This window comes from Sciurus carolinensis, chromosome 18, assembly GCF_902686445.1.
Source record: "Sciurus carolinensis chromosome 18, mSciCar1.2, whole genome shotgun sequence".
In the NCBI taxonomy this organism is placed as follows: Eukaryota; Metazoa; Chordata; class Mammalia; order Rodentia; family Sciuridae; genus Sciurus; species Sciurus carolinensis.
The window spans coordinates 27902571-28045035 of NC_062230.1; the positions used below are offsets into that span (position 1 = coordinate 27902571).

General features: G+C 49.9%; 2 protein-coding genes and 1 non-coding gene across 4 annotated transcripts; 2 read left to right on the top strand and 1 right to left on the bottom strand.

The window, feature by feature from the left end:
• Nucleotides 1–1967: 1967 nt before the first annotated feature.
• Nucleotides 1968–2040, bottom strand: Trnat-ugu (transfer RNA threonine (anticodon UGU)). The gene has a single exon. It is a non-coding gene; the product is annotated as a tRNA-Thr (tRNA).
• A 9740-nt stretch (nucleotides 2041–11780) lies between these two features.
• Nucleotides 11781–89575, top strand: Syt17 (synaptotagmin 17). 2 transcript variants are annotated; one of them, XM_047533715.1, is made up of 8 exons: nucleotides 11781–12152; nucleotides 15635–15657; nucleotides 16279–16427; nucleotides 21953–22101; nucleotides 25226–25845; nucleotides 59193–59313; nucleotides 61284–61439; nucleotides 88298–89575. In XM_047533715.1, the coding sequence occupies exons 4-8, from the start codon at nucleotides 21954–21956 to the stop codon at nucleotides 88492–88494; spliced, it is 1242 nt and encodes a 413-aa protein (XP_047389671.1). In that variant the 5' UTR covers nucleotides 11781–12152; nucleotides 15635–15657; nucleotides 16279–16427; nucleotide 21953; the 3' UTR covers nucleotides 88495–89575. The 2 variants fall into 2 exon arrangements, with proteins under 2 accessions (XP_047389671.1, XP_047389670.1); XM_047533714.1 differs by having other exon boundaries at nucleotides 15640–15657.
• Nucleotides 89576–96736: 7161 nt separating this feature from the next.
• Nucleotides 96737–115846, top strand: Clec19a (C-type lectin domain containing 19A). Its single transcript, XM_047532902.1, has 5 exons — nucleotides 96737–96824; nucleotides 106796–106961; nucleotides 111921–112014; nucleotides 114287–114419; nucleotides 115767–115846. The coding sequence occupies exons 1-5, from the start codon at nucleotides 96737–96739 to the stop codon at nucleotides 115844–115846; spliced, it is 561 nt and encodes a 186-aa protein (XP_047388858.1).
• Nucleotides 115847–142465: the final 26619 nt, after the last annotated feature.

Sequence of the window (142465 nt, forward strand, 5' to 3'; positions counted from 1 at the left end):
CACAGCCTTTCTATTGCATTAGGTAGCATAAGTCACCTAGAGATGATTTAAAGTTTCCAGGAGGATGTGCATAAGTAATGTGTAAATAGTACGGCATTTTACATAAGGGACTTCATTATGCAGGAATTTTGGTATCTGCGGGCATTCTGGAACCAATCCTGCAGGAATACCGAGGGACAACTACATATAGGGTCAAGCGCTATATAAGTGCTACTGGAAAGTTCATGGTTGTCCTAAATCCCATGGGAAGGTTTTGAGGCATGCAGGTGATCTGTGTGAGCAAGAAAGGGTCTGAGCTTTCTAAGTCTTGAATCGGGGGCTTGGCAGGAGGCGCCGATCAGGTTGATGAGGTTCCCACTACATGGCAGGAAGTCAACTGTGGCCTTCTCGGAGAAACGGGCTGAACCTGCAGCAGGAGAGCTAGCCTGGACTCACGGAGTCCACATCCATTCAGTAATCACGTGGGCACTCACTGAAGCAGCGTCTCTGGAGAAGGCGGGGGCTGAGGGGAAGGCCCAATCTCTCCACGGGTCGTGCCACATCTATGGGAAAAACCTGGAGTTATTGGCCCAACTTTCCCCAATGTGAGGGGGTGAGGGGCAGATGCTTGACTTCTGGATGCCCTCCTGCCTGAGGTGGTGGGAGGGGGCCTGATCCCCTCTCCAGGGAAGACTGGTGGCCAGGGCATCAAAACATGGCCTCCAGCCACAAAGAGCACTCACTGCTAAGTCGGGGTGCGATCCTTAGGTTAGCCAGCTTTCCATCACCCTGTCCAAAGTACTTGACAAGAACAACTGAGAGGAGGAAGTGTTTATGTTGGCTCATGGTTTCAGAGGTTCAGTTGATGGTGGGCTGGTTCTATTGCTCTCAGCCACGGCGAAGGAAAGCCGCTCAGCTCATGGTGGCCGAGAAGCAGAGAGAGAGGGAGGGAGGCAGGGAGGCAGGGAGGCGCTTCAGGAAAATGCGCCCTTCCAGAGCCACCCAGGGACCACCTCCCCCAGTCACGCCCCACCTGCCCACAGTCCACCCAAGGAGTCTCTTCAAACTCGGATGGGACGGCTAGGTTCCAGCTCTCAGAATCCAATCGCTAAACTTCTAAATATTCCTGCATTAACCCAGGAACTTGGGGTAACGCCTCGTATCCAAACCATAACAACAGCTCTTCCCACCTCACTCCCAGCTCTCTTCCTAACGCCCTCCCTCCCCATGGTGATCCTCCCTTCTTCAGCGTTGGATGCATTCCCTGTACAAGAGAAGTGACACTGGAGCATCCAAAGTCCAGACCACTAGGTCAAGGGGTTTGTATTTGTCCTGTAGGTGTTGGGGGCCGTGGAAACATCCGAACGAAGCATCGCCACGGCCTGCCTTCCTGGTCCCCCAGACCCAAAACAGCACCAGGACATAGAAACTCAGGCTCGATAATCTTCGTGCAAATAAATGACCCAAGCAATGTTTTTGTAAAGAGCAGTGAACATTTACACTGTTCTAGAGCCTTCTCTTTTCCAGGGCTCTGAAATCATCTCCAGCCTGTCCTATCTCTGCAGAATGGTTGTCTTTTACGGTTAAAGGCTCAAGCTTCCTTAATCTTAACCCACAGACAGATATCTGGCACCGTGGCTAGTCAAGCAGGATTTGACATTGACCCCCACCAAAAGTATGTTGGTTGGCCTACGTATTTTTCTCGTATAATAATTAATCTTCAAGGTTGATTAATTTTAATAGAATTTGAACCATGCATTGCAAGATGCAGCTCAAGATAATAATGTCTTTATTTGCCCTGTGTCTGGTGTCCAGGACTCTATGGGGTTAGAAATGGAACGATCAAATGTTGTTTCCTGTAGCAGAAAGAGGGAGGGCTTTACTCTCTGTCAGATCTGGACTCAGATCCTAGCCTTGTCGCTGATTAGCTGTCTGATTTACTAAACATCCCAGTTTTTAAAATTTATTTATTATTTATTTTTTATTTTTGGCGGTGCTGGGGATTGAACCCAGGGCCTTATGCTTACAAGGCAAGCACTCTACCAACTGAGCTACATCCCCAGCCCAACAACCCAGTTTTTTCTTGACGAATGGGGCAATAATTCTTTCTGCCTCTGCGCCTCGCTTACAGATTCATTATGAGAATGGGAAGGTATCTATGCATATAAAACATCGAGGGTGGGCTGGGGAGATAGCTCAGTTGGTAGAGTGCCTGCCTTGCATGCACAAGGCCCTGGGTTCAATCCCCAGCACTGCGCATGCGCACACGCGTGTACGCGCGTGTGCACACACACACACACACACACACACACACACACAGTTGAGGGTGGTGCTTTGTTAAATGGTAAGGATCAATAAATGGAAAGAGTTATTATTAAACTCCCTCAAATGGGAACAATCCTGGTGATTGGGTCTCCATTGAGGAAGCTACTTTCTTCATGTTCTTTGACCCAAGTCCCAGGAAGAATCCTGGGATGTTTCTGGGAACGATAAGCTAAGTACCCATCATGTGTGTTAAGGATAAAACTCTAAAAATAAGGGTTTTGTGTTTGCAGCGCCCTCTCTCTGCAGAGATGTTTGGGTTTGAGTTTGTAGAGGGAGGGAAGTGGTTGGGTGGGTGGGTTGGTTTTGTGTTGTTAGATCCTGGATAAGAGGGGGGCTGAGGAAGTGCAGGAGTGGAGGAAAAAAAGGAGGAGGAACTGGGTCCCATGCTCAGAAGGCTTTGAACTTGGTTTAAGGTGTGGCTTTCATTGTCTTAAAATTCTTAATAATGTTGAATAAAGGACACCACATGTTTTCATTTTGCACTGAATCCTGGACATTTCTAGTAGCTAGTCTTGTGAAAGGTGCTCAGCACTGAGCTGCCTGTCCACGTAGACCACAAAGCGAGCACACTTCATCCCAGAATTCTTAGCACTTGCAAGTCCTCTGGGGTACAGAGAAGACTTAGCTGTGCCTGGGGCTGGCTTTAAGAAGGAACCTGAAGATAAATAGTAGGCAAGGTCCCATGAGTGCCTGTTTAACTGTCACTTATGACACGGGCTGCCCTTCATAGGACATCTGGACTCATAAAGATTTTTCAGCACATGGGAATAATAGAAGTCACCTGGTGTTTCTGTCTTCTCATCATTTATTTCCTTTGTGAGAACTGTCCTTCTCTTATCCCATATGTTTCTAGTGGGGCTGCCAATCATGGTGCGCTGCACCCCCAGCTATAGGCATGTGACCCAGGCTAGGCCAATCATTGTGCTCCATTCCCCTCTACCCTTGCACCTGCCATTGACCTTGGGTGGTGGATTATGCGACCTCTGGTCACCTTTGATTGCATTGAAATGGAAATTGCAGGTCACCAAAGAGACAGGCTAATCAGAGAATTTCACTCCCTCAATCTGCTGTTGTCACAATATAAGATTTTACTGACTGCTTCTGTTCCCTCTGTAGATGTGGCATTTGTCAGTTGCTCTGCTAGGCAGTGATCCCTGGAGCTGGTACAGTTCTTTCAGGGACAAGGTCAGACAACAAAGGCTCTGTGATCATGACCAAAAAACCATCTCGAAGGATCAGAACATCATGATCCCTTTGACTGACTTACGCAGGGCGAAAATCAGGCCAAGCTAATGTATTAATCTATTTGGTATAAACTTGATTTATATTATTTTGGAACACTGAGAGGTGCTTCTTGTTGATCTTTTATAGAAACTTATGTAAAAAGAGGAAGCATGATTCTCAAACAGAATTTGATGGGGGATCCTTTAGATGTGGAGCCAAAAAAATGTTTTTAGCAAGGGCTTTTAATTTTCTTTCTTTTTTAAAACAACTTTGTTGATGTATAATTTACCTATCATAATCAATTCCTAGTAGTTCACAGAATCATGAAACCATTGTCACAACACAGCTTTCGGACATTTCTGTCACTCTCCAAAAATCTACATTCATTCCCCATTCCCGCCCCCGGCCCAGGAACCCACTAATCTGTTCTCTGCCTCTATGGTTTTTCCTCTTCTGGATGCTTCACAAAAATGGAGTCATGTGAGTTCTTTCCCATCTCACTTCTTTCACTTAATGTTTTGGAGGCTATCCATGATGTAGCATGTATCAGTGTTCATTCCTTTTTGGAGCTGTGTTCTGTTGGTATGGCTCTACGACATTTTGTTTATCCATTTATCCACTGATGGATATTTGGATTTCATCCGCTTTTTGGTAATGATGAGTAATGCTGCCATGAACATTTGCAAATAATCTTCCTGTGGTTCTTTAGACAGTGCAGATTTCTTCCCCACAATAGAAAAGCCAGCTCTTTCTTAGACTAGAACACAGGTCTTGATGAACCTGCCGTGCACACAACAGCTACGTCCCCTGAGAAGGCAAAGCTGCAACAGGGGAGGTCGGGCAGTCTCAGGGTCTATTGCAGATTGCCCACATTTCCCTACACAAGGAGCCACAACACCCAAGGGGGGCTAATTGGTCCTTCCCTGGATTGATCTATATGGATGTCTGGCAAAATCCCTTTTCTCATTGGGATTATTGTGCTGAGGAAATGTACAGTTGACACACTACAGTGCCACTTGTCCACTTCTGTGGAGGGAGACCGTCAGCACAGTTCATTCATTCTACAATATGACCAAGGCCTTCTGTAATCTGGGCACTGTCCTAGGTATAAGGGACACAGCCTGGAAATAAACAGATGAAATACTCCTACACTCACAGAGCTAATGCTAATTGGGGAGACAGATCATGGACAATATGAAAAAAAAAAAATCTGTCTCATGGTGCTATGTATTCCAGAGACACATTAAGCCAGGAAGGGCAGGAGGGATATCCTGAGAAAGGACAGAATAGTTACTTTGAAGAGAAAAGTCAGGGGAGAACAGATTGGGAAGGTGACATTTGAGCAAACCTGAAATACAAGTAGTAGATCTCTTATCTGAAAAGCTTGCAACCAGAAATGTTCTGGAATCCAGATTGGTCTGGGTTTGGGAATATTGCTACGTACCTCGTGATATATCAGATGGGATCCAAGTCCCAATGTGAAATTCATTTGTTTCCTACATGCCTTACACAAATAGCCCGAAGTTGATTTTACATATTTTTAGTGCACTTGTGTTTGAGACTGTGACCTGTCACATGAGGTCAGGATTGGAATTTTTTGCTTGTGGCAACATGTTGGTGTGCAAAGAGTTTCAGATTTGGGAACATTTCAGATTTTGGATTTTTGGATCAGGGGTGTTCAGCCTGTATTACCCAATGCTGACTAATTATCATATACTTGGCTGCTTAAAAGAGCAACTGTTGTCTCATAAGTCGAGAGTCTGGGTGTGGCTTAGGCAGGTCCTCTGTCTGCCTTGGGACAGGGTCTACCTGCTTTCTGATCCTGTCTGTGCTTCCTATGGAACTGAGATGAGCCCTGAGGTATGTGCAGGAATAAATGTATGCATTTTAGATATTTTTACTTTTCAGTCTGTGGGAACCCATTTGTGGACCAGCAACATTGGTGTCTTAGTCAGCTTTCTGTCACTGTAACAAAGTACTTGAGGTAGTGAACTTAAAAAGAGGAAAGCTTTATTTTGGATTACAGTTTTGGGAGGTTTTCCATGATAGGCCTTGTGGCTCTGGGCCAATGGCAAGGCAGCACATTATGGCGGAAGTACATGTCATGGTCAAGGGAGCAAGAAAGGGGAAGAGAAGGGGGATGAGGTCCCACAATCTGCCCTGTAACCTAAGGACCTCCCCCTAGACCAAAACTCTCAAAGATTTCCAACACTTTTCCGTAGGAGCAAAGCCTTGAATACACAGGTCTTTGAGGACATTCAGCACCCAAAGTAGAGCAGCATCGTTTACAGATTGTTAGAAATACAGATTCTCAGGCCTTGCCCCCAGAGACCTACTCAATCAGAAACTTGCATTGAACAAGATACCCAGGTGAGGAATACACCGTGGTTCTCACACTTCAGTTAGCATCAGAATCTTCTGGAGGGATTGTTGAAACACAGCTTGCTGGTCCCCACCCCCAGGATTCTGATTCAGTGTGGGTGGGACCTGTGACTGCATTTTCTAGCAAGGTCCTAGGAGCTGCTGTGGCCGCTGGTCCAGGGACCATACTTTGAGACCCACTGGTCCACAGTGCACCAGGTACTGGGATCAGGGATGAGTAAGATGAAATCCCTGTCTCAAAGATGCTCCCAGCCTCAGGTCCTCCTCCCCGCCTCTGGGGGGAATGACACATCAGATCCAAAGCTTCTTTTCTTGTCATAAATCCTAGGGAAGCAGATTTTATATGCTACCCCTTGAAACTACATCAGTACTGTCATGTTTATGCCCCTGCTGGCACGGCGTATTTCTGCAGTTAAATCCCATCTCTGTTCCTCTTAGCCACAGCAGAGAGAGGGAACAGGTGGTCACCAGCTTTCTGCTAATAACCCTTCATATGTTTGCAGCCTGTTATTAAATCGCCCTCAGATTTTCCTTCTTGAAGACTAATAATTAGCTACCCTTTTCTGAATCATGGGGTGGAGAGGGTTTGGCTGGCTGTAGCTACCAGCCTCTGTCAAGGGCATTTGGAGTGGCAATTCCTGAAGCAGTGTGGGGGCTGGAGGGAGCATGGGGTGGGGGATTCAAAGCTGGACTGTCAGCCTTCTGCATCTAAGCAGGAGCCTCAGGAGTGAGGCCAGCAGACAGCATGCAAGATGAAGAGACGTCTGAGAGGAGGCACGGACCAGCTGGAGGTCCAGCCGCCTGGGTGAGTCCAACACCTTCAGGGCCTACGGGTAGCATCGGGCCCATCCCCCATCCCTGTGCAATCTCCCACCCTGACCCCCTGAAGCGGATGGCACCTCACCATGGGGCAGCCTGGCTGGCAGTGAGCACCCTCCTAGGTAAAGGGTGCAAACATCACAGAGATGATATCGCAGATGCAAAGGTCAAGGTTAAGCTTTGGGCCACCTGCACCGGCTTCTACTGGGGAGCTCGTTAGGAACAGCAGACCCTCAGGCTCCGCCCCTAAATCTGTTGCATCAGAATCTCTGGGTGAGGAATCTGAGAATAGGGAGTTGAAGGGGACAGTCGCCCCCAAGCCTTTCTATGCACAATTCAGTTTGAGAACAACTGTCTGTGTGTTTGACGTGGCTCTCTCTTCTCCATCTCGTCCATGCGCAAAGAAGGAAACCTGTCAGGGTAAATGAACTTAGCGCAGTTACTAGTAATTGTAGGGACTGGTCTGTGCCGTGCGTGCATGTTTTGAAATGAAAAAATATTAATGGCATGCATTTACCAAGTACCTCCTTGGTGGCAGTCCCACTGAGGCTAAGTATAGATTGGCTATACACATTTCTCCAGTTGACCCCCTGATTCCACAAGAGTGGCTGTTGTTAACCCATTTCCTGGGAAGCAAGTTGAGGCTCACAGAGGAGAAATCTGTCTGAAGTCCCACTGCTGGTAAGTGGTGGGCAGCATGACTTGGACCTGGGCTGGCTGACTCCAGAGTCCAGGATCTCAACCTCCATGTCACCCTTTCTTCCTCCATATTTCCCTTCCAACTATAAAATAAAGCAGATTAAATGTGTGCCTTCAGGGGAGGAAACACAGAACCACTTCTGATGAGTGACATGACAGAATTTCAAAGGCCATCTTCTCATTTGGTGTTCCTCACACACCAGCCCTAGTAGGAGAGCATTAGCTCCATTCTGCGGATGAGGAAAACTGAGGCTCACAGAGGCGATGTGGCTTATTGGAGGTCACAGGTAGGCGAGGACTAGATCTATTGCTGTCAAACCAGGCCACCCCTGGTGAGGATGGAGATGAAAGGCCCTGACACCCCCGCAGGGTAGCCTGGACTCCAGGGACCATATTTAACTGTTGGCCACCCTTCCTATTTCAGACTAGCCATTTAATTACCCTGGAGATCTCCTCCTTCCCTGACATCCACAAACACTGCATGGGGTTACCGGGACTGCTAAAATGGGACCTGGATGTCATGTTTGGGAATCTTAAAATGGACTTAGGAGACAAGTTGCCATCAGCCAGAAGGGCAGAAATAGAAAGTCACCTAACTGGAATCCGCATGACCCATGTGGATGCCAGCGATTGGTTTTACCAGTCTGGCACTTCTTAATTACAGTCGGCATTCTGAAGTCTGCACTTGACGTTCCCACCTCTAACTACTTCCTGAAGAGTCTTAAAGAGAAGACCGTTATTATGAGCAGCGAGCCTCAGCCCCATCCAGGGCCGGCTGCTCCAGAGGAGAGGCGAGGAGGCACGTTGGTTTTAGAGCTGAAGATGGATCTGGGTCCAGAAGTGCCCACGGGAGGCACTGAGCCTCCTTCCCCATCATCAGCTCTGAGCGATTTCCAGAACCACCTGTTTTACCCAATGAACATGACCTAGGTGTTCCACAGTCGCCTCCTCGTGGGCACGATGTCTTTGTCTCCCAGCGTCGTTTCTTAGAGAGCTGGCCCCTCCCAGTCTCCGCACAGTCCCTGCTGGACCCCATGCATCTCTGGTCACCTGTGCAGGGTCTTCTGGACACAGTAGGCCTGTGAGCTGAGCAGGGCCAGAAATTCTCCATAAGAGATGATGGAAAAATCTCTCTTCCTTTGGAGCACAGACTATAAAAATATAAACTTAAGACCATTTCGTTGTCTACCATGGGAAGCAAATCTACTCTAGGAATAACAAAAAAAGTTTTTTAATGTTTAGAGAGGAGCTGTGAAAAGATGAGACAGACATAGAAGGAGCCTTTACGACTTTGACTGCATCCCTCATTCCAGCCGTGCCTGTAGGATTTGCCCTTGGACTTCCCAGTTAATGAGTCCATAAATTATTCATTTGCTCAAGCTGGGTGGAATTGGGGCTTCCTTTAAGGAACTCTAGAAAATATCTGAGACTCAAAAGATCCAGATATGAATGCTCTCCTCCGGCCCCTCCTGCCTCCCCCCTCACCACACCCCCTCGTGACCACCCAGGTTCATGGCCACTGCCTTGGTGGAGCCCTGCATCACTTCTGCGAGATTTTGCAACAGGCTCCCACCAGCCTCCCTGGATCCGGGCTTTTCTACTCCATGCAGAAGGGCAGCCAGCTAGACACGCACACCCCAATCCTTCCAATCACGTTCCTCCCTGTGGGGTAACAGGTGGCCCCTCCTACCTGTTGAACTTCATCTGGCACCACCCGGGGGAGAACTCTGTGCAGTTCCCCATCTCCCCCCAAGTTTGATTTCAGGAGATCTTCTTTTTTTTTTTTTAACCCTTTCTGTGCCATGGGACCTTTGGCAGTCAGCAGAAGCCTGGAGATTGCATCTCTGAATAATTTTTATGCATAAAATACATAGGATGATAATGAAATTAGGTGCACATACAGTTATCAAAAGTATTTAAGCAAATTTAAATATGGGATTATGTGTGTGGTTTTTTTTTTTTTTTTTTTTTTTTTTTTTTTTTGTACCAGGGATTGAATCCAGAGGCACTTAACCACTGAGCCACATCCCCAGCCCTTTTTATTTTTTATTTTGAGACAGGGACTTGCTAAGTTGCTAAGGCCTCGCTAATTTGCTGAGGCTGGTTTTGATCCTCCTGCCTCAGCCTCCCAAGTCGCTGGGATTACAGGCATGCGCCACCACCCCCAGCTAGATGTGCCTTTTTGTTAACACATTAAATAGAAAGGCCTGGTGGTAGGACCTAACTACAGTCATTTTCAAGCCGTAAAGGGACTAAATGAAATTTCAGGTTATTTATAACAACTTGTAATGCTGATGTGAACATACATGATTTTTGTGGATGACCAAGTCCCAGCTAAGTGCTAATATTGTTTTAATTTGTTGCTGGCATGGGTGAGGGGAAGAAATATTAAGTTTCAGGTAGAGGTGAGGGACAATGGAGATGTGATTTGGTTTCTTTCTAAGTTCACAGACCCTGCAGAGATTTCTCCATGAGTCCCCCGAAATAAGTTCCACTAGGCTCTAGAATAATCTCATCTTCAGTTCTTTAGGACTCGTTCAATGTCTGTCCCTTCAGGGAGCCTACTGGCCCTCATCACACTAGGTTGGGTCCCTCCTCTGTAACCACAGTCCCCTGGACTCTTGGTCACAGCACAGGTCACGTGTAATCCCATGCATCTGTCAATCATCTGGGCTAGGGGGCTTCTCCACCAGGTCTGCAGGGCTCCTCCCTCAGGGCAGGGAGCTGAGTATTCCCATTTCCAGATCTTACCAGATTAAGGTCTTAAAGGAACTCTAGGGGTTCCCACCCTATCCCCAAGGCCAGGCAGGATGAGACAGCAGGATGCAGCAGCTGGGAGACAAACTCAAGCACAGACCATCTGGACTTGAACCCCAGGTCCCGGGAGCAGTGCGCACCCTGGGCAGGTCACTTCACCTCTTTACCTCTCCTGTTGATTTCTCACTTGAAGAGTGGGATGGTCAGGGGGCTCAAAGGTTAGCTGCTGTTATTTACTGAACACCTAGCAGACCCTCCACCTCCCTGGTGTTCCCCGAAAGGCACCACAGTTCCTGTAGGCTTCCTTCCTCGGCTCAGTCCACCCCACCAAGAGCTGCTTCCCATCAGTGCTGGAGAAACATGGCCAAGGGGTTAAGAACCGCTTGTGTGAAGGACCAGGGCCCACACCACCAGCTGTCAAGCCCTGCGCGAGTGGTTTTACCTCTCTGACCTTCAGTCTCCTCATCTTTATTGAGGCATCCATTCCAGAAGCAGTGTCAACAGCAACAGCAAAACCCCTTGCGCCTACCTACCACGCTCAGGCTTGTGCTAGGGGGACAGAGGTGAGCAAAGGTGCGCCAGGAAGACCTGGAAAAATGCCCAGGAAGCGCTGGGTTCATGTCCGCCCATTACAAGTGCTCAGCATGTTACACGTGCTGTGTTACAAACTAAACATATGCTCAAAAATCCACGTCGGCTGGCTTTTTACACAAAATAAATACACATGTATATTGCGGGCTTCATTCCTTCCGCATTCATTTCTCACTTATTCCTGCAAAACAGCCCCGGAGGGCAGGCAGGACAGATTTTACCCACTTTTCACTGATGAAAAAGACAGAGGCGCTGGAAGATTCCAATTCAGTCTGAAATGCTGGAGACCAGCAACAGGAGACAGCTGGTCCTTTAAAAAAGAGAACCAGCGGAGGGCAATGTTTCCATTCAAATTCCTCGATGCAGAGCCACGCAAGCTCTGTGGCCTTGGGCTGGGGGGACCTTGGGCCGGGAGATTCGGTGAGGCCTTCGGGTGCAGGGCGCCCCAGCTGTCGGGAGGTGGACACGCCCCAGGGCGCACGCTGGCGGGCTCGGCTGCCGGCCGGCTGAGGCTCGCAGGAGCCGAGCACGACGCTGGGTGGCGCTGCTGTGCCGCCCCGCGCTAGACCTGTTGCGCCCAGGGCGCGACTGGGGCAGGTTTAGGCACAGGGGCGCTCTGCTCTCTCCGCTCGCCCCCTGCGGCCCCGGTCGCGGCACCTCCCTCGGGGCCCCCGCGCCCACCTTACTCCGGGCTTCCACTCGTCCAGCCTCCGTCCGCTTCGCCGCCACCGTTCTAGGCGCGTCGGGTGGGGCGGGAATAAAGTTTTTCCAAGCAGGTTTGGGGAGAGGGCTGGATGGAGGATCCTCCCGGCGCGGGACCCCAGGGCGTGCTAGGCTGTGCACCGCGACCTTCGCGGCCGCCCCGGGGGCGCTGCTTTCGGGGGCCGCCCGCGCCGGTGCCCGCCGGATGGGCTGACCTGTGCGCCGCCCTCGCCACCCCGGTCCCCAGCCCCGTCCCCTCCCCCGCCTCCCGCGCGCTCCGGCCCCGCCCGCGCTGGGGTCGCTGCAGTCCCCGCGGCTGCCCCGGGCTCCCTCCCAGGCGGCCCGGCCTTACTCCAGCCTGGGAGCGCCTCGGGGGGAGCGCGGGACAGCCAGGGAGGCCGCGGCGGGGGCCCCGGGCGCCCGAGCTGGGCGAGCCGGGGAGGCGGCCGGACTCGGGGAGCCGGAACGCAGGGGAAGGCAAGGACGGGGCGGCCGGCGGAGGGGCGGGCGCCGCTCATCAGCCACGCCAGTCACGTCTGGGGCCACCGGCTGCCTTCTTCTTCCTTTCCCCCTTGCTGTCTCCCCCCGCCCCTGTCGGCGAGGGCAAAGTGGCGGTGGCGGCGCCATGCCCGGGCCGGAGTGAGTGCGCGCGGGCGAAGATGGCGTACATCCAGGTAGGGCTGAGGCGCGGGCCAGGGCGCCGGGGAGGGCACGCGGCCGGCGCCCGCGAACTTGCCTCGAGAAGAAGGGTGCCCGAGCGCGGGCTACCCGTGCAGCGGCGGCGGTGCGCCCCGGGAAAAGCGGCAGGGGACCCCGGGACCCCTGGGCGGAGGGCCCTCGTGGGCTCTGCGAGCGCGCCCGCGCCTCCCCGGAGGGAATGGGGGTGGGGCGGACCCCCCGCCCGCCTGTCCTCCCCCTGGCACCCCACCCCAGGGGAGGGGCCGCGGGGAGGGCGGCCCGGGGCGCGCCAGCCGCCCGGCCCGCCAGCTGCCGTTGCCGTGGTGACGGCTGGGGCTAATTGGCCGGCGGAGCGAGCTTGTGGCAGCTGTTCCGGCCAGGAGGAACAAGGACGTCGTCTCTCCCGGGCACTGAGTGCTGAGGGGTGGGGGGCACCGAGGCCAGAGCGCATTGGTGAAGGTGAAGGAGCTGAGCACTGTAGCCCGTTGCATTGGGGTCTGGGAATTGGGAACCCCCCCACCCATCACCTTGAAGAAGCTCCGCCAAGAACCCTTGGGCTGAAATAATCTCCAAGCACCTCTTTGGCAGGTGGGGTGGGGTTGCACTGGGCTGCTTATTTAAGAGACCTTTCTCCTCTGCAAAGAGAAAAGTGGCGACAGGTCAATGCCAAGGTCACACGGCCAGACTGGCTGTCAGACCCATTGAGCTGGCTCCTCAGCCAGAGCCTGGCAGCAAAGCCAACACGTACCCCTCCCGGGGGTTACATTTTGTTCCTCAGCCCAAGCTGGGGGCTGCTGGCTCACGCATTCCTTTTTGTCCTCAGACCCAGGGACTCTGTGATCTGGCGGAGACTACCCACTCCTCTTTTGGCTTAGAATCCCTGGATTGGCTTCCTTTTCGTGGAATCCCTAGGTCCTCATTTCAAGTTCAAGGAAGGTCACATTTACTATGTGCTGAATGTTGTCAGGAGACTGTTGGCTCATCGCTCAACAAATGTTCGGGTGACCATCACCTGTACTGGGGATAGAGCAGCCCAGTCCCTGCCCCTCCGGATGCATAATCTAGTGAAAATTCAACATTGAAACAGGCTTTGGGGCTTTCACTGACCACCTTCAGCACAGAAATTAAGTGAACTTGCCCAGGGCCACCCGGCTACCCACGGGTCAAGGTGGGATCTAAAATGTGAACAGGGGCATGTATGAGTGATAACCTCAAGCATCCCCATGGAGACTCAGCGATACCCACTCTCCTCGCAGAACAAGTGGTTGAACTTCTGTGAAGTGCCAGAAAGTGACTCTTTTTCTTCTTGGAGGCCCACGTGGTCCCTGTCACAGCTCTTCAACTCTGTGGCGGTAAAGCAGCCACCGCAGTCATTGAGTGGGTGTGGCTGTGTTCCAAGAAAACTAATTGTCGTGGACACTGAAATTTAAATTTTGTATATTTTACACGAGTCAATAAGTAGTAACCTCTTTGGGATTATTTTTTTCTCCCCAGCCATTTAAAATATACCAGTCAATTTTAGCTGGAGGGCTGTAGAGAAATAGGCTCTGGGGCCAGAGCTGACCTTAAGCCCTACCAGCCAGCCTGTTTGGACTGTCTGGATTCTCCTTCCTCTGGCCTTATGGCCGGACTCAGTTCTCCACTTCTGCCAAACCTATGAACCCGGGGCACCCAGCGGGAGGGAGACTCAGTGATCCAGGGGACCCGAGCCTCTTCCCTTTACCCTTTCATCTTCCTTGGGTTCTTTTTGCTCCACGACACTCATCTTGTATCTGGGCTTTGAGGAAGCTGTGCATCCTCAGCGGGGACATGCGGTGGCCTTGTGTCTGTGTGTCATGGTTTTATAGATGGTTCCCTTTTGACCAGCCTATGCTGGGGGCAGGAGGGCATGGACACGGGATTTTGTAAATAAGCATCACTTTATCCCTAGTTGAAACACTTCCTCCTGAAGACCTCGCCGGGTCCTAGCTTTCCGCTGCTCTGTGTACTGCTGTATCTGCCAGCACAGTACTTGGTGCCGGTAGGTTCCGTGGGTCTGGGCAATCAATCACCTTGCTCTCATAAGCCACAGAAAGGGTGCATTGTATTCTGCAGCTAGGCAGCACACAGGCTTTTCCATAGTCAGGGTGTCTCATCTCAACAGCACCCCTTTAGGTAGGGCGTGGCCTTTCTACTAAAGCAAAGAAGTAACTGAGGTTCAGAGAGGCTTCCTGACTTGTTCAGGTCACATGGTCGATCAGTGGCAAGGCCAGATTAGTACTCCTCCCTCCTGCTCCTATGGGTGCATCTGCAGCTCTTGTTCTGCGTGTGGTTTGAGTTTGGGGTTTGGGGGAGTCCCTTGGACTCTTTCCCAAGCTGCAGTTCATCTCTGGCTGCCTCAAGGATTCTGAATTTTTCATGAGCCACATATGACCTATACTGTTATTAATGTAATTTTTTTTCTATAATGGACTTTTTTAACTTAAAAAGAAATCATATGAAGAGAATGGTACCTTATGTCAGTACCATAATAGGAAACCAAGATCACGTGATGCAAGCAGAAGGCAACTGGAAAAATAAACACCAGGGCAGCAATTCCACATTATTACGTTCTAGCTGGGTAGGGCAGGGTCGGGACTCCGAGCTGGGCTCTGCCTTCTTTTTTTAAAAGGGAGGGTGGGAGTGATCCAGGGTCACCTATCAATGGGACCCAACTGAGACCTTCTCCTCCTGCAGGAGTCCTGAAAAAGAAAACAACTTCTCCCTCTTGGTTTCAAAGTTCTGAGACTGGTACCCCAGCTCATCTCTGGAGGCGTCCTAGGCTGGGGTGCAGGAGCCTCACCTTCCTGGTATACTTGGTTCATTTGGAAAATCATCAGCAAGCGGGTGGGAGGGTGTGTGCTGGGGAACCTGTGAGAAGCTGGGGTGGGGGTCCCCCCGCCTCCTGAGGACCAGATCGCAGCTTCCTGTCCAACTCCCCCTATTAGTGGGTGGTCATATCAAACTCTGCACATCACCATTGGATCAGAATCGGAAGGTAGGGCCTCCGGGAGGGCGGGGAGGGGGGAGCCAAGTGACATGCGTTCGGTGCCTGCTGCACGCTAGCTCAACATGTCCTTTTGGGGTGGCTTCGTGGCTATTTCTGTATAGGAAGGTTTGCGATTCCCCTGAAGGGTGGCTGTGTTGGATAGCATGACTGTCTATCCGCCCGCTCTGATTCATAACAGCATACGGTGCAAATCAGATCGAAATGCTAAAGTTGCCCATTCGTTCGGTGTTGGTTAACCAGGAGGCTACCAGTAGTCCTGAATATAGCAACACCTTGTTAGAAACCCACCTCCCTTCCCAGGATGGTAAGTGCAGAGGGCAGGGAGCTTTCCTTGCGGCTGTGGTTCTCTTTCTGGAATATGGCTAAACTGGTCTCTCTCTCTCTCTCTCTCTCTCTCTCTCAACCCTTCACCTCCTCCCGCCCCTTGGCTTCCTCGTGGATCTCTAAAAGGGCAGCTGGAACCATTGAACGAGGTGGGTTAATTTGATGATGTGTTTGGTCTGGTTTCTGCTGCAGAAGGGCTTGCCTTTGCTTTCGGAGGGTTACGTGGGGGCGGTGGGGACCTTAACTATGAAATAATACCTGCCCATGGACCAGGGCACGGTGTCCATTCCTTTCCACTGAAAGGCGATCCCGGGTAAGAGGAAGAACTAAGAGCAAGACAGATGTCCCTCCCCACCCCGGCTCATTCCGCTTGACTCTCTCCGTTCACTTTCATGTCACCGAGATTATTAAAAAAAAAAAAAAAAAAAAAATTCCTTCTTTGCAAGAAGAGAGTAACAGTCATTGGCGTTTGGGGAACATATTGTGGAGCCCTCGCTGTGTTGTAGAAAACACCCAGATGCCAAGAAAGACGCCCCTAGGAAAGAAAATACCTGCAGACGTTTTCCTTGCTATTAATGGCTTCAGCGCCTCGATGTTGGCCGTCTCTGTGGCCGCGGTTGGTAAATAGAGACGGGAAGCATTTTGTTCTCCAAGCTGGGCGGCGGAGACAGAGCCCCGTCTTTGTCTCTGGTCGGGGGATCGGCCGCTTGTAATTTTGAGTGTTGTTTCTCCTCTCCTCCCTCGCCCGCTGCCCACCTCCGGGGCCTCAGGGTTTTCTTTCTAGAATCTCTGATCTGCTGCTGTGTAGATGGACTTGCCGGCACTGCTGTCAGAAATGCTGCGAATCCAGCTGTTGCCAGTCGAGTGAGGATGAAGTGGAAATTCTGGGACCTTTCCCGGCCCAGACACCTCCCTGGCTGTGAGTACCACCGCTTGGGACTCCCTGGGAATCAACCTCGGAAGCTTTCTTTTTCTTTTTCCCAAGAGTGGGATCCGGGCCACTGATAGGAAAGACTGATTTTGGGGTGCGAGTCTCCGTGGGCATCGAGGCTGCCGATGGGGATGTGTTCCGAGCCCCCCACCCTGTTTCAGTAGGCAAGCTGGTCCTACCTGCTGGACCAGGAGGCTTTAGTCCATCTGGTTTCTCATGGAGCTTCTGAGAGGGGAGCTGGCTGCGTAATGCTAATCATATGGGCCCTTTCCGTCACTTGGAGTGACATTCCAAGAGGACAAGAGGTCTGTGCACATTGGCGTTCTTCAAGGGATGACCCCAGTCTAAGGGTCTGCATCCCAGACAAGTTGTCCTGACCCCTCTGCCGGGGCTAGCATCTAGTATATGCTCAATAAATATTTTTTGCACGGAGAGGTAGCTGGACGAACAAGCAATTGCCTTTTTGCTGGTCTGAACAAGAATTTCAGAAACAGGGAAGCAGGAAAGCCCGCCCCCCGGCTCCATCCAGCGCCCCAACACTGTTTATGTCCTCTCTGGCATCTTTCATTTTATTTCTAATTCGCTTTCCTCCCGCGCCTGCATACAACATCTCCATCTGCCAGTCGCTCGGATATTTTGGGAACGCAGTTTTGAAGCTTCTCAGCCATGTGTCTGGCCTATCTCCCTGGGGCTGGGAGAGGGATATGGTCAGAGAGTCTGGGTAAAGGTGGGGAGGAAGGACCTGCAGATCATCAAGTGCAGCTCCTCGGGACGGGGAGGAGCCCCAGAAAGGGAGAGAGATGGTACCGGTATCCACAGCCCTGGGGCAGGCATCCACTACTGCCTCAGCTGAGTCCTTGGGCTGAGATTCCAGAAACCTCTGACACCCGTCGTTCCCTGCGGGTTGGGGATCTTGCCTCAGTCCTCTCCTTTTCTCCTCTTAGAAGCAAGCGTCAGGCAGATGCAGTGGCGCACACCTGTAATCCCAGAGACTCAGGAGGCTGAGGCAGGAGGTTTTCAAGTGTGAGGCCAGCCTCAGCAACTTAGTGAGATCCTGTCTCAAAATAAAAAATAAAAAAGGCTGGGGATGTGGCTCAGTGGTTACTTGCCCCTGGGTTCAATCCTGGGTACCAAAAACAAAAACAAAAGCAAGTATCAGATATTTCCACAGCTGAGTGGTTCTGTGTCAGACTATGTGAGTTCAAATCTGATTTCTACTGTCATTTTCTAGTACTGTGAGTTGGGCAAGTTACTTAAAAAAAAAATCTCTCTGCCTCAGTTTCCCATCTGTAAAATGGGATGATAAAATAACATTCGTCTCCTGGTGCTGGGATTAAGTCAATTCAGCCAATTAAATCAATTAAGTACTTAATGCTTGACCACGCCTTGTCAATCACGAATGGGGTTCTTTTTACTTTAGTCTTGGTTTCCTCATCTGGAAGGTGGAAGAGTGAAAGAGCTTCCAGGAGGGCGACTCAGAGGAAATGAGGTGTACATAGGAGGTGCTCCGCACGCAGTGAGAGCTCTGTAAGAACCTGCTTCTGTCCTTAGCTGTTGAGAGAGTCTCCAAGCTGGCGTGGAGGCGTGGAGGCGCGGAGGGGCACTTCGTTAGTGTAGGTCGCAGCCTGAGTCCTCTACGCGTGTGCAAAACTGAGATGCTGGTGAGAGCAACTCCTTGATCGAGAAGCGATTCCCACCCTGCGGTGGCCCTTGTGGCAGACACAGCTCAGCCCATCAGGTCCCTTTAAAGCTCTGTTCCCAAGACTTCAGGAGGATAGGGATTTTCGCCTGTCTTATCTACTTAAAACAAACAAACAAAAAACAGTTTAATCTACAGGCAGAAACAGAATCCCGGAAGTGCCAGCCGTGCAGTTGAAAAGCGACTCTCATTTCCTTGGTGGGTACTTCCTGAGTACACACTGCGTGCCAGGCACCACGTACGCACAAACGTGAGTCCTGTCACCATGCTCAGGGGATTTGGAGTTTCGTATAGGACCTGAATCAGGTGGGGAAGTCCTGTTGTCCCCTCAAGTTGTGCATTCACACCCTGCACACCATATGTGACGGGCCAGCAGAGTCCGTGGAGGATGGCTTCAGGCGAGGCTGGATCCAGTGGCTCACAGGATGGCCTTTCTTGCTTGCTTTTTTGAATGGGCTTGCTTTCTCCACGTGGTAGCACTAGGCTTGCATTCGATGGTAACAAGAAAGAAAAAAATCAAAAAACCAGGAAAGACTCACTGACCTGGCTGGTGCCCTGGGTCAGTCACTTGACCCAGCCCTTCACTTGGAGGTAAGGATGCTAGAATCACTCTGGGTTCACCCAGAGCCACCACGAAACAGGAGCTAAGCTAGTGGACGGAGGATTGGCAACTGTTTTCCATAAAGGGCCCGAGGGTGAATATTTACCCTGAGGGCCAGATGGCCCCGTGGCAACCTCTTCCTTCCTGCAGCCAGCCGCCACCGCAGCCATGAATACTAGGGAACCAGGGGGCGTGGCCGAGACCCAGTGACACATGCTTCCAAGGTGGGGCGGGGATCTGGCGAATGGACCTCAGCTGGGCAAACACCACGAGTGGACCCTGCACGTAGGAAGAGTCAGGACATTGTGGAAAAGGAGGCTGCAGGCTCAGCCTCTGCCAACTCTTGAATGCCAGGCTAGGAAATTTGGATTTTCTTCTGCACTGGTGGGGACGCTGAAGATCATAGTCAGGTACCAGTTTGCCCCAGATGTTGAGTGTTGCAGATGCACAGCCTCCTCTAACGCCCTGGTGGAGGACAGCTGTTTTGCCTTGACTGCTTACCTTTTGTGCAAGCAGGGGATTCTTTTGGCAAGCAAGGGGTTAGGGTCCTCTGGTAGATACTCCTTTTGGTTTTGCTGCAAGCAGAGAAGTGGCAGAAGTGGACTGGAACTTCCCCACCCGGGTCAGCACACCACACGATTCCAGATGACACCCTTCACTGGGTGGTCCTGCTGAATGGCACCATGTAGAGTTGTGCAGTCTGCAGTGTGAACAGCCGTACATGAGCTTCACACTTCCCAGGATGAACCAGGTCTCCCCTCAACCCTGAGCAGCCCTAAACCCATTTTTGGCACTTAACAGAATGCAAAATGGTCTGTGTATGGGAAATCTGTGTAGGGGAGGCGGGGTAAGTCATTCAAAAAGTGAAATTGCAGCTTGTGTTCTCCCCAGATTTATTTACCAAGTGGGCAGTTGAATGTTATCAAACAGGCAGGGAGGAGAAATGTCGCGCCTGCGGCTTTGCCGGGCTGCTCCTGCAGGGACATCGGAGACAGGAACCATGGGGTGTGCCTCACTGTAGTGGCATGTGGCAGATGAGCCGGCCCTGGGCGTGTGTTTTGCATGTGATCTTGGGGGACACCTCATTAATGGTCACGCGGTTATGTGGCCAGCTTTCCTTGGGGGGGCAGGGCAGGGCTGGTAAGGGTCAGAAAACCGATGCTCTGATTGGCTGCTCTTGTTGAAGAACAGTGAACGGAAGCCAAGGTGATCGGTATTTGTCCCGGGAGCGTATGTTAAGTGCCTAGTGTGTGCACGGCTGGGGCAGGGCCCCCAGGGGTGCCCAGCTCTCTTGACGTCCGGCCTTCTGCATTGCTGGGCTCAGTTGGGGTCCCCCCAGGTGGAGCCAAGCCTAGTGCTGGAGGCAGAGGGTGAGCAGACCGGCCTCCAGGAGAGAGGAGGGCGCGGTGGCAGGGGTGACCAGCACAGGGTGGCTTCGGAGGGGGCCCCCCTGAAGCTGAAGCTGAAGGATGAGAAGGAGCTTGACCACCGGCAGAGGGGACAGGGAGGGCATTCTGGGCAGAGGTAGGGCCGGGCACCTGGTGGCTGCAGAGGCGGGAGGTGGCCCAGCGCGTGCGTGGGAGGCTTTGGGGAGGTGACATTTAAGCTGCCCCTGGAAGGCTGGTGGCTCCTCACAGGAGGGGGAGGAGGTGCCAGAGAGAGATGGACAGACAGGCGGACAGGCGCCCAGGGGCCAAAACGTTTTGGTCCTGCCTTCCTTGGAGGAGGAGGAGGAGAAGGAGGCTGCTTTCATTGAAAGGAGACAGACAGGCATGGTGGCTCGGGCCTGTCCCCGCGCCTCCGCCCCTCCCCCACGTCCTGGGCTCCCTGCCTTTTAGCGACCCGCAGCCGCGATCTTCCCTCCTCCCCTCTGAGCACCTGGTCTTGTGGGCCGCTCGCCCTTCTCTGCAGGTGGAGGCACGTGGGCGGTCTCCGTGGAGGCCTCGTGGAAATCAACGCTTGCATTTTTCAAGATCAGTTTGCCTGCAGGCTGAAATGTCAGGTTGAGGGGACGGGACTGGAGGGGACGTGTCGGGAGCAGCAGGCTCTCCGTCCCGTGGCCAGCTCTCCCCAGCATCCGTACCCAGCTAGCGGTGCTGGGGAGACCTTCGAGCCAGCCTGTTGTAATCATATCACTAAAATCTACTGAGCACCTGCCTGCCACAGACCAAGCGTTGTTCTAGCATCTTCTGTGTGTACCTGTTTTACAGAGGGGGAACTGGAGACACAGAGAGGGAAAGGGACTTGCCCAAATCACCCAGCCAGGCGCCAACCCAGAGACTGCGCTCTGAGTTACCACCTCGGATCACTCCTGCCCCGCTCACCCCCACCTCCTGTCCCCCAGGCCCTCCGTGTGTCCCGTCTCATCTGGGGGCACATGGGACATGGCGGCGTCTGCTGCTGTTGCTGCTGCAAACTCACGGCTGTCTCTTCACATCGAATTTCTGTTCTTAAATAATTGCTTCTCGAGGCTGATTTTTAGCTGTAGCCCTGCCACTCAAAGAACCCTTGAGTGACACGGTTATAGGATATTTTTGAAAGATGTTAAATTATAGACACAGTGACTATTGAAATCGTAGGACTTATCACCAGAAGCCACTTGCAGAAGTTTGGATGCCTGTGAACAACCGCGTGGTGCGGTTCCAGACCCGAGATCCACAGGTCTCCTTGACGGTCCCCGTCTTCACTTAGCCAAAGTGGCGCCCCCATGTGGTCACAGCCTGAGTCGACACACCCCTCCGCCCAACTCCAGCTTTGTAATCATGCAAATTCCTGACAGACTGTTCTAAAGTGGGGGATATTTCTTTGTGCCCCTTAACATTTTGTGCAAAAAAAACCAGATGCTCTGGAGAGTTTAAGGATACTGCTCTGTTTCAAGTTTATGTTATTCCCAAGTCGCCTCAAATGGATCTGAGAGCATTTCCCTGGGGGTCTCATGCCCCATGCTGGGGTCTGCCCTCAGCCACTTGGGGGACTCATGCCCTGTGCTGGGGTCCGCCCTCAGCCACTGGGGGGTCTCATGCCCCGTGCTGGGTCTGCCCTCAGCCACTGGGGGGTCTTATGCTCCATGCTGGGTCCGCCCTCAGCCACTGGAGAATCTGCTTGTTTCCTGCTCCTGGTGCATAAAAGGTGTCAGCAGCAAATGACGTTGGGTGTTGGGGGCACGTCCCTGGGGATTGCTGGACCCTCTCGTTGCCTCTTCCCCACCCACAGGATGGCCAGCCGGAGCAGTGACAGGGATGGTGACTCCGTCCACACAGCCAGCGAAGTCCCCCTCACCCCGCGGACCAACTCCCCCGACGGGAGGCGCTCATCCTCAGACACATCCAAGTCCACGTACAGCCTGACCCGGAGGATTTCCAGTGAGTGTCCCTGCTGGGACCTGCGCGGGGGGGCGCTGGCTGGCTTTCCCAGGCACTCAGCAGTGTCCCCCAGGGGAGAGGGGGAAGGGCGGCCTTGTTGGGGGGAGGAGTGGAGTGGGGTGGCAGTCTGAGAGACAGGGTGACAGAGAGATGACAACGTGAAAGAGGAGTGTGTCACACCGACCTGATTTCTGCTGAGTTCCGGCAAGAGTGATCCTTTTGCTGGACATTGGCTTTTATTGATCACCAGTTGGATGGACTCAGCTCAGTTGATTGGCATGATCACATGATCACAGAGCCTGAGACTGTTGCCCTGTAATGGCACAGGGCTTGCTAGTTCAGGTGACCCTGGGGGCCCGTGGGGTTGTGCCAGAGGGGTGGGTAGAGACAGAGTCCTTGTGCAGAGACCGATGGCAGCTGATGGCCTGGGTGTGGAGCTCTAGTGCAGGTGGGGACTGTGGCCACTGCGAAGCTCAGGTCCCTTTGAAAGGGGCCAGGTGGCTGCTGCTCAGGTCTCACCACTGGTGGCTGTGTGAGTCGGTGGCCCAGGGCTGCCTGATCTTTCTCAAGAGAAACTGGCCACCTGGGTGGTGTGCGGAACTCTCTCGCTTTTTGAAACTAAATAAAATGTATATTCGGGTCAGTGTGACCACCCTCTTGGTCCCCTCTGTCCTGTAGCTTATGGACTGACCAGATGGCATGATTCGGGTTGAAAAGAGGAGGAGGAAGAAAGCCCAGAGACTCCCAACCTCCTGTCACTTCCCCCCAAGCACCTTTATCTTATTTACTTGATGTCCAGGATTCTCTTAGTGGAGGGTGAAGCTTAGAATTCACGAGAGATGAATCCATTCAGGTGAAGTGAATTGGTGTCTATTCCCGGGAGCAGATGGGAAAGGAAGTAAGAAAAAAACAGTTCAGGGCTTGAAAGAGGGAGACCGAGGGGACCTTGAACTTCTTAAGGCCTCCTGAGCTCTAGGTCTGTGCTGCCTTGTCCCGCAGCCACCAGCCACCCATAGCTACTGGGCACAGAAGTGGCACTGGGCCAGTCGAGAGCTATAAGAATATAAAACACACTCTAGACTTCAAAGATGGTGTGAAAACGAGAATTTAAAAGCCGTTCAACCTTTTAAACCAAAATGTTTCTGTATTGATGACAGGTCAAAATTTTAGGCATTTTAATACTTAAAATGTTTTTCTATCAGTTTCGTGTCAGATTGATATTTTGGATGTGCCGATCGGGTGTCCCTCAGCTGAAATGCCTGGGATCGGTCGTGTTTCAGATTTCAGAGTTTGGAATATTTGCATAGACATCAGGAAATATCTTGAGGGTAGGACCCAAGTCCAAACATGAAATGCATTTAGGCTTCGTGGACATCTTCTGTGCAGAGTCTGAAGGTAATTAGATGCAGTATTTTTAGTGTTTTGACTGCCACCTGTCACTTGAGGTCAGGTGTGGTATTTCCACTTGTGGCATCAGGTTGGTACTCAAAAAGTTTTGGATTTTGACAGGGCATGGTGGTGCGTGCCTGTAATCCCAGCAGTTTTGAAGACTGAGGCAGGAAGATCTCAAGTTCAAAGCCAGCCTCAGCAACTTAGTGAGGCCCTAAGCAACTTAGCAAGATTCTGTCTCAAAACAAAAAGGGCTGAGATGTGGCTCAGTGGTTAAGCACCCCTGGGTTCAATCCCCGGTACCCCCCCCCAAAAAAAAAAAAGTTTTGGATTTTGGAGTATTTCAGATTTTGGATTTTGAAATAAGGGATGCTCAACTACTATGATAAATTATGAACAAATTTTTTCAGCTCTTTCTCTGCATTGTTTTAAAAGTTGTGGCTGCTAGACCATTTTAAGTTACCCTCACAGCTTGTTCTTCTGGCTATCATTGTATTTCTGGGGACAGAGCTGGTCTAGATGATTCCTAAATCTCACACCAGCTCTGAACACAGGGCTTTTATCTGTCAGAGTTATTGGTGTACCTCCTGTGCATCAGGCAAGAGTCTCGTGTTAGCTGGCAAAACAGACCTTTGGGCACTTAACAAGAGTGCTACGCCTGTAATCCCAGCAACCTGGGAGACTGAGGCAGGAGGATTGCAAATTTGAGGCCAGCCTCAGCAATTTAGCAAGGCCCTAAGCAACTCAGTGAGACCCTGTCTCAAAATAAAAATAAAAAGGACTGGGGATGATCAGGATGACAGACATGGCAGGCAGTAAACTCTGCCAGGGCAGAGGTACCCCCGAGCCATGAGGTGGGAGAGACAATAGTGCTTTCTGTACCAGGTCCTTTCTGTGCATTGGCGCAGGGGATCTCTTTGCCTCCATCTTTGAAGTAGGTGCCAATACTGACTCCAATTTACAGATGGGAAAACCGAGTCCCAGACAGTCTAGAAACAATGTATCCAGAGTCCCAGTGCTCACAGATAAGTAGACACCTTGGACTCTGAGCCAGTGGAGGCAGCACGGGTCATTGCCAGAGCCAGACAGGCCAGGTTCGCCTCCTGGTTCCTCCACTTAGAAGCGTGTGACCTTTGGGAAGTCACTTAAAGTTTCTGCTTCCTCATCTGTAAAGTGGATGCAAAAGTGAATCTCTAATAATCCAAGGGGTAGGGAAGATTAGATGGCTAGGAACAGGCGGTTTGTCTAGAACATGCCTGGCCCTGGCTGCTGTGACGACGGTGAAGGTGACGGTGTGATAGTGCAGAACCCGGTCTCTCGTGGTGTAGAGTCCGGTGGGCTCTGCGTCTGGGGTTTTGTGTCCCCAGATTCCACCAGCCACAGATCAGAAATAGGGAAAACTGCATCTGTCCCAAAGGAGTACAGACTGTACTCTTATCGCTTCCACGACAGGATAGCACTGGGCAGCTCGAGGGCAGGAGGGGTCAGGAATGATCTGGAGGTGATTTGAAGTGACAGGAGGTTGTCCTCTGTTCTCTGCAAATAATACCACCCTATTTTTGGCATCTGGGGGATCCCGGAACCAGTGCCCCCAGGGATGGAGGGACGACTGCATTTCCTAGTGTGCAGAGAAGAGCCTTTGAAGCAGAGTGGACACTGAGACTGTGTCAGCTGCTGCCACTGTCACCCGGAGGCCCAGGTGGCCGTACTCAATGTCGTTTCTGGGGCCGTTTAGGTCTTGAGTCGAGGCGCCCCAGCTCCCCGCTCATCGACATCAAGCCCATTGAGTTCGGCGTCCTCAGCGCCAAGAAGGAGCCCATCCAGCCGTCGGTGCTGCGCCGGACCTACGCCCCCGACGACTACTTCCGCAAGTTCGAGCCGCGCCTCTACTCCCCGGACCCCGGCAGCGACGACGTGGACTCTCTGACGGACGAGGAGATCCTGTCCAAGTACCAGCTGGGCATGCTGCACTTCAGCACGCAGTACGACCTGCTGCACAACCACCTCACCGTGCGCGTGATCGAGGCCCGGGACCTGCCGCCCCCCATCTCCCACGACGGCTCGCGCCAGGACCTGGCGCACTCCAACCCCTACGTCAAGATCTGCCTGCTGCCCGACCAGAAGAACTCCAAGCAGACCGGGGTCAAGCGCAAGACGCAGAAGCCTGTGTTCGAGGAGCGCTACACCTTCGAGATCCCCTTCCTCGAGGCCCAGAGGAGGACCCTGCTCCTCACCGTGCTGGACTTTGATAAGTTCTCGCGCCACTGTGTCATTGGGAAGGTGTCCGTGCCTTTGTGCGAGGTGGACCTGGTGAAGGGCGGGCACTGGTGGAAGGCGCTGATCCCCAGCGCTCAGGTAAGGGCTGGGCTTCCCAGGGCTCCCCACTGCGGCTTTGCAAAGAACCATCATTTTAATTTGATTTTATTATTTAAATTTTTGGGAGGTTTGTACCAGGGATCAAACTCTGGGACACTGGATCACTGAGCCACCTCCCCAGCCCTATTTTGTATTTTATTTAGAGACAGGGTCTCATGAGTTGCTTAGTGCCTCGCTTTGGCTGAGTCTGGCTTTGAACTTGGGATCCTCCTGCCTCAGCCTCCGCAGCGGCTGGGATGCCCTATGGCTCCCGGCTATTATTTTAAAAAGTTTGACATGATTTTTGACTCATAAAAGGTTGCAGAAAGCCAGTGTAATTCCTGTGTCCTCCTTATCCACTGTCCCCAGGGCAGCCTCTTAACCCCAGAGTGCATTAGCCACAGCGGAAAGCGCATATTGGTAACTAGCCTAGACCTGGGTCGGATTTCACTGTGTTTTGCACCGTGTGTGTGTGCGCGCACGCTCTGTGTGTGTAGTTCTGTGAAATCTTACCACATATATAGGTCCGTGTAACCACCTCCACTCCGGGAGCTTTTCTGTTATTGATGTTGAGTTATTTAATCAGGAGAATGATCGTCCGGGGTATAAAGCTATCAGTCTTTCTGACTTTCAGAAATTGATTTGGGAAAAAAAAACAAAAAACAAACGAACCTTGAGGCAGGAGAATTGGAGGATGCCTGGATATTTTTCAGGCAAATTGTTAGATTGGCTTCCTGCCCCCACGCAGCCAGGGACGTGTGATTGGCTGCTGCCGGGGAGGCCGCCCACGGGGCGGGAGGCTGTGGGGCATTCCTGTCTGGAATCTGGAGGGCCCCAGGCAAGGGCAAGACCCCACCAGTACAAGGCCCATCCAGCTGTCACGCAGACCCCTGGCGCAGGCTGCACGGTCCTCTGTGAACGCACCAGGTGCACTCCAGAGCTGCGCTCTCCTGGCCGAAGGTTTGATGACCCTGCCCCACATTTAGGGGTGCAGCTTTGAGGGGCAGAGTGGACCAAACCCAGGGCCTCATGCATGCTAAGCACATACTCTATCACGGAGCTACACCCCCAAACCCTGGGTGCAGGTTTTAAACACGAGGACCAGAGTGACTCTTCCACTATCAGTGTGTGTGTGTGTGTGTGTGTGTGTGTGTGTGTGTTCAAAGATATTTGTCCCTCCCTGAGTCTGGATTCCTGGAGAAGACCCCAAGGCAAAGGAAGTCATTTCCTGGGGAAGGACTGCAGGGGGGAACGGGACGCAGGATCTGGCTGGCTGTCCCGGTAGGCGACTGGTTCTTCAACCTCTGTGGGAACTGGGTGCTCGTGTCGAACACGCCGCAGCGGGCGAGGTGCCGGGTGTTTGTCCCCCAGCTGCTGCTGGTCATCGAGTGAGGACTGCTGGGAATCCGGAGGTCCATTCCCCGACACTCCAGGCCAGTGGCGCTGGCTGGCCAGGAGACCTCTGACCTCTGCACGTGTCGGCTAGCGGAGTTGGTGGCAGCTGGCCGGCAGGCCGGGGGTGCTGAGGTGCCGAGGGTGAGGAGAGGGCCCGCTCTGGTGGCCTTCCCCCCGGCACACCACAGGGGCCTTCCATGACCTTTGCCATCTTCACCACCCAGTAACTTAGGGTAGCTTGACTCGTGGGGGGCCTGACCCGGACACAGGGTGGGGGCTGGAGACAGGCCGGGGAGAGGAGCTGGGCCCCATCAGTCTGGTAAGGGTCGCCTCACCCTGGGCGGCCACTGTGGTGGCGCGTGAAGGAGGTGGCCGCCGCTCAGCCTCCCCGCACCCTTGGCTCTGCAGGGTCCCTCTGCCGCCTCACCGGCCAAGTGGAGGCAGTGATACCACCTTCCGGGCGGGAGGTCCGGAGTCCAGGTGTCACCTGGTGGGTGGTTAGCCCACCACGGGGGCAGCTCCGGTTACGAGGGGAGGACAGTCATGACGCCCGGTGGACGTCGGGGTGCAGGCGGGAGGCGGAGGGGCTGCCTGCCCTCCTGACCTGGCGCCTGCTGCAGCGGGGTAGCCGGCCTTTCAGGAGCCGAGTCACAAGGACTGTCATCTCCCTTCCTTCTGAAGAGGGACAGCAGGGCCTGGCTTCTGTCACCGTGGGAGCAGGTTTCTCCCCAGTGGCAGGCCGGCTCCTGGTCCTCTGTGTGAGCCGCAGGCAGGGCCTGAGTTTCACAGGGGACCTCGGGCGCCTCCGTGAACTCCTAGTGCGTATGGCATGGAAATCTCCCGGCGGGCGCTCAGCGGCTCCGATTGCTTGTCTGCTTTGCGCTCTGTGCTGCCCCTCGGGGCTTCAGACCTTGCTGAGGTGGTCGCTGTTCACCCGTGTCACTGTGATTTGGCCCTGGAGTCCTGGCCCGGACTCCTCTCCTGCCCGACGCGTGGTGAAGGTGACTGTTTTCTTACAACTGCTTGGGGCGGTTTTTGGAAGAAGCATCTCCACCCGTCGGATACCTTTTTCTTTCTCTTCCTCCCTTATTACCTGTCGTTCTTTCTTCTTTTTTTTGGTTGGCTCAGGTTTTTTTTTTTTCTTTCTATTTTTCTTAAAAGGTCCTATTAGGTGCTATAGTTGGTTCAATAAAATAAATATCAGACAATCAATCCCTGTGCAGGGAATTCTCAGACTCACGGAGGAGACAGATTTGCGAATGGCATGTTGTAGGGCCCTGTGCCATGTGCCGGGATCAAGCCACCCGCTTCATTAAGCATGGGCACCCCTGCCCTTGGGACACCCTTTAGAAGGCACCGTCCCGCCCTCATTCCAACACAGTAGGTCCAGCATCGGGACGGATCAGGATGCGCTTCCTTGCATTTGGGGAATAAATGGGTCTTAAGTGAGAGTTTTGGTGTTAGTGGAATCCACATGGGGGAATCACGTTATGTGACTTTCTCTCTGAACGCCAGAACCGGACCTAGAGAGGCAAGGCGCACCTGTGTGCTCGCAGGGCAGAGTGGATTCTGGTCCTCCGTCTCCTGCTCACTTGAGGCTCCGCACTCTCTGGGTGGGAAAGCCAGTTGGTTACGCTGGGCTCTCTGGAAGCACAGCTTGAGACAGGGATGGGGATGTGGGCTGGTTTCCTGGGCTGTCATAACAAAGCATCACAAATTGGTACCGTAACACTCCAGAAATGTATTGTCTGGTCGTCCTGCAGGCTCAGCGTCCGGGATGGAGGCCCTGGTGCAGCCAGGGTCCCTGTGCAGCCTGCACCAGTCCTTCCTTCTGGCTCCTCCTGGTGGCTGGTGCTACTTCACTTTCCTTGGCTCCCAGCTGCATTTCTCTGCTCTCTGTCTTTGGGGTCACAGGGCCGTCTTCGCCCTGTGTGTGTCTGCACATCCTTTCTCCTCTTTCTATAAGGACACCTGTCATACGGGTGAGGACACCTGTCATACGAATGAGGCCCATCTCCGCTCCAGTGTGACCCCATCCTAAATAATTGCAGGAGCTCCTGGACTTACTGGGTTACGTCCCAGCTCACCCACCTGAGTTGCAAGTGCCTTTCATGCCCCGGGTCTGCTGCGCATCCCGTCTAGCTCGGCGTGATTTAAACGCACTCAGAACACTGAGGTCAGCCGCGGGGGCAAGGCCACCTAGTGCACGTCTGCTGTATACTGAAGTGCTGCCTGTCTCCTGTACTTTATTGAACTCTACTGAAAATGGAAAGCAGTGGTTTTATGGGCTCCCTTTCATTCCATCATAAAGTCAAAACATTATAAGTCAAACCACCACACACTGGGGACCTTCTGTATGTCTGCAACGACCTAATTTCCAAAGGTCATATTTTGAGGTACTGGAGGTTAAGACTTCAAAATATCTTTCCAGGGCACATAATTCATTCCATAAATAGGGTGCATGAGAAAATCCTGCTAGGTAAGGGTCGACAGCCAGGCATGGTGTGGTCTCCAGGTGAACCCAGTTAGCCTGGCCCATGGCGGGGTAGGGAGGGGACTCTCCGTCATAGAGTCGCATTGCACAGATGTTCCCTCCCTAGGGACAGCTAGAACCAGGGAGCTGGCCTTTTGCACCTAAATATCAGCCAGTCATCGGCTATGAGCCGGACTGGGAAACTTGATTCTTGCCAAAACTCCAGAACATGCTTCTGAGCCAGAGACAACTTGGGGACATTTTGTGTCTGGTGGGTGGGAGGTGCTACTGGCATCTTGTGGACGGAGACAGGGATGCCACAAAGCATGCTGCGGTGCCCCGGAGAGTCCCCCACGGCAGAGTTCTGTGGCCCCAAACGTCAGGAGTGCTGCCAGTTACCGTGCTGGAGGGCAGAGAGCATGCTGGGAGCAGTGGGGGCCTGGTCTCTGCAGGGCAAGGAGGGTTTCAGGCAGAGCCAGGTCCCCAGACCTCAGGAAGGAAGAGTCCCGGAGCAGAGGGTTCGAGGACCCCGTCCCGGTTCCACTTGCGGGGTGCTGCCCTGTCTTTCGTTCTGTACGTGGAAAAGGAGAGACTGGTCCCAGGCAAAAGCCTCCATCGAGCAAAATAGGCCTGCATGGCAGACGGGAACCCGAGTCGTGCCGCAGAGCGTGGAGGCCCTGGCCTGAGCGGAACTGCTGGTTCTCACCGGAGGCCAGCGTCTGCCTCGCCCCTCACTCAGTGGCCAGCTGAACGGGGAGGGGAGGACGTAGGTGCGTTGTGTCATGTAATCAGAACCATCCAACCTCTCCTTCCTGGTGTGTGGCGTCAGCCTAGCTCCCGGGGTCTAGGCTGGAGAATCCACGCGGAAGGCAGGCAGGGTCTCCTAGGCCGGTTCGTAGCTACTCTGGCTCATGCCTTTGAGCGTGGTGGCTTTGATGGGGGCATTCAGGAGACAGACCGTTAATGGGCCTATCGCATATTTGTGGTCTTATTAATAAGATTCGGTCAGAAGATCATGGAAATAAGGACCTAGAGCTACAAAACTTGAAGGGCGACATGAAGTTACCCTGACCATTAAGGGAAATTCTGCTCATCCCAGCGGATTGAAGGCCATTTGCATGAGGAATCTGTGTCAGTTCAACTCTTTTTTTTTTAATTGCTAATTAGTTTTAACTGTGGTACCATATGTGTAATATAAAATGTATCTTCTGTCTTAGTCAGCTTTGCAGTACTATAATGAAATACATGAGATAACTAACTTATGAAAGGAAAGGTTTACTTTGGCTCATAGTTTGGAGGTTCCCTTCCAAGGTCAGGGTTCCCATTTGCCTTGGGCCTCTAATGAGACAGTACGTCATGGGCATGATGGAACAAAGCCCCTACATCACAACCCAGGGAGTGGAGGAGGAGGAGGAAGTCGGACTCCCACAGATCCCTTCAGGGGCTCACCTTCAACCACCAAGGACCTTCCATTAGGCCCCGCCTCTTAAAGGCCCCACCACCTCCCAATACTGCTAGCTGAGGAACTGAGGCTTTAGCCTACGGGCCTGTGGGGACATTTAAGAGCCAAGCCAGGCGTGGTGTGCACCTGTGGTCTCAGCTGCTCAGAGGCCTGAGGCAGGAGGATAGCCTGAGCCCAGGGTTTCAAGGCCAGTTTGGGCCACAGAGTGAGAATCTGTGCCTTGAAACAGAAGCACAGATCCAGACGTAGCTTCATCTTCACCATTTCCAAGTGCATAGTTCAAGGGCAGCCAGCCCACTGACGCGGCCGGTCCACCTGCACCACCGTCCGTCTCCAGAACGTCTTCATTGTGCACAGTGGAAACTGTGCCATTAAACAATGGTTCCCCTTTCCCCTTGTTATGGATCTGGAATATCCCCAGAAACTCATGTGTTGAAGACCGGGTCCCCGGTGCAGCGATGTCCAGAGAAGAGGCTTTGGGGAAGCGTTTGGATCATGAGGACTCCAACCTCATCAGTGGATTAGTCCATGTGATGGATTCGTAATTTGAAGGGACGACTAGGCAGGTGGGGCATGGTTGGAGAAGCAGCTCACTGGGTGTGCCCTTGGGGACTCTGTCCTGCCCCTGGCCCCTTCCTCCCAGCCCCCTCCTGGCTGCTTGGAGCTGGGCAGCTCTCCTCTGCACACCTTCTGCCACAGTGTTCTTTCTCCCTGACCTCAGGCCCAGACCGTGGCGTGGCACCTGCCGCCTTGGACTGGAACTTCTAAAACCACGAGCCCAGCTGAACCTTTGGTCCTTTGACTGTTTTTCTCAGATATGTTGGTCATAGCAACAGAAAACTGGCGAACACAGCCCTCTTCCCTTGCACCTGCCAACCCCCAGGCTACTTCGTGTCTCTGTGGATTTGACCACTCCAGGGACCTCACAGAAGAGGAGGCATTTGTCCTGTGATTGGCTTATTTCACTTTAAGTAATGTCCTTAGGGTTCGTTCACGGTTCCTTATGGTTGTAGCATCTAAAAAGAATTTCCTTCCTTTTAAAGACTGGATAATATTCCTGTGTGTGTGTGTGTATGAGAGAGAGAGAGAGAGAGAGAGAGAGAGAGAGAGAGAGAGAGAGAGGGAGGTTGTTCATTCCTTCATCCACTGATATGATCACTTGGGTGCTTCCATCTTTTTGGCTGCTGTGAATAAGCTCTGTGACTTGGAATGGGGGTACGGCTGTCTGAGCAGCCCCCTTCTTTTCTGTTTCCAGTTCATTCCTCTTGAGAGCACGTAGCTTTGGGAAGGAAGGACAAAGGTGCTGGAACCCCCGTCATGGCGGACAGTAGGGAGGACCCACAGGTGTGTGCATTTGGCAGGGCTCACCAGGTCTCACGGTTATGCTTTGCACATTTCATTATATAAAAATTTAGCATAAAAATTTTACAAACCCCAACCAGAGGCAAACATGAAGCTCTGATTAATGACATCCCTGCTGACTTGTTTAGGGACACTGGTCTGGACCGTGGTCCATGTGTTGAGATCCTCACCCCCAGGTGGGGCATGAAGGGGCGGGGCTTTGGGAGGTGGCTAGACCATGAGGTCAGAGCTCTCCTGAATGGGACCAGCGACTTCCCAAGAGGTCAGAGAGGGCTTGTCCTCCATGGGAGGATGAAGTGAGGAGGTGCCATCTAAGGTGCCAACCTTCACTGGGCACCAGGACTGCGGGCGCCTCCATCTGAGCTTCTCCGCCTGCAGAATGTCAGCAGCACATTTCTATTGTCCATAGGCCACCTGGCTTCTAGTGTTTATGTGACAGCAGCCCATGCGCCCCTAGGCAAGGGAGGGGTCCTCATGTCTGCGGCTTCCTTTGAAATGCATTCAAAGCAGCCTCGGAGAGCTAGATTGCAGTGAAGCAAATAGATTCAAAAATAATAGTAGGATTGTTGATATCCGTAACTGTTCATTATGGAATCTGAGTGATGCACCTAAGGGAGTTAGGAGTTTGCTGTCTTTGGGTGAGAGGTGGGGACACTCTGGACCCCGCATAAGGTAGAGGTGACAGGGGCTCAGCTTTGGATTGCAGTTGGAGGCAGAGTCTTTGAGGCCCATGTCCAGCTCTCAGACATTGAAGTCCAGCCTCCCCAAGGCTGTGCACAGCGCCGCGACACAGAACGGGACTGCCCGCCACTTCAGCGTCACCTGGGAGCAGAGACTGGGGAGGTTCCCAGACCTCAGCCTGACCGATTCTGATTTCCTGAATCTGGGATGTGCTACGCATGACTGCATTTTAACCAGTGTGCCGAAGACTCCAAAGCAGGCGAACATGCTGGAGTCGTCAGGGTCATGGTGGAGGATGAGAAGGGTTTGGCCATTAGAGCTGAATAGAACAGAGTTGAGTCTTAAGCTTGGCTCTGCCACTTACCAGTTAGATTGGTGATGGTTTAGTGAAATTGTGTAGCTGGAACTGCACCCTTGCCGCCCGAGTGCCTAGTGTACAGAGTACAGCTGCCATTTTGGTGGTGTTCCTTGGAACCACTGCGGGAGGGGACAGACTCAAGTTGGAGTGAACTTAGGAGTTCATGGGGGAAAATTTCTGAGTCGTGACTGGATCTAGTATCTTGGATTACAAAACCAGATTGCCCGCTGAGAGGAATGTTTCATTTGGTCCCAGAAGAAGAAAATGTGTCTAGTGGAAAACTGTATTTGCCCACCGGAGTGCTAGGTATCTGTTTTGGCAAATCGCACTCACTTGAGATTTACTCTGTCCAGAATAGGCCCTGGTAGACCTTTGAGGTCTGGGATTCTGGACCCTGTGGCTCAGGAAGTGGAGACCGTATGTGTTTTGTTCTGACTGAGCTGTCTTCTGTGGTAGCCAGTGACCCACAGGAATGTCACCTACATCCTAACTTGGGCTTCCATAGAAATGACGTGACCAAGATGTGAGTGTATTTGGGGGAGATAATGCCACGAAGACCAAGAAGGGTAGAAGGGAAATGAGACTCACAGAAGGGTGCGGCATCCAGCCGGTGACCACTGCGGGCCACAGGAGCCCGATCCTGCTGGGGGACTCAGAGGCAGCCGCCGCTGGGCGAGGAAGCTGGGGCGTGAGTCCACTGCTCCCGTCAGACCTGGGGTCGGGGATTCTCCCAGGACTCTTAAGTCCCCGGGCACCTCCAGCTTGCCTTACGGACATGAGCAGAGCAGACTCTGGTGGCCAGAGACCCTCAGGCAGAGCGATGGAGGGCCGACTCCAGGTAGCCAGTGCTGGCATCAGCGGGAAATGTCCCCGTTCAGCATTTCGTCCATTGCACAGGGACAACTTGGTCCAGATCGCCCTGGACACGGGCTTGTGTTGTCCTTCACCTCAGGCTCCTTGGCACTGAGGAGGAACTCAGTAGATGTTTTCTGAATGGAATACATTTCGCCCTGTGGAGAGCGTTGGCTTTCAGATTGGACTGACCTGGTTGGAGTTCCAGTCTCCCCACTTACCAGCCGTGTGGACGTGGGCCCAGCTCCTCACTACGCCTTAGCGACGGCGCTCTTACTGTGCAGGGATTGGGGCACATGGTGACGATGGTGATGGGATGCTTCCTTTCCGCAGCTCTCTCTGTGAGCCAGGTGCTTTGCTAGGTACTCTCCTTGCACAGATTGGGCATCCCTTGTCCAAATGCACGTTTTGTACATACCTTTTAGGACTGGGGATGTGGCTCAGCGGTGGAGTGCTTACCTAGCATCCACAGATCCCTTCCCTGGCACTGCAGAAGGTGAAAAACACCCACATGCACCTTCGACACAGCCTGAGGGTAACTTTTTACAATATTTTTAGCCCACCTGCATTACTTTTCATTTGTTCTTTTTTTTTTGGAGGGGTGCTGGGAGTTGAACTCAGGGGCACCCGACCACTGAGCCACATCCCCAGCCCTATTTTGTATCCTATTTAGAGACAGGGTCTCACTGAGTGCTTAGCACCTCGCTTTTGCTGCGGCTGGCTTTGAACTTGCAATCCTCCTGCTTCAGCCTCCCAAGCCACTGGGATTACAGGCATGTGCCACCACACCCGGCTATTTGTTCTTTTTAGATATACAAGACAGTAGAATGTATGTTGACTTATCCTACATACGTGGAGTATAACTTCCCATTCTTGTGGTTGTACGTGATGTGGAGTTAATGCTGGTCATGTATTCATATGTGAACATAGGAAAATTATTATCGATGCATTCCACTGTCTTTCCTATTTCCATCCCTCTCCCTTCCCTTCATTCCCCTTTGTCTAATACAATGAACTTCTATTATTCCCTCTTCACCCTTATTGTGTGTTAGCATTTGCATATCAGAGAGAATATTTGACCTTTGATTTTTTTGGGGATTGGCTTATTTCACTTAGCATGATAGTCTCCAGTTCCATCCATTTAATGGCAAATGTCATAATTTCATTCTTCTTTATGGCTGAGTAATATTCCATTGTGTGTATATACCACATTTTCTTTATCTGTTCATCTGTTGAAGGGCATCTAAGTTGGTTCCATAGTTTAGCTATTCTTAATTGAGCAGCTATCAACATTGGTGTGGCCGCATCACTATAGTATGTTGATTTTAAGTCTTTGGGGTATATACTGAAGAGTGAGATAACTGGGTCAAATGGTTTTTCTATTCCAAGTTTTCTAGGAATTTCTGCACTGCTTTCCAGAGTGGTTGCATCAATTTGCAGTCTCACCAGGAAAGTATGAGTGTACCTTTTCCCACACATCCTCACCAACATTTATTGTTACTTGTATTCTTGATAATTGCCATTCTGACTGGAGTGAGATGAAATCTCAGTATGGTCTTAATTTGCATTTCTCTAATTGCTAGAAATGCTGAAGTTTTTTTCTCATGTATTTGTTGACCAATCTTATTTCTTCCTCTGTGAAGTATCTGTTTAGTTCCTTTGCCCATTTATTGATTGGCTATTTGTTTTTTGTGGGTTTTTGTTTTGTTTTTTTCTTTTTGTGTTAAGTTTTTTGAGTTCTTTATTTATCTTGGAGATTAATGCTCTGTATGAGGTGCAGGTGGCAAAGATTTTCTCCCATCCTGTAGGCTCTCTCTTCATGTTCTTGCTTGTTTCCTGTGCTATGAAGAAACTTTTTAGTTTGATACCATCCCATTTATTGATTCTTGATTTTACTTCGTATACTTTAGGAGTATTGTTGAGGAAATCAGGTCCTCAGATGATATGGTGGAGATTTAGACCTACTTTTTCTTCTAGTAGGTACAGGGTCTCTGGTCCAATGCCTAGGTCCTTGATCTGCTTTGAGTTGATTTTTGTGCAGGGTGAGTGATAGTTTAATTTCATTTTGCTACATATATATTTCCATTTGTTGAAGAGGCTATCTTTTCTCCATTGTATGTTTTTTGTACCTTTGTCTAGTGTGAGATAACTCTATTTGTGTGGGTTTGTCTCTGTGTCTTCTATTCTGTACCAATGGTCTACCTGTCTATTTTGGTGCCAATGCCATGCTGTTTTTGTTACTATAACTCTGTAGTATAGTTGAAGTTCTGGTATTGTGTTGCCTCCTGTTTCACTCTTTTGCTAAGGTTTGCTTTGGCTCTTCTGGGTCTCTTATTTTTTCAAATGAATTTCATGATTGCCTTTTCTATTTCTCTGAAGAATGTCATTGGAATTTTAATAGGAATTGCATTGACTCTGTATAGCACTTTTGGTAGTATGGCCATTTTGACAAGATTAATCCTGCCTATCCAGGAGCATGGAAGATCTCTCCATCTTCTACGGTCTTCTCCGGTTCCACCTGTGTTTTGACCACAGATCATGGGAGGTCAGATGTGGGAATTTCCACTTGTAGCATCGTATCACTCTTCATTTCGGGAATGGATTTGGATTTTGGCCATCCACCTGTTGTCAGCATCCCCTCGTCCAGATGAGGAAACAGGCCTGCATTCCCTCGGGGGCCCAGGCCGTAGCTGGGGGGTGGTACTCTTCCCCGCCTCACTCCCCTGGGCTACCTCTTGACAGCCTCAGGCAGGCGAAGCACAGATGCCTGCTTTTCACTGGATGGACAGCCCCCGGGCACCCAGGCACTGGGCAGTGCAGGGAGGAGGCTGAGGAGGTTCCATGCCAAGAGGAGGAGAGGAGCTTGGGGAGCGAGTGAGCTGGAGGTCAGGGGAGCTGAGCTGAGGATCCGTTCTTGCCTTGGTATTCGCTGCTTTGGTTTTAACCAGGCCTCGGGCAGACAGGAGAGAGGAGGAATTCAGGGGTTATTTTTAAAGCCTTTGCTTTTTTAGGGATTCCCCGTCCCTCTGTCCACACACAGGGACACCTTCCTCATCAGCAGCCCTCGCCCGGGCGGTACGTCTGGTACCCATCAATGAAGCCACATGGACACAGCATTATGGAGTCATAGTTCAGGCCAGGGGGCCTTCTTTGTGCCGTTCACCCTGCGAGCTCAGTGATGACCTGTATTCACCATTACAGCCTCATCGCCGACCAGTTTCACTGGGGCTTGTTTTTTAAAAATAATTTGACATGCTTGGAATTATGTGCTGATTGGACCTGGTGTCCGTAGCCTGCCCAGCAGCTGCTAGCCTCGGCCTGGTACGGAGAGCCTCCTGACTATATTTTGCGTTTGAGATCACCGACCAAGTGACGATGAGACAGGCAAGGCCCTTAGCAAGGCAAATGTCAATGTCGTAATGAGAATCCCTCTTTAATCGCCCCGAGCTCCTGTCAGCCATGACCTCTCAGTAGAATCCTGGTCTGTGTGTGTGTGTGTGTGTGTGTGTGTGTGTGTGTGTCTTCAGATTGTTTCCTGTCCAGGGTTGTTTCCTGTCCAGATTCTAGTGGACATCGATATCTTAGCAATACCACACAACCAGAGCTGGGCCCAGGCCAGAGCCCTACACAGCAACTGTAAACTAGAAGTTTCTTTCCACATGGTCCTTGTTTCCCTCTTTGTTAAATAAAAATGAATTTACACCTCCACATGAGCTTTAATTTCTAATCATAACATGAACTAGAAGGGGCAGCAGAGATGACGTAGATCAGCTTCCCTCTTTTATAGATGAAAAAACTGTAGCACAGAGAAGTTGGCAGACTTGCCCAAGGTCACACAGCTTTCAGTGACAGAACCAGTACTAGAGTTAGGTTGCGTGACTTCAGGGCAGGAGGTCTTGCCAAAGTGCCAACTGCTTTGCTCTATAAAGGGCATAATCTAGCAGTGACTACAAGCACAGACTCTGGAGACATAGACTTGGGTTCAAGTCCTGGCTTTGCCCCTCCTGGAGATGTGGGCTCAGCTGAGTTACTTTTAATCTCTAACCTTCAGTTTCCTCATCCGTAAAAGGATGATTATGTGATATGCAGGTACCAGCCTGCACAGGCTCATAGAACCAACTATTAAATTTTTAAGGATTTCAGAAGTGTGGCAAAGTCACTTTGATAGCTTGAAATCAACTGTCATGTATGAAATTGACAACTGCCACAAATCAGAGGGTCAAACTTTTATCAACATTTATCCTGATAGTACTTCCTTTGGAAGGTTGTTGTGCCACTCAGAGACCTACTCCACGTGAGCCACTGAGAACAGAGACCCTGGCACATGTATACAGTGGTGCCATATAATGTTCAAGACCCCAGACCAGCAGTCCCATAATTCCCGTGCCACAACCAGCCCCACCACTTCTAGTGGTGTGACCTTGGGTAATTAGTCATTCAATGCCATCGATAATGATGATCACTGGCTCTCCTGCAGGCTGTGCCCAGACCAGATATGTTCTAAGGGTTTCCATTTAAGTTTGAAAACCCCTTGGGGATTTTCATTATCCCCATTTTAGAGTTAAAGAAACTGAGGCACAGAAAATGTGAGTAACTTGCCTAAGGTCATGGAGTTAGCAAGGTTGCGTTCAAATGATGGTGCCGATCCCTCACCTGCACCCCTTTCAACGAGACTCTGTCCTGCTTGAGAATAGCAACCCCAACTTCCAGGGTTGTAGTAAGGGTGTCATCTGCTAATGCCTGTGGCATTCACACAGGTTTGACATCAGTTAATGTGAACCTACTACTGGTAACACTAAATAAATGTTGCTGTCAGTCATTACCATGATGATTACACTGAAATCTTCCTGGCCACGAGATCAGTATTCAGCTAGACAAGGAGAATAAAGCAGCATATGCCGGCTACGCCTTTCATTGGTCCAGCCGGGGTTGAGAAGGTGAGGCTCTGAGCTCTGAGTGGTCAGGAGTTGGGTGGCTCAGGGGTCTGGCAGTAAGCTCCAGAGAGAACATGGGGGCTCTTGTTTAGAGAGAGAGTTTGAGGGGCTGGGGAGATAGCTCAGTCGATAGAGTGCTTGTCTTGCAAGCACAAGGCCCTGGGTTCGATCCCCAGCACCGCAAAAAAAAAAAAAAAAAAAGAGAGAGAGAGTTTGAGAATTTCTATGGGCTGTTGATGTTGGTTGGGTATGTCATGTGCAGCAGGAGCTGGAGCCACAGACATGAATGAGGGCCTTGTTCCTGCCCTTGGGACTCTCTTCATAACACAATAAATAGCAAGCCTCTGTTGAGTGCTTCCTGTTTCCTGACACTGTGGTCCCACAAAATGCTCACCCAAATCCATGAGATAGGTGATCCTCTCCATTTTACATGGGGAGAACCAAGGTCCTAGTCAGTGAGTGACTCACTTGAGGTTATTCAGGGGACTTGAACTTGGGCAGCGCAGCTCAGTGCTTCCTGTTAGCTGGACTTGTCTTCCTGAAACGCCCACGGCCACCCATATCACAAGGTGAAGTCCGGTGGGGCTGTAAGAGAGCGTCTTTTCATTGGAAGCAGCGGTGAAGTTGACTCTGGCTGGCTTGAGGGAAACGAGGAATCACATGGTAATAGATCCACTTCTTCCATGTTGGGTTTCAGCCTTTCACATGCATTCATTAACTTAATTCTCACAACAACTGTATAATTGGTGCTCTTTTTTTTAAAATTTTTAAAACATAATCTTTATTTTTAGGACATGTGAGACATTTATGCTTTTGAAAAGAGGTACTTAAAAAAAAAAAAAAAGGGGGGAACACTGAGAAAGTCCTGAGTTGAACTACATAGGGCAATAAAAATGACAAGAACTCACCCATGTGTGTTAGTTTGTTTCAGGCACTGTGTTTGTCAGCTTTCCATTACTGTAACAAATAATTGAGATAATCAACTTATAAAGATGAAAAATTTACTTGGGCTCACAGTTTTAGAGATTTCAATCTATGTATCAAGCAGATCCATTGCTTTTGGGCCTCTGGTATATTGGGAGGCAGCATATCATGGTGGCAGTTGTGGCTTAGTAAAACCATTCACCTTATTGTTGGGATACATACAGAGAGAAGAAAAAACAGGGGTCCCACAATCCACTTCAAGGGCATGCCTTCAGTGACCTAAAACCTCCCACTAGCCTCCCCCTTCATAGTTTCTACCACTTCCCAACAGTGCCACTCTGAGGATTAAATCTTTAACACATGGGCCTCTGGGGGACATTCAAGATCCAAACTATAGCAGGCACTGTGCAAAGTACTTTTTGGTAGTAGTTTATGCAATTCTTTTTTTTTTTTTTTATTGTAAACAAATGGGATACATGTTGTTTCTCTGTACATGGCGTAAAGGCATACCATTTGTGTAATCATAAATTTACATAGGGTAATGCTGTTTGATTCATTCTGTTATTTTTCCCTTCCCCCCCACCCCTCCCACCCCTCTTTTCCCTCTACACAGTCCTTCCTTCCTCCATTCTTGCCCCCCTCCCTAACCCTAACTCTAACCCTAACACTAACCCCTCCTACCCCCCATTATGTGTCATCATCCACTTATTAGTGATATCATTCGTCCTTTGGTTTTTTGAGATTGGCTTATCTCACTTAGCATGATATTCTCCAATTTCATCCATTTGCCTGCAAATGCCGTAATTTTATCATTCTTTATGGCTGAGTAATATTCCATTGTATATATATATATATATATACCACAGTTTCTTTATCCATTCATCAATTGAAGGACATCTAGGTTGGTTCCACAATCTGGCTATTGTGAACTGAGCAGTTATGAACATTGATGTGGCTGTATCTCTGTAATATGCTGATTTTAAGTCCTTTGGGTATAGGCCAAGGAGTGGGATAGCTGGGTCAAATGGTGGTTCCATTCCAAGTTTTCTAAGGAATCTCCACACTGCTTTCCAGAGTGGCTGCACTAATTTGCAGCCCCACCAGCAATGTATGAGTGTACCTTTCTCCCCACATCCTCGCCAACACCTGTTGTTGCTTGTATTCTTGATAATCGCCATTCTAATTGGGGTGAGATGGAATCTTAGGGTGGTTTTGATTTGCATTTCTCTTATTACTAGAGATGTTGAACATTTTTCCATATGTTTGTTGATTGCTTGTAGATCTTCTTCTGTGAAGTGTTTATTCATTTCCTTAGCCCATTTGTTGATTGGATTATTTGCATTCTTGGTGTAGAGTTTTTTGAGTTCTTTATAGATTCTGGAGATTAGTGCACTATCTGAAGTATGATTGGCAAAGATTTTCTCCCACTCTGTAGGTTCTTTCTTCGCATTGCTGATAGTTTCCTTTGCTGAGAGAAAGCTTTTTAGTTTGAATCTATCCCAGTTATTGATTCTTGTTTTTATTTCTTGTGCTATGGGAGTCCTATTGAGGAAGTCTGGTCCTAAGCCGACATGTTGAAGCTCTGGACCTACTTTTTCTTCTATAAGATGCAAGGTCTCTGGTCTGATTTCCAAGGTCCTTAATCCATTTTGAGTTTAGTTTCGTGCATGGTGAGAGATATGGGTTTAGTTTCATTCTGTTGCATATGGATTTCCAGTTTTCCCAGCACCATTTGTTGAAGAGGCTATCTTTCTCCATTGCATATTTTTGGCATCTTTGTCTAGTATGAGAAAGTTGTATTTATTTGGGTTTGGGTCCGTGTCCTCTATTCGGTACCATTGATCCACCTTTCTATTTTGGTACCAATACTATGCCGTTTTTGTTAGTATTGCTTTGTAATAGAGTTGAAGATCTGGTATTGCGATACCCCCTGCTTCACTCTTTCTGCCAAGGATTGCTTTAGCTCTTCTGGGTTTCTTATCATTCCAAATGAATTTCATAATTTCTTGCTCTATTTCTGTAAGGTACATCATTGGGATTTTAATTGGAATTGCATTGAATCTGTATAGCACTTTTGGTAGTATGGCCATTTTGACAATATTAATTCTTCCTATCCAAGAACATGGGAGATCTTTCCATCTTCTAAGGTTTTCTTTAATTTCTTTCTTTAGTGTTCTGTAGTTCTCATTGTAGAGGTCTTTCACCTCTTTTGTGAGATTGATTCCCAAGTATTTTATTTTTTTCGAAGCTATTGTGAATGGGGTAGTTTTCCTAATTTCTCTTTCTGAAGATTCATCACTTATATATAAAAATGCCTTAGATTTATGTGCATTGATCTTATATCCTGCTACTTTACTGAATTCACTTGTGAGATCTAAAAGTTTTCTGGTGGAATTTCCTGGTTCCTCTAAGTATATAATCATATCATCAGCAAATAGGGATAGTTTGAGTTCTTCTTTTCCTATTCGTATCCCTTTAATTTTTTTGGTCTGTCTAATTGCTCTGGCTAGAGTTTCAAGGACAATATTGAATAGAAGTGGTGAAAGAGGGCATCCCTGCCTTGTTCCAGTTTTTAGGGGGAATGCTTTCAGTTTTTCACCATTTAGAATGATATTAGCCATGGGCTTAGCATAGATGGCCTTTACAATGTTAAGGAATGTTCCCACTATCCCTATTTTTTCTAGTGTTTTGAGCATGAAGGGGTGCTGTATTTTATCAGATGCTTTTTCTGCATCTATCGAAATAATCATGTGATTCTTGACTTTAAGTCTATTGATATGGTGAATTACATTTATTGATTTCCTGATGTTGAACCAACCTTGCATCCCTGGGATGAAACCCACTTGATCATGGTGCACTATCTTTTTAATATGTTTTTGTATGCGATTTGCTAAAATTTTGTTGAGAATTTTTGCGTCGATGTTCATTAAGGATATTGGTCTGAAATTTTCTTTCCTCGATGTGTCTCTGTCTGGTTTAGGTATCAGGGTAATATTGGCTTCATAGAATGAGTTTGGGAGGGTTCCCTCCTCTTCTATTTTATGGAATACTTTGAGAAGTATTGGAATGAGCTCTTCTTTAAAGGTTTTGTGGAACTCAACTGAGAACCCATCTGGTCCTGGACTTTTCTTTGTTGGTAGGTTTTTGATGACTTCTTCTATTTCATTACTTGAAATTGGTCTATTTAAATTGTGTATGTCCTCCTCGTTCAGTTTAGGCAATTCATATGTCTCTAGAAACCTGTTGATGTCTTCGAAATTTTCTGTTTTGTTGGAGTATAGATTTTCAAAATAGCTTCTAATTATGTTTTGTATTTCAGTCGTGTCTGTTGTGATATTTCCTTGTTCATTCCGAATTTTAGTGATTTGGGTTTTCTCTCGTCTTCTCTTTGTTAGTGTGGCTAAAGGTTTATCAATTTTGTTTATTTTTTTGAAGAACCAACTATTTATTTTGTCAATTTTTTCTATTGTTTCTTTTGTTTCAATTTCGTTGATTTCAGCTCTGAGTTTAACTATTTCCTGTCTTCTACTACTTTTGTTGTTGGTCTGTTCTTCTTTTTCTAGGGCTTTGAGCTGTAGTGTTAGGTCGTTTATTTTTGAGTTTTACTTCTTTTATTAAATGCACTCCATGAAATAAATTTTCCTCTAAGTACTGCTTTCATAGTGTCCCAGAGATTTTGATATGATGTTTCTTTGTTCTCATTTACCTCTAAGAATTTTTTAATTTCCTTCCTAATATCTTCTGTTATCCATTCATCATATAGTAGCATATTGTTTAATCTCCAGGTGTTGGAGTAGTTTCTGTTTTTTACTCTTTCATTTATTTCTAACTTCAATCCATTATGATCTGATAGAATACAAGGTAGTGTCTCTATCTTCTTGTATTTGCTGACATTAGCTTTGTGGCATAATATATGGTCTATTTTAGAGAAGGATCCATGTGATGCTGAGAAGAAAGTGAATTCGCTCTTGGATGGATGGTATTTTCTATAAATGTTGTTAAGTCTAAATTATTGAATGTGTTATTGAGATCCATGGTTTCTTTGTTCAATTTTTGTTTGGAAGATCTGTCCAGTGGTGAGAAAGGCGTGTTAAAATCACCTAGTATTATTGTGTTATGGTCTATTTGGTTTCTAAAATTGAGAAGGATTTGTTTGACATACATGGATGAGCCACTGTTTGGGGCATAGATGTTTATGATTGTTATATCTTGCTGATTTATGCTTCCCTTAAGTAGTATGAAATATCCTTCTTTATCCCTTCTGACTAACTTTGGCTTGAAGTCCACATTTTCTGAAATGAGGATGGATACTCCAGCTTTTTTGCTGAGTCCATGTGCATGGTATGTTTTTCCCCATCCTTTCACCTTTAGTCTATGGGTATCTCTTTCTATGAGGTGAGTCTCTTGCAGGCAACATATTGTTGGATCGTTCTTTTTGATCCAATCTGCCCGTCTATGTCTTTTGATTGATGAATTCAGGCCATTAACATTCAGGGTTATTATTGAGATATGATTTGTATCCATGGTCATTTGGTTCATTTTTTTAAATTTTATTTATTTATTTATTTTTTTGACACAACTTGGTTCCTCCTTTATTTGACAGTTCCTTTAGGATAATTCCTCCCTTTGCTGATTTGCTTCTTTGTTTTTTTATCTCTTCCTCATGGAATATTTTGCTGAGAATGTTTTGTAATGCTGGCTTTCTTTTTGTAAATTCTTTTAGCTTTTGTTTATCATGGAATGATTTTATTTCATCGTCAAATTTGAAGGTAAGTTTTGCTGGGTATAAGATTCTTGGTTGGCATCCATTTTCTTTCAGAACTTGAAAAATGTTGTTCCAGGCCCTTCTAGCTTTTAGGGTCTGTATTGAAAAATCTGCTGATATCCATATTGGTTTCCCCCTGAATGTAATTTGGTTCTTTTCTCTCACAGCCTTTAAAATTCTGTCTCTATTTTGTATGTTAGGTATTTTCATTATAATGTGCCTTGGTGTGGGTCTGTTGTAATTTTGTGTATTTGGAGTCCTATAAGCCTCTTGAACTTGATTTCCATTTCATTCTTCAGATTTGGGAAATTTTCTGATATTATTTCATTGAAAGATTGTTCATTCCTTTGGTTTGTTTCTCTAAGCCTTCCTCAATCCCAGTAATTCTCAAATTTGGCCTTTTCATGATATCCCATAGTTCTTCCAGATTCTGTTCATGATTTCTTACCATCTTCTCTGTTTTCAACTTTGTTTTCAAGGTTAAATATTTTGTCTTCAATATCTGAAGTTCTGTCTTCCAGGTGTTCTATCCTATTGGTTATGCTTTCTATGGAGTTCTTAATTTGGTTTATTGTTTCCTTCATTTCAAGGATTTCTGTTTGTTTTTTTTTCAATATCTCTAACTCTTTATTGAAATGACCTTTGCTTCCTGTATTTGCTCTTTTAACTGCCAATTGGTGCGATCTTTCAATGCCTGCATTTGCTCTTTCATCTCATCATTCAGTGCCTGCATTTGCTCTTTCATCTCATCGTTTGCTTCCCTGATCATTTTAATTATGTACATTCTGAACTCCCTTTCTGTCATTTCTTCTGCCATGCTGTCGTTGGATTTTATTGATGTAACATCTAGATTTGTTTGGGGCATTTTCTTCCCTTGTTTTGTCATATTGTTCAGGAATCAGTGGGTCATTAAGATATTGCAGATTTCCTCTATTGACTTATAATGTCCCTGAAGATTGCTAGTATATCCCCTCTTATCCTTCAGTAACCTGAAGTCTTGGAGGAAGTTGATAATGCGGTGTTCCACGAAGAAGCTGCCTCTCTAGGGGTGGTGACCCTCAGGTGGCGTATATTTCCTGATAGTGAGCAGAGGTGCCTCCACTTGTTGACCAATGGTCATCCAAAGGGGAACTAGGCTGTGGGTTGAGGCAAGGCCTGTTTGTGCCTGTGTCTCTGGTTTTACCGTCCTTGTGGGAAAACCTCACCCGGCAGGGAAGACTCACCCGGTGGGGAGGTCTCGCTGGTCAGTTCCCCTCCTAGAGGTTCCCCCCAATCTGCAACTACCGCCTGGGCTGGGCTGTCTTCCTCTGCAACGTTCCCAGGGGCCCAGACCTACCTCCTGGGCCTGGGAGCCTCACCCTTCGCAGACGAGTCTCCTTAGGCTGCCTCTCCCAGAGAATCTGCCCGCAGTCCTGGAAACTTTGCTCCGCCCCTAGGCATGTCTCTGTGCGGCTCTTCCACCAAGAAGCCGCCTAGGTCCTGGGACCCTGCTCTGCACCTAATCGCCTGGTTATGCGGCCCCTCCTCTGAGCCGCCACCTGGAGCCCCGTACAATAGCTCCGAGATCCAGAGACCTGCCACACACCTCCTCCTCCGGACAGCCGCCCGGTTTCCGACGCAGTCACTAGGAGTCCAAGCAACTCACTTTGCGTCTCCTCCTCCCGCCAACTGCCCGTAGCCCTAGGCAGTCACTTCAAGTCCAAGTGACCCGCCCTGTTCCTCCTCCTCCTCGGGGTAGCCCCCCGGGTGTTCAGGAGCGGTGGCTCGGAGACCAAGCGACCCACCGCACTCCTCCTCCAGGCAGGCCACCGGTGTTCAGGAGCGGTCGCTTTGAGTGCAATCAACTCACCACTCGCCTCCTCCTCTGGCAACCGCCTGTGGCTCTGATGCAGTCACTCCTAGACCAAGCGACCCACCGCGCTTCTCCTCTTCCTCTGGGCAACCCCCCGGGTGTTCAGAAGCGGTTGTTCGAGTCCAAACAGCTCGCGATGCAGCTCCTCCTCTGGCAACCGCCTGTGGCTCTGATGCAGTCACTCCTAGACCAAGCGACCCGCCGCACTCCTCCTCTTCCTCCGACCCACGCAGCTCCTCCTCTGGCAGCCGCCTGGAGCCCCAGTGGTTGCTCCGAGTCCAAGCGCTGTGCTGAGCCGCCTCCTCTACGATGATCCCAGTTGTCCGTGTTTACCGCTCCAGTGGGGGGAGGGGCGTCTCGCCGAGCAACTCTACTTCACAAAGTTCCCTGCGTTCCGGGGCTACCGCCCCATCTGGGACGCCTCCCCAATGGGAGAGACTCACCCGGCGGTTTTGAGTTGGTCCCAAGTCTCTCACTATCTCCTCTTTTGAATCCTGCGTCCTGGAGCAACGTGAAATGCAGCCGCCCTCTAGGCCGCCATCTTGAAACCTCTAATTGGTGCTCTTGACTACTTGCGGTATAGATAAAAAAACTGAGGCCAGGGAGTTAGGACACTCACCCACAGTCCCCAGTTAGTAAGCGGCAGAGCCAGGGTTCATGTCAGGCTCTCTGGGAGCAAAAGAAAGTGGAATTGAAAGACTAGTGGAGTTCACAGGTCCAAAAGGAGAGTAGATCCAGCACGTCCCCAAGACCGCTCTGGAGCGGACTTGAATGGGACTCCATGGATTTCTCTCCAGAGCATGGTTTGGTAGAAATGTGATGTGAGACACATATTTAACTGAATTTCCTAATAGCCTCATTTAAAAAAGAAACTAAATTGATTCAAATACTATTTTCTTGAATCCAGTACAGCTAAAAAGTTATCATTTCCATGTGAAATCACTAAAAAAAAAACAAAAAACAAAGTCAACTGGAATTTCCCATTCTTTCATCATACTCAATAGCCAAACTCATTGTCTCCCTGATGCTTTGAGTGCGTCTTGATTTGCACCGGCCACAACCCCCACTCAGGGACCCTGGGAGGCTGGTGGCTACCGTACGGGCCATGCAGCCTTAGCAAGAGAAGATTCACTGACTTGGCCCCGTGGACTCCAGGTCACTTGCTTCCTCTCCCTCTGTTCAGCCTCCCCCTGCAGGAGACCCAGAAAGCAGTGGGTCCCTCCCTGGGCTGGGTGTCCAGACCAGGAGCTGTCAGCTGTTTCTAGAAGGCGTGATCTTGTCTGATCTGGACTTTTAGACCACTGGTGTTGACCTCAAGGCATGTGTAGACCCAGTGTCAGGAGTCAGAAGAGACCAGGGAGGTGAGATTGGTTCCAGAAGGTTCTGTCCATGCTGATGACTCTGTTGCCTTCCTTGGTTCGGGAAGCCAGTACAAAGGTCTGATTAGGCCACCAGGCCAGCGAAGGTCAGCTCAGCTCCACATGGTGGCACGAGGGCTGTGTGTACCAGCAGGGGACCATCCGGGGAGGCTGCTGACTCCCCACCTGCCAGGGCTCCCTCAGTGGCCCCGCAGGGTTCCTGAGGCTGACGGTTAGGTCCCCTTGAGTGCCAAGCTGAACCGAGGCCCCAGCCACCCGGGACGGTCCAGGCGACCACACTGCCTGCCTTTACAGCCTGTGCGAGAGAGGACACTGGTTCTGGGAGGCCACAGAGCGGTGACAGAGGCGTATTTATCTGAGGCACACGGTGGCCAGTCACCCACAGCCTCTGGAGCAGCAGGACTTGGCTCATGTGCTGTATGTGAAGCATCAGGACCATTTAGGCCTCCAGGGACATAACAACCCCAAGCCAGGCTCCCTGTATAGGAACAGAAGGGAGGGAGGGGTGCTCCCTCAGCAGGCTGAGAACCCCAGGCCTTCCCTGGACTCAGGGGCTTAAACCTTGTCATCAGAAAGCTGGACTCTGTGTGGCAGCCTGTTAGAAAAGTGTCCTCAGCCTGTGCTCACCTGGCACCCTCTGTCAGTGTTCTGAGGCTGCTCACCAAAGCACCACAGGCTTGAAAGAACCTCCCCTGCCTTTCCCATCTCCCCTGCCATCAAGGGTCCATTTCAGTGTTCTCTGTTGTTTGTTTGGCCTGCTTCTTGGTTCTTGTGTCAGTCAACTTTCTGTTACTATAACAAAAAGAACCTGAGAAAATCAACTGAAAAAGAGGAAAGGTTTATTTTGGTTCACCGTTTAGGAGGTGTCCCTCCATGATTGCCCTGTCACTTTGCATGTGTAGTGGTACATTGTGGCAGAAGAAAACTGCTCTCCTCATGGCCAGGGAACAAAAGAGAAAGAGACCATGGTCCCACAACGCCCTTCAAAGACACACCCTGAGTGACCCAATGACCTCCCACCTCTTAAAATTTCCAGCACCTCCCAACAGGGTCCAACTGGGGACCAAGACTTTAACATGGGGCCTTTGTTGAACATTCCTTGAGCCCTTGTTCTGCCTTTATATCTCGGCTCAGTACCATGTTCTCCAGGGAGGCTCTGTGCGGTCAGCTCCCACGGCACCCCTTATTCACGACACACACCACCACGCTCATTAAATAACCGCATAATTAACAAGGCCTGATAGTTAATCATGAAAGAATTGTTTACTCTCAGGAGTTCTATTCCAGGACTCCTGCCTGTCTTGGTCACTGCTGTGTCCTTTGTCCTGCCCTGGCTACCTGGTCAGTGGCCCAGCACTGAACACCTACTGTGTGCTAGCTGTGTGCTTGGCATGTATTAGTTCCCTGCAAGTAGCAGTGGACTGGGTGATGGGGCTGGATCTGAGCTTGGATAGGAGTTGGTGAGACTTAGAAGCAGAGGAACGTTATCTGTCCAGAAAGGAAAGAAGGCAGAAAAGGCTGGGGCTGGACACGGCCACCTCGAGGACCCTCCCTTGGGGAGCCTGGGGGTCCTGGGCCCATCCTGGCTGGTGCTGGCCTACCTGAGGGGCAGCTCTCCCCAGCCATGATGTCACCCACTTCTGTGGCACCTGTGCTTCACTGTGGGCAGTGGGAGGCAAGGGTGCGTGCTTGGCATGGATTCAGATTTGGGTTGAGTCTTTCATCTTCTAGAACATTCTCTCTTGGTTAGTGAGATCATGGTGTCACTGGCAACCCAAGGTTAAATAAAACCAGGCTCACTCTTTCGAGGTGCTGGAGTGTCAGCTGAGCCCAAAGCACAGACTCAGATACCAGAAGTTTGACCTGCTCTCCAAGCTGTCCTGCAAGATTTGGCCTCACCTCTAACTAGACATTTCATGGCACCAACAGTTGCCAAGGTTCTGTTGTGGCAGAGGTGCTAGGAAGATGGAGGGAAGTAATAATGTCAGATCCCTGGCCTCGGTGAGCTCACAGACTGTGGGGCAGAAAGACAGGAGAAGAGGCGGCCACTGCCTCAAAATGAAGACAGAGCCTTACCTCACACCATACACCCAAAGCCCATACGGTCAAGAACTTATAGACTCTAAGTTTTAGCAGGAAATACATAATACCTTTATGATCTTCATATAGCTAGGTGTCTCTTTAAGTGGCCCTAAAGTCCAAACCGTGGAGGAAAAACCATGGACACGTGTATGGTGTTAATATTGTGAACTTCTGTTCACCAGAAAACAGTGAAGACATTCAACAGGCGAGCCACCTGGGGAGACTTATGTTTGCTCTGCGCGCGATCAGTGGGCTAGGGCTGTCAGTCACCTCTGCTATGACCCTTTCCAACAAGGTCACGTTCTGCATGGGGGGTTACATAATTCAAGCCATAGCAGCACGTCACTGCTGACTAATTGGTAACCACAATACTTAAGAGCCTTTTGTAAATCATCAAGAGAAAGACAAATACCTACTAGAAAAATGAGCAAAGAGAAACGAAGGGGATTTTCACAGAAGGGAAAGTGTGAATTACTGACAAACACGGAAAGGTGTCCCCGCTCTTCAGGAGGATGTTGCCTTATAAACTAAACCCGTAATAAGATACCCACAGAACAAGGATAACCTAAGCCTGACAATAACAAATACCGTCCAGCCTGAAATCAGCGGTATCATCAGCCACACGGTGGGCGGCTCTGAACTTACCCAGAAAGTCAGAAAATCGCTGTCTCTGAACAAAAAAGGAAACAGTGTTGTCCCCCTTGATCCAGTTTCACGTTCCTTGATTTAAGTTGACGGGGTCTACCGTAATCAGAATTAAATGGAAAATTCCAGAAAGAATTCATAAACGTTAAGTGACTTTTATTTCAATGTATTATTATAATTGTTCTATTTTATTATGAATTATCATCATTGCTCTTGCTGTGCCTAATGTATAAGTTAAACTGCACCATAGGTATGGGTATATAGGCAACGGCAGTTTTTACCAGACTCGACACTGTCTGGGGTCTGAGGCATCCATGGAGGGTCTTGGATCCATCCCCACAGATAAGGAATAAAGGGGACCCCTGCACAATTAGATCCACACCTGCCCGGATTTTCCATCCGAGAAATATGTGGTACCATTTGACAGCTGCGTATTTTAACGGTCACACTGATCTTGCATGCGTTTGCTAAACCGGGCGCTACGCACCAGCTCCTGTCACCTGGCTGGGAGGCTTCTGTGCTTCCCCTCTGCTGGTGTCTGAAGTTCAGCCCTTTTTGAGCAATTAGTCAGGCAGTTCATGTCAAGTGGAAGAAAAAGACCTTGAGTTTCCCTGACCAGTGAGCCCATGCTTGGGGTTTTGTTTTTGTTTTTGTTTTGGAAGAAAGAGATGCCAGGGGTTAAACTCAGGGGCACTTGACCTCTGAGCCCTATTTTGTATTTTACTTAGAGATGGGGTCTCAGTGAGTTGCTCAGCACCTCACTTTTGCTGAGGCTGGCCTTAAACTCCTCGATCCTCCTGCCTCAGCCTCCCGAGCCGCTGGGATGACAGGCGTGCACCCCCGCACCCTGCCTATGCTTAAGTTTTATGAGGACGTGAAGGAACATGCCTAAGTGTCCAGTTGAAGTTGTTTAAAATAGCCCAGCGCTGTGGCGCACCTATAATCCCAGCGTCTGGGGAGGCTGAGGCAGGAGGATCACGAGTTCAAAGCCAGCCTCAGCAGCTTAACGAGGTACTAAGCAACTCAAAGAGAGCCCGTCTCTAAATAAAAAATACAAAAAAAGGCTGCAGATGTGACCGAGTGGTTGAGTGCCCCTGAGTTCAATCCCTGGTGCCAAAAAAGAAAAAGAAAAAGAAAAAGATAACCTTAGTGTCTAGCACTAGGAAAGTGGTTACAGCTTGTTACAGTATTTCAACCTCATGGACTGTTACATGTGGACATTAAAAATGATACTTATGATGTCTAGATCAGCAAATGGCAAGGTGTGTGTGTGTGTGTGTGTGTGTGTGTGTGTGTGTGTGTGTGTTTAAGATTTTTTAAAAAGGCAGCTACACAAATATTATATCTGTATTGACAATGGCTGGGGGTGCTTTTAGAGGGGGAAAAAGAAAAGAGAGCATTTGGTGGAATGTGTAAAATGCTGGGATTGTGGGTGGATTTTGCTTTTAGAAAAATCCATTCCTATTGTAAGGTTGTTTGTGCAGTAAATTAAGAGACAAAAGACTACCCAGGTGCAGGGGGGCGGGAGCAGCTGAGTTTGGGCTTCTCGGAAGTTGTGTGCACACAGCCGAGCCTTCTGCAAGGTGAGGCCAGCAAAGGGGCCATTTAGAAGCACTTCAAAGAAAGCTGTCAGGAGGCGAGCCGGGCTCTTGTTTTCCCCAGAAAATGTCTTTTGTCCCAGATGGTTTTCTTTGATTTCCTTTTTATTGATGAGAACGTGTGCACTCAAAGGCTGCAGGAAGAGAGGCTTTTGTCTGGGTGGAGAGCTCCGCAGCGTGTGCTGGGGAGCTTGGGGTGGCTTCTGGCTTCATTTGAGTAATTTGCAGACGGGTCTATTTTGGATCTCCCTAGCCCACCCCACGTGGTCGGACCAAATTAAGCTCATCAGACTCTTACAAGAAAGGAAAGGAGCTTTGTTCCTGTGTGATATCGCCTCCAAATGAGAAGTCCCTTCTCTCATCTCAGGTTCGATTGTCTTGAGCTGGAGTCGGGCAGGTGACAGAATGTCATGCTGATGTCCCTCTGGGACTGAGGTGTGGCAACAGCTTGTCCTCCACGTTGCGGGCCACTTGGCTAGTTCTCAGGGTCATTGGGATTGAAGTTGTTCCAGGTGCTGTGAACACAGGCACCGCTGGACTTGCAAAGGAGTGACATTCCTGTAAACCCATCGTAAACTGGAACTATCTTAAGCCAAAAAATGGATTTATTCCACCTTCTATAGTTGGGATCTTAAGTGTCCCTCAAAGGTCCCTGTGGTGAAGACTTGTTCCCCCAAGTGGCACTGTTGGGAAGTAGCGGGACCTTTAAGAGGTGGTCTTCAGGTCATTGGGGATGTGCCATTGAAAGGGAGATCAAGACCCTAACCCCTTACTCCTCGTCTTCTTCCTCTCCTTCACCTCCTGGACATGATGTGAGTGGTTTGCTCCACCATGCATTGCCACCAGGCTGAGATGCCTGACGCAGGCCCAAAGCAAAGGAGCCAACAGATCATGAGTGGAAAGCTCCGAAACTGTGAACCAAAATAAACCTTTCCTCTTTATAAGTCTATTAATCTCAGGTGTTTTGTTACAGTGAGGGAAAGCTGACCATCACACCACCTGATCTACCAAATACCACACCTCAGCAGCACAGGTCCCTGTTTGTTTCTCCTTGGGATCATGTGGCTAATTGGGAGCTGAGCTAACTGTCACTGCCCAGGCATTGCAAGACTGCACATCGCTAGGCCAGGAACAGATCAAAAGTCAAAGAATGGCTTCTACTGGATGGAGATTCCTTTCACATCAATGCAAAGTGGAAATAGACCATAAGTTGAACCATCACAAGTTGGGATCGTCTATATAGTAGTGGCAGATGGGCACTGTCCTGGCCTTTATGAAGAGTAAGAAAATATCAAAGGAAATAAAACAGAGTGATGTGATAGAGGCAGGGGGCTACTTGCAATGGAATGGCCATGGAGAGCTCAGATGAGAAGGTGACATTTGAGCTGAGATTCCCAGGAAACAGCAGGAGCAAGCCCTGGAGTCATCTTGTATTTGCAAAAAATCGAAGGAAGACATGTGTTTGGAGGATGGGGTTTCCCAACTCATTTAGATCCTTGTGGTCGGGTAGTTCTCTACGGGGCGATTTTATCCTCAGGGGACATTGCAGTGCCTGGAGACATTTGGGGTGGTCACAACAGTGGAGAGGCAATGCTACTGGTTTCCAGCTGGTGGAGGCAGGGGACACTGTTGGAGGCCAGGGATGGCCCTCCACAGTGAGGAAATGTGTCCCATAAAGGGCAGTGGTTCTGGGGCCAGCAGATCCCGTGGCAGACCCGGCCGAGCGCTCCGGGGCTAAGCGCGGTGGAGGATCTTGAAGAGGGAAGTAGTGGGTGACATGGTTCTGTTCTCTGTTATACAGTGTGGCTCTAAATCATTTCAACTCCAACTTTCCAACCTTGTTGTACCAGATTTGGTTAAGAAAGGGGACTTCAGGGATGAGATCAGGGCTGGGAGGTAGCTCAGTGGGTAGGGTGCTGGCCTCGCATGCACAAGGCCCTGGGTTCGATCCCCAGCACCGCAAAAAATAAAGAACAAGATCCTCCCAGAACAAGTGTCCCCTCCCCTTGGGACCCTGGAGCACGCTTCCCGGGAGGATTATCGTGGTACTTGCATTTCTGCTTCGCAGTGAGGAAGACAGGTCTCAGGAGGGAGCGGAAGGAAGGAAGGGAATCTTAGCTCAACCTTTCCAGGTTTGGGCTGTAGCTGGTGCTTTGGCCTCTTCAGGTGTGAAGGAGGTTCGAGACAAGTTTCTCTGAGGCCGTGGCAGGACTTTTCTGAAATCTGCTGCAGACGAGTTCACGTCTGACTCTGGTTAACCATTCACTCAGCCGGAGTTGTGTCCAAGAGAAAAATCCGAGTGAGCCCAGGCTTCGTGGGTTTAGTTCAGGATTTCTGTGGATATTTGGGGTCTTCGTTGAGGCGGGAAGAGGCTGGTCTGCCCCTGGTAGGGCCTTTAGCAGTATCTTTGGCCTCTTCCTACCAGGGGCCATCAGCCCCCCTGTCCCGAGTCGTGACCATCAAAACTGTGCAGACATTTCCAGATATCCCCAGAGAAGATGGGTGAAAGGACAAAACCACCCCAAGTTGGTGCAGTTTTAATGTGCCAGTACTTCACGGGCATCTGCAAAGAGCAGCGTTAACAGCAGAATCTGCTTGGGGGTGGTGGGTTGGGGAGCTTCTGGATGAGATGGCCCTGCTTTCTGTTCCCACACTTGAAGTTCTTCATCCCCTGGCTGCTGGTTAGCTTTTCAATGTAGCATTAGATACTTCTTCAAGGGAAGAGGAATTAAGAAAAATCCTAGCTGCAGGAACCCTGGACATTTTTTGCCTTCTGGTTTTTAGAGCTGCAGTTGGTTTTGGTTTTGGAGTTTGTTTTTCAGGTACTGAGGATAGAACCCAGGGCCTCACACGTGCTAGGCAAGAACTTTCCCACTGAGCTACAGTTTCTGATGTCCACATGGCTGCTGCTCTTCCTCTGTGCTACATATTCTGGGGCAGATGTTAAAGTGGGGGACTTTGCACTTTCTCCAGGTGTGGGTTAAAATAAAGAACTTGAGGTGCCCAGTTCCTACCCTATGTCCTTCAAAGTAGTGACAGTTCTCAGTTGTCAATCTCAGCAAAGTCCTCATATCTCCATGAGTCCTTCAGTGTTATTACCGAAGTATCAGCTTCTTTCCCCCTAGATATATTTCTGTCTATTATTTGAAGTAGAGGTGGAGGACCTTATCTGCTTCTAGTAGGCTCAGAGCACACACCTGTTCTGCCTAAGGGGGACACCAGCAACTGAGAATGCAAAGGAGGGTGATATTATTTGTAGGGAGATTCCTAATTTATCTTAAAATCTAAGTTATTAACCATCTTCGGCGACTTTATTAGAAATACAAGTCCCTTGGGGCTTTATGTTGGGACACTGGGAAATGCAGGACAAGACCTCGGAAGGGATTGGGGCAACAGCGAAGGTTTCCCTCATTCCATTCCATCTGCTTGGATGCCCTTCCCTGCAGCATTTCTCAGCAATAGAATAAACGGGATGAGTCCTACTTACCTTTCAAAGCTTAGCCCAAATGCCTCCTTCTGCATGAAGCCCTTCCTGCTCCTGCCCCTGCCAGGAATGGGTTGTATACTTCAGTCTGCTTGGTTCTGGTTCATAGAGCCCATTAGCACATAGGCCTTATGATTTTTTTTTAAATTGAGGTGAAATTCCTATGACATAAAATCAGCCATTTTAAAATATGTAATTCAGTGGCGTTTAGTATACTTCCAATGGTGTGGCACCATCACCTCTGGTTCCAGAACAGTCTATCACCCAAAGGAGACCCAGTATTCATTTTTTTTTCCATGAAATTCTGGGTATTTTCTCTCTCTCTCTTTTTTTTAAATTTATTTTTATTGTACACAAATGGGATACATACTGTTTCTCTGTTTGTACATGTAGTGAAGGCATACCATTTGTGTAGCCATACTTTTACATAGGATAATAGTGTTTGATTCATTCCGTTATTTTTCCCTTCCCCCCCACCCCTCCCACCCCTCCCACCCCTCTTTTCCCTTTACACAGTTCCTCTTTCCTCCATTCTTACTTCCTTCCCACCCCCCACTGTGTGTCATCATCCACTGATCAGTGAGATCATTCATCCTTTGGATTTTTGAGATTGGCTTATCTCACTTAGCATGATATTCTCTGATTTCATCCATTTACCTGCAAATACCATAATTTTATTCTTCTTTATGGCTGAGTAATATTCCCTTGTATATATATACCACAGTTTCTTTATCCATTCATCAATTGAAGAGCACCCTGTATCCATTAAGCAGTCACACTGCATTCTCCACTCCTCCCAGATCCTGGCTGCTGCTAATCTGCTTTCTGCCTCTGTGGATTTACTATTCTGGATGTCTTGCCAATGGAATCATACGAAGTGTGATCTTTTGGGTCTGGCCTCTCTGACTTAGCGGGATTCCGAGGTTCATCTTCATTGTGGGATATACCAGTGCCTCACCCCTCTTCATGACCTAAGAACACCCCATTGCATAGACAGACCATAGGTTGTTTTTCTGTTGTCCGTGGACATTGGGCGTCTCCACCTTTGGGCTCTTGTGAATTATGCTTCTGTGAACTGTCAGTACAAGTGTCTGTGCCGGTGTATGTTTCCTGCTCCCTGAGGTGCGTACCTACCAGGAGAACTGCTGGACTGTGTGGAGCTCTGTGCTGAACCTTAAACAGCAGCCACGCCATTTTGCATTCGCATCAGCAAAGCACAACCTTGCCAACGCTTGCCGCCTTCGGCTTTTATGTACTTATTTGTTTGTTTGTTCAGCACAGCCATTCTCGTGGGTGTGCAGCCTCTGGAATTGTGACTCGTTTTATATCTTCCCTGCCCTTGCCCAGTAGGCCATGTCCTGCCTGGTGTGTGTGATGGAACGAACGTTGGTCACTCGAGTCAACAAACCCTCTGACACGGCTCAGTGAGCACGCTCTTTATTTTCCGCCAACTCTTCCCCTGACTCGACATCAGCCTTGCAAACTGATCACTCCCAGGCTGCGGCAGAGGGAAGGCGTGTCTGGATCCATGCGCATGCTTGTCTGGGAAGACACGCCATCCCGTGCCCGTGGTGGGGACAGCATGGCCCCGGAGAGCAGCAAGCGCGTGTCCTACAGAGGGAAGGAGGAAGAAAAGGGTCTCACTTTATAGGAGATGAGACTCTTCATAGGAGGTTGGGGGCTGCCGGAAACACTGGGAAAGGGCAGTTGCCTTGCTGGTGGATCACGGCCCATCCTTGAAGGTGGCAGGAAGGGTCTTTTAGTGCTGAGGGCCTAGGAGAGGCCACCTTCCGAATCCTGTGAGGGTGGCCCTGGGGGTGGCCAGGTCCCCACTGGGACGGCCACTGGGCAGCTTGCTTTGGCTCTCGTGGACGTCTCTAGAATCAGCTCTTGCTGATTCCTTCCTCCCACCACCCGGCCCTGACCCTTGCTGTTCCCTCTGCTTGGTGAGACCCCTTCCTGAGCCTCCATTCTTCAGGTCATTTAGGGTCCTCCTCCAGCCTCAGCTCTCAGAGACAGTCGGTCTCCCTGCTGCAAAGGTGACCTTCACACGCGCCCCACGGCCTGGCAGTGTCCTAACCTGCTGGTGATGTGGCAGCAGCTTGTGGAGATTCCTTATTCCAATATGAGCAGAAGGTTCCCCGACCAGGAACGTTGGCGTTGATGCACTCCAGGGGATGTACAGGGGGGACGACATCGTGTCTGGGACTCAGTCGATAATGTTCCACCAAAACATCTTACAAACAGTGGCGGAGACGGAACATCGTTTGCCAAAATGTTGACAGTTATTACAGTTGGGTATGGTGTTGGCTGTCGTCTCTGAGCTTGAAATGGTCGAAATTTTCTACAGTAATTTTTTTTAAAGAGAAAAGTGGGGTCCCTGTGTTCTAGGGGCTCCGGCATGCCTCACGTGGGGTCATGCATCTGGGTGCTTACATGGATTCTGCACAAGTGTGGTAGTGTTGCCCTTGGGGGAAGGGGTGCTCTTCAACAAGGAAGGCCACATGGCGTGTGTGGCCGTGTGAGGCTAGACTCCTAGACTCTGTTGTGGGGTAGAGGTTAAGAAGAGCTTCTCACCCACTTAGCTTCTCTGCAAGGTATTCTCCTGGGAAGTAGAGGAACCCAGTGGTTAGAGTAATTTGGAATTAGCTTCCCTGGGTCCAAAGGCCAGTTCTACCACTTTTGTGCTATGTGGTCTTGGACATGTTACTTAACCCCTCTGAGCCTCCATTTTCTCATCTATTCAGTCAGTTAATACTAACACCTCAGGGACTCATTATGAAGCTTGATTTAGCTGTGACATATAAAGCACTTAGCCTGACACAGGACATGTTGCATTTTTTAAATTATCCATACTTTTGTTGTTAAAATGTTTGTTGCTGCTGTTAAGAGCCATGAGGGCAGCAGAAAACATTCTCAGATGGATTCGAGAAAATAATTGGAGGCAGAAGCTAAAAGAAGTCAAAGAAACAGGCACCCACTGTCAACTGATCCACCCACAGCACCTCGTTTGGGAGCTGCCGGAATCAGTCTCTTGCATGGTGGGTGCAAAAAGAATGAAAGGAAAAAAGCAACTTTCTCACCCTTTTCTTTCTCTGCAGAATGAAGTGGAGCTGGGGGAGTTGCTCCTGTCGCTGAACTACCTCCCGAGTGCCGGGAGGCTCAACGTCGACATCATTCGAGCCAAGCAACTTCTTCAAACAGACGTGAGCCAAGGCTCAGGTACACTCAGCTCCCTTCCTCCCCCCAATTCTTTTAAGAGGACATCTGTGTTCGTTGGGGGGGACCCAATTTTTCTGCATCCTGTATCCTCTTGCTAAGGCCTTGTGAGAGTGGATAGCATTCAGAATCAGGATGCTAGTTCAAGAAGGAAAAGAAATGATCAAATATCTCGCAGAATAAAGCAGGTAAATGATGCCATCTTGGCAACCCTAGTTGAACTTGGAAGTGGACTGTGACCAGGTATGATCACTACTGAAAATCTAGATTTTCTTTGAACACATGAAACCCCAAAGAAGTGACTTGCCTTTCCAAACACTGTGCCTGCAATAGAGACACCATGCTGCAGGTGGCGGTAGTGTGCAATGCCTATGTATTCTAATCCACCAGCATGGTGGGCACAGCCTGGTTGGTTGTTTTTTCACCCCCAGCTCATTTCATGTGTAGCATAAATCTTAAAAACTTCCAACTCTAGAGGGACAGAATGTTAAGTGTCCATAGCAAAACCAATTCAAACATGACTCTTAATGAAATGGAACAGGTTCCATCACATTTGTATGTGACTTCTCCCACAGCAGAAAAAGGTATTATTGCGACAATAGCCATGATCACTGGTATTGCTTCAGTTCAGTGGTAGAAAATATTGTTTTTCCTAAATGCAATAAACAAAATAAATTATTTTTGCAATAAGATGACAACAGTCTAGAAGACATCTTGCATGCTCAAAAAACACATGGTAGCCAGGCACAGTGGTGCATGACTGTAATCCCAGAGGCTTGGGAGGCTGAGGCAGGAGGATCAAGAGTTCAAAGCCAACTTTAGCAAATTAGAGAGGCCCTAAGCAACTTAGTGAGACCCTGTCTCTAAATAAAATTTTTAAAAGAGCTGGGAATGTCACTCAGTGGCTAAGCACCAGAGTTCAAATCCCCACACCAAAAACAAAATAAAAGCAAAAACACACATTGTGGAACAGGGGTTTCAAAGGAACTCGTGGAAGGAATGGTAAAGGATGGAGAGTATCAGACTCACCACAGTGGGAGAGTCGGTGTGATGAATGAGTGAAGGTTCTGGAGTCAAACTGCCTGGAACCAGACCCAGTGCTGCTGCTTGTAAATGATGTGGTCATGGGGAAGGTTACTTAATCTCTCTATCTGCCTCAATTTCTCCATCTCAAAAATTGGCATAATAATAATATGCAGCTCATTGCATTGAGATATGAAATAAATGTCAAATTAGATAATGTGAGACCCTTTCTAAACTATAAAATGATCTAAGGATGATATTTATAATTCATTAATCTCTTTCTCCTGTGTATGGGCTATGATATGAGCTCACTGACATGATAATCAGTTTCAGCAGACAAAATCCAGGGTAGCCTCTGAGTCCAGATTGCATCTACCAGTCAGATCTTAAGCAAATCATTTGTTCTGTTGAGTCCTCAGTTTTCTTAAATGTAAAATGAACTTAGTGACTGAAACCTGGGGAAAGTTCATAAATATTAGATAACTAGGGAAGAGGGACAAGGCTAAGCAGATAAGTGGATGGGGAAATGATGCATGGATAATAGAGTAGGTGGAGGGGTGGGAGAATAAATAAGTGAAAGGAAAGACAGATGCCTGGACTGATGGATGGGGTGACACAGTGGAGGGATGAAGGGATTGATGGGTCAATGGATGGGTTGATGGGAAAACAGAAGAATGATGGATGGACAGTGGGCTGCCAGACAGATGGGGATTTGGATGAATGAGTAAAACAGAGTGAACGGATGAAGGAACGGTGAAATAATGAATGGACAGGTGACCCGACATGCAGATGGGAAGGTAAACAGATGATGGATGGAGGGATGGGCTGAGAGATGGGTGGAAGTGGAAAGTATGGCTGGGCAGAAGAATGTATGAGGAGAGGGGCGGATGGATGGAAAGTTAATGGATTCGTTTCCATGAACATTCTCTGATGCTGTGTCCACATCTCAGACCCATTTGTGAAAATCCAGCTGGTGCATGGACTCAAGCTTGTGAAAACCAAGAAGACATCCTTCTTAAGAGGCACAATTGATCCTTTCTACAATGAATCCTTTAGCTTCAAAGTTCCCCAGGAAGAATTGGAAAATGCCAGCCTTGTATTCACAGGTAGGTAACATCCTATACCTCAGTGAATCCCAGGTGAGCCACGTTCAATAACTTCTTATCCTAGAGACAAAAGGCATCTGGAGAGAGTTGTGTTTAAGAACTTCACATCTGATGTTCCGCTATCTGAGTTTGAATCTGCTTACCATCTGTGTACTTGGGCTAGACCATGGAGCCCTACAACAAAATTGCCCTGTGTTACAAACCTGACCCTAGAGCTGGAGTTCCCAGAACTGCCACATAATAACTCAGATCTTTGACCAGTTATTTAACTCCTCTGAACCTCAGTGTCCTCATCTATAAAATGGGGACAGTAATGGTACTTGTGTCATAGGGTTGTTGTGATGAATAAATGACTAATGACCACAGAGTAGTACCCGGTACATAATAGGTACTCACTCTACGTAAACTTTGATAATGATGATGATGGTGGTGATGATAATGACGATGGTGGTGGTGATGATGATGATGGTGATGGTGGTGTTGGTGGTGATGGTGGTGTTGGTGGTGATGGTGATGATGATGGTGATGATAGTGATGCTGCTGATGATGGTGGTGGTGGTGGTGGTGATATGGTGGTGACAATGGTGGTGATGGTGGTGATAATGACAATGGTGGTGATGATGGTGGTGGTAGTGATGATGATGATGGTGATGGTAGTGATGGTAGTGATGGCGATGATGGTGATGATAATGACGATGGTGGTGATGACGATGGTGGTGGTAGTGATGGTGATGATGATGGTGACAATGGTGGTGATGGTGGTGATGGTGATGATGATGGTGGTGATGATGATGGTGGTGGTAGTGGTGGTGCTGGTGGTGGTGATTCAAGTTGCTTAGACTAGTAGGGAAGTATATGAGAAAACAGGTTTAACTAACTCAGCGAGGAAGATTTTGAAAGGTTTCCTGGAGGAGGTAATATTTAAGTAAAGACATCATATGCCACTGTCCAGTGGGCAGCCTGTTTTCTCCAGGGTGTAATTTAGTCTGTTGTTTCCAGGGCGTAGTCTTTATGCTCCATAACAAATCATGATAAAATGTTATAGCTTAAATCAACAAGCACTATGGCCTCACAGTTGCTGTGCTCAGGAATGCAGTCAGTCTTGCTGTGTGGCTCTGACTGAGCATCTCAGACAAGGCGGTAATCAAGGTGTTGGCAGGGGCTATGGTCTCATCTGAAGGCCCCACCAGGGAAGATCTGTTTTCCTTTTTACTGTTATTATTTAGTATTTATTTATTGGTGTGTTATAATTATATGTGATAGTTGGATTCATTGTGAGGATCTGTGTTCAAGCTCTTCCTCATTGTGGTTGGCAGGATTCAGTTCCCTGCAGGCTATTAGACTGGGGCAATTGGTCTCTTCCTGGTGGTTGGCACAGTGACCTTCCTCAATTCCTTGCCATGTGGACTGCCCCCTAGGGCACTTCACAGCATGGCAGATGGCTTCCATCATGATGGTCAAGCGAAGAGGAAGAGAGGGAAAGAAAGAATCTTTTAAAATCTAAGATTGGAAGTAGCATCCTATCACTCTTGCCTGATTCTGTTCCTTACAGCAACTCACTAGGTCCTGCCCACATTCAGGAGGCAGAGCTTTCACAATGGTGTGAGGTAGGGAGCTGTGGGCACCATCTCAGAAGCTGCCCCCACGGGGGTTTAGAGTCAGTAAAAGTCATGGTTATTATTTTGTGTGTCCTAATCATAGTAGGTACTTCCCTACATCCTTGGTAACAGTCACCATAACCACCCTGTCAGGTCAATCAATATCATCGTCCTCAGGTTACAGGTCTAATGACTGAGGCTTGGCAGCCTCCCTAAGCCCTCAAGTGAAGAGAGATAGGATTCAAGCTCTGGTCTTAGTGGCTCCACCAGTCAGTGGTCTGTGTTTCCTCAAGCACCTGGGAGGGCTGGCATTGGGGATCCAACATCACCCCTTGAGGAGTCCTGCTCTGGGGCAAATGGAAGCTCTCTGTTTAGGAATCGTCTAGAATCCTTGGCACCAGGCCTCCCGTGAGCTCACGGCTGAAGAAGCCTCATGCAAAGCCCCCTCTGCATGAGCTTGGTGCTTCTTATCTCCAGTCTTGCACATGTGCATCCTCAGAGACCCCACGCAGGCCCGTGGCTCTGGACTATCTCAGAGCCTGTCGCCTGGAGAGTCTGTGTCTCATCAAGGCTGCCTGCCCCACGTAGATATAACCATCCTCCCTGCTGCGGCCCGCCACAGCTGCCGTTAGAGATGAGGGCCTCCCTCTCCAAGGTTTCCGCCAAGACAGAAGATCAGTGACTGTCCAGTCCTTGAGTGACAGGCGAGCAGGCAGAGGGGATTATGCTGAACCAAGACACAGATCAAAGCATGAATATCTGTCCCCGGTCTGTACTGGAATAAAAGACTTCCTGTGGCATGCCTGGACAAAGAGGGGACCTCGGAGTCCATATGGAAAGCCCTGACACTTTCATAATTTACCTAAAATTTTACAGCATAAGTAGCACATGCTTGTTACATTGAGTGACATGACAGAAAGATGTGTAAGGACTGAGGACCAGAAGATCAGGGGTTAAGTGCACAGACTTGGAGAGCCAGCCTGGGCCCTGACTGCCACTCATTCACCTTGGTGGCCTTGGGCCAGATCTGTGGGCTTAGGCTTTCTCATCTCTGAAACAGGATTAACAAGGACCCCTCTAAGGATGGTTAAGGTAGATTAAATGAGGTCAATACACACACGGTGCAGGGCACTGTCCAGAGCACAGAGTGAACTCTCCAACAACTTTTTTTTCTTTTTTTGGTACCGGGGATTGAACCCAGGGGTGCTTAACCACTGAGCCACATCCCCAGCCCATTTTATATTTTATTTTGACAAAGGGTCTCACTAAGTTGCGGAGGCTGGCTTTGGACTTGCAATCCTCCTGCCTCAGCCTCCCAAGTTGCTGAGATTATAGGCATGCGCCGCAACTGGCTCTGACATCTGCTATTAAAAGGAAATCTTTCTCCCCTCCTTGTCCCTTTCCTTTCCTGGTCCTGCAGGTGGCCACCTTTAGTGGCCTCTTGTGTATCGTCCTGCCCGTTTTCCTGGTGCACACTGACATCATCCACACGTAGAGAATTCATTCCTTCACCAAGCCACTCAGGAACTCCATGACTACATACCAGATACTTCCTCTGTGCCAGATGCTGTTTCCAAGGGAGCCAAATGGACACCAGCCCTGCCCCTGGGGGTGGCCCCCAAAGCAAGCCGACACTCCCTTTTGTTTAAGTCCCTCCAGGTCAATGCAAATACCAGTGGGTCTCCTTATTTTTAATAACTGTTAAATATTGTCACCTGGTGGGCTGGGATAAAAGCAGAGGTTATTTATTCATTCTGGGGTCAAACAGGGAGTGTAACAGGTTCAGGAAATATGATCAGAACTCTGGAGCCCCTCCCCCCCCAAAAATGTCACACCCAGTTGCAGGGGTTTGTTGAACCCCGTGAATCCCTGATAGTCACCCCATAAGTCACCCTATAGAGCACGACGCACATGCACACACACACACACACACACACACACACACACACACCCCTCCTAGTGACCCGCAGCACTTCATGTGGCCACAGCCAGCGCCCTGCGTTCTCAATGCACTTAAAGCAAACAACAAAGCCGTTTGGGGTTCATGCTCCTCAAACTAAAAGCCCATTGAAAATTTTCTTTCTGGAAAAGACATGTCCCCCTGGCTGTTCAGTTGGGGCTTTTCAGCCCTGGCTGAGCTTTAGCATCCACTGGGCGCTTTAAATGCCAGCAGCGGCCCTGCCTGCTCCCCAGAGACTACTTCAGGGGTCCCACGTGGGACCCAGGCACCGGCAGCGCCTCTGCTTCAGTTTTACTCTCTGCAGTTTCAGGTTGGTCAAAGATGGTCCGGAATTATTAAACGGAAGATTCCAGAAAAACACATAGAGGCCACATACATTGGCCTAACTTTGACCGAGTGTATTGTTGTAATTGTTGTATTTGGTTATGAGTTGTTTTTGTTGACCTCTTACTGTGCCTGATTGATAAGTTAACCGTGATCATGGGCGGTGGGGTGCGCACGAAGGGTTCCGTACTATCCCACTTTAGGCACCCGCTGGGAACTTGGAATGTACCCCGCAGAGGAGGGGAGACAGCTTTCTGTATCAATATATTTTTAAGGCGCCCAGGTATTTCTGATGTTCAGAGTGGGAATCACAGCTGGCTGGCATTGTACATAAAGGTCACTGGCTCGGATAATAGAAGTGGGGTGTAACCTGTATAAATCTAAGCAAAGCCACCATTCTCCTGAATGCAAATCCCTAAGATTCTAAGTCGCTTTATTTATCAATGGAGGGAAAGCGCTGTCACCTCCAGGCTGAGGATCCCAAACCCAGCCCCTTCCCGTGTTTCCAAACACTTCACAACAAAAGTCAGGTTGAGCTGCAATTTCAGCATTTGCTGAGAATCCCTAATACAAACCTGTAATTAGCTGCTGGGCTGGGCTTTCTGAACAGTTCCCTTCCCTGTGTGGAGGAGGGTTCTTCTGCAACTTTCAATTAGGTGATTTCTGCAACTGAGGTTTTTTTTTTTTTTTTTTTTTTTTTAAAAAGGAAGAAAGAAAAGAAAGGGGATAATTTCTTTTTGATTCCTGAAATACCAACATGTAGTCCAGAGGCCTTCTGAGAAATGCAGAAAGGTTTACTGAATCAAAGTGCAGCTGGCCCCTGAGGTCTTGGGGCCATTGTGGAAGGAAGGGGAGAGAGAGGGAGGGAAGGAAGGAGGAGAAGGAAAGAAGGAAGAAAGGAACTGAATGGCGGTACTTCAAAGTATTAGAAATGGAATCACCATACGACCCAGCAAAATCCTATGTCTAACCCAAAAGAATTCAAAGGGCAAACTGAGATATTTGTATACCAATGTTGATAGCAGTATTATTCACAGTAAATAAAAGGTGCAAAATACCTAAGTGGCCAAGCAGGAATGAATGGATAAAGAAATTGTGGTTGGTCCCCACAGTGGAATATTACTCAGCCTTAAAAAAAGAAGGAAAATCCAACGCCTACTACAATATGAGTAAACACTGAGGATGGGAAGTCATTAAAGGACACACAGTGTATGATTTCATCTGTTTGAGGTACCCAGAGGAGTCACAATCATGGAGAGTAGACTGAGGTCCTCAGGGGCTGGGAGGGGGTGCATAGGGAGTTATTGGCTTATTGGGTACAAGGGTTCAGTTTGGGAACATAAAAAACAGGTCTAGAGGCAGATGCTGGTGATGGTTGCACAGTAGTTTGAATGACTAACCAGAGACTTGTGTATCTAAAAGGAGCTAAAATGGTACATTTGTGTGTGTGTGTGTGTGTGTGTATTTTACTACAATTTTTTAAAAAAGAAAAAGAAATGCAGTTTGAGCTGCACAGAACCAGAGCAATTCAGAGAAGTGCCCGGATGCTGATGCAGGACCCTGGGAGGCCATTCTCCTGCCTGAGAAAGGGTCCTGTCCCTTCCTTGCCACCATGAGAGAGTGTAGCATAGTGGTTAGGGACCAGATCCTGGCCTCCGGTTCATATTTGCCTCTAACCTACTCTGTGATCCTGGCGCTTTGCTTGGCCTCCTTGCCTCGGTTTCCTCATCCGTGAAATGGGGTGCTGGGTGGTAATCAGTGGTTTGCTGCGCAGCCCAGATGCGTTGGTGTATGTAATGGCTTAGCACGGCCCTTGGCTCAGAGAAGGCACCCCTTCCACATTAGCCGTTCTCATTACTACTTGAAAGGCATCAAATGTGTGCAGCCAGGTTCTACCCTGAGGCTTTCCTGAAGAAGTCCAGTTTACCCTCCTGTTCCCCAACCCTCCCCGCTCCTGCCCCGAGACCCTCTGCCTCCTTGGAAATGAAGTTTTGGGAAAATCCCTAAGTTAGAAGGGCCCAAATGTCAGTCATTTGCTCCTGGACCTGTCCTTTCTTCAGTGTCTCCTAGTGGCCTGGGCTTTCTGGCCTTGAAAGTCACTCCAAATGCTCAGTCAAGAGGCACTTGGTTTAGGAAGGAGCCCAGTGTCTGGGGAGGACAGGGCGGGGTGCTGCTTGCAGGCACCTGTGAAGTTGGGGTGCGGGGGTGGGATCGGGTCCCTGGGGCAGGAGTTGACCAGGTGTCAGCCACCATGGATTGAAGTTTGTTGAGCCCCTACTGTGTGCTCGGAACAAGGTGGATGCTGCGGATCCACAAGAGCCGCAGACGTTCATGGACGGTGTCCTCATGGTGCGTGATTGCAGTAAGAGGCAGGGTGACCGAGAATTGCTTGCTCCCATGGTGATCGAGCTGCGGGTTCATCCGAGGGTCCTGAGGAAGAGGTGCCGGTGTATTGGGGGGCCTGGCTTAGACAGGAGTGAGCGGGGGTGACGGCTGAGCTGGGAGCTAAAGGCAGGGGAAGGATTATAGGGCGTAAGAGAGGTCAGCAGGGTCGCGCCCCGTGAGAGAAATCGAGACCAGCGTCATCCTGGGAGTGGATGGGCCACCATGGTCAGCCTGGCGACCCCTGCCCTGCTGCCCTCCTGCCTGTTAGCTGCTCATGGCAGCTGCTGCCACAGTTGACCTGGGCCCAGCTTGGAGCAGGACCCAGGGGTAGTAGTGAGCATTGGGCAGGGACGGAAGGCTGGAGGGGGAACCAGGCAGTGTCCAGCACCCGCTGGCCTTGGCCAGCCCACGGTGTCTCAGCCAGGACTCGAGAGGACTGGGTGCGGCTCAGCGGTGGAGGGCTCCATTCCCAGGACCACGCAGCACAGAGACACTCAGAACTTTGTACACAGCTGGGACCGAGAACATGCCTTCTGGAACTTCCACGCAGAGGCGGCTCTCTGGGACTCACTGAAATGCAGATCCTGAGCCAGGAAGCCAGAGGGGGAGCCTGGACCTCTGCATTTCGAACCACCATTCCCAGGTGGTGCTCCTGCTGAGGAGCAGAAGGCACACGGGAGGGGGAGGATCTTCTCATCTGCAGTGAAGAGCCTCACGTTCTCTAGCTCTGGTTCCTGAACCTGCATGTCACTCGACGCCCCAAGCTCGTCTGTGCATTAGTGTTACCTGGGGACTGTGGGGTTGGATGTGCCCCGCGGGAGTTCATGTAATGAAAACATAATCCCTAGGGGTTTGGAGTTGGGATTTTTGGGAAGTAACTAGAATTAAATGAGATCAAGAGGCTGGGAACCCCCTGATGGCCTTAGTGGCTTTTTAAGAAAAGCAAGAAACCCAGGCTAGTGGGCTTGCTCCATCTCTCCATGCGATGCCCTTGGCATGTTACGATGCAGCTGGAAGACCCTCACCAGGTACTGGTGCCATGGACTTCCCCACCTCCAGAACCATGAGCCAGGTAAATCTTTCTTCTTAATAAATTCCCCAGCCTCAGGTATTCTGTTATAGCAACAGAAAACGAACTAAGACAAAGAGTTTAAAAAATCCTGATGACCAGGCCCCAGCCCATAGCAATGGAACCAGCCCAGGCATCTGCTCTTTTGTTTTGCTCTTTGAGAAGCATCTGTATTTTCAGAACTGGTCAGATGGCTCCCTTATGCAGGCTGGGTTGGCCAGCCTTTGCCTAGACTGCTCTGCCTCCATCCCCACTCGCTGTCTGTTTGGAGGCCTCCTGGCCCCAGTGTGAGAGCAAGTTCCAAGGCACCTGGTCTGTTCTCCATAATTACTTGGCTTTCTGCAGCTGGAGCATCAAATTGGTTAATTGAATCTGCTGGGGCAATGAGATGGGTGGGGAGGCGCGGCAGGAAGAGATAGAGGCCTGGAAGGCAGTGCTGCACCCGCTTGCCTGGCAGGACCCCAGGTCCAGTGGGCACCAGAGGACATGTTTGAAAAGCAGGACGGGAGAGAAGCTGAGGATATCCAGCAGAGGAGGCAGGAGGAAGCGTCTCTGAGGGGCCCCGCCATTCTGAGATGGACGCGGGGCTGGTTCTAAGACACAGATGTTCCCCGCAGCCCTGCCCAGCTCAGCCAGCCGCCCCTGCTCCTCTCTGCAGCCTCCTGCCGCCTTCGCCCTCTCCCTGACCTCCGGGGCACCAGCCCCAGCTCTGCCTCCTAGAGAGAGGGTGGCAGGCCAGTCGTCACGCGGATTGCGGTGGATTGCAGCTTGGTTCCGATCTCACCTTTCCCACCTAGCGAGCACCTGACTTTGGGCAAATGCTCCCCCTTTTCAGAACCCTGAGATCTTCCTCTGTCGTGAGCTTCCAGTCTCAATACTTTATAGCACATACTTCAGACCGTGCCTTGTACATAGTTAGTGCTCAGTAAGTAGCAGATGTGCTGCTGCCGTCGCCGCCACTATTGATAGCTAGGCCCTGGAGAGAGGGACAGACCCTGGAATTATGCAGACTTGGGTTTGAATCTGGGCCTCACTATCAACCCGCGAGGTGACCTCAAGGCAGGGACTCCACCTCCCTGAATGCCAGCTTCCTCTTATATCAAATAAAGCAAGTCATTCCTACTGTGGGAACTAAAGGCAGATCAGCATAGGGACCCATCCAGGCCAGAAATGGACGCTTCAAGAATCCTGTCTGCTGTTTTAATCATCACAGGGTGAGAGCTGAAAGGCTGGCACCGGGTGCCAACAGCTCGGCCCAGCTGCCTGTGCCCGTCTCTCCAGCATGGCTCTTACCTAATCACCAGCACCCCAAAGCTGCCAGCTGGTACAGTGTCCAGAAGCCAGGGACTAATACTAGATCTGTGCCAACCCAGCCACAGAACCAGACCACTCTGTGCTTCCTGCTGTTCCCTGTGATTGGCAGCACGGGAAACGGGTCAGAGCAAGAGCTGGCCTGGGCACCGAGCTCCGGACCTGGTCATGGGGAGTGAGCAGCAGAGGAGGAAGGCTAAAGCCCCTGCAGTCTAGCCAGAGACCAGGAAAGTGCACCTCTGGGAGCCAGAGTGTGGGGATGATTAAAAGGGGGTTTGAGAAGGGATCGTGAACCTGGGCATGAACTCCTGAGCTCATCCTCAAGCCAATCACAAGTTGATGTCACTGCAAAAGGTATAACATGGGCTTTGAGAACTGAGCTACAGGGCAGTTCCCAACCCAGATCCTGAACTGGCCACCAGGGGACACATCAGAGGGGCAGATATGAGCGACACTGCACAGGCTTCGAAAACTAAGCTGATATTGCAGTCACAGCCTGCAGAAGGCAAATTAGAGCCTGTGGTCAGAACTTAACCTGGTTAGATGCTGGCATCAGGGCATGCAGCAGGATTTAAATAAGACACCGAGTCTCATAACCTAATGTTCAAAATGCCCGGGATACACTTTGAAATGACTTATGATTTATGAAGAACTGGGAAAATCTGACAAATTCTTAGAGAAAATATGATCAACAGTTACCAACTGCAAGATAGCCCAGATGTGGGAGCTATCAGACAAAGACTTTAAAGCAGCTATGATAACTATGCTTCAAAAGGTACAGGTGAACCCTCTTGAGACCAATAGTAAGGTAGAGAGTGTTGGCATAGAATAGTAGTTGTTGTGCTTGTTTTTTTTTTTTTTTTTTTTTTTTTTTGAGGAAGGCCAAATGGATTTTTTTTTTCCAAGTGGAAATTTTAGAAGTGAGTAAGTACAATAACTGAAATAAAATATTCACTGGATGGACCAGATAGCAGAATGATGGTGACAGAGGGAAGAGTGAGTGATCTGGAAGACAGGTCAGGAGGATTTATGAGGTTTGAACAATAGGGAACTGAAGGGACCTATCAAGAGCTATCCAGAGGTCTAACTTTCACCATGTGAATCTCGGAAGGAGAGAAGAAAACAGAAGGGTGAATGATATGGGGTGGGCAGCTCACCCTGGAGGACTTCAGAGTTCCTTACCAGGTTGCTGGGACCCCATCTCAGCCATGCCACCACTAAGCATTAGCTTTATGGCACTGTGACCAACATTGGCCAGATGTGGCTTCTGTGTGTCTTTGAGCACATTGCTTTACCTCTCTGTTCCTCCATTTTCTTATCCTAACACTGGCAACAGTAGTAGTACTTACATTCACCATGAACTTCCTGTGCCTTCATTATCATCATTTAATCCCTCAACAAACATACAGGGATGATCTATTTTATGGCCATTTTTCAGTTGGAGAAACCGAAGCTCAGAGAGGGTAAATGTGATGGGTTCAGTCTCTGCAGAATCTGAAAGAACCGTCTCCACAAGACTTTACCAGCCACAAGTTCAAGTTCAGGGGGTCCTCAGGACCATCGACTTCAGACCAGTTGGCTACACATTCAGGGTCATGACCACCCTCAGGTGAATAATTGGTCACGATGACTTCCAGAACGCGGGAAAGTGCTCCTTAGGACGGCATTTTTATTACAGTGAAAGGGTACAAATTTAAGTCAGCCCAGGGCGGAGGGCAGAGTCCAGGGGATCTAACCTCCAGCTCCCAGTCACCCTCTCCTGGTGGGGGTGGGGACTGCTTCCTCCTCCTGCCACCACGTGGGACAGCACACGCATAGCTCGCCAAGTCTTGGCGGCTGGCGTTTTAGGTAGCCCAGTCACATATGTCCGGGTGTCTGTCCTTCCATCTCCAGCCGCCCAGAGCTCTGGTAATATCAGTTTCTCTGGAGGACAGAATTAATGCCGTGTGGCCTTACGGTCCCATCATAAGTCACATTGCCAGGATGACCTGCCGCCGGAGCCCCCAGCACTCAGACCCTCCTCTTAGGCAGGACATCCAGGGCTGAGATCACTCTCAGGAGCGCAGGACAAAAGCCGGACCTCTCGCTGGGCAAGGTGAACTCTTCACTGTGCAGGAAGTCACCTGCAGCTTAGCAAAGCCATTCAGCCGGCGAGCGGTCGAGCGGAGCCTCCAAGGACAGCTGCTCGGTCCCTCGGCTCCTCCCTCTTAACCATTGTGCTGGGGGTGACGTGTGTGAACCACCCGAGGGTCTCGTTCAAAGGCAGATTCTGGTTCTCTAAGTCTGGTGGCACCTGAACATCTGTATCACCCATGAACTTCAGATGACAGCAAGACCTCCAGGGACACATTTTGAATAGCAAAAAGACCCTTCCTCTCTTCTCCCGTGTGTTACGGTTTGGATGTGGTGTCCCCCTAAAGTGCACATGTGAGATGATGCGAGAAGGTTCAAGGGGAAATGGCTGGCTTGTGGGAGTCTCGGCCTCATCAGTGAGGTAATCCCCTGATGGGGTGAACTGAGTGTGCTGGAGGCAGGTGGGGTGTGGCTGGCGGGAGTGGTTCACTGGGGTCGAGGCTGTGGGTATAGATTTTGTATCTGGAGGTGGAGACTCTCTCTCAGCTCCCTGATGATGCGAGCTGCTTCCCTCCACCACGCTCTTCTGCCATGATGTTCAGCCTCACCTCGGGCCCTGAGGGATGGAGCCGGCCTTCTGTGGACTGAGACCTGTGAAACCGTGAGCCCCCAAATAAACTTCTCCTCCTCTACAGTTGTGCTGGTCAGGTCAGTCACAGCAGTCAAAACTCTGACTCAAACACCCATGTGACCCAATATGGCCAGAGCAGGGAGACCATGTGAGCTTGCAGAGATGGCAGGGGCAGATCAAGCAGATCCTGGAAGAAAAGAATTTTGTGGGGGTTTTTAAATTTTTTCCCCCTAAGTTCACTGAGTAGCCTTTGGAGAGTTTTGACCAGGGAATGGATCTGATCTTCATCGTGTGTGAAAAATATCACTCCAGCTGTTGTCTGGGGGCTGCGGGAGAGCAGAGTGGATGCAGGCAGGAGTCTCTGGAAGGCCACCAGGTCGCTCCCAGGCGACGGTGGCTCGGACCAGGCAGGCGGCAGAAGGGATTTGGAGAAGTAGCTTGGTGGAATGCGATTTTGGAGGGAGAGTTGACGGAGCGTGGGGTGGGGCAGATGGGAAGGACCATTCCCCGGGCCAAGCTACTGGACCCGCCGGAGTCAGGGTTTCCTGCCTAGATCCTGCTTCCTGCCTCCCAGGCTGTTGTGAGGACAATGGGACTGACGTGTGACGTTCCCAGCACGCTGCCTGGTGTATCTCCAGGGCTCAGTGGGTTGGGCCTACAAGTGGGCAGAGGCCAGAACTGCCAAGCAGTCAGCAGATGGGGGCACAGACCTGTCGCCTTGGGGCTCTCCTGGCAGAGCCCTGAGCCCTCCTGGCACCTGCACCTCAGCGTCTGCTTGAGCTGCCAGAGTCGGCCCAGGCGGCGAAACTTGGCCAAATCTTGAGCACTCATTAGGGAACGAGTGGCAGCCTCTGAAGACCAGGCCAGGCCAGCTGCCAGAGCTCTGGGGATCTGTGTCGCATTCAAAGGGCTGTTGAATGATCTTGGTGCCTTTGGATGGAACCTCATTCCAGGCGAAGGATTTAGTCAACCACACGTCCCTGCAGGGCCCCAGCTGGGCGGGCAGGAAGCCAGCAGAGGCCAGGTCTCCTCGGCGAGTGCAGGCAGACAGCTGGGGCCAGCACCGGAGTAAGGCCTGTGTGTGGAATGATGTCCCACACCTCCCCAGCCATCCCGGAGCCACCGCCAGCAGCAGAAGGCTTAACCTTCTCAAGCACAGGGCCTGCGGGGTGCCAGCTGCAGTGCTACCTGACATTTCAAGGAAACCTTTTGCTCTAGTGAAACTGACTTTGGCTTAGAAATCAGACAGCTGGACCCAGCGCTTAGCAGCTGCATCATTTTGAGCAAAACCTTTTCATTCCTTTGACTTGATTCTTCATCTATCAGATGCGAATAAAATCCCTCTCAGGCTTGTTGGTGCCGTATTTGACCATAATAATAGCAAACTCATATATAGTGCTTCCTACGTGCCAGGCACTGCTCCAAGTGTCTCGCACAAAATAGCTTATCTCATCCAACATGGCAACATGGTGACACTGAAACCATTTTTGTTACCATTTGGTGGATGAGGAAACTGGGCAATGTGTGAGTGAGTGCCTTGTCCAAGGTCCTGAAGGCAGGATTCAAACCCAGGTCCTCTGGGCACTCAGCTCCAGGTTCTGCTGCCTCAAATTTGTATCCAACCCTTTTTACTCTGAGGGGCTGCATTTGTTACTGAAGCGAGAGCAGAAAGATAGGTCTAGTGTTCAAGTTGGGGTAAGACAATTGGTAAACACCTTAATAATAATAGACTAGGCATTAGAGAGGACCTGGAGAATGACTTTAAATTGTGTAATATAAGCTGAGAAAGGACCAGCTATGCAAAAATGAGGGAAAAGCACATCTAAGCAGAGGAAATGGAAAGTACAAAGGCCCTGGGGCAGAATAGGCTGTTTTTTTGGTGAAAGAAGAAGGCCAAAGTGGCCAGAAGGTAGTTAATGAAGAGTGAACTATACAATGAGGTCAGAGCAACAGGCAGGGCCATGGTAAGGAGTGTAGGTGATAAGTGTTTATCGAACACCTACTGTGTGCCCAAGGCTGTTAGGGGAACAGATGTGGCTCCTGGCTCTATGAAGGACTGGGTGAGATGACATACATGCAGGGACTTAGCACATAGCAGATGCTCTGTGGGTGTAATTTTCTCTCTTTTCCAGTTTATAAGTCATTATGAAAACTTCTCTGGGTTTCTGCCTCCCCCCTCATTAGAGCAGCACCAAATGTAGTTGGCTTATCATAATAAGTTGGAAAGCATAATTAGAGAGGGATTTAGGCCAGAGCATTGTTTACCAGGTCCAACAAAGCAAACAGGTAGCAGAGAATCAGCAGGACCAGCGGCAGGTGAAAGAACTCAACCTCCCTCCATCTTCCTGAGCAGGTGCCCCACACTGGCTGGGGGAGGGGCTTTGAAGCCTAACTGTCGGTCACTCCTTTTAGGGTCCTGGGTTACAGAACAGGCTCAGCGACCAGGACAATGTCTTCCGACTTGGCTACCAAAGTGGACATTACGTTCTGCTCTGGGATTGTATTCTGTTTAGCTTATTGGGGCTGCAGAGGAAGCCTGTGGATGAATTGGTGGGTGGGATCCTCTTCTGTCTTGGTTCAAGGTCACCCTTGGGCTCTTTGGTAATGAGGGGCCAGGACACTTCACATATGCCTGGACTCCTTGTGATACAGTGAGAGCTCCCAGCCCCATTGTGAGAAGTGTCCCCCAAACCCCAAGAGTCCCTAAGGTGTTTGAGGGCCATGGAAAACCAGGCTTTTCTAAGTTATCAAGTGTGGCTTGGAAAAGAAAGCAAAGCAGGGGTCACAGGGAAGACTCCTGGCGTGGAGGGAAGGAGCTCATTGGTAGCTCTTGGTCCCACGGATCGTAATCGCCAGCTTTTGCTAAAGCTTACTCTCCTGCGGGCACTGTCCCAAGCACTGTGTAAGCACCAAGGACCAGATGAAGTAGGGATGTGTAGCATTTCCCCAACTCATCCTCACAGCAACACCATGACATTGAAATCATTGTCCTTACCATGTTGTGGATGAGGAAACCGGGCCGTGAGAGTGAGCGCCTTGTCCAAGGTCCTGAAGGCAGGATTCAAACCCAGGATTCTTCCCCATTTTACAGGGGAAGAAACAAGCAGAGGGTACTCACATGACTGCTAGGAAGCTAAGAGTCTCTGTGTTCGTTAAGAGGAGGCCGCAGAGGTTTTGTGGTTGGACACAACAGACACCCGTTTCTTGCTTACCTGGTAGTCCTTTGTGGTTCTCTTCACAAGTGGCCTTCCCTGCGGGGATTTAGCAAACCAGGCTCCTTCCATTCTGTGTCTCTGCCATCTTCTGAGGTCTTGGAGGGTTTTTACCTCCAGCACAAGGGTGGGACAAGAAGAGGGAGAGCATGGAGGATTGCATGGGAAGATGTTCTGGGCCGGACCCCAGCGTCACATCAGTCTTTGCAGAGGAGGCTGGGAAATGTAGTCTTGCCATGAGTCCGTGGAGACTGGTGAACAGGTGCTGGGGACCACACAGCCTAGCCTGACTGTGCCCCGGACGAGCGTGCCCTGCTGCCTCCCTGTGCACCTTTTGCCTCTGCGTTCATCACCACGGTCAACACCGAGGGGACCCCTCCTCCCAAACTCCAGGCTGCCGACAGCCTGGGACGCCTTTCCTGGCGAGCCCCAGGCACCTGCTGACTATGAATTTAGGCCAGAGGGTCTCGACTGGGAGTGATATGGCAACCCAGGGGACCCCTGGCAAAGCCTGGCTGCTTCTTCAGCTGTCACAACTCAGGATCCTCCTGGGATCTAGTGGGTCGAGGCCGGGATGCTGCTGAACGTCTCGCAGTACACAACAGCCCCAGCATGAAGGTCATCGGCGCTGAGGCTGAGACACCCCGAGATTCTATAGTCTCCTGGAGTTTGGGGACAAGACGTCCCTGGGGGAGCTGAGAAGGGCAGGACAGGTTGGGCACAGAGCCAGCCAGCGCCTGTCCTGCACCTGTTTGGGGCTCATTTACTCTCTGCCTGGCATTGTCCCCTCTCCACATTCCCAGTGGTTTCTCTCCAGCAGCCCGAGTGTGACACCTTCAGGGTAGAGCGTGCTGAGCGCCCGTCCAGGTGGATTTTTCCGATGGCTTCCCTGTCTCCTCCCATGAAGCTGCGTGCTCTGCAGACCAGCTCCGTCCTCCTGCTGATGAGGCCGGAGCAGGGGGATGCAGCCCAGCCCAGGGCGAGAGAGTGGGCAGAGGCCTCTTGGGAAGGTGAACGGAGATTTTAAAAATCAGGCCTCTGCCCTCCCCCACCTTGTGGTTTATGGGTGCTTGTCACACACATGTAATGACATGAAGGGGCCACGTGGCAGAAGTACTGACAGCTCTTTGATGTTATCATAAAAGATGTATTTCATACATACTCCATCGGCGTCCGCTAAGTCGGTGAGTTGAGGAGTAATTTATGTCATCTGTCCTGTTGCTAATTAGTGAGTTGACTCTGGTGTGTGTGTGTGTGATAGAAACACCGTTGGATCGAACCTCCTTGTGCCTAGTTCTTTGCCAGTGTGTCCACATGGTCCATGAGCTAAAATCCCAGCATCGGGACAGCTGTGTCAAGGCAGATAGACTTTTCAGTTTTCAAAATTTGCAATTTAAAAACAACAAAAAATCCTGACACAATTTTTACTCTTTTGTGTCTTGAACATGCATCAATTTTCCCAGAAAAAGCACACCCAGGCACCAGATTAAGAAGCAGGACATTCCCAGAAATTCCCTCGTATCCCGCTTCCATTCCCACCCCTTCCCTGGGATAACCGTCCTGAGATTTCTCACCTGACACCAGGGTACGTCTTTTCAATCCCTCTATAAACAGAGTCATGCCTCTTCTTTCCCTCCACACCTTTGTGAAACTCACCCCCACCATGGTGGGTTGTAGGGTCCTCATTCCCACTCTTGGGGTGTCGTTTCAGCTTGTGACTATGCTGAGGATGTTCATTCCAACAAAACACACACAGAACACCCTGAAAAAGAGGTCTGAATCCATCTTAAAAGTAGGGTGATTTTTAAACACACTCGAATGTGCCTGTGGATATAAGCATGGTTTCTTTCAAGGAGTCACCCGGGATGCTACGTGTGCCCAGCAGCCAGCTTGGGAGTAGGGACTCAGTGCGTGAGGTCATCTGGTCCCACGTGCAGACCCCAGCCTTACCACCAGGCCACTGACTGGGTCCCAGCCCTGCCTCCTGCTCTCTCTAGGGTTGGACACCTTGTCTTGCACTGGAAAAAGGTGGCAGTAACCACATTATAGGGCAAAGAGTGGACTCTGCTTGGGAATGGGGAACAGTTACAAAAAAGGCAGAGGCTTGGCTTCATCTCCCGTTCCCCTGGGAGCTGCGCCCCAGCCAGACACTGTGCACCCAAGTTCCAATGCCAGGACTTTGTGTCCGTCCTGCCACCGCTTTATAGGCAGGCGGCCCTGTTGGTGGGACACCCCAGATGGTGTAGTGCTGGCAGCCTGGGTTTGGAGGACTCTTCCTGGCAAGGAGGCCCAAAGCCATGGGCCCAGGGGATTATGCTCACCTTTCCCCCCAAGAGGAGGAAGTGCCCCCGCCACCCGGGGACTAGACAGACCGTGGCCCAGCAGTCCTTCCTGAGCTTCAGGGGCTACTTTTGGGCAGTTCTGCTCATTGCACTTACACCCTGACCCTCAGTCTCCTTATCTGAAAAATGGGAGAACACTCAAACCCTCCAGGTTGCTTGAGGGTCAGACAAGATCTTGCACACACAGGGCACAGGGCCTAGAGTATTGCTCCTGTTCTGTGATTCAGAACTAGTTTCTTTTGAAACTACCCCCAGAGCCTGCCCCACATTTAAAAAAAAAAAAATCATAAGTAACTCCGGCAGAATTTTTCATCCTTGGAACTGAGTGACATGTATTTCGTAACAGTTTGGGTCTTAGAAAACTAAGCGATTCCATACATGGACTCAGCAATGCCTTTAAAAAAAAAAAGTCAGAAACAAGGCATCACTCTAAAGAAATAAGGCTGCTCTCTTTGGGTAATTTTAAGGGGGTTCTATTCCTCATCTTAATGTTTGCATGAGGGTCCTCACCAGGAGATCTGAAATCTGGCTGTGTGTTAGGGCCCCCCAGGGGGACTTCTTAAAAATACCGACGGCTGAGGACCACCTCCAGAGACCGTGGCAGTTGGCCATGGAGATCCCTTCCTCCATCACAACAGTTTCAAAAGCTCCCCAGTGATTACAGAGTGTGCTTGAGATGCCAGTCAATGCCGGAAGCTTGCTGAAACAGAGTACCGAATCCCTCCCCGTAGTATCTGATTGAGCAGGTCTGGGTGGGCCTGAGAGTTTGCATTCTAACAGGTTCCTGGGTGCTGCTGCTCCTATACCAAGCTACAGCCTATAGGCCAAATCTGGCCCATTCCCAGTTTGTAAATAAAGTTTTATTGAAACACAGCCAATCCTGTTCATAGACATACTGTCTACCGCTGCTTTCTGCTACACAGCAAATTTGAGAACTTGCAACAGAGACCTTAATGCTCCTCGGAGCCTAAAATACTGACTGACTGTCCCTTTATGGAAAAAGTGTGCCCGCACTGGCCTAAAGTAGCACCTAAAGCAGAATTGCTTTATCTGATTGGGAATAGGGTGAGCGCATACTTGGAGGTCCCTGGTCCCCTGCTGGGTAGTGTTAAAAGTCCCCTGTCCATCACAGGCAGCATTTTCTGCCACTGTTCGGGCTCCACCCTTCAAGGACAAGACCTGCGTACTGTGATCAGAGGAGTTTAATCCAACAAAAGCAAATAGCAGAGTCACTGTTCTTTCTACAAACCAGCTAAGCCGCCAATTCAACTGACTTCCCCTCTCTGCGTCTAACTTGACTGCACCTGAGAGTCACCTGGGGAGCATTTTTAAAACACCTGGCACAAATCCCCCATTCTTAAGCCCATCCACAGGATCTTCGGTGGGGGCAGGGAGTAAAGCCAGGCAGAGGAGAGATGATTCATTCTCCCCGCAGAGCTTCAACAGGCGTCTTGTAACTGGCTCTGGAGAGAGTTTGCAGGGAACATGTCCCCCAGTGCCTGAGCCAGCAAATCTGAAACAAATGTGCAAAGACGGTCCCCATTCGGATGTTTAAATTGTGGTTGTTCATGTAAAAACAAGCACATTGCTTTATAGTCACACCTTTAAATGCTTCCCCCACGATGGTGTGATTCACACCCAGATCAGAAAGCAATTCTTCAGCCATATGTCACCCTGATACACTCCCGTGGCTCAGTCTCCACCGAGAGGCGTAAAGAAGTAATCCAGCAGCCCAAAGGAATTTAAAAGAACTTTTCATCTTGACTCCTGTCTCTTAAAGAAGGTGGAAGAGCTCATTGCAATTCCGAAGTCACATCCAGGTTCCTAGTGATTCCCCAGCCGTTTCTCAGGGGCCCTTCCGCCACACCCTGATCTGCTTTCCCCTGGTTTGTCCTGAAGTCCCTTCTCTGCTGAGCTCCCAAGCCGGCTCTGACTGTTGGAGCGACTTTGCTCCGGCTTCTGGAATATGGCTTTCCTTTGGTGGGTGATGCGAGGCGGGATTTGACAGTGATGAATGTCATTCATGCTTTTCCCTTAAGGCAGAGGTTTGCCACCAGGCACTTGTTGACATTCGGGCTGGATAATTCTTTAGTCGGGGGGATCATCCTGTACGTGGTAGATCTTTGAGCAGCACCCTTGACTGTACCTACTAGACGCCGCTAATATCCCCTCTCCAGTGAAATCATGGCGCTATTTACCTTCCAAACAGTGCCAGGTGGCTCGGGAGGGCAGAACTGGTCCTAACTGTTGAAAGAATTCAGCAAGTCACCCCAAGGAAGCGTTGCCTGCAGGGCTGGGGAGACGGGCTTCAGCTTTGGGCCTTGTGCTTTAAGTGGAATGAGGGTCCAAAGGCGAGGAGTCTAAGGTAGCAGGGAGCCTCCTCTTCCTCTCCTGCTCACCTGGGCATGCAGAGCTCCCAGAACTTCCCCACCCAACAGCCCACGCCCGTTCCCAGGGCCTGCTCCGTGCTCTTCACGTCCATCCCGGGAAAGGTGGGCCACCGTGCCACTGTGGGCTCCCCGGGCACAGGGACGTGGAGAGAATAATAGCACTCACCGCCTAGGACTGCCGAGTGGGTCAGACGTTTCATTGCCAGTCCACAGAGCCAGGGCTGGCACACGGTAAGCACCTGTGACTGTGAGAAGCTGTCACCATTCCTGGGGACATTTGACAGTTTCTGTCTCTGTGTGTTGCTCCACCAAAGAAGCAGCCACCCATTCAGATGCTGGCGGCAGATGTGCCTGTGCTGGGTCCCTAGAGAGATGGGGTGAAGTCCCTAGTGTGGGTCTTTGTTTGGAATTGTCATGGGGTTTTCCAGGGCCCTTCTGACTGCTGGCACCTCTCACCTTGCATGCTGGGCTGGGACCTGACTCCTTTTCAAACACCCACGCACGCACACACACACTCACTCACTCACACTGCAGAAGGTCCCTGATTTACAGTGGTGCAACTTATCCGTCCTGGGAGTTTACGATGATGTGAAAGGAAACTCGTGGACATTCTGTTAATGTAGTTGCACAACATAGTCAACAGGTGACATGAGGTGTTCGGCGCTTTCTTATACACGGGCTTCGTGTGCGGTGGGTTTGCCCGGCCGTAGGGATGTGAGCCTTCTGAGCACATGGGGCAGGCTGGGCCGGGCGTGATGTTTGGGGTGGTGGGAGTCGAGCGCTTGTGTTAACCTCTGATATTTTCAGTACCCGGGAAGGGTTCTACCGTTTTCTCTCTGTAGATCTTTTCTTCTGATCTTGCCCATGTCACATGGGAGGGTCAAGGGAAGCGGGGAATGGGCGAGATTTCCTTTATGAGATAAGAGAAGGAGAAACAATGCTTGGAGTTTCACTTCCTACAGCACCACATGGTGGCTGGGTGACTTTGGACACTCTTCATCTCTGAGCCTCAAATGTCCCATCTGCAAAATGGCAACACAAACAGTACCTCCCCTGATCAGGTTGCAGTGTGGATTAAATTTCATAAATGTACATAAGGTGCGTTGCTCAGGGCCTCGTACAAAGAGCTCAGGATTCGGTATGATTGATTTTTAATTATTATGATATGATTATCTAAATTGTCATTATGACTGCCAGAAGGGAGAACATGGAGGAAAAAGTTCTGTCCGAGCAGCTGCTGTGAATGCTCAAAAAACATCACCCTAAGTCATGGATGAAACTTCTTAGGAAAAAAATCCTAACTGAACATTGGGACTCGAAACCTCCATCTGCCCACCGGTTGTATAAGTGGGGAAACTGAGGCCCAGGGAAGGGCTAAGGTCTACCTTGTTTGGAAGAAAAACCTGAAACGGCTTTTACCTTCCAGAAAGAAGAGAAAGAGGGGGAGCTGTGGTTTCAGGGGGGTTTGCAGAAGTTACAAAGGGAACGGGGCCACTGTGCTGGGGGACTCCAGAGAGGCCCTGTGGGAAGGAGCAGGCGGGGGGAAGCAGCGAGGCCTCCGCGGGTCTCCTCCAGGAACCGGCTCGCACACCCTGGGAAGAGCGGGACCTTCCACAGGAAGGAGTTAGGAAGGACAGGGAGGCTGTCTAGAGCGGTTCACCCATCCAGCACCAGGAGCTGGACCACAGGGGGCAGCGTCCAGGCCTTGGGGTTCCGGCCATGATCTGCAGGTGCCCCTCCCCATGCTGTCAGCCTCAAAGTTGCATAAGGAGGCAGCCAGAGCCGGGGGCCCAGAGGAGCGCCCACCATTACCTTGTGAACCCAACTTGCAGGAGGAAGAGCTGTAGCGTCTGCTCCCGTTGGTGGAAACGGGATCGTTGAGACGGCTTTTTTTTCTTTTAATTTGCTGTGTTTATCACACCCACATTCAAATTCATCCAGTTTCCCTACCAGAACCGTCTGCCTTGGCAAACCAAATTAGCAGCCAGAAGAGTTTAGCTCCCACAGAGAAGAACAAATTCATTTTTACGGCAGAAATCAACATGCGAAAGCCTCGGTTTGCCCCTGGCTCATTCAGGGCACCTGGACTTCTGACTGGAGCAGTGGGTGATCTGCCTTCACCTCTCTGGACCTCGGTCTTCCCAGCCATAAAATGGGCCAGTGACAGCGGCCGCCTTGGGGAGGTGGCTCCCAGCAGGATTGGCAATGTCAGGAGATAGTTTTGGTTGTTATGATGCAGGGCTGTGTGTACAGGCATGGGTTACTGGCACTTGGTGACCAGTGGCCAGAAGTGCCACTAAACATGTTCAGGACCTCCTATCACAGCACAGAGTGAACTGACCCACAGTGTCCATAGTGCTGAGAGCCAGAAACCTGCGTTAGAGGAGGTGGTGTAGATTGATCCACAGGATGTGCTTAACACATAGTAGGTGCTTAATAAAGCAGTGTTGCATCCCAGCTCCTCCAGAGCCTGCCCTTGGGACCCAGTGGGCACCTCTCATGCTTTTACCCAACCTGCCGTGCTCCCCTGACCTGAGTCGTTATGATTGGCACCACAGAAGTAGACAGATCTGTCAATACTCAAGTTAAGAATGCTTTCATTTCAAATCTGCAACTGTTTTGCTGCAAAATACGGTAAAGAGGTTCTTAGAGAAAGCTGGAGGAGTCTTGTCCGTGGATTATGTGTGCCAGCTGTGTGGCATCTGTTTCTTGTTTTTTGGGTTTTTTTGCCATACTCTGGGTTGTACAGGTTGTTGGGAAAGTGGTTCCCGATGACCAGAGTGCACTTGGAGTTAATCCATTATCCAGTGATTTATTCATGTCTACATTCCAATATGGCCCTGGTAACAGTCAGGAGAAGAAATACGGGGATACTTAGAACAAAAATTGTAGTTAGGAATGTTTCTAAAAAGAAGAAATTTAGGGACCTTGTTATAAGGACTTGGCTTCTTTCACATGCTCATTGCTTCAAACACTGCGTTTTGTCACCTGTTAGCCATGCGACTTGGTTTCTTAGCCATTAATGGAGGGGACTGGGGTCTCTGTCCTATTGTCTCTAAGCCCTGTTTTGGGTTCTAGGTGTCGAATCTTAATTCTCTGTTCTCTCCAGCTACTCACTCTGAAGAGTTTACGGGGACGGCGAATCTTGGTATTCTCCCAGGAGACTTTTATTACAGAAGTCATTAGCTTTAGTCAGCTTCAGTTTATAAATTTGCATTTTAAATTTTGTTTTTTTTTGCAAAAATGTTCAGAGTGGCCTCACTCTGCCAAGTGGTCTGCAAGGGCCGATGCCTCTCAGTCAACTCAGATGGCCGGGGCAGGGCCACCTCCCCTCAAAAGGGCTGCATCCCTTCCAGCGCGCCTACCTCGCCTCCCTAGAGCCAAGTGATTCACCAGCCAAGTTACTTTGCAAATTGGGATAAGAAGCGTAGGCTATTAGACTTCCTTTTCATTTTCTTCCCTTCTGGTGATTTAGATGTGAATTCTCTAAGAGCCACTTATTTTTTTTTTTCTTTGTATTCTTTCCAAAATATGTGCTGGTTATAAGAAGTTCAAATGGTACACACTTATGTAATACAGAAATTGGAAATTTCACTCTAGAGAAAGTTGCTCTCCACTGCTTGGTGAACTGACAGTCTTCCATAGTTTTCTTAACATGTAAACCTCCCCTTTAACCAAAAGAGGTTGCGTTTACCTGTACAGTTTTGTAAACTCTTCTGTCTCATTTTTCACGGTAGTGTGGGTTTCCATGGTCTCATTACATGAGATTATTAGTGCTCCCCAGGATCAGTGTAGGCACCTCCCAAAGTGTATTCTCAGATGATAACTTGACCACAGGGAGCAGCACTAAGGGAGTGGGGAGATGAGATAAGAAAGAGGGGGGAAATCAGGCGCCATGGCACACGCCTGTAATCCCAGCGGCTCGGGAGGTTGAGGCAGGAGGATCACGAGTTCAAAGCCAGCCTCAGCAACTTAGTGAGGCCCTAAGCAACTTAGTGAGACCCTGTCTCTAAATTAAAAAATAAAGCTCTCTCCTCCTAGCTTTTCACTCTCTCTCTTGTGTGCACTCTCTCTCTTTTCCTCTCATTTTCTCTCTTACACTGCAGGGAGACACTCGTCTGTTTGCTTAATAAACCCTCTTATGTGAAAAAAATAAAAAAATAAAATAAATAAATGGGCTAGGGATGTGGCTCAGTGGTTAAGAGCCCCTGGGTTCAATTCCTGGTACCCTCTCTGCCCCCCCAAAAAAAAGAAAGGTGGGAGGAAACCAGTCAGGGACATTTGATGAGCAAAGGGTCTGCAGTTCACAGGGTCCCCAAAGCCACCTTCTGGTTCAGTGCTTCACTAGAGGGACCCGCAGAACTCGGCAAAGCCATCCTACGCACAGCAACAGTTAATTATAGCAAAAGGATTCAGACTAAATTCAGACATGAGTCCAATTCACACTGGATCCTGATCCTCAGTGTACTGAAATTCAGAGCCAGCCCGAGGTGATTAGGTCGGGAGGCTCCACTCTTACGAAGGGAACCAGTGTCCCTACGAAAGAAGCCCAGGGAGCTAGCTTGTCCCTTACACCATATCAGGGCACAGTAAGAAGGCACCAGCTAGGAGGAAAAGGGCCCTCGCCAGAGTCCAAAGACGCCAGTTCCTTGATCTTCTCAGCCTCTGGAACTGTGAGAAATAAATTTTCTTTCTTTCATCCTTCCTTTTTTTTGTTCCAGGGATTGAACCCAGGGCACTTTACCATTGAACCACATCCCTGGTCCTATTTTGTATTTTATTTAGAGACGGACAGGGTCTCGCTGAGTTGCTTAGCGCCTTGCTGTTGCTGAGGCTGGCTTTAAACTCTCGATCCTCCTGCCTCAGCCTCCCAAGCCGAGCTGCTGGAATTACAGGCAAGCGCCACCGCGCCCAGCTTATTAATTTATTCATATGCGGTACTGAGAATCGAACCCACTGCCTCACACATGCCAGGCAAGTGCTCTGCCACTGAGCCACAACCCCAGCCCACCCCCCAGCCTTTTTATATTTTTTCTTTTGAGATAGAGTCTCACTGAGTTGCTCAGGGCTTTGCTAAGTTGCTGAGGCTGGCTTTGAACTCATGATCCTCCTGCCTCAGCCTCCTGAACCGCTGGGGAGAAATGAATTTTCTGTTGTTTGAAAGCCACCCAGTTTATAGCATTCTGTGACAGCAGCCTGAACAGAGTGACACCAGTCCTGCTCTGTAGCACAAAAGCGACATCATATAAAAAAACAGTACGTGAGCAAATGAGTTTGACTCTGTTCCAATAAAACTTTATTTACAAAAACAGGTGGTGGACCGGATCCAGCTTGGAGACCCTGCTTTGCCAGTCCCTGCTGTGTAAAATAGACTTGTATGTGCATTTGTGCAGAAAATTCTATGGGATAACAGTGTCCTAGAAGTGAATGTGCTGGGACTTAAGTTAGGATGCTTTTATTTTGAACAGATACCCCAAAAGTTGAATCAACTTGCTCTTCCAGCAAGAGCACATGAGAGTACTTGAGAGTTCCTTTCTTAAAGCCCCTTTCCCAGGGATTTAAAACCCATGCCCATTTACAAGGTATGTTGTTTTTATTCTCAAGCTTTGGAGAGCCGGAGGAGAAGAAAATCGAATGGAGCCTAAAGCAGTCTCATAATAGTATCCTGTTTTAGATCTGAAGCCTTCAGGGAAGGGTACTCTGGTAATTCATTCTTGTTTGGTGAAATCCAACTTTGTGTCACCCACTAAGCATGGTTCAAAGAAGTCCTGAATGCTATTTTTAAAAATTATTTTTCAAATGCATCAGAGTGTTTAGCTGCTGGGCATGGTGGTGCACACCTGTAATCCCAGTGGCTCAGGAGGCTGAGGCAGGAGGATGGAGAGTTCAAAGCCGGCCTCAGCAGTAGCGAGGCACTAAGCAACTCAGTGAGACCCTGTCTCGGACTAAAATAGAAAATAGGGCTGGGGATGTGGCTCAGTGGTCGAGTGCCCCTGAGCTCAATCCCTTGTACAAAAATAAAAAAAATAAATAAAAAAAAAAAAGAAGAAGAGTGCTTAGTCCTTAATTAAACAAAGATTCCATTCCTGACATTTCCCTTTTCTTGTAAGGGTTTTCATGTAAACGAGGTCCGCCTGTTCATATCAGGCACATTACTGAATGTACAAAAAATATACATGGTCCATTTCCCCCCTTAGAGCTGATGCACGGACACCTGGAGGGAGCTGGCCTTGTGTTTTACTTACCCTCCTTCACTGGGTCTTCTTGGTTATTAGGCGTCGGATGGGGGAGGAAGGTCTTTTTTATATTTTTCCACTTTTCCTTTTCTCCCCCGTTTTGATCGTTTGGAATGCTTGGCATGAGCCCCACAGTGGGGAACGAGGCTCGTTAGTGTTGAAGCTCTGTTTGGGGCTGCATATTTTAGCTGTTTTATTTGATAATCGGCCTCCCTCCTGGGATCCAGGCCGCCTTTGTCGGCTCCCGCTGGGTGAATCTGTGATATCTCCCCCTCTGCAGCCCTTCATTTGGAAGAGACGCAGCGAGCTCCCCCGGTAGCGAGTTGGTGTGCTTGAGCTACCCACATGCACGTAAAGAATTAGACAGAACTTGGCCGGGAAGATAAATCAAGCTAAAATCTCATTAGGCTTGAAAGACATAAAGGAAGCTTGCGCTGGGAATTCAGAAAAGCCTTCCAAGGAGACCAGCCTCACAGGGGTGGCAGAAGTGGCCCCAGCGACTTCTCCCAGCAAACTTGCCTCTTACCTGGAACAGAGGCAGCACGAGCTCTCTTCTATAAAAAGATGAGCAGACAGAAATTTAGCACCAAATGACAGTGCAATTTATATTAAGCACTTGCTATTACCGCTTATCACCGCTTGCTAGGTGCCCCGTGCTGGGAGCTTCCCGCCCATGATTTCATTGAAACCTCATGTCAACCTGTGCGATGAAGTCCTACTAAGAATCCTCTTGCACCAAGGAAGAATCTGAGGTTCAGAGTGATTACCTTGCTTGCCTCAGAGTCGCAGGGCTCTATCAAAGGACAGAGCTGAGTTTCACCCCAGAGCTTAACCCTGGTGGTTCTCATTGGGATGATTGGCTTCACCTCCAGGAGACGTTTTGGGTTGTCACAGTTGAGGTGGGGGCTGGTCCTAGCATGTGGTTAGTAGCGCCCAGTCAGTCCTCTGCAGCAAAGGGTTATCCAGCCCCCGTGCCCACAGTGCACCCCGAGAAGCTCAGGTGTGCCCCCACAACTGGACTGCAGCAACGGCCAGCTCCCCAGAGCAGCCCCTCTAGGCAGGGTGGCCAGGCAGGGGACGTCAGTGTTGCAGCCACCTGACTGAAGGGGAGCCAGCAGAAGACTAGGAGGTGGGGACAGAGCTGGCACGGTAAGGGACAGCAGGAGACCCAAGGCAACTTTGCAGACAGACTCACAGGAGGAGACGCGGGGATCGGGGACTCTCTCTGTGAAGGAAAGGGACCCGTCCCCAGAGCAGCGGGCCCGTTTGCAGATGAGCAGTCTGTCGCCTAACGGTCTCTGTCTTGCCCTTGCCCCCTGCTCCCTAGTGTTCGGCCACAACATGAAGAGCAGCAACGACTTCATCGGGAGGATCGTCATTGGCCAGTACTCCTCGGGACCCTCGGAGGCCAACCACTGGAGGCGGCTGCTCAACACCCACCGCACGGCCGTGGAGCAGTGGCACAGCCTGAGGTCACGGGCGGAGTGTGACCGTGTGTCCCCTGCCTCCCTGGAGGTGACCTGAGGGCCGCTGGGATGGCAGCTCTCGATGGCTTTAAAAAAAAAAAAAAAAAAAAAAAGTGTCCCTTACCTGTCACATCCACCCCCGCATAACACCCTGTCCACCTCCACCCTCTCGGACCCGAGAGGAAGCAGACTATTGATCACAACACGGCCGCCCTCACCGAGGGAGGGCTGAGAACTTTCCAGAAGCCCCGTGCACTTCTCGAGCGCTGAGTGGGCTCTGCCGTGGGACTATGGGCAGCGCTGCTCCTGTTGACACCCCCGCCCCCAATTCCCTTCGGGGGACAGAGGGCCTCCCTAGTGGGCCAACCTCCGAGACTAAACTGAGCAAGAGTTTGGCCAGCGTATGGGAGGCCTGAGTCCCCAGCCCAAAACGCACCCCCTGGGCAACTTCTGGACGGGCTGCTGTCCCCTGGGGTTCTCCAAACCCAATACCTTTCTCCAAAGGTGTGAGTACCTTCGTCTCCTCCTTAGTAAATGTGACATAGAGATTAGGCTAGTTGGAGAAACCACGTGGCCACACGCACAGAAATAGTGCAGCGTAAGAAACCTCTCCTGGCCGAGCTGAATGTGTCCTTGTGTTAGCTCATCCATGGGCACGTACGTGTCTGTCCCCGTGCATGTGCCCTGCCGCTGAGCACCCCTGTGCCTCTGCGTCCCGGAGAGCAGGTGCCGGCCAGGACCTCTGCTCTGAGCCCGCCCTTCTCTCCACCTCCCCGACCCCGCGAGACTTCGCCCGTCCCTGTGTCCTCCATCTGTCAAAGACTCCCCTTGGGTGCCGGTGACGTGTGTCGATAGGGAAAAGCCAACATTTTTTGACTGAATCCTGGCGACAAAGGCCGCCGTGGGCCTCTGTGGATTAGAATGGCCACACGCCCTGTCCGTGACCATCTCCCTCTTAACCACACCTGAGCAGCTTCCTGTGTCCGTGTGAACCAAGTCACGTCCCACCAGCTAAGGAATTAGTGTAGAATTAGAGTAGGTCGCTCTCTCTTTCCCCGTTGGATGCTTCTGTGTCTTTTCCCACAGTGTACCGTCTAGCGTGATGGGGAGCTATTTATTGAAATTAAAGATTATTTATTTGTGCCACGTATTGGTGGTTTTTTCTTCATGAACACAGGATTTAGAGGATGAGAGGGCGTTCCGGCTCCCGCTGCTGCGTGACCAACCAGCCCAGCAACCCAAAGCAAGGCTGTTCTTTATGCGAGTCAGGAATTTAGACCAGACCCAGCTGGGGTGGCTTAGTTCTGCTCCATGATACCCGGGGCTTTGGAGGCTGGGATGTGGAGTCCTCTGCAGGCTGTTCTCGGCCACGTCTGGTGGCTGACAGCTCAGTCCCCGACCATGTGGGCCTCTCCAAGTGGTCGCTCCCTGTGAACTAGCTTGGGCTTCCTTACAGCATGGCGGCCAGGCTCCAAGGACAGGCATCCCAAGAGCAAGAGAGACCAAGGTGGCAGCGTCTCCTACCTCCCTTCTGTCCGCTCAGAAGACACATAGAATCAATGGACTCTCTTCTGTCAGGTCCCCCTGGTCAGAGAAGTCATGAACCCTGCTCAGATTTAGGGGAGGAGAGATACTTAACATTTTATGAAAATCTTGTGGGCGGGGCAGTATATAATGCAGCCTCCTTTGGGAGTTACAGTCCACCACAGTGGGATCAGACCACCAGGCATGCTGGACCCTGTTGGTAACATTCCTGTGTGGTCCTGGGAGGAAGAACAGCTGAAACATTAAAGGGTATTAATCTGAGGATGGAGAAGAACCCATAAAAATAGAAGACGAACCACAGAAAATTAATTCAAAATAGTTGAAGCAACAGAGGAAGTTCTGGCTTCAGGCATAGCTGGATCTAGGAGATCACATGAGGTCCTAAGGGCTCTGTTTTCTCACTCCATCTCTGGATAGACTCTTCCCATGTCGTGAGCATCCTAGTTGCCATGGAGATTAAGCCCAGGGCTTCATGCAGGCGAAGCAACAGCTCATGTTCTCAAGGCCCGGGTTAAATTGCCACTCCATTATTTCCAAGACTGAAACAACAGCTCCTTCCTGACCTCCACAGGCCAAGGGCTTGTGTGTCTACCTAACTCTTGCACTAACACCTCACACTTATTGGCAGCTGTCCACGAGCCATGCAGGGTGCTGAACCCAGGACAGGTGCTAGCTCATCGAGTCCCCACCACAGCCTTTTGAAACCAGAGCTCCAGGAAGTCTGGGGGCACCCTCCATGTCCCATCAAAGCTGACGAACAGGAAACTCCGACGCTGTGCCCACATACGACTCCAGCATCGCTCCTCGCTCCAAAACCGCCGCCTTGTTCAGGCCAGGACTCGTGGCTGATGGAGCTTTTTATTGCCACGTGGCCTGTGACGGTGTCACCCCCTCCTGGCCACAACGGGTATTGCAGGAAGAGACCTGGGTTTCCCTGGTGTCTCCTGCTCTGAAGTGAGGCAGAAGCAAAGGCCTCAGTTAAGTCCTCCGGAGGGGAAGGGAGAGATGGCTTCCGCACTGGGGTCGAACAGGGGACAAAGGTGTGAGAGAGAAACGGAACGAGGGAGGACGGGTACAGTGGCATTCAGGACAAGAGATGGGGTCCTCGTCGATGAGCCCAAGGCTCTGGTGCAAAAAGAAGCCCTGGTTCAAATCCTGCCACCGCCCCCACTCCCAGCCAGCCGCAGTCTCCTTGCTGTCTTAGTCAGAGTCCCTCAAAAGCCAACCCTGGGAAAGGACCTGGGTGCAGATTGTGCACCGGGGAGGTGACCCAGGCAGCCTATGCAGAAGAAAAAAGCTCAGAAAGAGAAAAGCAGCTGGGCCCACCAGCACGGGGCAGGGGGCAGAGGGACTGAGCCGGCGGGGAGGGCACCGTGAGGACCACGCAGGATCTCGTACTGACCCCTGCTCCTCGGGGCTCGAGGGTCGCCCCCGAGGAGGCGTGAGTGGCGGGCACCTCAGGCTGTGGTCTGCAGGCTGAGCAAGCTCCTGCCGCAGCAGAGAAGGAGGTGTGTGCGTGGGATCCGCGCCACCCAGTGACCCGGGGACGCTGGGATACTGGCAGCCCGTCACCTGCTACCCTCTAGCAATAACAAGGGGACTAGGCACCGTGGGAAGAGCCACCTCATTTACCACCCCCCACAGCAACCTCCAGGGACCCTCTGCTCTGACTCACGGGGAGGCCAAGGGTTCATGGGTAAGTCGGGAGCTGATGGCCCTCGTCACCGGCCACACATCCGGCTGCATTTGCTGGTCGACTAGAGCGAGCAGCGGTAGGACAGATCGGGGCCGTCCACGTCTCCAGGAATAGAGCTGATCAGGAGACCCAGGGACGTGTTGCAAGCGGACAGGAGGATGGAGTTTCTATGGAAACCGGGACCCGAGGTGCCCTGTGTGGACCACCCACCAGTTTTAATTGGCATCCTCCTCCTCCTCAGGTAGGAGGTGGGAAAACAGATACTCGGCCACTCGAAAGCCCTCTTTGAGGTGCAGGGACCTGAGTTCGAAACCCCAACGGTGGGTGGGGAGCAGCAGTGAAGAGTTTTAAAGTCGCTTGTATATTCTCAGGGCCACCTTCAGTCCTCTGTCTCCGGGATCAAAAGGTATCACCCTCTTCCTCCTCCTCCTGACAACTCTGAGTTCAGACTCCACTCCAGAGTGCCTCGGGAAGGCCAGCCCACACCCTGAGACTCACAGAAGTCCCTGACTCCTGCCAGCCCTGCTCAAATGGGACAGATCCCGGGGCACCAGGAGCAGCTATTTTGGACACTGGTGCTTCTCTCTCAGCAAGCTCCCTGTTCCTTTCTGGTTTTTTTTTTTTTTTTTTTTTTTTTTTTTTTTTTTCATAGTGGGATATCTGTCCTTGTTCAATGTTCAAAAATACTATTTAGAAATGACTCCAGAATGATTTAAAGGTAAAAACTAAAAACTGACATCTAGAAAGAAGAATGGAGGGCATGGCCCTGCAGGTTGGCCCCTGCGATCGTTTGGTTTTCCGTCATTATAATGAAATGCCTGAGGCGGGATACTTATGAAGAAAAGAGGTTTATTTAGCTCACAGTTTTAGCGGATCAAAGATCAAGATCAGGCAACCCTGTTGGTTTGGCCTCTGCTGAAGGCAGCAGATAGTGTCACATCATGGCATGAGTGTATGTAGGAGCGAGATGGCACAGAGAGATGGGGAGGGGCAGGCTTGCTGCTTTTGCAACGAGAACTACCTGAATCCCCTCTGTGCTCCTCAGCTTTTGTCACTGGAATCAAAATGCCCCACAAGAGCAGTTAGAGGAAGAAAAGTTTATCTGGGCTCACGTTTCAGAAGTTCAGCTAAGGGTGGACTGACGCCCCTGTTCTGAGCCCAGGATGAGGCAGAGCATCATGGCGGAAGGACATGGCAGAGGGCTGACGCTTCATCGTGGTGGCCAGGAAGCAGAGAGAAGGAAAGGGTCCCTAGGGAAGATGCACCCTTCACCCCGGTGACCACCTTCTCCAGCCACACCCCACCTGCCTTCAGTTACCCCCCCGTCAGTCCATTCAAACTAGGTTACAGCTCTCAGAATCAGTCATTTCTCCTCTGAATATTCCTGCGTTAACACGCAAGTTTTGGGGGCCACCTCATATCCAAACACTATCTCCTTCAAAGGGAATTTCTCAGGAGGACCCAAGGACCTCCCGCCAGGTCCCGCCTCTTAAAGGTTCCACTACCTCCCAACACTCCCAGCACCAGGCTCCCAGCCACATCCAAACCACAGCAGGTAGTTAGTTTACTGCCGGGCTTTGCACCTTCCTATCTGGTCTTTTCCAGAATGATCCAATGTCACCAACATACGGAGCATCTGTCAGGTGTCACGAGTTTTCCTAAGCACTTGTATGAAGGAAGTATTGGCTTGTTCCCACTTTGCAGATGAGAAGATGGAGGTCTCAAGGGATTAAATAATAGTATACGATCACACAGCACGGAGTCCAGAATCTGAGCGTGAGCGCATCTGAATTGAAAGCCACGAGATGAGTTGGCATCCGTCATGCCTTTTATGCTGGCAGTGACAGGGCGGGGCTGTAAGTAAACACCAATTCCTAGACAGTTTTCAAAAACTAAGAAATTAAGATAGAGATAGACATAGATGGTATAAATAGATATAATTGATAAAGAGATAGATGATGAAGGGAAGTGATTGACAGACTGGTAGTTATAGAGATATATGGATGATAGAGGTGATAGATGATAGAGATGATTGATAGATGTCGAACTATATAGGTGAGAGAGATGATAGATACATAGATACATAGATAGATCTATCTTCACTGAATCCTCAGGTTGCCACAACACAGTGTTTGTTCTCATGCGTGTGCAGGGATACAGTACCACTCATTAAATCCAATTTTAAGAAGCCAGAGAATGTAAATTGTGTACAAAAGATCCTTACCACTCCCAAATAACAGCCGAGATCATCTTGTTAAGTGAAGAAATTGCCTATTTTCCGGCTAGTTAGCTTAAGGTCTAGAGCAAAGCAATCCATGGCCCAGGACTGAATCTGGCCCACTGTCTGTTTTTGTAAATAAAGTTTTATTGGAACACAGTCAGGCCCATTCCCATGTCTCTGGCAGAGTTCAGCGGTGAGCAAGACTACCTGGCCTGCAATGCCTTAAATATTTACTGTCCGGCTCTTTACAGAAAAAGGTTCCCTACCCCTGTCCAGAGCAATGTTTCAGAAACTCTCATGAACACCACCCACTGGGGATAAGTCCAAATGCAGATTCTAATGCTGCAGGCCTGGGTGGGGCCCGAAATTCTGCATCGCTCATGAACACCCAGGAATTGCTATGCTCCTGGGCCAAGGACCACGCTGAGGTTTGTGCAAGTGATAAATGCTTTGTGGGTTTCTGTCCAGAGAGGAGACATGAACTGACTTACCAAAACCTTCAGACATCACATTATTTTCCAAATCAAAGGATTCTCTGTTCAGAAGCCTTTCCTGTGGCCTGCTTTGGACCACGCTCCTGTAATACCTAGGGTGTTCATGCACACAGGGACGTTGTTACCCTTTGAATGTTCCCTCCCAAACTCACATTCAAATGTGGCTGTCACTGTGATGGCAATGGGAGGCAGGGCCTTTAAGAGGCGTGTAGGTCCCTCAAAACAAATGCATTAGTACTGTTTCCTTGGGAGTGCTTTGTCCTCTCTTGCCCCTTCTCCAACTGCTCACCTTCCATGTGCAGATGCGGCATGCAACTGCAGACAACTTGACCTTGAACTTTCTAGCCTCTAGAACTGTGAGCCAGTAGCTTCTGTTCATTACAAATTAGCCAGTCTCAAATATTGTTAGAGCAGCCAGACACGTGTGATTGCCAGGCAGCCCAGGAACGTGATCGCAGGGACCTCCAAACCAGCTCGCAGGATGAGAGTCAGTGATGAGAACATAGCCCAGCTTCCTCCTAGGTGGTATGTATATTGTGTACCAATCTTTAGCAAGTCAGTTTGGGAGTTGTGCTTATAACAGACATAATATATTAGCACAGCACTTAGATAATAGGCGCATGCTCCCTAGGAATAAATACACACCTGCCTGGTGCGCCCTACAACAGGTGGGAGGTAACTGGTCTACCTAGGGCGCACGCAGACTGGAACCAGGCTGAGCCGAGCCTGTATCCTGAGTCAGACCCAGGCAGACTTTCAGCTCCGGTGCCGGCTGTGTGGGCTGGAGTTAAGTTAATCCTCACAAGCACAGCAGTGGGTGTTTCAGAGAGAAAACGAGTGACTTGGGAAACAAATTGACACGTTCCAGTCCTCCCCGTGGATGCCAGCTATTCAGGGTGTTGGGTACCCAACTGAGCATTTTTGGAGAAGAAAAGGGGAACATAGGGGTGTCAGGCACCTGACTGAGTGTTTTTGGAGAAAAAAAAAGTCCAGTGTTGCCAGGGAAAGTCTTGCACCAGACCAAGAGGAAAAATAACAAAATGTGCTGTTGTTAAAGGAGTACATACTTCTTGCCAGCATCGGTGCCAAATAGTATAAATAAATTATTTCATTTAATCTTTGCGAGTTCTGTACTTTTTTATCCCTAATTTTATAGAAGAAGAAAAGTTCAGGGAGACAAAGTGACTTGTCTAAGGACAGACACAACAGGAGAGAGAGAGAGAGAGAGAGAGAGAGAGAGAGAGAGAGAGAGATTCTGATTTTTACATATTTTATTTATTATTTTTGTTGTTGCTGCTGTTATTTGGTATTAGGGTTGAACCCAGAGGGACTTTACCACCAAGCCCTTTTTATTTTTATTTTTACTTTTTTATTTTGAGACAGGATCTCTCTAAGTTGCTTAGATCCTTGCTGAGCTGCTGAAGCTGGCCTTGAATTTGTGATCCTCCTTCCTCAGCCTCCCTGTCCACTGGGATTATAGGAGAGCACCACCAAGCCCAGCAAAATTCGGATTTTAGCCAATATTAATTCTCCATAAGTGCATTAAGATCCCCTTGGAAACGCCAGCAGATTTCAAACACTTAAATATGAGGATTTTAAACATTTAACCGCGTAACACTGTGTCGAACCTTCTACAGGCGTCTCCTTGAACCGGGAGGGACCTGGACAGATCCAGGTGCCTTCAGGGTAGACCAGGGTGGCACTTCAGCGTGCCCAAGTTCATGGACTCTGCCCGATGGGGTGCTTTTCTCAGCCCTATGTAAGTATTTGTTCTCCCGCGGAAACAGTAACTAAGTCTTTTCCAATATTCAGATTTTCAACAGGAGGCAGAAATATGGAATTCTACTGAAAATCTCCTAATTTTATGGCCTGACAATAATTTTTTTTTTTTTTTAATTTTAAAACACCGTATGAACCAAACTAAATCACACCCATGACTCAGGAGACTCCTACCCTGGACATTCCTTCACATTTCTACCTTCTGACACCTCCTCACTCTCAGGGCACTGAGATGCTTTCCGACCTGGGAGAGGCTGGGACCTGAGACCCCTTACTGTCCTGTCCTTCGGAGGCGGAAACTGAGTCTCAGAGAGGGGAACGCACACCAGAGGCCACACGGTGGCTCTGAGCGCGGGTTCTGAGGGAGGCTGGCCCTGGGCTGCTGGGCTCTCTGCTGTCACTCAAGAGTTCTCTCCAGCGGTGCGGAGAGGAGGGAGGAGGGAAGAGAAGGAGGAGGAGGGGACGGGGTCCGCCCTGCCTGCCTGGGAGAGCCGTCTTGGACCCTAGGTCCGGCTGAAGAGCTTGCTGTTCCGCTGGGCGGGACGCGGCTTGCTGGGGGCTCAGGATGCAGAGCTGGGCGCTGTGGACGGCGGCCTCCCTCACCCTCCTCTCTGCACAGGCCTTTCCACAGACAGACATCAACATCAGCCCAGGTGAGCCCAGGGGCGAGGGCAGGGAGCCCGTGCAGAGGACACCCGCCGGGGCCTGGCCAGAGGAATGTTGGGGGGCGCTGGGCCTCGGGAGCTCTCCTTCCCCATCGGGGACACTCTCCGGGCCCAGACTTGGCATCGCTCCGTTGAAATCCCAATTTGGCAGTTTACAGACTGGGCAAGTTTCTTGACCTCTCTGAGCCTCCGTTTCTTCTAGAAAGTGGGGATGACCGGGGCACCCTCTCGGGCTGCTGAGCTAGGGAGACGAGGTGGCATGGGAGGGGTTCCGCGTGGTACTGGCCCCATGGGAAGATCTGAAAAATGACATTTTTGTTAGGGATTCAGCATGGGTACCCCACCCTCACCCCCGCCATGGTTGTGACAGCCATTCCCAGGGACTCTCAGACACACTGCTTTGCCACCGAGGTTGGACATACAGAGAGGACATGGTTGTCCCTCTGGTGTCCCTCTGGCAGCCTGCCCCTTAGCACCTAGCACTGTTGGTTTCGTGGGATGGCCCAGGCATTAGGACCCATCAGCTTCAAGTGCGAGGCCTCCCCGTGTCCCGTAGAGAGAGCGACGGGCTTCAGTGAGCTGAATTTCTTCCACTCTGCCAAGATGGGGCTGGGGAGTCACTCTGGGGACCCCCATCTGCATGCAGAGTCCTGACTCCTGCAGCCGAGGCTCAGGTGCCTTTGCCTGGCACCTCTCCCAGCTTCTTTCCCAGCATCGTTTAAAAGATACAATAATAGCACTCACAGCAATGAAGACTGACAGCCCTTTCTATGGGCCAGAGACGGTTCTGAGCCCTCTCTACATAAGGCTTGATTTATTTATTGGACCACACCCTACGGCAGAGAGACTACTTTGTTCACCTTCGTGAAAGTGGAACGAATAGTGGAATCCCGAGGTGGAGATCCCCATTGGGCCAGTTATTGGGCTGTTCAAATGTGGGTGCTGGGGTTGTCAGCTAAAACACCAGTAAGTAAGTGCCGGTAGGTCTCTTTTTTTTGGTATAAGTATATCCCAAATATTGCATGGAACATACTTATACTAAAAAATCTTTGTTGTTCATCTGAAATTCACATCTAACTAAGTACCCCTTTTTCTGTTTTGTTTTTGTTTCAAATCTGGTGACCCTCCTGGTAAGAACAAGGGGACATCTTGGTTCACACAGGCAAACATCAGGGACTTGTTCTGTCCAAACTCCCTGGGTGTATGAGTGGGCTCAGACTGGCCCAGCAAGGTGTCATAGCCTGGGATCTGAGACAACAGACACTTATTTCTCGTTGTCTGGACACCGGAAGGTTCCAGATCGTGGTCCTGGAGGATCTGGTCCCTGGCCACGTGCTCCCTGTGCCTTCAGAAGAGCCAGCTCTGGTCTCTCTTCCTCTTACAATCCCACCCTGAGCGCTCTCCTCTTGTGACTTCAGCTACCCTAACCACATCCCCAGGACCCGCCTCCCACTACTATCACATCATCACATGACCGCGGGAGGGAGGGGACAGACATTCAGTCCATGGCAGTGTTTTCCCATCCCTGACCTTTTCCCATCCTTGGGTCTTGAGTCCCTCACCTGTGTGATGGGCAAGGAGGACAGACCTGGACAGAATATGCTGGAGGCCCCCTTGTCTATCCCAGGGGGCCTGATTCTGCTTCCTCTTTGGAAGCCAGTCATTCAGTGCACAGCAGAACAAGGTGTCCGTCTCTCCTCCCGCGGCTTCATTCCCCGCCCTGAACATGCACGTACATGCGCAAGTGGGGACCCAGCCCCGCTCCCAGGTTTTCACTGGGGAAAAGCCTCTGGGGAGGACTGAGCCGGAGGAGACGCTTTCCCAAAAACTTTCCTCCCAACCGGCTTTCGACCACATTGTTTAAGTGGGTTATAGGAGTGCCTGGCACCCAGGAAAAGCCACTCAAATGTCTGCTATTACAAAAATCTTCCTTTCCCTGGCCCCTGAGCCCAAGAACTCTCCATGGCAAAGGAAATCAGAGCAAAGGATTTTGAAACTCAGGATCTGCTCTTGCAGGGCTTCAGGGGTGCAGAGGGGGAATTAGCCATGTTCTGTAACCCCTTCCTCTCCCTTCCAGAAACCTGGCTTTACACTCTTGCTCTGGGGAGACTCTGGGACCCAAGCTGTTTCTGCTGTAACAATATCTAATGTTTACGAGAATATCTACTGTAAGTCAGACCCAGTTACACTTTAGATGTGGTGTCCCCCAAAAGCTCACATGTGACACCATGCAAGAAGATTTGGAGGAGAAAAGCTGACTGGCTCTAGCCTTAACCTAATCAGTGCATTGATCCCCGGTGGGACTCACTGAGTGGTAGCTGGAGGCAGGTGGGCTGCGGCTGGAGGAGGGGGCTCACTGGGGGCGTGGCTTTGGGGATATGTTTGTAATTGGGGAGTGGAGTCTCTCTCTGCTTCCTGATCATGGAGCGAGCTGGTTCCCTCGGCCACACTCACGTCCTGCCTCACCTCCAGCCCTGAGCAATGGAGCCTGTTGTCAATGGATTGAGACCTCTGAAACCGTGAGCCCCCAAATAAACTTTTCCTTCTCTCAGTTGTTCTGGTCAGGTCTCTAAGTCGCAGCAGCGTAAAAGCTGACTAAAACAGACACTCTCTTCCCTGGGACGCAGGCGCTATCACCACGCCCATTTTACAGATGAAGAAATCGAGGGACCAAAAACCAAGTTCTGATGAGGCCCATCTAACTCCAGAGTCCCCGCTCTTAAACTGGAGCCCAGAGTCTCGGCTGCTGGCCATGCCTCTCTCCTAGAGTGAAGCAGATCTTGGCGTGTCGTGGACACTCTGGCCCTTTGCCCTCCTCCTCTATGGTCCCAGGGCACTCTACATATTTGTAGAATACTTAGTATATGATGATCCCCCTCTGAGCAACTTAAAGGGACACATTTCAAGTCATAGGGGCACCCAGGAAACATGGATGTATTTGCTTAACTAAACAATTGTTAAATTTGATGTTTAATTTATAGTCATTCCTCAGCCTCTGCAGGGAATGGATTCCAGGACCCCTATAGGTACCAAACTCCTTGCATGCCCAGGTCCCTTACACAAAATGGCATAGTATTTTGCATATAACCTATGCACATCCTCTATTTTAAATTATCTCTTGATTATTTATAATGCCCAGTACTGCATAAATGCTATGTAAAAGGTGATACTGTATTGTTTATGGAATAGCAAGAAAAAGAGTCTGTACCTGCGGTATCAACACAAGTTTTTTTCTCCAAAAACTTTTTAATCCATGATTGGTTAAATCTGTGCTTACAGAACCCACAAATGTAGAGGCTCCACTGTATTTATTTTATTTTTAATATTTTTATTTACTTATTTATTTTTATGTGGTGCTGAGGGTCGAACCCAGTGCCTCACATGTGCCACGACCCCAGCACCTGTATTTATTTTAAGTGAGAAAACAGAGGCCAATAAAGGGTACCTTCTAGAAGCACGATAACCCTCAGGAGTTCGAGTCTGTCAGACCGAGTCTCGACCCTGGCACCACCACTTGCCAGCCCAGGGAGCACGTGCCAACCTCTCTGAGCCTCAGTACCCGCAACTGTAAAATGGGAATGTCAGGATCCCCCTCCTGGGTGGCTGTCAAGGAGCGAGCACCCCGCCAACAGTTAGAGCAGGTAGGTGATGGTCCAGCCCCTTCTCCTCTGCATGGCCCCCCCAGGGCAGCCCAGAGAAGGGAGTCGGAGCGCAGCCAGGAGCGCTGGGCTCCCAGCGAGGGAGGGCGGTCTGCGGGGGCAGCCGGCAGCAGGCTAGCAGAGACCGAGCCCTCCAGCAGCCTTCCGGGAGTCTGGGGCCTCTAAGGGGATTGGCAGGCAAATGGGCCCCAGACCCTCCCTGTCGCCTTTCCTGGCTGGGCCCCAGGGCCGATCTGGGCAGGAGGCAGCGCAGTGGTGCGTTTGTGGGCGGCTGGCTGGGGGCCAGGAGAGCCGCAGCCAGATTGAGTAGGAAGGTGACAATTTATTCTTTTAAAAAGAGAGGGGGCGGGGGAAGAGCCCTGGATTCCACTGGTGTGTTCTCTTCCCATAACAAGCCCAGAGTCCCCTCGGGCTCTGAGTCCCACCCCAGCGGCGAGTCCTTGGGGCCTCCGGTGATGCTAGTTGAAGTAAAAGACCTTGTCGTGGGGCCTCCTGGTCTCCTGAGCAACTGGCCTCTGGCTGCACCCCCACCCCGCCCGCCCCCCTGCAGCCTCCTCTCTGAGCTCCCCCTCTCGTGTCCCCAGCCAGCCTGAACCACGTCAATTTTCCAAACGCCCCCTCCGCTCACCTTCCAGCCCCTCTCACATGGCATGCCCTCTCCCTGGAACACTCTTTCTCTGACTCTTACCATCTTTCAAGTCTTGGTGGAGACAACACCTCCCCAGGAAGCCTCCCACATGGTCCTGTGTAGGAGCCACTTTAGGTGCTCCTGTGACAGTACCCTGGACTCCCCCCCCCCCCCCAGGAAGGTGGTGCCCTGTCCTAACCACCTGCAGGCTCCTTGACAGCAGGGACAGGGCAGCCACCAATTCTGAGCAGGAAAGGGACAAATACTGGGTTTCAATAGGGGCTGCTCCCTCAAGTTTTTGCCCACATGACACATCTGCCAATCGCATGTGAATGACCTCTGTACTTCCACATTTACTTTCCTCGATCGTGGTCTCCACAGACGGTAGGACCTGTGCGGTCAGAAGCCACGGCCCTATAGTTGCCACAGAATTTCCAGCATGTAGCCAGCTGCCTGAGTCCAAGTAGATGCACAAAAGTGCTTGACCAATGAACAAAGGAACAAATGAAGGCCCAGATCATCAGTTTGGAAGCAAAAGGAAATGAATTGAAAGGCAGCAGACAGCCTGACTTTAAATAGTAGCTCTGCCAATTAGAAGCTGTGTGACCTTGCAGGAGTTAGTCAACCTCTCTGTGCTTTGGTTTACATTTGTAAAGTAGGAGTGATTGTGGCACCTATCTGGTAGGAGTGTGAAGATTAAATGAACTCACACCCATGAAGCACAATGCCTGGCATGTGGTAAATGCTCAGGAAGGGCTGACTCTGGTCATTGTGTTTCCATCATTGCCTGAAGGACATCCCTTCACAAGAGACTAGCAAAGGTCGATTTGGAAATGGGTTGAAGAAAGACCTATCCCCAGTTTCTAAACTGCCAGAAGTAAAGGGGAGTAGGCAGACCAGGCAGATAACAGTTAATTTTTATCCCAGCACCAGCCCGGGCTCCTCTTTGCGTCCCAGGCCCTCCCAATTAAAGGTCTTTGCCTGCCCAGGTGGAAAAGGGGAGAATTGAGCAGTGACCTGTGGCAGCCCCATTTTCTGGTAGGTTTCACCCCAGGAATCCAGAACCATTCTCTGCTGGGTGGAGAACATCAAAAGGAACGAACAGGGAGGCGCTGGGGGCGGGGCTTCCTTTGGACACACCCCCAGACTTTAGGCCCCAGGACCCTTCCTCCCCGCCTCCCAACCAGCCCCTCGGTTCCACCCCTCTTTCATGGCTCTCGGCCGAGGCCTGGTCAGCGGGTGAGTGGAGGAGGAAGGACAGGAAGGAGTGCAGAGGCTGTGCTCCCTCTGCAGGCTGCGACCAGCGCTCCCCAGGTCTGCGCGCACCCGGGTCACCCGAGTCACCCGAGCATCTCGCTCAAGTGCGCCTCCCGCATCCCGGGCCAAGAGCCTGTGATGCCGCCGCCGCCGCACAAATGGGTGCTAAGAACTGACACGGGCAGGGCCAGGCCCAGGGAGTGGGCCAGGGCGAGCGATGGGGGAGACCGAGGGGCTTGAGGGTTTAGGGGAGCCGGGGTGGAGCTGTTCCAAGGACTGGACCTGGAAGGCGAGACAGCAAGAAGAACCGCCAAGAGGCGTTGAGAAGACGGCAGGGCAGGAAGAATGTGGAAGGAGAGAAAAGAAAGAACAGTCTGGGGATGGAGGAGGCCGGCCTCGAAGGCCCATTGGCATAAGGAGACTGGAAAGTAGAGGAGGTCAAGGGGACTGGAGCGAATATCCTGCGGTGCTACGAAAGGCTGCCCGGTCCCAGCCAATTCTTACCCATTCCCACTTGATCCTTGCTACAGTATTTATTCAATGTCCAGCGAAACACATACCTGGGGTAAATGAATGGGGTGTCCCCGCTTGGATCTGGGAATAGTTTTAAAAACCCAAATAGTGGGATCTGAATAAAGTCTGTGGTTCAGATAATATTGTACCATGTTAATTTCCTAGTCTTGGCAAACGGTCATGTCAGAGTTTAACACGAGGGATGTTGCAGAAGGGCAGGTAGGAATACTCCACACTATCTTTGCAACTTTTCTGTAAGTGTTTATTCGAAAATAAAGTTTATTTAAAAAAAAAAAAGGAAGGGGAAAATAAAGAGGATAAAAATGTTGGAGACTTCTAGATCAGACAATACAGTGAATTTGAGACTGCGGAAGCTTTCCACTGTGGCCACGCAGACTTGTCATGTGAACTTTTACAAGCGTCCCTTAAAGTTAGGCTAGGCCATGTGTGGTGGTGTGTATCTGTAATACCAGCGACTCAGGAGGCTGAGGGAGGAGGATCGCAAGTTCAAGGCCAGCCTGGACAATTTAGTGAGACCCTGTCTCAAAATAAAAAATAAAAAGGGCTGGGGATGTATTTCAGGTAGAACGCAGTGCATTCAATCCCTGTACTGCAAAAGTAAAAATAAATGTACAAATAATAGTTAGGTTGGTCAGCTAAGAAAATAGGGTGCTTAGGAGTAAGAGAGGTGAAGATGAAGCAGTGGTCACCTGCCTCTGAGTGGCATTAGTCTCCATAATGCAGGGGCTCCACTTTTTTTGTGGGGGGGATTTACCAGGGATTGAACTCAGGGTCACTCGACCACTGAGCCACATCCCCAGCCCTATTTTGTATTTTATTTAGAGACAGGGTCTCACTGCGTTGCTTAGGGCCTCGCTTTTGCTGAGGCTGGCTTTGAACTCGTGATCCTCCTGCCTCAGCCTCCCGAGCTGCTGGGATTACAGGGTACGCCACCACGCCTGGGTAGGGCTCCACTTTAACACACACCCAGGGAGGTGTCAAGACCTAAGGAAGAAACAGAGATGCTACAGAGATGAACACGTTGGTGATTGTTTTTTTTGTTTTTTGTTTTTTTTGTTTTCCTGGTGCTGGGGATCGAACCCAGGGCCTTGTGCTTGCAAGGCAAGCACTCTACCGACTGAGCTATCTCCCCAGCCGAACACGTTGGTTCAAAAAATGGCATTGTCACAGGAACACTCAGGCCAGAGTCCACCAAGTATCCAAGGGATTGAAGCAAAGAAACTCAAAGGACAAAGGCGGAGGATTACATAGATTATTTGAAACAATAATCCTTGGCTGTGAGGATCAGTGACAAAGGTGGCGTTAGCCCAGATTCATCAGGCAGGTGCTGGGCAGACGGCCTGTGGCCTGTTTCTATATAAGGTCGTGGGCACCTTTGTGCAGACCTGTGGTCCATGCCTGAGACGCCCCTCTTCATAACCTCCTGGCTTTATTTCCTATTATTACTCTTGTCGTTAGGGCCTGACACCAGCGTCTCCGTCACAGTTCTGCAACGTTCGCAGAGGCAAAGACAAAGCCTCTTGAAGCAGGGAATCGAGACTCGTGAATGAAGAGGTCCACCTTCAGGGGCAGAAAGACCCAGATGACGAAGTCCGTGTGCTTCATCTTCGGTTCAGGGAGGGAAGCGCGAGGCTCCCCAGTGAGGCCCGTGCCATTGGACTTAAACACAAGCTTACTCACAGCCCAGTGCTTGTAAGCTAGGCGTTAATCATGGCGATGCATTTCGACTCTCAAATTATAGAACCAGAACTCGCTTCCACTCACTTGTGTGCATCATGGCTTAATTTTCATAGTGGAAAATCCAGCTCGGCTCAGGAAGACGGGCCGGCTGGGGGGTTCTGCCCTGCTGTCCTCTGGGCCGGTGTGGTTTCGGAGGTCTGCCTTCCATGAAGAGCATTTTCTCAACCTCAGATCTATTGACATTTGGGGTCAGATTATCCCTCACTGTGGGGAGCTGTTCATTGTAGGTGTTTAGCCGTTGGTGCCAGTAGGGCCACCACCCCCAGCCGTGACAACGTACAGCGTCTCTGGGCCTCGTCTTCTGGGGATTGAAACAGCCCCTGGTGGGGAACCACTGTGCAGTTTGCTGCTTCGGTGACTTCACCACTGAGGCCCGATCCCTGTGTGTGCTGGGTGTATCACAGACGCTCAATGAACCTCGTCCACTGCTTTATGATTCCACCAGCTCGGCCGTCACTGTAGTGTCTTAGAGGCAGATTCCACCTGACTGGGTGGTATCTGACCCCAGGGATCAGCTAATTGGACAACCAAAACCAAACAGGAATGTTCCAGAGTCTCACAGCCAGACGGGCACAGAGCTGGGGCTAGGACTCGGGTTTTGCAGCCCCAGCCCAGCAAACCCCCCCACTGCAGGCCCCCTGCATGCCCCCCAGGGATGAGCCATCCATTCCAGTGTGGGGAAGATTCTCAGTCTGTCTGCCTCTCCCAGTCAGTCACCTTGAGTGGTGATTTCCAGGAAAAACAAACAAGCAAACCAAAAAACCTCTCCTAAAAAGCTTCCAGAGGGACTGAGACTTGAGAGAACTTTATTACCTCAAGCATGAGTTCCTTATATGTTCCTCTGCAGCTTTAACAACAAATTCTGAAAGTGCAGTCATTTTGATGGGCAGGAGATATAAATAGCCTTAGCGCTAGCTGGCTATTAACTCGGGGAGATGGGCGCCTTCCCCAGACAACCCAGAACTGCAGATCGAAACAAGATACCATCTTTTTGTTTATAAAATTTGCAAAGATTGCCATGAAAATAATGACACCAGGCGCTGGCAAGGGCAGAGAGAGGAGTCCTCGCAGACCCGGCTGTGGCAGGATAAATGGCTTTCAGGAGGCAATTTAGCAAATTGCATCAAAGCCTTCAAAGTCTCTCTGAGAATCATCAGAAAGGCTGAGAAAGGTTTATGCATAAGCCGGCTCACCATGGCGTTATTTGTAATCGTTAAAAAAAAAAAAAAAAGGAAGAAATCTAATTATTCCCAAATAAGAGAATGATTAGATAAACTCTAGAAGGGCCACTCAGGAGAGCATTCGAGAGCTATTTAATGTTTACAAAAAGGTATCATGACGAGGGAAATGCTTATACTCTTGAATTTTTAGCAATCGGAATGCTGTCCTGTATACCAATGATCACAATTGCATTAAAAACTGTCACTGCGTATGGATGTGTCATGGTGGGAAATGTGCCAAAGAATTGACATTTTCCAACTTTGAGAAGCATATGTTACAATCTTAGTATTTTGAAAAATTTAGGCCTGCCTGAGTTTTTTTTTTTTTTTTTTCGGTACCTCAGGTATTATGTGAGTCAACTTTCCATCCCTGTAACCAAAATACCTGACAAGAACTACTTAGAGGAGGAAAAGTTTATTTGGGCTCACGATTTCAGAGGTTCAGTCTGTGGTCGGCTGACTGCATGGCTCAGGGCCCGAGATAAGGCCACACATCATGGCGGAAGGGCACGCAATGGAAAGCTGCTCAGCTCCTGGCGGCCAAGAAGCAGCCAAAGAGCAGTGAGACTGGGACCAGATGTAATCCCCAAGGGGACACTCCCAGTGACCCACTTTTTCCAGCCATGCTCCACCTGTCTACAGGTACCACCCAGTCATCCACTCGAAATCTTAATCTGCCAAATGGATTAATCCACAGATGAGGTTACACCTCGTGTAGTCTAATCTCTCACCTCTGAGCATTCCTGCATTTCTTAACGCATGAGCTTTGGGGGTTGCCTCTCATCCAAACCATGACAGGCATAGCACCCACAGTCATCACTACGAGGCACGCACTGTGTTCATTCTTGAAAATACGTAATAAATCATGGAAACAACTTCACCACCAGCCTCTCTTCTAGTCCATTTTCTCTCTGTCCACAGCCCTGCCAGAGCTGCCCCAGACTTCCCTGTGTCCCCTGTTCTGGATGGAGTTCAAAGGTCACTGCTACAGATTCTTTCCTCTCAATAAGACCTGGGCCGAGGCTGACCTCCACTGTTCCGAGTTCTCCATTGGCAGGAAATCCGCCAAACTGGCCTCCATCCACAGGTGGGTGAACCCTCTTGACCCTCCACAATTCAACCAGCTGCCCCTTTGGGAAAGGGAATGGAGAATGGTGTCTCCCATGGGCATTTCTCTCTGATCGTTAAAGCTGCTCTTTATCCAGCCCAATCCCTCACTGAATTTATCCTTGGCAGTAGAGGCTAAAGCATTTAGCGGCAGTAGCAAAGAGCACGTGGGAAGATCCGTCTTTATAAATGCCAGTCTTGTGCTGTGCTCTGCTGTGTGTCAAAGGAGCTCGATCGGTGATGCAACTGACATAACATAAAGAACGTGATGTAAGGACCATAAGGAGCTATAGCTGACTTTTATTTGATATGGTAGGTATTTTCATTTTATAGAGAAGAAACCCAGAAAGGTAACCAACTTGCTCAAAGTTGCACAGCTATGAAGTGAGAGAACTGGGTCTTGTTTTTGTTTTGGGGGGATTGTGGTCATTTTGTTTGGTTTGGGGTTTTTCTGGTGCTGGGGATGAAATCCAGGGCCTCATGCCTGCTAAGCCTATACTCTACCACTGAGCCACAGGGACTGGATTTGGACCTGAGAGTTGAACTCCATCCTCAACTGCCAAGGCCTCCTTCCACATTCCAGACACACTGACCATCTATCTCGTAGTTCTCCAGGCTGGCCCCACCCCTGCAGTCTGCTGGGGATTCCCATCCCTACCTCCTCCTGCAGGTAAAACACCTCCCCAACCCCCCAGGTAGCTCTGGCAACATCTCTTTAGTAGAGTCCCCTCTGACTCCTGGCACTAGTTACACTCACTACCCGCCTCCTCTCCAGAACCCTTCTTTCTGCACAGCTTAACAATCACTCTCAGAGTCGACTCCCTGCAGGGGTGTGAGTATTTCAGATCAGGCATAATAGTTCCCCTTGGCTCTCGAACTACAAATTCTCAATCTGGCCTCTGTTCTTCATCCATCTCAGAGACTTAAAGTTAGAAAGAGCATTTGTTCCCCTTAGACACTGTTGGTGGGATTGTAAATTAATACAACACTATGGAAATCAGAATGGAGTTTCCTCAAAAGACTAGGCATGGAACCCCCATCTGACCCAGCTGTACCACTCCTTGGTATGTAATCCAAAAGAGTTAAAAGTCATCATATGATAGCGATACATGCATGCCCATGTTTATAGAGGCACAGTTCACAACAGCCAAGTTACGCAACCTGACTAGGCACCCGTCAGCAGATTAATAGATAAAGAAAACCTAGGATATATGCAAAAGGGAGTTTCACTTGACCATAAAGAAGGATGACACTATGTCATTTTCAGGTAAATGAACGAAACTGGAAAACATCGTATTAAGGGAAATAATTCAGACTCATAAAGTCAAGGGTCACATATTTTCTCTCATATGTGGAAGCTTGAAAAAGGGGGAAAAAAAGGGATTTCATGAAAATAAAAGGGAGACCAGTAGAAGAGAGTAAGGGGACCAGGGGGCAGGCAGGTGGGGAGGGAAAGGGAAGATCCTGGGCAATGAAATTGACTAAATTATGTGCATGTATGTATATATCACAATGAATTTCACAGTTTTATATAATTTAATGTACCAGGAAGGAAGGAAGGAAGGAAGGAAGGAAGGAAGGAAAATTGTTTCCTTATGTCTTAGAGTCACTTTGTTTTATTAATGGAGAAGGTATCCTTAGTTTCCAAGGGACTCTTGAACCACCGTCTTAGTTCATGTTGTGCTGCTATAACAGAATACCCACGCCTGGGTGATTTATACTGAACAGTTCTTAGGGTTCTGGAGGCTGGGAAGTCTGAGAGCATGGCACCAGTGTCTGCTAAGTGCTCTTGGCTGGGTCATCCATGGCAGATGTCAGAAGGGCAAGGGAGTACATAAGACAGAAGAAAGTAGGCTAAGCTCATCCTTTTTATCAGGAACCACTTCTGTGATATCGGCATTAATCCATCCATGAAAGCAGATCCCTCCCGACTTAACCACCTCTGAAAAGTCCCACCTCTTAATACTGTTACCGTGGCAATTAAATTTTAACTTGAGTTTTGGAGTTCTGGAAGCACTGGTCCTGGATCAGGATCTTAAAGGACTGGGAAGCTTAAGGGATGAGACAGTAGATGTTCCAAATGAAGGAAGCCATGAGAGCTTTGTGGGCATTGATTGAGGGCATCAGGGTCATATGGTCCCAACCCTGTCACTTCCTACCTGCCTGATCTTGACCAGGTCATATAAACCCTCCAAGCCAAATAGCCTTCAACTGGAAAATAGCAATAATCCCACTGACATTTGAAAGTTATGGGTCTCTAAAAGTGATAACCCAACTAAAGTTCTCACACAGTGCTTGTCTAACTCAAATGCTCTGTAGAGGAAACTTATCATTTTCATTCATTATCATTCTTGAGACCTCAAGGAGACTTTTTCTTAGCATTCCCATGTCAGGTCATCTTTCCAAGGGATGCAAGTGAGTTTTACCTTCCTTCTTTCTTCTCCAGTTCCAATAGTATCTGCCAAGTGACTCTTGTCCGTGTGACTTCCTGGAGCATTGTGTTAAGAATTCTGAGTGCTGCTAATCTAGAACGGTTTAGCCACATCTTCCACAATCACAGAACTAAGAAGAGTACATATGTGTGCTTTTATGTGTCACCAATGCCTCAAGCAAAGGAAATATTTTAATGGTGGACATTATAGGTAAGATGGTGGCCTTTAGAGAGCTGTCAATGGAAGAAGCTAACCAGAGCCCATATGCCTGGTTGCGACAGAGAACGCCTCAATATAATTGTTTGAAGTGGCTTATTGGTTAGGTGTCAGGTCTAGGGCTGATTATTATTATTTTGTAATGACATATTTGACATCCTCTTAGTGGATTGTGGAAGACGATAATGGGAGTCATTTATTCAGTCGGAACTGTCTATCTGGTTCTGGAAACAGTTTGAGTGACATGTGCTGATACTCACCCTCATTCACTTATATCCTTTATCCACCCTTCTAACTTCTGCAAATGACCTTTAATGGGCTCACTGATATCCAGGGAACTGAGTGAGTTCCCAAGTTTCAACCCAAGGAGGAAGGGAAGTGATGGAAACTGCCCACCTCCTTCCTTTTATCACAGATAAAATATTTCCAAGATATCCTCTACAAACTTTCCCTTCTATTTAAGTGGCCAAACTTGGTCCTATGGCCAATGCTAGCTGCAAAGGAGGCTGGGAAAGTGAAATCTGATTTCCTAAGTTACGATGTAGCAATGGGTAGAGGGATTAGGAATGACTGTGGTCAGTCAGTGATATCTGCCTCAATTCCTGCTTTGTGTGAGAATGAAATGAGCTCATATGTGTATACAACTAAAGAGAGTACCTGACATGAATCAGTACTCAGAGTCTCTATGTGCCTATTTAGCTATCTGTCCAGTCATCCATCCAACTTTTCTTTCTTCTATCCATTCATCTACCCATCCATCCATCCATCCATCCACCCATCCATCTACCTATCCATCTATCCATCCATCAATCCACCCATCCATCCACTATCCATCCACCTATCCATCCATCCATCTACCCACCCATCTATCCACTATCCATCTACCTATCCATCCATCCACCCATCCATCCATCCATCCATCCACCCATCCATCCACCTATCCATCCATCCATCCATCCATCCACCCACCCATCAATCCACTATCCATCTACCTATCTATCCATCCATCCACCCATCCATCCACCCATCCATCCACTATCCATCCACCTATCCATCCATCCATCTACCCACCCATCTATCCACTATCCATCTACCTATCTATCCATCCATCCACCCACCCACCCATTCATCTATCCATCCACCCATCCATCCACCTATCCAACCATCCATCCATCCACCCATCTATCCACTATCCATCTACCTATATATCCATCCATCCATCCATCCATTCATCCATCCACCCATCCACCACCCATTCATCCACCCATCTATCTCTATTTCTTTGTTCTTCTTGGCAGTGAACTATCACCAGGTTCCTCCATCGATTTCTTTTTTTGGTTGAACTATTTGATAAGCTCTTTGAAATAGGGAATGAGAATACCCCAAGGAGATGCTGATGCCTTTTAAGGAAGTTAGGCTGTTTCAATGCAAGGATTGGTTTTGCTGAGTGGTCTATGCACATTCTAGCCTAGAGCTGAATTTTCCAGGTAAACAGAAAAGAATTTGGAGATGATATACAGGAAAAGATTTTTTTTTTTTTTCTGAGAGTAAGTCTCACTATGTTGCCCAGGCTGGCCTCAAGTGATCCATCCTCCTGCCTTAGCTTCCAAAATAAAAGGACATTTCACTATATCTGGCTCATGTGAGAAAAAATTAGAAGAGAGGAGGAAATATAAGGACTGGCAGTGGAAGGAGGATCTTTGAGAGAGAACAAAAGTTGCTGGTAGAGATTTCATTAAGTTACGTGTGTAATGAAATTAGGCCCCTTTCATTTTCTTTTTCTTTTTTTTTGGGGGGGGGTGAGGGAACCAGGGATTGAATTCAGGGGTGCTTAACCACTGAGCCACCTCCCCAGCCCTTTTTTATATTTTATTTAGAGACAGGGTCTTGCTGAATTGCTTAGAGCCTCCCTAAGTTGCTGAGGCCGGCTTTGAACTTGGCGATCCTCCTGCCTCAGCCTCCCACTCTGTTGGGATTAAGGTGTGCACCACCTCACTCGGCCTTCATTGTCTCTTGGTAATATTTTTAACATAATCTCCCTTGTTCGCTAGTGTTTTGGAGATGGGATTTAAATTTTTGGAAGAATAGCAGAGCTGAGTTCTTGGAACTGGCATGGACCAAATCCCACGTAGGGATGGCCCCATACGGTGAGCTAATTAAGAAAGAAAACAGGAAAAGAAGGCAGGGTTCACTTTGGTGCAGAAAAGTGAGCAAGGGTTGCTTTGGTTTTCAACTCCACCCCAAGAGAAGAGGCGAGGAGTCACGAGCTCCCGTGTTTCTTACATCCGCAGCTGGGAGGAAAATGTCTTTGTATATGACCTCGCCAACAGCTGTGTTCCTGGCATCCCAACTGACATCTGGACAGGCCTCCACGACCACAGACAGGTGAGAAAGCTTGGCCAGCCAGCTCCCTGGGAGGCTCTGACCACGGTGCATTTTTATTTAACAAACCCTTCACACATGTGCCAGCTGACAGCCGCGTTACAGGAGACAGAGAAGCCAGACACTGCAAGGCCACGGGTAGCCTATGATGCCTGTCACCAAAGGGGACATGAAGGAAAACACGCAGTACTGTCAGAGAAGTCTCTTGTTTTGACTTGAGTTCTCAAAAAAAAAAAACAAAAACAGGCACCAAGACATGATCGGATGACAAGAGATGGTTGAGGGGAGATGGGTGAAATAAAAGATGAGGAGGCACAAGGAACAGGGGACTCATGAGATGACGATGTGGATCTGAGCCCTGTGGAAGGACAGCGGAGGGGGAGAAGTTGGAGGAGCTCCCACCACAGCACAGTCCTGAGAAGGTCTTAGCTCAGCCAGTGGGGAGTCCCCAGGCAAAGGATGCCCTGCCCAGGGGTCCTGCCTTGGGCAGGAGTGGGCCAGCATTGGTGCCCCTGACCTGCTGAGTCACTGCCTGGGAAGAGCCTGGAGGAAATGGGGCCCCGTGTGAACGCCACATTTCAAAGGGGCAGAAGCATATCCTCAGCACATGCAAGAGGGTACCCAAAGGCAGGAGGGTGCAGCTGTCAATCATCTGCTTCCCGCAGGCGCCCTGAGCCGTGCACCACCCTGGCGGCCACAGTCGCCCCTCTGGGTAAGAAATGTTTCAGCTTGTGTTTAACAGACAACTAGGACCCAGCCAGAGACAGAATTCCAGGTGGAGGGGACAGCATGGGCCAAGGTCCTGAGGTAGGAGAGAAAACAGCATGTTCAAGGCTATTACAGAAGATAAGCAGGGCTGGAATGCAGGGTGGGGCAGGGATGGGCAGAAGGAAGGTACAAAATAAGGTCGACAAGGTGACTCAGGCTGCATCTCCTGTCCGGGGGGATCACAGCAGACGCCGCCTGAGATCCCTCCCTGTTGCTCCCAGGGAAACTGTTTTGGTCTCCATTTTGCATAGACGCTCTGGCTCTGCCTGGGAGCTCAACAGAGGACCAAGTTGCAGGTCCAGCTCCTGAGCTGCCACTTACTGGCTGGTAGGAGACTCTGGACTTTTTTAAGGCTTCTCTTAGCCTCAGTTTCTCTGTCTGTGAAATGGAGATAATAGTGCCTTGTTTTAAGAAATAAATGAACTGATGTACCTAAAAGGCCTAGCCTGACATTTGGCACATACAGAGCCCACCAAGGATGGTAGAAGTTGCTGCTAAAATTGCAGAAGCAGTGTGTCTAAAATTAGTGTACATTTTTAAATCAACAGAATTTATCTGTCGGGAACCCACATAGAAGTTGTAACTTTAAAAAAGAAACCCTAAAATTTCTATTTATAATAGTAACATTAAAATTAGACTATAATTACATTAAATCAGTGTTTAAGGGATTCATATTTCAAGGCCCGATAATCATAATGAACAGTATGGGAAAAAGGACGGTGGGGTTTTTTCTCTTTTCTTTTCAGGGCTGGGCCCCACGTGCCACGCTCTGTGTTCAGTCCTTCACAGCCTTTAATCCATTCAACCCTCACAACAATTCTCTGGAGGTAGTAGCTCCATTATATAGGAGTGGAAACTGAGCCTCAGAGAGGTTGATTAACTTGTCCAGGTCACAGAGCTGGGAAGAGGACAGAGGAAATGCAATCTCCAGCTCTACTTTCAGTCCCTCTCCCCCCACATCTCAGAAATAGCACAATTTCCATTACCTAAAATGAGCTCCATAATCATCCATGTTTGGGGGCGGGGGACACTTTTCTAAAAAGCTGAATGAATGGAGAAATGGCTCTTGTTCCTGCATGCTGCACACAGGTCTTTCTTTCCACAGTTAATTTGCACATTTATTGCAGCATCAATTCCCAACAGGACTTTTCTTACAATTGGACAGAGTAGTTCTACACCAGGAAAAAAATAATAATAATAATAATGCAGACTGTTTGGCTGAAGAGCGCCTGCCACGCACAGCAAGTGAGGGTCTGGGGCGCTGGAGCCGGGTGGGCAGACCTGGTTTGAACCCAGCGCTGCGGCCTCAGTAACTGTAAGGCATCAGGTCGACCCAGAGTCTCGGTTGCATTGGGAACAGTGGCCGAGATCTAATGCAGGAGCGCTCATCAAGAGCGAGGGTTTCTACGCAGAGGGGAAGGAGAGGAAGGTGCTAGAATGTCACCCCAAGCTGGAGCTGCTTCAAGTCCCTGACTGTCCTCTCCTTGGCCTCCATGTCCACCCCCAGGAAGGGCAGTTCGAATGGACAGACAACTCCTCCTACGACTACAGCTACTGGGACGGCAGCCAGCCGGACGGCGGCGTGCACGCGCACCCCGAAGAGGAGGACTGCGTGCAGATGTGGTACCGGCCCGCGAGCGGTGCGTGTCCCCGAGACACTCGCGGAGGCGCTGGGAGGCGCCCGCGGGGAGGCGCGCAAATTTTCAGCACCGTGGAGAGCGACCCGCGGTCCCCAGGTGTTAGGGGAGCGGCCGTTCTCCACAATAGATCCGTTTAAAACGATATTTAATGGTTCGGTGTTGGCGTGCAGACCCTGATTTGCATGGAGTGACATTAGAGAGAGAAGCACGGGGGACGAGGAGGCTCGTCGGAGGGGGCTGCTTCTGGGCCAGCCCCCAGCCCCCGGCCCCACCTGGCTTCTTGACATCAACACAAAGCTGGGTTTGGTTGCTGGTCCTACTGCTTTCTAGCTCCGAGTCCTCGCAGGGAATCGCGGTCCTCTCTCAAATTCTGTTTCCTCTTCCGTAAAGGGGACTTCATATGTTCCTGTGTCCAGGACCCTTAAGGACCATTGAGGGGTGATACAGCCCGGTGACCAGAGCATGGACTCTGGAGTCCGCAGTCCGCCCCTCATTGACCGTGTAGCCCAAGGCAAAGGCCTTAAGCTTTTGGCAGCACAGAGCCTTCACCCTCAAAATGGGGCTAACGATCCCAGCAGCTCAGGGGGCTGAGGCAGGAGGATCACAAGTTCAAGGTTGGTCTCAGCAACTTAGTGAAGCCCTAAGCAACTTAGGGAGATCCTGTCTCAAAATAAAAAGCAAAAAGGACTGAGGACGTGTCTTTGTGGTTAAGCACCCCTGGCTTCAATCCCCAGCACCAAAAATGGGGCAGGGGGACTAATGCTACTTGACCAGGTTGACACAAAGGAAAAAGAAGTGATGTAATAAGTGACTGTCAGGGTTAGCATGCACAGGTAGTGATTACCATCACCATTAACAACACTGTTACTCTCCTCACCGATCTTAGGACATAAAACTAACAATATTTCCACTTTGCAGATGAGGAAACTGGGGCTCAGAGAAGGTGAGCAACTTCTTTGAGGTCACACAGTAAGCAAGTCGTAGAGCTAGGTTTCAAGCTGAGATCTCCAGACCCAAGCATTGAACTGCTCTTCCTTCTTTGCCCCTTGTGTTCGTTCTGATGAGAGGAAGGTGGGATTGTATTACCCTGAGAGCCATCGGGAGCACAGTAGCAGAGCTGGCCAAGACTCTAAATGAAGTTTGTCCTGCCCATCCGTGGTGGCAAATCAAGCCCAGCCTCATGAAGGAACAAGACTAGACCACAGCCTTGCTGAGCTTCAGTGAGAAAGGGCCACCAGTGTAGATGCGAGGCCTACCAGAGAGGGCTCTTACTCCAGCAGGGCGGTGAGGTTACTTTTATTGTGGTGGGTGGATCTTCACCCAGATGCTCTGCTTCCTCCATCACAGCTCTGAGGTCGTGGAATGATAACGCCTGCAGCCGGAAGTTCCCTTTTGTCTGCAAGATCCCACCCCTGAGCATTAACTGATACACGGTTGGCCTCCTGAGTTGGACTCGACCCCAGCACCACTGCGTAGCTATAAAGCCTGCTATAAAGCCGCTGCTGAATGAATGCGAAATGCCACCAGAGGTAAATCTCACAGATGAGACTTTAAACAGACGAGCCCTACTGGCCACTTGGCCAAGTGACAGAAGCCCAACTCGAACTAGCTCGGCAAACAGCAAGGGCTGGCACGCCCTGTCCAGGGGCTGAGCCGGCTTCAGGGTTGGATCTCACTGGCCTGGTGTGGGCCTCCCACCGCCCCTGAGGCCTGACTTTGGCCTGAGCTGATTGGCTGAGCCCGGAACAGGGCGGAGGGAGCCGGGAGTCCATCTCACGGGGGGTCGAGGGGGGATGAGCAGATGCTGGGCAAAGGGGCAAGCTTTCGGTACGAGATGCGCAAGCTCTGGGGACCTCGTGCGGAACGCGACCGTCCTTCGTGATGTCACATCGTCTGTCGGAATTGCGTCTTCTCACCGGAAAACAGGTCGGTGGTGAGGTGATGGACAGGTTGCTCAGCTTGACTGTGGCGATCCTTCACAATGTATATTTATATCAAAACTTCTAATTACACATTTAGGTGGAGGGTTGGTTCCAGGACCCTGTGCAGATACCAAAATCGGATGCTGCTTAATTCCCTGGGATAGAATGGTGGGATATTTGCATAGAAACTACACACGTTCTCCCGTGAGCTTTAAATCATCTCTGGATTACTTATAGTAACTAATACAATGGAAATGCCAGGTCAATAGCTGTTCTCTGTATTATTTAGGGAATAATGACAAGAAAAATAAGTCTGCCTGGTTAGTACAAAGCATTTTGTCTTTAATATTTACAATCTGCTGTGGGTGGAACCCCCAGATAGGGAGGGATGACTGTTTATAATGCTTGCTAATTTTACCTCAATAAAATAAATTAACTAACTATGTGTGTATGTATATGTGCATATACATATTTTTTTTCTGAATCAGATAGGCCCAAAGAGGAGATTGGTTCTGTGAAGAAAAACAAAAATATCACCCAATTCGTATATTGCTGGTGAGAATGTAAAACAGGGAAGCAGCTGTGAAAACAGTTTGGCATTCTCTTAAAAACTTAAACACAGAACCACCACGTGACCCAGCAATTTCTCTCCTAGGTCTATACCCAAGATAATTAAAACAGGTATTCAAACACAAATGGCCATAGCAGCATCATTTAGAACAGCAAAAGAAAAATGGAAACAATTCCAATGTCCATCAACAGATGAATGAGTAAAAAATGTGGTATATCCATACAATGGAATATTACTTAGGTATGAAAAGAGATGAAGTACTGATCCATACAAGAGCCAGAATGAACTTTGAAAGCATCAATATTGCCAGTTACAAAAGATGACATGGTGTGTGATTCCATAAACAGTCATGTGTCACATAATGAAGTTCTGGTCAAGATGCATGGCATGCATGATGGCAGCCCATAAGGGTATATCGTCACCAGGTGCAGTGGCACATGCCGGTAATTCCAGCTACTCAGGAGGCTGAGGCAGGAGGATCGCAAGTTCCAGGCCAGACTCAGCCACTTAGGGAGACCTGTCTCAAAATAAAATTTAGAAAAGGTCTGGGGGTGTGGTTCAGGAGCAAGGGACTCTGGGTTCAATAGCTGCTACCACACACAACATAAAAGAGTATATTGCCTAATGACGTCATAGCCTCTTGGCTTGTGTGAGGACATTGACGAAATCATCTAATGACTCCTTTCCCAGAAGGTGTCCCTGTTGTTCAGGTCTGCACAATCCTATGTGAAATGTTGGGAATCGGCAAAGGAGATCAGCTTTGCCAGCTGATGAGCAGAGGAGGGGATGAGAAGTGACTGTCGAGAGACCTGGGGCTTCTTTTTGAGGTGCCAAAAATGTTCTGCAAATAGCACCATGGTGACGACTGTGCACTTGTGCCAGAAGCGGCTGAACCGTACACGTTTAAGTGCTTAAAAGGGTGAAATTTACATGATATAAATCTTCGATCAATTTTTTTAAAATTTGACCAGAAGAAAGAATGCATGCCTGGCGGAACAACGATAAATATTTATTTACAGGAAGAGCGTTGGACAGGGAGGCAGGAGGCCCGGATTCTATTTTAGATCCCCTGAGCCTTGTTTCTGCTTTGGTGTGGACTGAGATGGGGGAAACTAAAATCTGAGACTTCAGATACCAGGGAGAATAAAACATGCAAAAACACATCAATTGATATTTAGTAGATCACGCCGCTTTTCCGATTTTGCAAGAATGGCCTTCTGAAAAGGATGTTAAAATGGGGCTTTCTTATTGCTTCAGAATTGGCCCTGGGGCTACGGTTGAAAAAACAGGTACTGTATTAGTCGATTTCATGTCACTATAATGAAATACCTGAGGCAGTTAACTTATAAATAGAAAAGGTTTACTTTGGCTCATGGTTCTGGAGTTACAGGTCAAGATGGATGAGCTCCCTTCGGTTTGGGGCCTCTGATGGGGGCATATCAAGTCCACTGTGAAGGGGACCTCCACCTCTCTACCTCCAAGGTCAAGTCAGCAGAGCTCTGAGAAATTGTTGCAGATTGGGAGGCAAGAAAGAGAGGCTGGCCTCCTGTGCTGGATGCTGGGCAACTGCTGCCCACCTTGACTTTTCCACTAGGAAAAAACCTAGGTCAGGGTCTTCTGCCTTCATCCCTGGGAATCTGGGGGCACCAGAGAGGAACACCCTTTCTAGTATCTTCTGTATTCTTTGGTGGGGGCCTATGAATTAAAAGCAGATTAGAAGAAAAGAAAGCACAAGAATTTTTATTTGGAGAGAGTCTTGCTAAGTTGCCCAGGCTGACCTCGAACGTGCAATTTTCCTGCCCGAGCCTCCCCAGCGGCTGGGATCATGGACACCCATGGGCTTAAGGGTGTTGTTGGTGGTCGTATGTGTGTGAGGGCGTCCAAGAAAAGGAGTGCAGACCAAAGAGGCCACGGGACTTGAGGGCTTATCTCCCATTATGACAAAGGGTGACCAGTTATGGAGAAGCGGCCAGACAGCGGGAAAGGGGGTGGTGGGTCTCTGGGGCCAGGCGAAATGTCAGGTGGGCAGGGGTTGCTTGGGAAGATTTGCTGCGCTGGCGCCAGCGTCACTTCTTCCTGGAGCAGGAGAGGGACACACACGTGCGCACATGGCATTGTATGTCACGTCGATGAAGAGAAAAGTGTGTTCTGCCCGTAGGCGCAGCTGGGGGGCAGCCCCGGCTCACTGAGGCTCTGCAGGGATGGAGGAGGCCCGGGGAGAGCCGGAAGGGCTGAGGGCCCCACGAAGACCATTCCCTGGAAACACACCTGGCGCCAGATCGCCGCTGGACCCAGACGAAGCTGGAGGGAGGACAGGAACCTGCGCACGGGCGAGGCCTGCGGGTGACGCCCGCCTTCTCTAGTCTCTTCTCAGCTTGTGGCCAGAGGGCCTGGGCCCTGATAAAGGAATGAGGGGCCGGCGTCCCCTGTGCTGCTCCTCTTGACCCCGGGGAGGAGAAGGGGCGGAAAAGGAAGCCGTGCCTCCCCCCACCCCATGCCCACCTCGAGCCACCACAGCCTGGGCCCGGCTGGAGCGAGAAGAGAAAACCTCTGGATCAGCCACATCTGGAGCCCTGGCCAGGACGGCTCTGCCCTCTTCACAATGGACCTCAGCACAAAGCTGTCAGATCAGCCCGAGCCGTCACTGCAGAACAGAAGCGCGGGTTGGTTGTGGTCAAAAGCTGCGACTCTTAGGGAGAGTCTCTGTTGAGGATGCCCTGGGCTGAGGTACACCCAAGAGAGGCTCCTGGGAAGGTCTGGAACAGAGCCGTGCAGAGAAGGGGTGAGAATTAATCAGAGCCCGGTGCTGTAGGGTCAGGAAGATGGAATCCATCCTCAGCTCTGCCACAATCCAAGTACGTGACCTCAGGCGAGTCACAGCCCCCCTGAGAACCTCGGTCTCCTTCTCTATTCAGTGAGTGGAAAATGACTGTGTCGTAAGATTAAATGAGATGTTACATAGGAAGGTGCTCAGTGGGTGGTTGTCATTCCTGCCACTAATGGAAGTAAGGCCTTCTCCCTGGGACTCCTCGCCAGGAAGCAGGTTTCTCTTAGCCAATAGAAAAAGGTTTGAAGCAGCGATGTCCCATCCCCTGGATCAGCAGCCTTCTTCTATGGAGGCTCGGATAGTAAATGTTTCGACTTCTTGCTCCACAGGGTCTCAGTGGCAGCTGCTGACCTCTACCGTTGCTGGGAGGAAGCAACCATGGACCCTGCAAATGCGGTCGGGTGCCCCAAGAAACCCGCGTGGACACTAGACTCTGAGTCCCGTAGAACTGTCATGAAGTATTCTCGTCGCAAGTCCCGTGTGGGCAAGGGAAAGGGCTCCCGTGGGAGGGACGGGCTGGCTGCAAAATAACAGCTAAGAAATTTATTTACCAGAAAGAAGCAACAGAAGACAGGATTACCTTGGAAGCCGAGGTGCGACCGACTGAACCGTCCTTCAGGAACTGGGTCTAACGAATGAGGCGCCTGCATTTTCCTTACGTACAGCCGTACAGACCCTAAGGCGGCCGGCAGGAGCCTCTGCCCTGGGAGGCAGGCTAAGGGGTGGACTTAAGCCAGCCCTTTGTCTCTAGCGGGTCATTCCCACATGCATTTGAACTTGAACTTGCATTTCCCACATGCATTTGAACTTGAACTTGCATTTCCCACATGCATTTGAACTTGAACTTGCATTTCCCACATGCATTTGAACTTGAACTTGCATTTCCCACATGCATTTGAACTTCAGCGGTGAACCAAGGCGGGTGACCCCGTGCTTCAGGCAACCTCGAGCAGTTCCCTGTGGAATAGTCCAACCAAGCTCGGCTTTCCTGCAGACCGTGGGGGGCACCCCTCCAAGTAGGATTCCTTTGACTTTTTTTTCCAACCCGTCAAATTTATTCTTAACTCTCAAGCCGTAGGAGAAGAGGCGTGGGGCCGGGCGTGGAGGTCGCTTGTCCCCTGACCACCATGGTTTATGTTACAGAGAGGAAGGCGGGAGTGAAGATCCTGCGGGAAGAAGTTTGAGGGGCGCCGGGGTCCAGGTACCGTCCCACACCTAACTCACGGGGGACCTCAGGCACCTTGAAACCCCCCTCGGCGTCTCAGTGTATTCATCTGACCAATGGGACTCCGAACGCACACCGTGCTCTCAAGATGGTTGCAGGTGGGAACCAGGAGACACCGTGGGCGTGACGGTGTGCCCGGTAGGGACGGCGACATTCATCGGACTCTTCCCATGTGCCGATGCGGGGCTTGATCAGCCAGCCTTATTATGAGTAGAAGGAATAAGGATTGCCAGGGAGCCCATTACACAGGTGAGAACACTGAGTCAGGAGGGGTAAGTGGGGTTTCAACGGCTGGTTCAGCAGCGGAGGCAAGAGGCAGGACTGAAACCCACGGTCACCTAGTACCAAAGCCCGTGCGTGAAGCTACAGTCGGTCTTGGTTGGGAATAGACGGAATTCTCAAAAGAACTGCGGAACAGAGGCCAATCAAGAGTGTTTTCAAAGAAATGAGCAGAGTTAAGGCGGCTGATGGAGGTTAATGAAGCTTTCCAGAATCAACAGAGCAGAAGGATCACCGCCCCTCGGCTTGATGGTACAAGGGAAGAGAGTGGTTGATATAGAGAAGGTCCCAGGAGAGCCACGGTCCACCCACAGCCCGAGGCGGGCTCTCCCTCTCTCCTCTCGGTCTTTCCTCCCTCTCTCTTCCACTCTCCTCTCCGGGACTTCTACTGGGTGGACCCAACTGGAAGCCAGAGGATAAGGGAGCTGGGAGGTGGGGGCCCATGTCTGCAGCCTCAGAGGGGCCTGGGGTCAACATCTTTAGGGACACCACTCCGGTGGCCCCGTCCCATGCATCAGGTCCTAACCTTGGCCTAAGCCACTGTTTTGGCCGGAAGCTTGACTGCCTTGAAGTTCAGTCACTCTGAGCCGCGAGCCTGGTTCTCTCCTCATCTTAGCTGCGGACACCCAGCTTCCCGAGAGCGTCCCCTCTGCCTGGTAGCAGCCCACCCAGGGAAGTTTGCACGCCTGGACCCCCACCTGTGCCCGGGCTGAGCTACTCGTGGCCAGCCGGGCAGCCAGGGACCCAGCCGCTCTTCCCCTCCTTCAGTCTGCTCCTGGGACCAGGGGTCACTTGGCTGCAAGCAGCTACTGAGACTGAGTTTTGAGTGTGACATGTTTGTTAGGGATTCACATCTGCGGAAGGAAGGCAGAGGAAGATGGGAAAGCCAGATGCTGTCCGACGAATTCTCAGCCAGCCTGGTAGGTCGTGGGCCATCAGAGTGGACCACGCGGTGCTGAGACCTTCAGGCCCCACACCTCCACCTCACTGAGCCACCCAAGTGGGCGTACCCAGAAAGGACATTCCCGTGTTAAGGCAGCTCTCCACGGCTGAGGCTGCTCCTGAAGGAGCTGACGGCTGGAGAGCCTCCTCAACGGGGCATCTGGGTGGTGCACCTCCACGTCATCACATATGAATCAAAAAAGAATGGGTTCAGGGGCTGGGGAGATGGCTCAGTCGGTAGGGGGCTTGCCTTGTAAGCATAAAGCCCTGGGTTCGATCCCCAGCACCCAAAAAAAAAAGGAATGGGTTCAAATCCCACCAACGGTAAGCAATAGGCAAAGGGACAGACGGACACGAGAGAAAGATACCGTTACAGCAGAGAGAGGGAACAGGCTTATGACGTCGTGGCCATGCCATGCCCGTGATCCACACAGGCCTATGTCTCTTGGTAGATCATGGACAGGTAAGCAGGTAGAGATCCCCGCCTCCCACTAAGGGCCTTCAGGCAGGTCCGCGTGACAGTGAGTCTACACCACGTTGTCGGTGAAGCCCGGGGCCCGTTCTGTTTAACCCGTCTTGATCATCACCCACTTCGGTTGCTTCCGATGTTTCACTGCTACAGATAACACGGCGGTGAGATTCCCTGGACACATGTTCGATTACTTCCCCCGAGGGAGATATCTAGAGGGGCGTTGCCGGTTCAAGGTGTACCCAGGACTATGTTTTCGTTACGAGAATCATGCGCAGGGACAGGGCTCTTCGAGGTGGCAGATCTGTTTATAGCCTGGCTTTTGTGCCCATGGTGTCACTGGCATGTCCAAACTCGACAGATTCTGTACATTAAACGTCAGTGTCTTTTATACAATTATGTCTCTATAAATGTGTTAGTTTTTTTTTGCTGCTACAACTAAATGATCTGACCAGCACAATTACAGAGTCGGAAAGGTTTGTTTGAGGGCTCACGGTTTCAGAGGTCTTAGTCCATAGAAGGCCGACTCCATTCCTTGGGGCTTGAGGTGAGGCAGGACATCATGGCAGGAGAGGGTGGTGGAGGGAAGCAGCTGACAACATCAGGAAGCAGAAGAGTCTCCGCTTGCCAGATATAAATACGTACCCCATAGCCACACCCCGATTCCCACCTCCTCCAGCCACACCCTGCCACTTCAGTTAATTCCATGAGGGATTAATTCACTGATTAGGTTAAGACTCTCAAAATCCAATCATCCCTCCTCTGAGCCTTCTTGCATTTTCTCACTCACGAGCTTTTGGGGGACACCTCACATCCAAACCATAACAATAAAGCTAACTTTTTTTTTTTTCCGTACTGGGGATGGAACCCAGGGTTACTTAACCACTGAGCCGCATCCCCAGCCCTTTTTATATTTCATTTAGAGACAGGGTCTCACGGAGTTGCTTAGGGTCTTGCTAAGTTGCTGAGGCTGGATTTGAACTCATGATCTTCCTGCCTCAGCCCCCCCAGGCCTCTGGAATTACGGGTGTGGGCCACCATATCCAGCTAATAAAGCTGACTTTTAAAAATGTAGGCGGACAACAAAAGTAGAGGAAAGTGTGTTTGTGCGTGTGTGTGTGTGTCCCACGATTCTACCAGCCGGAGGTCACCCCGCGGACCGTTCACAGCGGCCTGTTTCCTGAGCACGTGTATTCCCGAGGCCACAAGAATGCACCTTGCAGTCCTCCAGCTTCTGGGGTCCTCCTTGGCTGAGGGTCTCAGTGCTTCTGTTTGAAACCCATCACCTCCTTTATGCTCCCAGGTGGAGACTGAGTGGGGTGGGGTACTTGGCACACCTGGTCCTGAGAGACGCAGGATTCCCTTGTTGGTGGACTTTGGCCCAAGGACGCCCAGTGGCCTTGCTGAACCTGCCTTGGACTACAGGACGATTAGGGACCCCATTTGCACTGTGGTCCGACAGCCCTTTCTTGACTTTCCCCTATTTTCCTTCGCACGGGCCTTTTCTCTAGTCAAATCCTCGCATATCTGATTCTGCCAGAGTACCTGCTTCTTAAAGGACCCAGGCGAACACCAGGTGGCTGTACTGACCCTCCTACCTGCCGCGTCTGAGGCCTTTGTTACTTGCATTTCTGCAAACGCAGAGGTTTTGACTCTCGAACTGAGTCCCCAGTGAACAAGTGAACAGCCCTCATGCTTCTGGGGATCCCTGGGGGGCTTTCTGCAGACAAATGCCTCACTGAGACTATTTTGATTGCCGGTGACAGAAACCAGATTCACTCCTCTGCTGAGACGTGGCATTGAGGCAGCTGTCCGTCACCTAGAACAGCGTTTTCCGTAACCAGAGTGGCCATGAACCCTTTGCCTGTTGGATCTGCTCAGCTGGTCTCTCCTCTCAGAATCAAGTGCCCTGGGTTCAGCTTCACGGTTTGAATAGGCACAAAAGCCAGGTGGTTGGCCTGGACTCCCCAGTGTTGGCCACCCCCATGTGCCTGGAACGTGCCCACTCCTCTTTCTCAGTTTGCACACCCTAAAAGCGGAATTTCCTCACTTCCCCATCCCTAAGCCTCACTCTCATCTTCTTCCAAAAGCCAGGATGGACCACGTGGAAACCTCTTTATTTTTTCTACCCAGAGGGACCCTGGAGTTTAGAAGCAGAATGACCAAATGATCTACATGTAGGTACACTTTCAATTTCAATGTGAACCTCTTCCATCATCTAAGGCAAAAGGAGAGAGGGAATAAGAAAAGGTGGCAAACCATTGCCCTAAAATAAACTGCCAATCGAGGATAAGACAACACCTTCTTACATTGGTACCCCTGCAGCTTTTAGATACAGATGCAAAACATACCTAAGCCACGAGGTTGAACCACAAAGGCAAGTGGCAACGATTTTACATAGATAGGAATGAACTTTCTTCTTCCTCTTCCTCTTCATAGATTCTTGACCATCTTCCTGAATTGGTAGGGGAAGGGCATGCTGGGTTTTCCATGCACTCCTCAGCTGGGAAATGCCCACCTGCCCCAGCCTAGGGACCATTTAGTTAACACCTGCCCCCCATGGAAACAGGCGACCGCCAGGCGTGCGGCGAACTTCCCTCCGCAGCCACCTATACTTTCCCTTACACCCACTGGTGTGGTTGCTCTTTGCTTTACAATAGAAATAATCCACCAGGAAACTGGCCTGTCAAAGCCAAGTTTTCTGGGGAGCACTGATCTGCATTAATGATCCACAGATCCCCAGGAGCGAGTCTCCAGCTGCGCTGTAAGCCCAGATGCCAGGACGAGATGGGGCAAGCCCTGCTGGACCTCAGACTCCACCACTCGGCTCCCTTCGGGGGAAGCCTTGACAGACGACCTCCTGGATAAGCCCCGCTGTCCGTCACCACTCCCAGAGTCACTAACTGGTCACCTTCAACCCATGCAGGCCAGGCCTGGCCAGCCCCTCTCCTGGCTGGTGCTGTCCTTCCTGTCCTCTGTCTCATGGAGGAGGGTGCTGCCCGAGGGACTCGCAGGCAGCGTGGTGGGGGTAAATAGTAGACGTCAGAGTGGCTTAGGGGCAGACCTGCCTTTCTTCAGAAAAATGCGGTAATAGCGCTGGAGGGTGGAGGAGGGGGGACAGAGGTAACAAGAGGCCACCAAGCTATTCCACCCTCAATGTGAACTGGAAGCCAAATGCCTTTGGGAGGGTCGTGAAAGCAGAAGAAAGTAGCTCACAAGAGTATCTGTTAGATGTGCCATGTATGGTGTTCGGAAGGTTAAAAACATAACCGTCATACAAATACACAGCCAGTGCACAGTCAGGAGTTTATTTAAACAGCAGGAGGCTAAGCTGGTCCAGAGGAGGTGGGAAGAACTAACACACACACACACACACACACACACACACACACACACACCTATGCACCTACATTTAGCAGGACACGGAAGGCTAGGATAAACTTCTAAATTAAATACAGGCAGAGACTGCTGGGGTCCCAACCAACTGGATTCAGTCACCCACCTGCATCAGAAATAAGAGCAAAGGACATAAAAAGGAAAATGAATTCAATCCCAGTTTGTCTAAAACAGGAAGACGGCTAATCTGCCACGGCTCATCCTACAGAAATATTATCATTTGCAGGAACAAAAGGTCAGGAATACACATATGTCGATCCAGGCAGGTTGTGTAGCCAGAGATTTGTTAACATTCTGGTTCTCAGCGTTGCTTTCCATTCCTATTGGTGCTGGGGCCAGGGCTCTGGGGACAGCTTCGGCTCCCATTTTAGCATGGGAGGATGGCCCGCTGGAAACCGTGGTAGAGATGGCCCGCTGGAAACCGTGGTAGAGAAAATAGCTCAACAGGTTAGCAGGAAATGGAAAAGAGAAAAGCCATGTGGGGCTTCTAATTTTAAATGATCTCTTTGCAAAAGGACAATAACATCTTTAGGCCAGGAATCGGCAAACCAGGGCCTGCTGGTCACATCTGACTCACCATCTGTCTTGCGGTGGCCTACCAGCTAAGAATGTTTTTACATCCCCATGGTTGGAAACAGAGAGAACCGTATTTGAGGGCACATGGAAATGATATGAAATTCACATTTCAGTGTCCATAAATAAAAGTCATCTGGCCCTTAACTCAAAAAATTCTAGAAAAATTATTGCAGAATAAAAAGGCCAGTAATGTTGGGGTTATCATCTCTACTAGACAGACATCAGTTGCATCTCCAACTGATTGCAAAAATCGTTTGCAACTTTTCAAGTTTCTACAAGTTAACATCTAATTTTGTAGAAGCTGGGTCTTAATAATAAAGTCGAAAGTTGCATTGACTAGAGAATCAGATAACATTTAGGCAGAGAGTTTTCTAATTTGATTTTGAAAAATTATACTATAATCTTTTAACTTTATTTCAAACTTTTGGGTAATTGTTCTTAATGCAATTGTTCTTAATGCAATCTTAATTGTTCTTACGGGGTAGGGCTGGGGTTGTAGCTCAGTGATAGGATGCTTGCCTAACACATGTGAGGCACTGGGTTCGATCCTCAGCACCACATAAAAATAAAGAGATAAATAAAGGTATTGGGTCCATCTACACCTAAAATTTTTTTTAAAAAATTTTAAGTTATAAAAAAAATCATAGGGTGTATTACTTAATGATCTTTTGATTTCAAGTGAATTTCTACTATTTGCCAGGAATCTCTCTAATTCCTGATCTAGAAGTTTGCTTCCTCCTGGGGAATTATCTGAGCTGAAATCTGAAAGCCCTTGAGGAAACTTACAGAATGATGATAAAATTGGTCAAGCCCTAGACACAGCCAGACATCAATTCTCAAATAACAAAGTCGTTCTTCCGGAAAAGTCTTCATATAACAGAGACTTAGAGGCTGTTTTTGCCAAAATCGTCACTGGGGCCTGCAGATGTCCTAACCGCAGGATAAACCTTTGGCATCTCTGCCTTCATGTTGTGTCTGTCTCCCTTTTTGGGGAGTGGGGGTTGGAGGGTCCCAGGGATTGAACCCAGGGGTATTTAACCACTGAGCCACATCCCCAGCCCTTTCTATATTTTATTTTGAGACAGAGTCTCATTGTGTTCCTTGGGACCTTGCTAAGTTGTTGAGACTGACTTTGAACTTGCGATCCTCCCGCCTTGGCCTCCTGTGTGCTGGGATGACAGGCGTGTGCCATGCCCAGCTGTGTCTCCTTTCTACCGTAAAGGGTCAGATTCCTGCTCAGCTCTCCATGTAGACACGTCCATCCTTTGAGGAGTGTCTATCTAAAAACTGGTCGTGCAAGATCAATTTGTCTGAAATTTACCTAACATCTCTCCTCCCACTTCAAGGCTGAAGGCGCCAAGAATAACTAAGGCATTTTCAAGATTTGCAGGGACATATAATCAACAGATTGTCAGCTGTTAACTTTTACAGGATCCTATTACAGACCCAAGATTGTCCTAAACCTGAAAGAACCAACTACACTTCCTTTCTGGCTTGCCCTTTTCTCTGAGTCATCCTCTCCTGCTGTCACCTTGGATCCCAGGAACAGCAAGCCTGGCCAGCAAATCACCCCACGAGGAGACTGTTGCCCTAAGCAGGAGTGGTTACCCCAAGAGGGGAGCTGAGGTGGCTCCCCTGAGCAGGAGCCATCACCTCGTGATGGAAACCGCATTGCCCGCTCACGTGACAACTTCCCCAGGACCTTGCAGAACCAGCCCTGAGATGACCCACCAGACCAAGACTGCCCAGCCAGGCACACCTCTGGCCCCGCCTCAGGGCTTCCCGATTTAAACCTAAGCACCCCAGTCAGTACCCCAGCCAGGGCTGACGCTGGTCACCTCCCCTTGTCTTCCCAGTGTGGCTATGACAGAATAAAATTCCTTCCCTGCTCCACCATCACTTTTTTTTTTCCCCCATTTGATTTTTGGAGCCAGTGGCTAGGTCTCCCACAAGGCCGGTCCCCCTTGGGCCTAGGACTCCAGCAAAATTCATAGCTTCTCATAATGATGCTTCTGGTTTGGAACCAGCTTTTCAAGAATGGACGTGAGCAGAAGACACCAGTCATCAGGCAAATGACGTCACAAGCCTGGAGTTCTCTGCACAGAACAGAACAGGGGTCCCCCAAAGTGGCATTCCAGCCAATCCAGCTACTTCCCCCTCCCCCTCTCTCTCAACTCCCACGCCACCTGATCCAGCTCTTTTGGCTCCTGGTCTCCTTGCCAGTTAGCCACACAAGAGTTTTTTTCTTTTTGCAAAAACTTGGTACCATGGTATTGGCTACTCATGTCAGGCAGTGAGCCCCTGTTCCATCAAGATTTCTACCACTGAGGGACCCAAGTCCCTAAAATACAAATCTTAAGCTACGTCTGCATTACTGATTAACAGAACACACACCGTGTTGGTTCCGTTTCTCTAAAACGCCTTCTAATGAACAGCGTCTCTGCCCACTAGTAAGGACAGCCGCCTCATCCATGTCTTGCTGCCTGGCCAAAGTAGCATCTCATCTTTGAGAAACTGAAACAGGAAAGTGGGTGAGCAAATAAGTCAGGCAGAGGAGCTCAGCATGCACCCCTCTTACAGGAGAGGGCTTCGGGGGGTCACGCGCTGTGGACTGTGCTTCGGATTTCTTCACCAACCGGCAGGGTTCAAGGGCATCGCCAAGTAGGACACAGAATGGCAGGAGGCAACATCTCTTTGGTGCTGTTGACCTGTCAAGGAGAGAGGAAGTCCAGAACATAGCAGCAGGCGGGCAGAGTTAGGAATCAGAAAGCCCCTGTTCTTACTGGTGTCTCACCACTTACTAGTTAGTTCTATCAGTTGAGCTCATTGCTCGAGTCTCTGCACGTCCTTCAATAAAATGGGTACGACGTCTCTCCTGCCGACATCTGGACCAGAGTATAAACCCTGAATGACACACGCAGGTGTAGCTCAGAGGCAGAGTGCTGGCCTAGCACGTGCAAGGCCCTGGGTTGGATCCCCAGCACACGCACGCACACACACACACACACATGCATATGCACACACACGCACATGCACGCACACACAGGCACATGCACATGCACACACACGCACATGCACGCACACACACGCACACGCACACATGCACACACACAATGAGCTAACAGAGTCTAAAAGTCCACCTATCAGGGAGGGCTCCATTGACACATTCTCATCTTCATTCCATGAGACAAATACGATCATCAGGAGGGACACAGCCTCAGGACTTCTTGCTTGTTTTGAGGGGGAGGAGGGTACTGAGGATTGAACCCAGGGTGCTTGACCACGGAGCATGACCCCAGTTCTTTTTATATTTTATTTTGAGACAAGGTCTTCCTGAATTGCCTAGAGCCATGCCAAGTTGCCGAGGCTGGTCACGAACTTGCCATCCTCCTACCTCAGCCCCCGGAACTGCTGGGATCAAAGGCATAGGCCACCGTGCCTGGTGCATAAAGGGTCTGCACAGCAATGACCCTACCCGATGGCTCAGCCGTGTGCCCAGCCTACGTGGGGCCATGGTTTCTGAGTCTTGAGCTGGGACCCCAGGGAAGACAGGCAGGAAGAGAAGATGGATGGGAAGTGGGAGAGAGCAAGGACAAACAAGCCCCTGCCAGACACCAGGACAGGCCAGAACCCACGGGCGTCTCACTGCCTCGGGGCCCTCAGAGCCAGAGACGGAAGCAGCCAACGAAGATCCAGGCACTGCTGACTTGGCTGCTGCCCCAGACAACCAGGTGAGCCAGCAGCTAAGGGCCACCGGGCATGAGCTGCCACAAACAGACAGCAAGGCGGCCGCGGCTCCACTCCAGCCTCCAAGATGGTGCAGGAACTCTGCCCGCGGGAGTTCTGGAAGCCTAGCTTCATTTTGGCCCAGTCGACACCATGCAAACCCACCACAGTTTGTCAGCTATCAATTACCAGCCCAAGCAAGGGGGAAACTGCCCCAAAGCCCCTCTCCAGCCAAGTTCATTGAACTGGAAGCACGTGAGGGCCGTGAAGCTTGTGGGTGGAAGCCGGCGACTGGGGCTGCGGAGGTAAGGCAGCGGCCGAGCACTTGCCCGGCACACGGGGACCTGGGCTGCTTCCTCAGCTCTTTGTATGGCGGAGGTGATGGCGCCGTCTAGAAATTACACACAAGTGACTCTTCTGTCTCCCTTCACAGTTGCTGAAGTCCTTTGGAAAAACACAGGGCCTGCCTTCCGCCCCTGATTGCTTCTATTAAAAATGATTGAGCCGGGCGTGCATCTCAGGAGGCTGAGGCAGGAGGATCGTGAGTTCAAAGCCAGCCTCGGCAAAAGTGAGGCCCTAAGCAACGCAGTGAGACCCTGTCTCTAAATAAAACACAAAATAGGGCTGGGGGTGTGGCCCAGTGGTCCGAGTGCCCCTGAGGTCAATCCCTTGTACCCCCGACAAATTGAGTGACTCTATTCTTCCCTGGTAGGAAGGAGAGTGAAACAGACATGATTACCTCACGTACATGCATCTGATCCTGCAATATGCACAACAGAGAAATGAGAGATGACTCTTCATTTATGTTCCATTTATCAAAATGCATCAATGCATTCTATTGTCATGTACAACTAATTAGAACAAATAAAAATTAAGTAAAAAATAATAATCGAGAATATCATTGAACCAGAGGAAGGAACAGAGTCCTGACATGTGCCACAACACAGACGGCGATCCTACTGAGATGAGGTCCCTGGGATGGGCAGCTTCACGGGGACCAAGAGTAAGCTGGGGGGGGGCGGGGGGAGTGATTGTTTAATGGGTGCAGAGTTTCGTTTTAGACGGATGAAGAACTTTTGTTTCGGGGAGTAGTGACGGTTACGTATTGTGAGTGTGCTTCACATCATGGTCTGAGCCCACACTTGAAAGAGAGCTGAAATAGTAAATTCTGTTATGTCTTGTTACATCATTTTTTAATTTATTTATTTAAAAATGTTTATTTTGGTACCAGGGATGGGACCCAGGGGCACTTAGCCACTGAGCCACATCCCCAGCCCTTTTTATTTTTTATTTTGAGGTGGAGTCTCATCTCGCTGTGTTACTGAGGCTGGCTTTGAACTTTCGATACTCCTGCCTCAGCCTCCTGACCACTGGGATCAGAGGCGTGTGCCACCACGCCTGGTGATATATATATTTTTTTCATTGACACACAATGATTGTACACATTTAGAGGACTCCGCGTGACATTTCAGTGCACATATTCCGTGCGTAATGATCAGCTGGGGCAAGGAGCAGGCCCGTCACCTTAGACAGTTCTCACCTTTTGTGTTATGACATTTACAGTCCTCTCTACCAGCTATTTGCAAATGCACAACTAATTGTTGTGAAGCGTAGTTACCCTAAGGAGCCCTAGGGGGCGTTGCTCCTGTCCCCACTCACCACCTTCTCTCCACTCCCCACCCGCCCCTTCCCTGCCTCTGGTTACCACTCTCCTGCCATGTATATGTTATTACACTTCATTGGACCTACTGTGCACCTGGACGCTATGGTTTGGATGTGAGGTGTCCCTCAGAAACTCACGTGTGAGACAACACAGAGGGTTCAGAGGGGACAGGATTGGGTTATGAGAGCCTCAGCCCAGTCAGTGCATTAACCCCTGGTGGGATTAGCTGAGGAGTAACTGGAGGCAGTGGGGCGTGGCAGGAGGAGGTGGGTCACTGGGGACATGGTTTGGGGCTATATATTTGTATCTGGCTAGTGGACTCTCTCTCTGCTTCCTGATCATCACGAGCCGTTTCCCTCCGCCATGCTCTTCCGCCATGATGTTCGCCTGAGGAATGGAGCCAGCTGTCTGTGGACTGAGACCTCTGAAACTGTGAGCCCCCAAATACACTGTTCCTCCTCCAGGATTGTTCTTGTAGGGCCTTTTAGTCAAAGTAGCAAAAACGCTGACCAAAACACTGGGAAAACTTCGCATCCTTCCCACTGTTGGATTTCAAAGAAGCTCCAGTGCCCGAATCCCAAGGATTGGTACAGAGGAAAAGGAACAAGTCGTGGGATCCCCTGCTGTATTTCCCAATCCTGCCTCCGCCCTGCGGATGCCAATGGCCCAGCTGGGCAGATGGAAGGCCATTTTTACCCTGGTCCCAAAAGAATGTCCTCATTAAATAAAAATAGCCTTGCCCAGAGAGCTTCCTCTCAACGGGGCAGGTTTATTCTCAGCCAAAGAGGAAGGGATCCCCACTAACTGTGCTGCCCTGCATCCCCAGACACCAGAAATAGGCATGGCCCCCTGAGCCCCACACTGGGGCTCTGAGCTTAGTGTTCTGCTGGCTTCCAGAAAGGCCTGCGCAGGCCCGGCAGCCGCTACATCTTACCCATCTGCAAGGGCTCTCCTGCGTCTTGTCTCCTCCCCCTGCTGAGTGCTGCAGGACGTTTCCACTGTTTCCTGCAGCCTGAACATGCCTCCCATTTGGTCATATTATTTCTTGACCCCTCATCTAGACAGAAACCCTAATGCTAAATCTAATGATGGAGATGCCATTCATGAGACTTGTCCAACGTGCAGGCAGGACGCCACCCAACTGACACAAACTTCTTCATTTACTCACCACTACAATCTTATAACAGGGGCCCTATACTTATCTTCATTTACAAATATGGAAACTTAGGCCCCAGAGAGGTTAAGTAACTTGACCGAGGGCACACAGCCAATGAAGAGAAGAACCAGGTTTTGGATCCAACTCTGACTACACAACCTATGTGCAAAACCACTAAGCCTTGGCTTTCACAAAAGCCTGTGAAAGACCCCTGGGGAGATATGCATTTTACACAGTGACCTCGTACGCACACGTATGCACACACGAAGCAAGATTTCACAGAACACTAAATCCTTACTAAGTGCAATGCATGTTGATATTTTAAGATTTTTCCTTCTCTTTTATTCATTTACTTACTACGGTGCTGAGGATCAGTTCCACCACTGAGCTACACACAAGTCCTGTTATTCTTACTGCCACATTTTTAATGTGGTCAAATCTTCGTGATGTAAAATTTGCCATCTTCCCCGTTTGTCAGCGTGCGGTTCCGGGGGCATTAAGGACATTCACATCATTCTCTAGCCGTCTCTGCCACCCACCTCCAGGTTCATCTCGCAAAGCCGAAGCTCTGGTGCCAACTAAACAACAACTCCCATTCACTCCCCGCAGTATCTGGCGACCACCGTCTGACTCTCCGTCTCTCTGGCTGTCACCGCTCAGGTCCTCACAGAATCATGTACTCATTGTCCCTTTGTGTAGCCACCCTGCTCTCTTCCAGTTGATGTTTGCATGGCGTATCTTTTCCCATCTTTCGACTTTCCATCTATCTGGGTCTCCAGATCTGAAGTTGTATCCTGTAAACAGCCTACAACTGGATCCTTTTTAAAAGTTCATTCTGCCAATCTCTGTCTTTTGATTGGAGCATTTAACCCGTTTATATTTATAGTTTTTTTTTTTGTCTCTCATCTCTTGCATTACCCTTTTCTTTTGTGTTCAGTCGACTTTTACATTTTAAATCCCTTATTTCCTTCTGCGTGTATGTGTGTATACATATTTTATTGCTATTTTCTGTATGAATATATATATATATTTTTCTTTGTGGTTACCATGGGGATTACATTTAATGTCCTAATGTTTCAGCACTCCAGTTTGAATTTATCCCAGGAATTTATCCCAGTTTAGCGTCAGTATACACAAAGCGACTTGTACAACACCAGCCCCCACCCCTTCACTTTTTTTTAAACTTGTTCTTTTCAGATATATATGGCAGTAGAGTGTATTTTAACATATTATACATAGATGGAACATAACTTATTCTAATTAGTTAGAATCCTAATTAGATCCTAATTAGGATCCCATTCTTGATGTGGAATTATACTGGTTGTATCTTCATAGATGAACAGGGTAAAGTTATGTCTGATTAATTCTATTGTCTTTCCTATTCTCCTCCCCTCTCCCATCCCTTTCCCTTTGATTAATCCAGTGAACTTCTATTCTTCCCTCCCCACCCTCCCTTATTGTGTGTTAGCATCCACATGTCAGAGAGAACATTTGGCCTTGGTTTGGGGGTACTGGCTTATTTCACTTAGCATGATAATCTACAGTTCTATCCATTTACTGGCAAATGTCATATTATCATTCTTCTTTATGGCTAAGTAATATTCCATTGTGTATATGTATCACATTTTCTTTATCCATTCATCTATTGAAGGGAACCTAGGTTGGTTCCATAGCTTGGCTATTGTGAATTGAGTTGCTTTAAACATTGATGTGACTATGTCACTGTAGTATGTTGATTTTAAGTCCTTTGGGTATAAACTGAGGAGTGGGATAATTGATTCAAATGGTGGGTCCATTCCAAGTTTTCTGAGGAATCTTCACACTGCTTTCCAGAGTGGTTGCACCAGTTTGCAGTCCCACCAGCAATGTATGAGTGTGCCTTTTCCCCCACATCCTCACCACCCTGTCAGATGTTATAAAATTAATATATAAAATCATATATAATTTTATTAATAATATATTTAAGATATATATATTTTAGAGGTCAGTGGACTTTTATTGTATTCATTTATTTATATGTGGTGCTGAGAATCGAACTCAGTGCCTCACACATGCTAGGCAAGCACTCCACCACTGAGTCACGACTCTAGTCCCATCTTTATATATTGTGTGGCCAAAAACACAGACTAAAGGTTCCTTATGTGTTAATCTCTTACACAATGTAGAAGGCAAACATGAAGCTACAGACCACAGTAGCGATGACACTAGCTTTTCTAAGTGTTCCTTGTTGGCCTCTCCTGGGATCTTCATTCCTCCCTACAGTCTCGAGTTACTGCCTGGTGCTCTTCATGGTAACCTTCGGGACTTCCGTTAGCCTGTCTAGCAGGGCAGGTTCAGTGGTAACGAACTTCCTTGTCTTTTGTTTATCTGGGAATGTCTTAATTTCTTTCAGTTTTGAAGCATGGTCTTGCCAAAAACTGGATTCTTATTTGACAGGTTTTTTCCTCTCAGCATTTTGAGTATATCAGTTCATGGTCTTCAAAGTGTCTGATGACAAATCTCTTGATAATCTTATATGATGAGTCATGCCTCTCACTGTTTTTAAGATTCTGTCTTTATTTTTTGATACTTTGATTCTAATCAAAATTATAATTTCGGTGTGACTCTCTTTGTATTCATCCTTGTTGTGGAATCTTAACTGTCCTCCAAGGGTCCATATGCCAAGGGCTTGGTCACCATCCTGTGGTACTACTGGGAGGTGGTAGAACCTTTAAGAGGTGGGGCCTAGTGGGAGGAAGTTAGGTCATTGGGAGTGTGCCCAGGAAGGAGGTGTTGGAACCTGGGCCCTTCCTCTCACTCTCCTTTTGCTTCCTGGCTGCCACAGTGTGAGAGACTTTCCTCCACCTCACACTTCCCAAATGATGTTCTGCCTTGCCACAGGCACTAAACAACAGACCAAGCAGTCCTGGACTGAAACTATGAGCCAAAGTCAATCTCTCCCCCTTCCAAGTTGATTATCACAGGTGTTTTGTCATAGCAATGGAAAGCTGACTAACACAGTTTTATTGGAGCTTTTTGAGTGTCTTGGATGGATTTTTTTTCTTTTTTTCTTTTTTTTTTTGGTGGTGCTGGGGATTGAACCCAGGGCCCTGTGTTTGCGAGGTAAGCGCTCTACCAACTGAGCTATATCCCCAGCACTTGGATGTTCTTATTCATGTCTTTCACTAAACATGGGACATTTGGGACGCTTATTTCTCTAAATAACAAACCTTTCCCCTTCCCCTTTATTCTCACAGGACTTCCACCATGAGCACGTTGCCACATGCAGTGGTGCGCGGCTTGGTTCGTCCACTTTTCTTCAGTCTTTTTCTATCTGTTCCCCAGATTCCATCATTTTAATCATCTTATTATCAAGTCTGCTGATTCTTTCTCCTACTTGCTCAAATATGCCTTTGAATTCCCTTCACAAATATTTCATTTCAGTTTAGCGTACGTTTCAGCTCCAGAATTTCTCTGTGGTTCCCTTTTAGGTCGCCTATCTCTTTGTTTATATCCTCTTTTCCTCAAATGTTTCCTTGACTCTCTCCACATCTCCTTTAGTTCTTTAAGCATCTTATTTTGACGTCTTTGTCTGGTAGATTTGGTGCCAAGCCTTTCTCAAGGTGGTTTCTACTGGTTTATTTGTTCCTTCAAATGGACCATAGTTCCTATTTCTTCATTTGCTTTGTGATTTTTTTTTTTTTTTTGGTTGAAAATCACTTTGAACCTAATGAGATAGTAACTAAGAGATTCAGTCTCCTCCCCTGGGCTCTGCTGATTTTTACTTTTGTTTTATGATTGATGTAGGCCGTGTCTTTGCCAGTGATGGATCTGAGATGTAAACATAAGTCTCCTCAGGACTTTCTGAAACCTGTGCCTTTCCCTGGGTGTGCTTAATGACTTTCTAAACTCCCCCAGTATCCTAGACTTCAAATGTGTGGTTCGCAAAAGAAGAAAAAGGAAAAAAAAAAAAAATGAAGGGAAAGAGAAAAAAGAAAAAGAAGAAAGAAAAGAAAAAGAAAGGACACTGGCCCTTTAAGTCCCAGGTGCAGAGAGGGAGGGGCTTTCTACAGTTGGAGAAGGAGGGGCAGGAAGAAGAAGAGGAGGGGGAGGAGGAAAGGGAAGAAGAGGAGGGAGAGGGGAGGAGAAGGAGGAGGGGAGGAGAAGGGAGAGGGGAGGGGGAGGGAGAAAGAGGAGGGGGAGGGGAGGAGAGGAGAGGAGGGGGGGAGGGGGAGGGGAGGGGGAGGAGGAGCAAGGAAGAGAAGGAGGAGGAGGAGGACCCAGCAGTAGCTGCCCCTTTCATGTCTGCACCTCCAGGATCAGGAGCCACCATCCCCGACCAGCACACAGATCCCAAATTGTTTGAGGACAAGTTCCTTTTGTTGGGGGCCCTCTGCAGTCTGTCTGCAAGCTGTCACAGGAGCATGCACGTGGGGCTGGGGCAGATAGCTGCTGCCTTGCTATGATTTGAAATCAAGCCATCCCCTAAAGCTGCAGCCCTTCACATAGATTCCTGATTTCCCCAGTAATTATGTCAGTCGCCAATGCGATTGTCGCCTAGGTGAGGAGACAGGTTCCTGGTGCTTCCTACACTGCCATCTTCCTAGAATCCTTCTTACATTATTTTTTTTTTCAATGTCGACAACCCAGTAAATACCCACGCATAGGTTGCAGCCTGCAGTTTGAGAAATCCCTGCCCTGAGTCATGCTAAGTCTTCGGCACTTGAAAATTTACTGAGCAGCTACTAGGAGCCAGGTGCTAAGCTGGACTGGAGATCTCAAAAGAAAGGAGACATCAGCCCTGGCCTCAGGGATTTTACACCAGGCCAGAGGTGTGGAAGGAAAGGAGGAGGTGACTCATATTCTTTGAGCATCTGTGGTAGGCCTGGCTCTTTGCATTCGAAGTTGCTGATTTGCAGCACAATTTCATGAATGAGACCATAGTCCCTCAAAATGTAATGTGTTCAAGAGTCACCTGGGGGATATCTGAAGGAGGCAGATCCTGGTCCATCAGGCCCAGGGTAGGACCGGAGACTCAGCATTTCTAACCAGCCCCCAGAATGGGCCTGTTGCCGCGGGTCTAAGGACCACCCTCGAACAGCTGGGTGTCATTTATTTTAAAAATGGTTTATGGTATTGTTCCTGTGTGCCAGGCACTGTGCTCGGCACTCAGAATGTGACTGAAGTCACTGCTTGAAAGCAGAGCTGATTTAAAAATTCATTCTCATATCCAGAGAAGCAGGAGCAATTGTTCTCCAGAACCAGAAAATGGTAATGATGGGCCTGGGAGGGCGGGCAGGCCAGGTGAGGGCCAGTCTCCAGGACCAGCCTGGGGGCTTATGGGTAACTGAAGGCCATTGTAGCTGTCAGGGAGAGGGCAGCTGGGTGCAGACTGACCGGGGTCAGGGCAGGCTCATGCCGGCCCCTCGGGGCTCCTGCTGCCAAGAAGCCTCTGACTCACACCCAACCCTTGCCCCTGGTGGCAGCTCCCCCGCAGAATCCTTGGACTGTTTGCTCTGTAGCTTCCAAATGAGTCTTTTGGGGACAGACTTACCAATAGCACAGCAGGTCCCACCCACCCAAGGCGTCCAGGGCCTGTGATCTGTCAATCAAAGATACTTGCCCCTCAGTGAGACGCTCGGCTTCACAATCAGAACCACCATGGCTTTGAAATGACAAATATTTATTCCAGTCACTCTTTGCAATTTGTGTTGTATGATTTCTAGAGCTGGAGGGTTTCCAGCCACAGGGTGACTTGGCAAGATCACTGCTGACTGCAAAGAACCCAGCGCCCTTCACGCCGACGGGTGCCACTCCCTGGGGCAGGGGGGGCATCGGGACAGGCCCCATCCTCAGAGTTCCGGGCCCCTCGCTGCTCACAAACGTCTCAGAGAAAATCCAAATGGCCGGCAGCCCTAGGACACGTGCTCCGACTCCACCAGCAAAGTGCACGCGTGACCCTTCAGACAGGGAGAAAGTCAAAGAGAGAAAACAGCTGGCGTTGGAGCCGCCGTGGTGAAAGGGACAGGCTCGAACGCCGTTGCCGGGAAGGCTGATCTGTGAGGCTTCTTTGGAGGCCCTCTATGGTTTCTGGCAAGTTTGATGTGTCCAGTGTTTCAATATGGCCACTTTACAACCGAGAGTCTATCAGCAAAGAAAGAGGCAAATAAAAGGCTTGGCGTGAGATTTGAGAGGTCTGTGTTCTGAGCGCTCGCACCTTGGTCCTCCCTGGTAAGTCGGGAGGTTTCAGCGGCCTGCAGCGGCTCTGCAGGGGATGGAAAGAAACGCTGCTTGACGTCCGCTGTGTGGTCCTACACTGTGCTTACTGGCTGGCCAGACTGGATCAGGGCCGGGGAGGTAGCTCAGTGGTAGAGCTACACGTAACCTAGCCCGCGCAAGGCCCTGGGTTCAATCCCAGCACCACCAGAGGAAAGAGCCCTGGACGAGATCCAGCCTCCCTCCACCGAGGGCTCACATTCCAGTATGGAAGGAGAACTGTGCTTACGTGTGTTGTGGTTTGGGTCTGGAATGTCTCCAAAAGCTCAGGAGTGGGACGCCTGGTCCCCAATGCAACCAAGTGCAGACAGGTGGGGCTGCAGGTGACGGTGAGGTTGAGGACTTCGACCCACCCCTTGGCAACAGTGGACTACTGGCAGGTGGGAACCCGTCGGAGGAAGTGGGTCACTGGGCAGCGCCCTGCGAGGGTCTGACTTGGCCCCACCCCTCCCTCCCTCCCCCTCCCCCATTCCCCTCCCCCGCTCCCGGTCCCCCTGGCTGCCCTGAGCCGAGCTGCTTTCCTCCACCACACCCTTCCAACATGATCTCGGACCCACAGCTACGGAGTCAGTTGACCATGGACTGAAACCTTCCAAACCACGACCCCAAATAAACCTTTCCCACTCTTAAGTTGCCCTTATCAGACATTTTGGTCCCAGGGTCAAAAAGCTGACTTAGCACCATATAAAAGTCACGGACTTGAGACGTGGCCCTGGAGGAACAGAACCGGGACCCGGGCTTCTCGAAGGCCATGGTGTGCCCAGCTCTCTGCCCACATTGTCTGGGTCAGACCCCGGGCGATTCAGAGGGCTCTGTGTATCCTACCGTTTAAGCTCGGGGGCACGGTTAGCGGCCAAATAAAATCGGACAGAAAGCGGCCGAAGCAAGCTTTTTTGGAATTTGGCTCTTGGGCGAAATTCCCAGCCCCCCGGGCTACAGCTCAAGTAGGGACCCGGAGAAAATCACGCGTGGCCCTGGCTGCCCAGGGTTTTTATGGGCCGGGATGGGAGGGGGGTCCTGCTGAGTGACAGGTGGATGTGAAGGGCCAGTGGAATTTTCTAGCCCTCTTGATCGGTCACCATTTGGCGGGCTGGCCTTTGTCTCAGCTGCTCTGCTTTGCCCCCTACAGCCACCTAAATTCCGACCTAACACCTACCACCTAGAAATGTCGCCAAGGGGAAGAAATGCCGTGGATCCCCGTCCACAGGCCTTCGACCCCGGGAGTCGCTGCTCCTCCCGTCGTTATTACTGACGATTGTAGAACTCCCGGGAGCCTGGAAATTAGGAAGCACCTGGCGCCACCAGAAGAAGGCTGTGCTGCCCCGTGGCGACTCCTGTCAGTTGCCGCACCGCTCACTGAAGACGTGGGTGACCCTGCAGAGGGCAGCCACTCTCGCCAGTGGGGACTGAAGCGGTGGCCTCCTGGCCGATGGGATGGTGCCACCCTGTCTTTCTGATGTCACACGGGATCTATGCCACACCACGCAGATGCACCCAATCTCACCTGATGTCACACTGGAAGTCCCCATTAGAGTTGCTCCCTGGCCCGGGTGAGTAAGTTGTGCTTAACGAACCAGGAAGAAACCCAAATTCAGTCTTCTTTTTGTCCTGGGCCAAGTTGAGAGAGGACCTAGGTGGCGGGAAGGAAGACAGAACAGGGCAAAGGAAAAAAAAGAGTCATAAAATTTATACAGGGAGCTGCTACAACGAGAGATCCCAAAGGGGGACGCCTGGGGCCTTGAGTGGGATTTTCAGAACTTTATTGGTAGCTTTTGTGAGAGACAGAGGTCAGCCATGAGATAACTGGGCAGCTCCGGTCCACCGTCACTTAGGAGTGAAGTTTCCTTCTGCTGTGTCGCTTGTGATAGATGGAGCGCCACCCCATCTGCCATTTGCCCCTGGGGAGGAGAGAAAAGGCGCACGCCAAAACATTTTCTGTTAAGCAAAGGATGCCAAATTTTGCGCACCTCCTTTCCGCCCAGATTCCCTTGGTGAGAACTCAGTCACGTGACCACATCTCTCTCCGAGGGAGGTCGAGAAACACAGCCTCAGGATGGCGACACTGTGCTGAGACTCCGTGATTGTGTTGGGAGGTGATGAATAGCTTACTGTCCTTAGAGATCTCCCATCCAGGTAAAGACTCGGAAACCAAGGCCCAGAGAAGTGAAGACACTTGTTCAAGAGCACACAGCTTGGTGAAGGGAGTACTGGATTAGAACCAGGTTTCCTGACTCCCTGACGCTGGTAACCCACAGCTTTGGAGACCGAGAGCCTCAAAGACCAAGACAGGAACCAGAAAGAGTGAGTGGGGCAGTGCTGGGTGGCTTCCTCCCCGGCCAGTCCACCTCGCTCTGCGGACTCTGTTTCCTCGTCCCAGCTGTCAGTTCCAGGCGGGCAGCGATGATTCATTTCTCCGTCCAATACCCTTGTTACTGCTCAGTAAGCATTGACGATGGGAAGCTGCAGACGCAATCGAAGAGACTGCCCAGGGACGGTCTTGCTAGCACAGACAGGAAGGTGTGGTTATCAATTAGAAAAAAGAAGCCATACCCCCATCTTCCCCTCAAGTGACCTTTCCGTGGCTCCCATGGAACTCAGCATGGACCCTGTATCACCACCCTCCATCATCACGGTCTCTAAGATAGAAGCCACCCCAATGCAGTGGGACCTGAGAATAGAGGAGCCGCAGTCTCCTGCAGATCAGGAGACAGGTCAGACTCTGGAAACTGCCTGAGTTCCAAGCCTGGCTATGCTATTGGCCACTCTGTGGCCTTGAGCAAGCTATTCAACTTCTCTGGAGAACAGCTGAGTAGGTCAGCTTTCTATTACTATCACAAAATACCAGAGAGAATCATCTTAAAATGAGGAAAGGGCTTGGAATGGTAGCACATACCTGTAATCCCAGTGACTCAGGGGGTTGAGGCAGGAGGAGCACATGTTTGAGGCCAGCCTTGGCAACTTGGTGAGATCCTGTCCGAAATAAAATAAAAAATAAAAAGTACTGGGGATGTAGCTCAGTGATGGAGCAACTGCCCAGCG

Excerpts from the sequence above, each read along its gene's own strand:
- Syt17 (XM_047533714.1), top strand. Across the intron at positions 16,428-21,952 it reads GCCCAGACACCTCCCTGGCT|GATGGCCAGCCGGAGCAGTG; the intron begins GTGAGTACCACC and ends CCCCACCCACAG. Across the intron at positions 61,440-88,297 it reads TGCCAGCCTTGTATTCACAG|TGTTCGGCCACAACATGAAG; the intron begins GTAGGTAACATC and ends CCTGCTCCCTAG.
- Clec19a (XM_047532902.1), top strand. The coding sequence starts at position 96,737 with ATGCAGAGCTGGGCGCTGTGGACGGCGGCCTCCCTCACCCTCCTCTCT. Across the intron at positions 106,962-111,920 it reads AAACTGGCCTCCATCCACAG|CTGGGAGGAAAATGTCTTTG; the intron begins GTGGGTGAACCC and ends TTACATCCGCAG. Across the intron at positions 112,015-114,286 it reads GCCTCCACGACCACAGACAG|GAAGGGCAGTTCGAATGGAC; the intron begins GTGAGAAAGCTT and ends GTCCACCCCCAG.